This window comes from Engystomops pustulosus, chromosome 7, assembly GCF_040894005.1.
Source record: "Engystomops pustulosus chromosome 7, aEngPut4.maternal, whole genome shotgun sequence".
Lineage (NCBI taxonomy): Eukaryota > Metazoa > Chordata > Amphibia > Anura > Leptodactylidae > Engystomops > Engystomops pustulosus.
In genome coordinates, this window is record NC_092417.1 from 40,862,931 (window position 1) to 40,987,481 (window position 124,551).

At 44.2% G+C, this 124,551-nt stretch overlaps 1 protein-coding gene across 1 annotated transcript; it reads right to left on the reverse strand.

The window, feature by feature from the left end:
• Window positions 1–46,659: 46,659 nt before the first annotated feature.
• Window positions 46,660–118,882, reverse strand: RAB15 (RAB15, member RAS oncogene family). Its single transcript, XM_072115567.1, has 7 exons — window positions 118,446–118,882; window positions 103,796–103,856; window positions 93,758–93,818; window positions 84,027–84,104; window positions 69,186–69,275; window positions 55,191–55,256; window positions 46,660–53,996 (listed from the first exon to the last, which is right to left on the reverse strand). The coding sequence occupies exons 1-7, from the start codon at window positions 118,567–118,569 to the stop codon at window positions 53,841–53,843; spliced, it is 636 nt and encodes a 211-aa protein (XP_071971668.1). The 5' UTR covers window positions 118,570–118,882; the 3' UTR covers window positions 46,660–53,840.
• Window positions 118,883–124,551: the final 5,669 nt, after the last annotated feature.

Here is a 124,551-nt window from a genome sequence, read left to right on the forward strand (position 1 = left end):
TTCATGCAGTTAATGAGTGTTATAGGCTTGCCTAAAGAAATGGGTTTTAAGAGCACGTTTGAAACTTTGGAGGTTAGGTATTAGTCTGATAGTCCGGGGCAGAGCATTCCATAGAATTGGTGCAGCTCTAGAGAAGTCTTGGAGACGCGAGTGGGAGGTCCGCACTAGGGTAGAGGTTAATCTAAGATCACTGGCGGATCTAAGAGCACGGGTTGGGCGATAGACTGAGATAAGAGAGGAGAGGTAGGGGGGTGCAGCATTATACAGAGCTTTATGGATGAGGGTTATTATTATTTTAAACTGTATTCGAAAGGAGACTGGCAGCCAGTGCAGCGACTGGCATGAACTGTAAGCATACATGGTCCCCTTATCAAACGAGCTGTGTCAGGCAGAATTTTGGGTTGTTTTCATGGCTTCCATGTTAACTTTGTCGCCACCCTGCTGTGTAATCCACAAAATATACTGGCAAACTTTTATCATGTACCGATATTATTTGAGCGCTTCTTGCTCACCTCCTTTGGTTCCTCTCTGACACCCATTGGTTTGAAGCCTGAGTCCAATTAGGGTATGTCGCCATGCCACTCTCTAGCCTGCTGCCGCTGCCTCTGCATGCCGTCCCCTATAGTGTCAGGGTCAATTATTGGATGTTTTAGATGCTATCTAGCTTCATTCTGTCCCTCTGTCATGGCCATGCTGTTGCCCATAATTTTGGCATAATGTTGCGATTAGGCAGCCTCAGAGGCATCCATGCATGCTGCCCCTGCTGTTTCCTGTCCATTTCCGTGGTGTTTCCATCCTTTTCTGAGGTTCCCAGGTGTTTGGCCAAGCTTCCCTGTGCAGAGCCTTGGTCCCCTTGAAAAATGCTCGAGTCTCCCATTGACTTCAATGGGGTTCGTTATTCGAGACGAGCACTCGAGCATCGGGAAAAGTTCGTCTCGAATAACGAGTACCCGAGCATTTTAGTGTTCGCTCATCTCTAATGAAGACCACAACAGGGATCAAGATGTACAGGGCCGGAGTATTTCTAGGTGTTTTTGAGGTTTTTTTTGACTGGCTGATTTTCTTTAAGTTGGGGATTTTCTGTAATTGCAAATAAAATCCTGGTCCTGGTCCAGGATATTGTCCTCGGGCTCCCAGGATCTCTCCTCCGGCCCGAACCCCTTCCAGTCAACCAAGAAGAACCGCTTACCCCTTATGGTCTTGGCATCAAGGATCTCCTTTACCTCGTAGAAGTCAGAGGAGTCGGCCACAGGAGCAGGAGGAGACAGCTGTCGGGAAAAGCGGTTCAAGATGACAGGCTTGAGCAGGGAGACATGGAAGGAGTTCGGGATGCGCATGGTGGGAGGAAGGCGCAGCTTATAGGAGACTGGATTGATGCGATGCATCACCTCGAAGGGACCCAGGAAACGAGGACCGAGCCTGTAGCCAGGAATTTTAAGCCGGACGTATTTGGAGGACAGCCAAACCTTGTCACCAGGAGAGAAGAAGGGGGAAGGCCTGCGTCATTTATCGGCTTGAAATTTTGTTTGAGTAGAAGCCTGTAATAAGGAAAGGCGGGTCTGTTCCCAGATGGTTTTTAAGTCGTGTACCAACTCCTCAACAGCAGGAACATCAGAAGCCACGGGTAGAGGCAAAGGCGGGTGAGGATGGAGTCCATAGTTGACAAAAAATGGAGCGAAGCCCGCTGATGCAGAGTCCAAGGAGTTATAGGAGAACTCCGCCCAAGGCAACAGTTGGGACCAATCGTCCTGACGGGCAGAAACAAAGTGGCGTAGATAGCAGCCCAAAGTCTGGTTAACTCTCTCCACCTGCCCGTTCGACTGTGGATGATAGGCGGAAGAGAAGTCCAACTTCACCTGTAGTTGGCTACAGAGAGAACGCCAAAATTTCGAGACAAACTGTACTCCAAGGTCAGAGACTATGTGTCGTGGAAGTCCATGGAGTCGGAAGATGTGGTGAAAGAACTGGTCGGCAAGACATGGAGCAGCTGGCAAACCTGGCAGAGGAATAAAATGGGCCATCTTAGAGAACCAGTCAGTCACCACCCAGATGACGGTATTGCCTGAAGAAGGCGGTAGATCCGTGATGAAATCCATAGCAATATGAGTCCATGGACAGCTGGGTATCGGCAACGGCAGAAGAAGACCAGCAGGCTTAAGACGTGAAGGCTTATTCCGGGCACAGGAAGTACAGGCACCCACAAAATCCCGGACATCGCTGGACAGGTCTGGCCACCAGTAGAATCGGGTAATGAGGGCAATAGAACGCTGCACCCCAGGGTGCCCAGCCACACGAGAGCAATGTCCCCAAGACAGAATTCTCCTCCGCAGCGCAGGTCGTACGTATGTCTTGCCAGGAGGTAATAGACGAAGATCCACTGGCGCGGCCAGTACAAGTCGGTCAGGAGAGATGATATGACGAGGAACCGGTTCTTCCCCAATGACATCCGAGGCACGAGAAAGGGCGTCAACCTTGATGTTCTTCTCGGACGGACGGAAATGAATGAGAAAATCGAACCGGGCGAAGAAGAGTGACCAGCGAGCTTGGCGTGGGTTGAGTCGCTGAGCAGTCTGGAGATAGAGGAGGTTTTTGTGGTCTGTATAGATGCTGACCGGAAACCGAGCTCCCTCCAGGAGATAACGCCACTCTTCCAGGGCAAGCTTGATCGCCAATAATTCTCGATCTCCTATACCGTAATTCCTCTCTGCGGAGGAAAAAGACTTGGAGAAGAATCCACAGGTGACTGTGCGGCCTTTGGGACCCTTCTGCGTGAGGACTGCTCCGGCCCCTACCGAGGAGGCATCCACTTCCAGATGAAAAGGCTTTTCAATGTCGGGACGCACCAGGACTGGAGCCGAGGCAAACAAAGATTTTAAGTTCTTAAAGGCCTCCTCAGCTGCCGAAGGCCAGAGTCGGGGATTGGCACCCTTCTTGGTAAGCGCCACAATTGGAGACACCAGAGAGGAGAAATGTGGGATGAACTGGCGGTAATAATTTGCAAAGCCCAGAAATTGCTGTATAGCGCGCAGTCCCACTGGGCGAGGCCATTGAAGAACCGCCGACAGCTTGGCAGGATCCATACGGAGACCTTTGTCCGAGATGACATAGCCGAGAAATGGAATACTCTGCTGATGGAACAGACACTTCTCGAGCTTGGCATAGAGACGATTGGTCCTTAATCGACTGAGTACTTGCCGTACTTGGACTTGGTGGGTATCAAGGTCCGGAGAAAACACGAGGATATCGTCCAGATAGACCACCACACAGACATAAAGCAAGTCTCTAAAGATGTCATTCACGAACTCCTGAAAGACGGCTGGTGCATTACAGAGTCCGAACGGCATCACCAGGTACTCAAAGTGTCCATCACGGGTATTAAAAGCGGTCTTCCATTCATCCCCTTGGCGGATACGAATGAGGTTGTAAGCCCCACGAAGATCCAATTTGGAGAAGATCTTGGCTCCACGAAGGCGGTCAAACAACTCAGTGACCAAAGGCAACGGATAACGGTTCTTAACCGTGATTTTGTTAAGACCGCGATAGTCTATGCATGGTCGAAGTGACCCGTCCTTTTTGGTCACAAAGAAAAAACCTGCACCAGCCGGAGAGGAAGACTTACGTATAAATCCCCTCTGCAGATTTTCTTGGATATAGTCCGACATGGCTGTGGTTTCTGGTACTGAGAGCGGATACACACGAATCTCAAGAACAGCACAAGGCATCAAATACAGCTTTCTCTATGGCGAAAGGCACAAAGATCCGGCAAGGGTAACAGGAAGAGGCAGGGTTAAATAGTTTAAGTGGGAAAGACCAACGCCAATTAGTGGCGCGCTGGCCCTTTAAATTTGCAGAACTTGCCGCGCGCGTCCCCGACAGCTGAAGGGGACGGAGCAGCCGCGGACGGAGCTGATGCCGGCGGGACAGGAGCCGGGACCCGTGAGTAGCGCTTGCGGCGCGCTGGCGGGGGACCGAAGGCACGGGTGAGCCCGCGACCCACGCCGGGGATCGCGGGACCACCCGTGACATAATAACCCACAAAAAGTTCTCATAAAATGTGTTAATTTGAAAAAAAAGTGCACGTACAGTTCATATATCACATGCAAAATGAGTCAAATTATTATTAACCTCTTGCCACTCCATAATGTTCTCCAACACTACAGTGTGGCAAGGCTGTATGGTGATGGCTCACGGTCTGAGCCCTTTTCATAAACACTCGGTGTTTGCTGCATAATGCTTGATGTTGTCTGGGGCTGGCACTGATCATGGGGGTGTTATGCCAACCCAAAGAATAAAGGGAAGGTTGGAGAACACAGAAAAGGTATAAATGTGTTTTTTATCAATTTCACTGCATATAGAATTTTTTTTTACAATTTCCAATACACGGCATGGAATATTGAATACCATCATTATGAAGTACAAATTATTACACCTCATGCAGCTCTGTACATGGAAAAAGTAAAAAGATATTTTTGAATGTGGGGAGTAATGTAAAGATACAAACGAAAAAGATCTTTTTATTTAAGACCTGCCAGGCTGTGGACGAGGCCTCCGCTCCTGATACCCAGACCCGTGATCATCACTGTGTGCAATACCGCACTAGCAAGCCAGGACCCTGGACCCTGGTTTCCTCCAGATGCCAAAAAGGTCTGGCCCCGGTAGGGGATGTTGCACATGCACATCTTGTTTCTCGTGACATAGTACAACTTCCAGGTCATTGGATCATCACGTTCTAGTTGCTATGTTTTCCGATCATGTGACTAGTCACATGGCTTAGTTATTCCACTAATCATAAACAAGATTATTTACTGAAATTAGAGGCAAGGCCACCTGGTATATCTTTACATATACAGTAGGTAAGTAACATTTTTTTGTTATACATTCATCAGATGAAACTAAGGGGAACCTTTCATATAAAAAAAACTATTGTTAGTAGATGACATGTGACTAAATGCTTATCAGTAAACATATGTAAACAAATTACAGATATAAGCACAATCAATGTTAGTTGGCTGAGCACCTGTCATAATCGGTGGTAGTGGACCCACTGAACCACTGCGAGTCATGGAGTAAGCCAACACCTTAGAGCGAAGTCTAAGTGGCACCCGATATTCACCAGAGCCCTCCGGAAAGCGGGCTGGATAAAACCAGGTTGCTCCACAGGAGCGACTTGCTTGCGGTAGTGGCCAAGGTGAGGTACAGAAACGGCAGGCAGAATCAGAGTCATAGTCATGCAGGAGGTCAGGACAAGCGGCACAGGAGCTGAGTCAGGGACGTAGCAGAAGGTCAAGACAGGTGGCAGACAATGGAGGTCAGGAAACAAAGCAGAAGTCACAACGGATAATCACAAGAGTCACAATAACACGGTTTCTCGCAGGCAACAAGACAAAAAGATCCAGCAGGGGTCACAGGAAGAGACAGGCTTTATATCAGGGCAGCGACCAACCAGCGTCAATTAGGATCCGTCGCTGGAGCATGGACGGGTAAGAAGGTCTGCAGCACTGGGATGCCGTTACAAGGCGGGCACACAGGTGCGCCTGCGACCCGAGACATGGGTCGCAGGGGTATCCATGACAGCATCAATATGCAAGATGCACCAATATGCAATATGGCCTTGCATGTAATTTCATTCCCCCCGTCAATCCACAAACAGTACCTTCCCCAGCAGTTGAAAGTCCTCATAAATGGCTTTTATTCTTGCCAAAAATGCAGTGAAAGAGGTGAGTTAGCAGTCAAGAAACCCCATCTCCCGCCAGCTGTTTCCCCTGCCCACCCCACCTCTTGCCTTTTGAATGCACTGCGCACCCGCTCCTCCATCCAAAGTCAGTCTTAAAATAGGAAATTGAGTTCTCGTGCATGCGCAGTGTGTATAAGATCTCAGCTCCATCCCTGCAAGCACCTGGCCTGATCACAAGTGCTCTCTGCCTACTCCATGGAACAGCAGCTACAGTGGAGATCTCAAGAACACTGCACATGCGTGAGAACTTCGGCAAGAATGACAGTGATGTTTTATAGGGGGCAGGGTGGCCAGTGGAAACAGAGGTTGCTTAACTACATGGTCAAGCTATCCCACCTCCTTGACTGCATCTTGGGCAACAATAAAAGTAGATTTTGCCCACCTATAAAATCTGGTTTTGAGGACTTCCAACCTGCTGGACAAGGTATTGTTTGTGGATCTGGAGGGGTTATACATCCTTTGTCTGTCATCTTGTGGGGTGAAAAAAGGATAATTCTCAATGACATTATTGCACCGCTGACAATGTAAACATGGACAAGTTTCTTTCTTCCTATAACTATGACCCCATTGGTGGATTATTAGTGAGGATTATAACCATACCATAGGTTGTTTGTCAAGATAGTGGGGCTCATTTACTGAGGGGCCAAATCGCCAGGTTTCCCATATATTACCGTTTTGTGCCGTTTGTCTCTGAATTGCCACAGGTTTTTGGCGCATGTTATCGTATTGTGTCGCATCAGCGCCGACTTGCATATGATGGAAATCGGGGGCGTGGCCGTCGGAAAACCTGATGGATTCGGAAAAACCGCTGTATTTAAAAAAAGAATTTGTGTCGCTTGACACACACTTACATGCACCCGGATGAAGAAGGTGAACTCCGGCGGACCTCGGCGCAGCAGTGACACCTGGTGGACATCGGGCTCACGACCTTAGTGAATACCGGCAGAACCCGAATCCTCGTCGGACAACGCACCACGGGATCGCGAATGGACCGGGTAATTAAATGTGCCCCATTGTGTTCTGAATGTCACTAGGTAAAAATATCCGGGGCCCGGCTCCAGGACTTTTGGTCAGAGCTCCGGATCTCCTTGGGTCTGCTAGACTTTTGTCCTACCCACTCTCATCACCATGTCCTCAGGACACAGATTGTGATGAGAAAGTGTGTATTACTGCTCTCCCCTGCAGGTCCTGTAGCCTCCGGGTGAATATTAGTACCCAGATACAGCAGGACCATTACTGGGGGCTGTCTGGGGCACATTTCTTGGGGTGTGTTCACAAATGGCACTGGGAGGGACCTCGGTTTGATTGCATATAACTTTCCATCTGATCAGTAATGGTGTCCTGGTGTCTTGTATTGTTTAAATTCAAGGCAACGTGTGAATGCAGTATTACAGTATTTTGGAGCTAGTGATAGGGGTAGCAACAGGATAACACTGTCAGGGAACCAAGGGACAATGAAGAACATAAGATGTGGTGATGCCTAATGGAGGAGATGGGGGACACATCACCTGCAGTCACTGGATGTAACCAGTAGGGATTTCTCTGTTGTTGTTTGTAGCTGTATATACCCTCAGTAAAGTTGTTATTGGTACAACCAAATGTGAGGGGGCTGTATACAATGTGCATTGGGGCCTGTGCCCCTGATCTTTTACCACCCTAGCAACGCCCCTGGTGTCCTGCATCAGAAGGCAAAATGTAAGTATAATGTTACAGTTTATTAATCTCATACTCTCTATTTAATCCTCTGGGTTCTCAATTCATGAATCCAGTCTGCCTCCCTTCCTAATAACAGTTTACTGATGTGATTTATCTTGGGGGATCTATCATTTCGATCTCCTGAAATTTTAACTATGTGATAGAGTGATTCTCCTTAAAATGGCTTGTTAGTAGAAGGAATGGGTTACCACACTGAACTGTGGAATTATATTGTGCAATGCGGTCACCCACACGATGGTGAATCATGCCAATTTATAGGAAACCACAAGGACATTTAATGAAATAGATGACATCCTTTGTCTGGCATCTTGAGTGTTCCTTTCCTATAATCCTTGCCTGTGTGGGGGTGACATTAACGACATTGTAAACAGGAAAAAGTTCCTTTCCTTCCATGTGGCTAAAAAAGTTTACCTTGGCACCGTCTCTCACTACCCAGATCTGCTCTTATTAGTTTATTATGTAGTGTAGTAGACTTTTTATTGATGATCAATGGGGCCTCTTGAAACTCCTCAATCTCAGGGGACGCTTCCTGGATAATGCGCCCATGTAAACTTATACACAATGGAAAGTGAGAGATAATATCACTGGATCATTAACTAATCTCATGCAGTATGTTCTCTTTTTTTCTAAATGGATCCTCCCTTATTAAAACATCGTATGATCTTTGTAGAAGTTCACATTCCATTGTATGTATCACTGGATCATTAACTAATCCCAAGCAGGTGGGGAAGAGGGATGTCTAATGTAATTGATTTAATTATGAAAGGATAATTATTTTTTTGTGCAAAGTGTCCATCTGAACAAAATCTAGTTAAGTTAAAAAACTGTATGCCGGTTTGAAAGCTGAAGTCAAAGGTATTACTAAGTTACCATGTGAGTTTTGTGTCTTGAATAGTACTTCCACTATAGTATGCACATATGAGTCACCAATAAACTGATTGGGGCACATTTACTTACCCAGTCACTGGAGTTCACAGAAAGTGCATTGTCCGTCTATAATGCAGCGTGCATTATAATACTAAGATCAAGCGCCTAAAATCATGAATCTGTTACTTCCCCGCTCAGGTCCGACAGAGTTCACCATCTGTTTTGAGGTGCATGTTAAACATAGAACGTGTAACACGATTTAAAAGTTAAATACGGCGCTCAGTCCGAATCAGTTGGACAATCCGACGGCACGCCCCTAATTTGTGTCACATGGAGGCCAGTTGCGCCACAATAGGGTCACCTGTGACACAATCCCAGTGCAGACACTTCTCAAATACCCGTGCAAGCCAAGCATTTTAACACCTTTGGAGCCTGGAGCCCCTCAGGCTCATTTGCATACAGTCCTTCATCCTGGTCGTAGATGCCCTTTAAGTATTACTCAGATAGTGGTAAACACATAATAATGGTATACAAGATTATAACAATATCACAGTTTGTCTGTCAAGAGTTGGTGTTCTGTAACAAAAAAAGAAAGGACAGAAAGCAAAAGGTAAGTATAATGTTACAGTTTATTAATCTCATACTCTCTATTTAATCCTCTGGGTTCTAAAGTTCTCAATTCGTGAATCCACTGGAAGTAAGCATTTCTGTAGCAGGACAGCAAGCAGAGATTTAGAAAACAGTGAGTGGATGCAGAAAGTATATTGGAAAATGGTATAACTTTTCCTTACACAAACCATTTCACATATTTGCTAAAAGTGGACAACCCCTTTAACTGTGATTCAGTCGGACAAACTGTCAGAACTCTCTGAATGGATTCTGGCTGCAGGTTTATTTCCCTGGGCCTATGATTGGCAGCTTGCTCTGAAGAGTTTAGATCCCTTGGCTGATCTGGGTTTGTGTTTTGTGGAAAACTGGGTGGTTTCATCTTGGAGCTGAGTGTGTGTTTCAAGTATGTGCTGAGTGATGGACAGCAGAACCAATAAGCATCCAAGACAGCATTGAGGAACTCTACATATACCTGCTTCTTCCTTTACCCAGTTACAGGTTACACTGGTCTCTTGATACTTGTTCTACCTCCTCAATTCTGCTATTGCAATATAGTGATACTTGCTTTCTATTTTTGACTACTCTTTGCCTCACAATTTTGTACTTTGCTGTCATCTTGGTTTTAAATTGTCTGACTGTCTCTATTTATGTAGAATGTCATCTGTTCTGAGCACTTATTCAAAGTAGGGGCTATCAAACAGTTGTCCCATGCTGGCTAGGAAGTAAGGGCAAACAGGAAGGGACGGGGTTTATGGCTTAGCTCCTGGTCTGCACCTCTTTCTCTGTCTTGACGCCAACACTTTATTTTATATTTTATGGCAATCCTAACATTTTTACTTTATACATTACAAATTTTAAGAAACTTTCACTGTAATATGCAAATATTCATTGTAGATTGTAGAGTGTAGTATTGTGTTTTAGCACAAGGACCAATTCATCTTTTAAATGCAATAAAACTACAATGACTCAGAAGAGAGATTTATTAGTTGGAGTATTTGTCAAGGTTTATAAAAGATTTACAGTGTTCATGAATGGATAAAGTAATTGATGTTTTAGTGTGTTTATAAATAGTACTTTCATCATATATGACAGCGCCTCCAGGTTAAATACACATCCATGAGGCTACAATATGGGTGGAGACGTAATTATTGCTTAAATCACGTAATGCTCAAAACAGGATTCCCTGTCTGTGAATGTAACCTCAAATAGAACCAGTTTTTATTTCTGAGCTTGTACTGCAAGAATACTACAGCTTTTTAACCCCTTAACTATGTGTGAAGTATCTATACGTCACAAGTTGGTTGCGGTTATTTGGGGAAGGCTCGGTGTTTGATGCATATTGTTGATTTAATGAATGCATTTATTCAGGAGCAAGGGGCAATAGAAGTATTGAAATATTATTTCCACTAAATCTGATTGGGTATACCATACAGACATAAAGTTATAAAAAACAACTAGTACAAACAATTATTGCCAGAACACAATTGTACTTGTAATAGTAAAGATAAGTTGTACCTTATTGCTCAACTGGCTGGTTAATATGTAGCAGTTACAAACAATGGGTAGAATTAAAGTTTTATCCAATATTATATTGATTTTAATCATATGTCTATGTAGAAAAAAAGCTAAAATTTAGAGAACATGATGGACCTCAGGAGATAGAGTCTAGTGGGATTTGTCTCATAAACCACTAGAGGACATAAGGCAACTTAAAATTGCTGAAATTCTGAGCAAAAGAGGATTGAGGGAGTCAATTCAGGAATTCATGGGGGCCAGGGCAAGGACAATAAATAAACAAGAGTAAGTCGACCTGCTGTGTCCCCAGGTTCCAGCATTGTGGTGGTGTAGTAGTCTTTGCTTCTGATGGCTCAGCTGAAAGTGCCAATAGTCACAGGCCAATCAGTGGTCTTGGAACAGGGAATGTCACTTCCTCTGACATCAAGTGACTTCCTGTGGTCAGAGGAGGCCACCGATTGGCCAAAGACCAGAAGACTGTTCTGATGCTGGAAGAGGAAGTTGGAGCAGTGTAAATGTATACATAACACATACATCCTCTATGGAACAGCTTTAAGGAATCTTAATACAGTTATAAGTAAAGATCTTATTTCATCAACAAATGATATTACATCCTTTTTAATCCATCATAAGCCTTAACTGACTGCATTGATTTACAGATATCCATAGCAAGTCGTCATAGCTTAGCCTATATTCAGCATTATCTATTCTGGCGCAATGATCTAAAGAAACTGTGTAAATTCCTGCCAAAGGTATCTGCTCTTAATTACAACTTCTTAGGGATTTAAGTCGTATTATCTTATGGTTGTCAATCCTCATTTAGATTAGTCATCTGACTCACTACAATACTTCACGGGATCACAGTTTATTGAGTTTATTAAATTTGGGAAAACATTGAAAAATTATATTGGATTCTATATTTTCTAGCATTAAAAATGTCTTTTTTTCATAGGGTCATCGTGGTGGTGAGGAACTGATGTGAACTCATGCACCTAAATATTCACTGGAAGCAGCTACACTACTTGAGCCTAAAGCCCCCATTGCAACTTAAACTTCCTTTGTTCCCTTTGCCAAGCAGGACTTATCCCCTAGGACAGTGGTGGTGAACCTATGTCATGGGCAGGGCCGGATCAAGGTTGGTGGGGGCCCCTGGGCGCAAAACATGGTGGGGGCCCGCATCGAATGTAGTCCAGACAAGGAACAGCAATCGCTACATACCACTCCCCAGCAACCGTTGTATCCAGCTCCCCCAGCAACCGCTGTATACAGCTCCCCCAGCAATCACTATATACAGCTCCCCAGCAATCACTATATACAGCCCCCAGCAATCACTATATACAGCCCCCAGCAATCACTATATACTGCTCCCCCAGCAATCACTATATACAGCTCCCCAGCAATCACTGTATACAGCTCCCCCAGCAACCACTATATACAGCTCCCCCAGCAATCACTGTATACAGCTCCCCCAGCAATCACTGTATGCAGCTCCCCCAGCAATCAATGTATATAGCTCCCCCAGCAATCACTGTATACAGCTCCCCCAGCAATCACTGTATACAGCTCCCCCAACAACTGCTGTATACAGCTCCCCCAGCAACCGCTGTATACAGCTCCCCAGCAATCACTATATACAGCTCCCCCAGCAACCACTATATAGAGCTCCCCCAGCAACCACTATATAGAGCTACCCCAGCAATCACTATATACAGCTCCCCCAGCAACCCCTATATACAGCTCCTCCAGCAATCACTATATACAGCTTCCCCAGTAATCACTATATACAGCTCCCCCAGCAATCACTATATACAGCTCCCCCAGCAATCACTATATAGAGCTCCCCCAGCAATCACTATATACAGCTCCTCCAGCAATCACTATATACAGCTCCCCCAGCAATCACTATATACAGCTCCCCCAGCAATCACTATATACAGCTCCCCCAGCAACCACTATAAACAGCTCCCCCAGCAATCACTATATACAGCTCCCCCAGCAATCACTATATACAGCTCCCCCAGCAATCACTATATACAGCTCCCCCAGCAATCACTATACACAGCTCCCCCAGCAACCACTATATACAGCTCCTCCAGCAATCACTTTATACAGCTCCCCAGCAATCACTATATACAGCTCCCCCAGCAACCACTATATACAGCTCCTCCAGCAACCACTATATACAGCTCCTCCAGCAACCACTATATACAGCTCCTCCAGCAACCACTATATACAGCTCCTCCAGCAACCACTATATACAGATCCCCCAGCAATCACTATATACAGCTCCCCCAGCAATCACTATATACAGCTCCCCCAGCAACCACTATATACAGCTCCTCCAGCAATCACTATATACAGCTCCCCCAGTAATCACTATATACTGCTCCCCCAGCAATCACTGTATACAGCTCCCCCAGCAATCAGTATATACAGCTCCCCCAGGAATCACTATATACAGCTCCCCCAGCAACCACTATATACAGCTCCTCCTGCAATCACTATATACAGCTCCCACAGTAATCACTATATACAGCTCCCCAATAATCACTATATACAGCTCCCCCAGCAATCACTGTATACAGCTCCCCCAGCAATCACTGTATACAGCTCCCCCAGCAATCACTATATACAGCTCCCACAGCAATCACTATATACAGCTCCCACAGCAATCACTATATACAGCTCCCCCAGCAATCACTGTATACAGCTCCCCCAGCAATCACTGTATACAGCTCCCCCAGCAATCACTGTATACAGCTTCCCCAGTAATCACTATATACAGCTCCCCAATAATCACTATATACAGCTCCCCCAGTAATCACTATATACAGCTCCCACAGCAATCACTGTATACAGCTCCCCCAGCAATCACTTTTTTACAGCTCCGCAGCAATCACTATATACAGCTCCCCCAGCAATTACTGTATACAGCTCCCCCAGCAATCACTGTATACAGCTCCCCCAACAATCAATGTATACAGCTTCCCCAGTAATCACTATATACAGCTCCCCCAGTAATCACTATATACAGCTCCCCCAGCAATCACTGTATACAGCTCCCCCAGCAATCACTGTATACAGCTTCCCCAGTAATCACGATATACAGCTCCCCAATAATCACTATATACAGCTCCCCCAGTAATCACTATATACAGCTCCCACAGCAATCACTGTATACAGCTCCCCCAGCAATCACTTTTTTACAGCTCCGCAGCAATCACTATATACAGCTCCCCCAGCAATTACTGTATACAGCTCCCCCAGCAATCACTGTATACAGCTCCCCCAACAATCACTGTATACAGCTTCCCCAGTAATCACTATATACAGCTCCCCAATAATCACTATATACAGCTCCCCCAGTAATCACTATATACAGCTCCCCCAGCAACCACTGTATACAGCTCCCCAGTAATCAATATATACAGCTCCCCCAGTAATCACTATATACAGCTCCCCCAGCAATCACTGTATACAGCTCCCCCAGCAATCACTGTATACAGCTCCCCCAACAACTGCTGTATACAGCTCCCCCAGCAACCGCTGTATACAGCTCCCCAGCAATCACTATATACAGCTCCCCCAGCAACCACTATATACAGCTCCCCCAGCAATCACTATATACAGCTCCCCCAGCAACCACTATATACAGCTCCCCCAGCAATCACTATATACAGCTCCCCCAGCAATCACTATATATAGCTCACCCAGCAATCACTATACACAGCTCCCCCAGCAACCACTATATACAGCTCCTCCAGCAATCACTTTATACAGCTCCCCAGAAATCACTATATACAGCTCCCCCAGCAACCACTATATACAGCTCCTCCAGCAACCACTATATACAGCTCCTCCAGCAACCACTATATACAGCTCCTCCAGCAATCACTATATACAGATCCCCCAGCAATCACTATATACAGCTCCCCCAGCAACCACTATATACAGCTCCTCCAGCAATCACTATATACAGCTCCCCCAGTAATCACTATATACAGCTCCCCCAGCAATCACTGTATACAGCTCCCCCAGCAATCAGTATATACAGCTCCCCCAGGAATCACTATATACAGCTCCCCCAGCAACCACTATATACAGCTCCTCCTGCAATCACTGTATACAGCTCCCACAGTAATCACTATATACAGCTCCCCAATAATCACTATATACAGCTCCCCCAGTAATCACTATATACAGCTCCCCCAGCAACCACTGTATACAGCTCCCCAGTAATCACTATATACAGCTCCCCCAGTAATCACTATATACAGCTCCCCCAGCAATCACTGTATACAGCTCCCCCAGCAATCACTGTATACAGCTCCCCCAGCAACTGCTGTATACAGCTCCCCCAGCAACCGCTGTATACAGCTCCCCAGCAATCACTGTATACAGCTCCCCCAGCAACCACTATATAGAGCTCCTCCAGCAACCACTATATAGAGCTCCCCCAGCAATCACTATATACAGCTCCCCCAGCAATCACTATATACAGCTCCCCCAGCAATCACTGTATACAGCTCCCCCAGCAATCACTTTATACAGCTTCCCAGCAATCACTATATACAGCTCCCCCAGCAACCACTATATACATCTCCCCCAGCAATCACTGTATACAGCTCCCCCAGCAATCACTGTATACAGCTCCCCCAGCAATCACTGTATACAGCTCCCCCAGTAATCACTATATACAGCTCCCCCAGCAATCACTATATACAGCTCCCCCAGCAATCACTATATACAGCTCCCCCAGCAATCACTATATACAGCTCCCCCAGCAATCACTATATACAGCTCCTCCAGCAATCACTATATATAGCTCCCCCAGCAATCACTATATACAACTCCCCCAGTAATCACTGTATACAGCTCCCCCAGTAATCACTATATACAGCTCTCCCAGCAATCACTATATACAGCTCCCCCAGCAATCACTATATACAGCTTCCAATAATCACTATATACAGCTCCCCCAGTAATCACTAAATACAGCTTCCCCAGCAATCACTATATACAGCTCCCCCAGCAATCACTATATACAGCTCCCCCAGCAATCACTGTATACAGCTCCCCCAGCAGTCACTGTATACAGCTCCCCAAGCAACCGCTATATACAGCTCCCCCTATATACTGTCCCCCTATAATAACTATATACAGTCCCCCTAAAATAACTATACACCCCTATAATAACTATATACTGTCCCCCTATAACTATATGCAGTCCCCTATAATAACTATAGACCCCTATAACTATATACAGCCCCCTATAGTAACTATATACCCCTATAACTATATACTATCCCCCTATAACTATATACACCCCCTATAATTACTATATACTGCCCCCCTATAACTATATACACCCCCTATAATTACTATATACTGTCCCCCTATAACAATATACAGTCTCCCTATAACAATATACAGTCTCCCTATAATAACTATACACTCCTATAACTGTATACAGTTCTCCTATAATAACTATACACCCCCTATAATAACTATTTCCCCCCCCCTTAAACTATATACAACCCCTATATACAACGATCGCTTGTTTATATGCGATCGTCTATGGCAGAGCATATTGTTCCCTCGCTCTGCCATAGACGAAAGTGAGGAACATCGCATGAATAGGCCGGGGAGCCCGAAGCCAACTACATTGTTGGCGATTCGGGCGGTCGTGTGACCGCCCGAATCGCCAACATTTGGTGGGGGCCCCTTTAAAGGGCTAAGTGGTGGGGGCCCCGGGGCTCGCGCCCCGGGAGCCCCGCCTATGATACGGCCCTGGTCATGGGTGCCACTCAGAGCCATCTCTGTGGGTAGAGTGACTCGGGCCTCCTCCTGCAGTCCTAGGTAGCCCAGGATATGTTGCGTTCAGCGCAAATTTTAAAGCAACACTTCCTGGGCTTTCTGAGACTACAGGAGGAAGAAGAAGGTGTGAACAGGATTGGAATATCAATGGAGCTCCTGACCTACAATTCTTCCTGTTCAAGAGGACTCTGGAGGGATACTACAATTATAATGTGAATATCTCCTGTATAGGTGTCCTCAAGACGTCAATGCGATTTAAACCTCTGGCAGAGCAGAGAGCAATAAGCTGTAGAGTAAATTGCACTTTGTCTGCACTTTGTGGTAAATAAGCAGTTTTTTGGCTGTAGTTTGGACACACTGGGGGCCTTTTACTAAGGGCCCAAATCGCTTTTTTTCATCGGGTTTCCTGAATATTACCGATTTGCGCCGAATTGCCCCTGGTTTTTGGCGCACGCGATGGGATTGTGGCGCATCGGCTCCGGCATGCGCGCAACAAAAATCGAGGGGCGTGGCCGTGTGTCGCTTGACACGCACTTACCTGCACCCAGGATAGCTTGGTGAACTCCATTAAACTCCGACGGACTTCAGCGCAGCAGCGACACCTAGTGGACATCGGGCGCACTACCTTAGTGAGTCGCCGGAAGACCCGAATCAGCGTCGGAGAACCCGCCACTGGATCGCGAATGGATTGGGTAAGTAAATCTGCCCCACTGCCTTTAATAAGGTCCACCGTCATTGCCCTAGGATACCACCATGATTACAGTTTGACTCTACTGTTTTACAGGGAAGAAGGGGCTAATTGCATTATGTCTTGCTAGGATTCTGGAAGTCCTATTCTTGGCACTGGGAAATCCGTCCAGCACACAATCCGTGATCCACAGACTGACCGTGCTCATGTGCTTCTAGCCCAGCAGTAAGACTAATGGTTTATACCTACCCAGACAATAAGCTCCTGAGAATCTTGAATTTCTAGATACGTCTTAAATCTTAAAAAATTATAAAAGGGGTCATGAATATGTGGGCCTCTCCTAAGTGAAAATTCACTCTTGCTTGATCCAGTTTTTTTTTAAAAACAGAATAAAGGCTCTGGTAGCAATTTTAAAAGCGAATATTACTAAAATGAAACTTAGACCAAGAAATTGGCTGGGAAAGTTTCTTCCCCATCCTCATCCTGGAAGAAAAGTTCATAATTTGACCACTGTAGGGTTTTTTTTTTCATCATAATTCTCTAAAGCTCTGGCAATGCTGGTGATAAATTTAGGAAGACATTTTTGTTCTCTCTACAGAGCTTAATGTTTTGAATTAGGTATCTTAATGTAACATTCTTAAATCAGAATATCAATTCATCCAATACAGCTAATGGGCTATACGATTTATTTTTTCAGCCTTGATGACATGCTGAGGTTACATTGCGTTTTAGCAGATGCAGTGGGAATGCAATGTAACCTTGGCATGTGATCAAGGCTTAAGCCTTTGGAATGCATCAAAAATGCATTAAAAAACGCGACGCAACGCATCGTGTGAAAGAGCCCTCAGCGTGCAACCACACGTTCTGTTTTTCAGATGCAGTTTTTGAAGCCAAAAGCAGGTGTGGATGATAGTGGGTGAGGACTTGAGAGAAGCTGCTCCTCCTCTATTTTCACTTCACTCCTGGTTTTGACATCAAAAACTGCATTGGAAAAACTGAACGTGTGGACGCACCCTCAAAGATAATCAAAACTTTTTAACAAGCTCCTTCTCAGACCATTCCCAGGCTGAAGACCTGGTTCCCTTCCAAAAAGGTAAACCAGTAAAAGTAAAAGCTTATTGTCAGCAGAGAATGCTAAATGTATGCACTCCTCAAGGCTGAAATACTGGCACAACTTGCTTTCACCCTGGTGTTTGAGCTCAGAGAGAACATCAGTGGTTAAATTATGTCAAAAAGCTTCTGGGACATGACTTTTGTACTCTCTCCACCTACTTACAACTATGAGTGCTACAAAGTGACTCCCACAACAATGAGCAAATGATCTGATATGATATGAACATGTTCTCTGTTACCCCTCTGTTACATGTTCTCTGTTTTGCCCTGGGCAAAACTAATAATGGGTCCCCAAAATAAAACGATTTTATGAACAGTCACAGTCAGTAAGAGGCTCCTTTACCCCTGCACAATAATAACACTTTGTAGTTACACACAGTAGTATGGTAAGGCAATGTGTAATATGGGACTGTAGGAGAATGTTATAGGAGATAGACAGATAAGGGAGATGGATGATAGAAGATAAATATGAACCATGATATAGATTTATACATAGGAGATAGATGTGATAGACAATAGATAGGAGATAAATAATTGAGAGTTAGATAAATAGTTAGACAAAAGATACATAGCTAAATGGTTAGAAAGACAGATAGATACAACCCCCTCCCCTCCAAACCCCCCCCCCCCCCAGGCGATCTGGACAATTGCATCAATCTTCCTAACTTATTCCATCGTGTCACCATCCCTATTGAGATATATCGCTATTCATACCCCTAATAGCACCCCGGTCAGGCCCGCATCCAACTCCGTAACAATTCCTCTGAGGCGATCAGAATATATTTTAATGAATTAGCTGAATGACCTTGGCCTCCAGATATATTACAACTTTAAATCAGGTTACTGGCATATTCCTCTGCCGATGGAATCCAAAGAGATGTATGCTTTGTCTTCCACTAATAGAGACCGCCTAAGTTCTTCAGGGTGCCCCAGTCACATGTCAAGGGGCTATGGAGATGGTGTTGAGAAACCATAGTGACTTCTCTGCAGCTTATTTTGACAATATTTTCAGTAAAGACAGGAACAGTCACTTAAAGGGAACCTAGCACCCCAATTCTACCTATAAAGGTAGAGGGGGTGGTAGGTGGATGGATGGGACGTGAGGATAGACCTTTTTTGGGCAAATCCCCACGTCCCAGGTGTCTTTTAGAAAACTTTATTGCAGGTATATGCTAATTTTTTTATGCGGCTACTGGGGCGTGGAGTAGCCGGACATGAGGCTACTAGTCGCGGCTACTCCACGCCCCAATAGCCACATTACTCCGCCTACCAGGTAATCTTCGGCGCGCAGCTCCTGGTAGCTGCGCGCCCTCATCCGGCCCTCATCCGGCCTTCGGCTGCGCGGCCGCGGCTCTGGGGCCGGAACTACTGCGCATGCGCAGTAGCCAGGGGACTCGGACGAGGGCGCGCAGCTACCAGGAGCTTATCGTACGCTTATCGGTGATGATGCCACCAGCTGCACTGAAAACCCGCTCAGACAACACGCTAGCCGCAGGGCAGGCAAGAACCTCCAAGGTGTACAGCGCCAGTTCGTGCCACATGTCCAGCTTTGAAACCCAGTAGTTGTAGGGAGCTGTGTGATCATTTGGGATGATGGTATGGTCAGCTACGTACTCCCTCACCATCTTTCTGTAAAGATCAGCCCTACTCTGCCGAGACTGGGGACAGGTGACAGTGTCTTGCTGGGGTGACATAAAACTGGCAAAGGCCTTGTAAAGCGTACCCCTTCCAGTGCTGGACAAGCTGCCTGCTCGCCTACTCTCCCTCGCTACTTGTCCCGCAGAAGTACGCCCTCTGCCGCTAGCGCTGTCAGAAGGGAAATACTGTTTCAGCTTGTGCACCAGGGCCTGCTGGTATTCATGCATTCTCACACTCCTTTCCTCTCCAGGGATGAGAGTGGAAAGATTTTGCTTGTACCGTGGGTCCAGGAGAGTGAATACCCAGTAATCGGTGCTGGAATAAATTCTTTGAACGCAAGGGTCACGGGATAGGCAGCCTAGCATGAAATCTGCCATATGCGCCAGAGTACCAACGCGCAAGAATTCACTCCCCTCACTGGCATGACTCTCGATTTCCTCCTCCTCCAACTCCTCTTCTTCTGCCCATACACGCTGAACAGTGAAGGACTGAACAATGGTCCCCTCTTCTGTCTCGCCAACATTCTCCTCTTCTTCCTCCTCATCCTCCTCTACCTCCTCCGATATGCGCTGAGAAACAGACCTATGGGTGCTTTGGCTATCAACAAGGGAATCTTCTTCCCCTGTCTCTTGTGACGCGTGCAAAGCTTCCGACTTCATGCTGACCAGAGAGTGTTTCAACAGACCAAGCAGTGGGATGCTGAGGCTGATGATGGCGGCATTGCCACTGACCATCTGTGTTGACTCCTCAAAGTTATTCAGCACCTGACAGATATCAGACATCCACGTCCACTCCTCATTGTAGACTTGAGGAAGCTGACTGACCTGACTACCAGTTCTGGTGGAAGTTGACATCTGGCAGTCTACAATCGCTCTGCGCTGCTGGTAAACTCTGGATAACATGGTTAATGTTGAAATCCACCTCGTGGGCACGTCGCACAACAGTCGGTGAGCGAGCAGTTGGTGGCGGCGCTGCGCTGCCCTGAGAGTGGCAGCATCTGTGCTGGACTTCCTGAAATGCGCACAGATGTGGCGCACCTTCGTGAGCAAATCAGACAGATTGGGGTATGTCTTGAGGAAACGCTGAACTATGAGATTTAACACATGGGCCAGGCATGGCACATGTGTCAGTCTGCCGAGTTGCAGAGCCGCCACCAGGTTACGGCCGTTGTCACCCACAACCATGCCTGGCTTCACGTTCAGCGGTGCCAGCCTCAGATCAGTCTGCGCCGTGATGCCCTGTAATAGCTCTTGGGCGGTGTGCCTTTTATTGCCTAGGCTCAGCAGTTTGAGCACTGCCTGCTGTCGCTTAGCGACAGCACTGCTGCTGTGCCTAGAGCTACCGACTGATGGCGCCATGCCCACGGATGGTAATTCGGAGGAGGAGGTGGAGGAGGGGTGGGAGGAGGAGGAGGCATAGTAGGCCTTTGAGACCTGGACCGAGGTAGGCCCCGCAATCCTCGGCGTCGGCAGTATATGACCAGCCCCAGGGTCAGACTCGGTCCCAGCCTCCACCAAGTTAACCCAATGTGCCGTCAGTGATATATAGTGGCCCTGCCCGGCAGTACTCGTCCATGTGTCCGTGTTCAGGTGGACCTTGTCAGAAACGGCGTTGGTCAGGGCACGGATGATGTTCTCTGACACGTGCTTGTGCCGGGCTGGGCCGGCACTTCGGGAAAAGTAGTGGTGGCTGGGGACCGAATAACGAGGGGCGGCCGCCGCCATGAGGTTTCGAAAGGCCTCGGTCTCTACCAGCCTATAGGGCAGCATCTCCAGGCTAATCAACTTGGAGATGTGGACGTTGAGGGCTTGGGCGTGTGGATGGGTTGTGCTATACTTCCTTTTGCGCTCCAGCGTCTGGGGTATGGAGAGCTGAACGCTGGTGGATGCTGTGGAGGATCGTGGAGGCGAAGATGGGGTTTTCGCATGGGAGGTGTTTGGGCCGGGGTCCTGGGCAGGGGGCTGACTAGCAGATGACACAGGGGAAGGAGCAGTGGTGTGCCCGGCCGGAGGTGAACGGGCTTGTTGCCATTGAGTGGGGTGTTAAGCATTCATATGCCTGCGCATACTGGTGGTAGTTAAGCTAGTCGTGGTGGAACCCCTGCTGATCCTGGTTTGGCAAAGGTTGCACACCACAGTCCGTCGGTCATCCGGTGTTTCTTTAAAGAACCTCCAGACTTCGGAAAATCTAGCCCTCGCCACGGGAGCTTGACTACGGGAAACATTTGGCGCTGATGCACCAGCTCTGGCCCTGCCTCTCCGTCTGGCCCCACCACTGCCTCTTCCAACCTGTTCTGCTATAGGACTCGCCTCCGTCTCAGAAGCACTGTGTTCACCCGGCCTATCAACCCAGCTTGGGTTTGTCACCTCATCATCCTCCGATCCCTCAGTCTGCTCCCCCCTCGGACTTCCTGCCCTGACAACAACTTCACCACTGTCTGACAACCGTGTCTCCTCATCGTCCGACACCTCTTTACACACTTCTTCCACTACGTCAATAATGTCATCATCACCCACAGACTGCGACCGGTGGAAAACCTGGGCATCGGAAAATAGCTCAGCAGCAACCGGACAAGTGGTTTGTGACTGTGGGAAGGGTCCAGAAAACAGTTCCTCAGCGTATGCCAGTTCAAATGCCAAATTTTGCTGGGAGGGGGCAGACTGGGGGGAAGGAGGCTGAGTTGGAGGAGCTGGAGGAGTGCTGATTTCAGTGACATGGGTGGACTGCGTGGAAGACTGACTGGTGGACAAATGGCTAGAAGCATTGTCCGCAATCCACGAAATCACCTCTTCACACTGTTCTGGCCTCAACAGTGCTCTACCACGAGTCCCAGTAACTTGAGACATGATGAACCTAGGGAGTGTAGCTCTGCGGCGTTCCCCTGCTCCCTCATCAGCAGGTGGTGTCTCACCCCGCCCAGGACCATGGCCTCTGACCCCTGCAGTAGTTGGACGCCCACGTCCACGCCCTCGTCCTCTACCCCTAGCCCTCGGGTTAAACATTTTCCAAATTAAAGTGTAAACTTTACATTTTTTTTTTTCGTGTTTATTTTTTTTAATTTATTTTTATTTTTAAACAAAACGATGCTATCCTATTGCTATGGCTAGTTTCTAACCTACACTGACAGCACACAACTGGATTTTGTGCTGTGCCTGATGACTTTGAGTTATAAAAAGAAATAAAGGTAAAAAAATCAGCAGACTCTGCCTAATTCTAATCAAACCCCTAATAAATTGTCCCACTTCGGTGTTTGAGGTGGATATGCGTGTCACTTAGAGCTAAACACATTGGTCGCAAGTCTCCCAGCAAATTCCTCACAATATGGTACTAGTTGCACTACTAATGCCGGCAAGCCCAGCCACAAGCAAACAAAAAAAAGGAAAATATAACGCTATTGTAGGCCTAAGTAAGCCGTTGGGGTTCTCCTATGGCTATTTTCTAGCTTACACTGAAAGCACACTGGTTTGCACGATGACTTTGAGCTATAAAAAGAAATAAAGGTAAAAAAAAATAAATCAGCAGACTATGCCTAATTCTAATCTAACCCCTAATAAATTGTCCCACTTCGGTGTTTAAGGTGGATATGTGTGTCACTAAGAGCTAAACACAACGGTAGCAAGTCCCCCTGCAAATTACTCACAATATGGTACTAGCTGCACTAATAATGGCAGCAAGCCCAGCCACAGGCAAACCAAAAAAAAGTAAAATAAAATGTTATTGTAGCCCTAAGAAGGGCTGTTGGGTTCTTGTAGAATCACTCTTGCCTAACACTATTCTAATAGAACACCCTAACGCTTTCCCTGACCAGCAGCAGCTCTCTCCCTAGCGGCATCCAGACAGAGAATGATACGAGCAGCGCGGGCAGGGACTAGTCTATTCCAGGGTCACCTGATCAGGCCAGCCAACCACTGCTATCGACGTGTAAGGGTACCACGTCATGCTGGGTGGAGTGCAGAGTCTCCTGGCTTGTGATTGGCTCTGTTTCTGGCCGCCAAAAATCACAACGGCGGGAGATGCCATTTTCTCGATCGGGCAAAGTATTCGTCCGAGCAACGAGCAGTTTCGAGTACGCTAATGCTCGAACGAGCATCAAGCTCGGACGAGTATGTTCGCTCATCTCTAATGTGGACCTATCGGGGCTTATTTCTTTTGCCACATGAGATGCACTTTTCTGGTAGGTAATTTTGGGGAATCTATAGCTAATTGGTGAGATTTTATTAACTCTTTGTTGGTGGAGGGAATGAAAATCATCAATTTTTGGGAAATTTTTTATGTTTTTTTTTTTTGGCCGTTTACCATACCATAAAAATAGTAAATAATTTTTATTCTATGGGTCGCCACGATTACAAAAAGACCTCATTTATATAGATTTTTTATTTTTTTCCTATTTTTACTGAATAAAAAGTAAATTGGCAAATATGTTGTTAATTTTAGCATCACCGTCTTTCATACGCATAACTTTTTTATTTTTTGCTAGAAGGATTGTTCTTTTTAGTGGTCTTATTTTAGTGTGCATAACATTTTTTAAATCGCTTTTTAGAGCATTTTTTATAGGGTATTAATTGGAAATTATCTTTTTTTTTTAGCTTTTTTGGGTTTTTTTTTTATGGGGTTCACTTTGCGGATCTAATAACAATTCTGTTTTATTATGCAGATTGTTACGGACGCAGGGATACCAAATATGTGGGGTTTTGTGTATTTTATTCAATTGTACTGAATAAAAAACAATTTGGAGAAAATCTTGTTCATTTTAGCATCACCATCTTTTCATATGCATAACTTTTTTATTTTTCGGCTGACACATCTGGTTTGGGGCTTATTTTTTGCGAGAATAGTTGTTCTTTTTAGTGAGCTTATTTTGGAGTGCACAACATTTTTAAAATCACTTTTTAGAGCATTTTTATAGGGTATTAATTAAAAATGATCTTTTTTCTGAAAGTTTTTGCGTTTTTTTTTCTCCGGCGTTTATCGTGCAGGTCCAGTAACGATTTGGTTTTATTATACAGATTGTTACGGACCAGCAAAACCAAATATGCTGTTTTTTTTTTGTGTTTTTGTGTTTTTTATACTTTATTAAGTGTTTTTATAGGAAAGTGACATTTTAGGGGCTTATATTTTAGTGTATTTATTTTTTATTTATTCTAATGTATTAACTTAAGTGTTTTTCACTTTTTTTTACTTATACATACTTGAACTTGAACCAGTGATGCTCTGATCGCTGATTCAAGTCCAATACACTGCTCTACAATACTATTTTATTGTAGAGCAGTGTAAACTGTCTGAGCATGCATGCTCAGACAGTTTGCAGTCAGACCCGGAAGGGATCTGAGTGCCAGGGAAACCGGGCAGCTCCTGGGCACATGCCGGTCCACGGAGCTGCCCAGAAGTGGATCGAATCCCCCGGTAAGCGGCGCGGGGGATCTGATCCACAGCGCAAACACCCTTACACGCCGCGGTCATGCTTGAAAGCGGCGGGTAAGGGGTTAACACCCGCGATCGGAGTCGGCTCCGATCGCGGGTGTTAGCGCAGGCTGTCAGATGTGATAGACAGCTGACAGCCGCTGCTTCTGGTGCCGGCTCTGTTCGCGAGCCGGTGCCAGAAGCAGGACGTTATAGAACGTCCCCGTGCGCTAAGCATCTAGCCCTGGGGACGTACTATAACGTCCTGGTGCGCCTAGGGGTTAAACAATATTTGGGAGTGCCACATACAGGCACTCAATCTATTTAATTTTTCTGGAGGACCACCTACCTGCTCCTCTGGTTTGAAAACTTTTTTGGACTGCCACATACAGGCACTATCCAATAGCAGCCTCCACACGTCGTCTTTATAGCTGCCTCCACACGTTGTCTCCATTTCTACCTCCACACATCATCTCCATAGCTGCCTCCCAAAGTCGTCCATATAGCTGCCTCCATACATCGTCCCCTTAGCAAACGAGCTGTGTCAGGCAGAATTTTGGGTGGTTTTCATGGCTTCCACATCAAACTTGTTAACTTTGTCGCCACCCTGCTGTGTTATCCACAAAATATACTGGCAAACTTTTATCATTTACCGATATTATTTCAGCGCTTCTTGCGCATCTGTTTACATTCCCCTCACCCGCCATAACCAAAACTTATAAGAACACTACTACACTTGATCTTATACAAAAGGTTCTTAGAAGTGCTGTTTGTAGCCCCCGCCTGCTTTGAAAATTATATTTTTTTCAAAGTAAACGCTTCTGGCCCCCAGGCCCATTTTGGGTGGGGAGGAGCCGAGAGACAGGGGCTTGGACAGGCGAAAGCTCGCCTGGCAGCGGACCGCCAGCTCCATCCCGGGATTAGGCAGCCTCAGAGGCATCCATGCATACTGCCCCTGCTGTTTCCTGTTCATTTCGCCTCCACGATCCTCCACAGCATCCACCAATGTCTCCATGCGCAACTTTCAACTCTCTATACCCCAGACACTGGAGCACGAGAGGATATACAGCACATCATCCCCTTATCAAACAAGCTGTGTCAGGCAGAATTTTCAGGTGTTTCACCAGATACATAATGGAACTCGGCGCCTCGGCATCTGTCACCGCCATGCTGGAGACCTCAAGTTTTAATCATAGCAGCGCAATATGGATGCCCCATACTGTCACTCTTAATCATGGAAGTCGTCTCCATGGCTGCCTCCACATGTCGTCCCCTTATCAAACGAGCTGTGTCAGGCTCATTTTTCGGGTGTTTTACCAGATACGTTATGGAACCTGGTCACTATGTCGCCACCATGCTGTGTTATGGACTAAATATACCGTCAACCTTTTGTTCACATAGGAAATCATTTCAGCACTTCTTGCTGCGCTGCCTCTGCATGCCATCTTCTATAGTGTCAGGGACAATTATTGGATGTTTTAGATGCTATCTAGCCTCATTCGGTCACTCTGTCATGGCCATGCTGTTGCCCATAATTTTGGCATAATGGTGCGATTAAGCAGCCTCAGAGGCATCCATGCATGATGCGCCTGCTGTTTCCTGTCCATTTCCGTGGTGTTTCCATCATTTTCTGAGGTTTCCAGCTGTTTGGCCAAGCTTCCCTGTGCAGAGCCTTGGTCCCCTTGAAAAATGCTCGAGTCTCCCATTGACTTCAATGGGGTTCGTTATTCGAGATGAGCACTCGAGCATCGGGAAAAGTTTGTCTCGAATAATGAGCACCAAGCATCTCAGTGCTCGCTCATCTCTACTAGGGATCATTCACGGGTCTCTGGAGGAGGATATGTGAGGGACTGAAAAAGTTGCAATAAACATGCACTAACTACAGTGGTAGCTGCCATAGCAGCAGCTATGGGGCCCACAATGACAAGGGAACACCATCACCTGACCTGCTGTTCAATAAAGAACTGTAAGTGGATTTGCACAATGTTGCCTCCGTCTGATCCCTGGATCCCGGCTGCTACAATGCCCTGGGGGGAAATGCTGCGGGTGTAAACAAAAACTAGGTTGCACCTTTAAAGTACTAAGTTAGCACCTCTGAGGACGCATCCTAAGATGAAACCAGGGATGCAGAAACGCGTTAGGTGCGAAGTAAATTATTACAGCATATAGGTTACTGCCCATCATCAGTGCCGCTTATGTTATGTTTTTTCTAAAGCAACAAACAAATTGTGTTGCATGTTAGACCATTTGTGGCTCGCACACAGGGACAGTGTAATAATAATAAAACACTATCAAACACTGCACCTCTGTAGGACCAGAATACTAGTCCAACTTGCTGGCCAACGCCTGAACAAAGTATATGTTGAACAAGACTAGTCTGATATAATTTTAAATTAATTCTAATAAAGATTAATCACATTTTAAACGTTCTAGTCAGGCAGAAAATTTGACTTACCACCATCCTACAGACACTCGGGTTGCCCCAAGGAGAACCATTACATCAGCATGTCCCTTCATATTTCTTGCACACACCACCTCCTGGAGACCTGCCAGGCTGAAGGACAGCCCTCCAATCCCCATACCAAGCAACGTGACCACAGCGTGCCCTAGGCCGCACTAGCCGGACACTCCGGTATTCTGGGCCCCGGCTGCCTCAAGGCCCCAAGAAAAGGCTAGGCTCCGGTGGGGGATGTTGCACATGTGACCGCACCCCCACTCTGAGAAAATATATTGCAATGTTTACTTTAGCTAATTAAACTGTTTTTATGTGAAAGTTTGTTGGAAAGTAAGTGACCATTTACAGTACTTTGGCTCATGATAAAACAATGTTGTAATGTGGTGCATAGTAAACTCATATGCAGAGCAAATGAGAGAATAAATCAGCATATAAATGCAGTACCCGCTGCCATCTAACTCAAAAGCTTACATCACCAGCCAGATGCAGAATATGCACTACCCATATATACAATGAAAAAAAATTATATCTGATATTTCTGCACTTCATTAATTGGCTGTGGACTGGCTCAAGTGATCGGAGGAGCTCCGTCCAAAAGCTCTTACTCCATCAGGTGCACTCACCCCAAGCAAGAAGTCCCGCCTTCTGTGACATCATAGGGAGAAGGGTCAAAATTGTGACGCATTTCTGAAGACTACACCTTCCTTCGTCAGGGATTGATAAATGCACTCCCACTTCAGTTCGTTTTCGCTGTTTAAACCATTTGGTATGATAGTATTCAAATTTTAAATCCACTTTGTTTCTGCTCTAGACCTCTGCTTAAAGGGAACCTACCACCACGAATCTACCTATAAAGGTAGATCGGGTGGTAGGTGGATGTATGGAACGTGAGGATAGCCCTTTTTAGAGCTAATCCTCACGTCCCCGCTAGCATACCATAAACTTTATTGCCCTAATATGTTAATTTAATTAAGCGGCTACCGGGGCGTGGAGTAGCCGGACACGAGGCTACACGGCGCGGCTACTCCACGCCCCAGTAGCTGCTTTCCCCCGCCTACCCTGTGATCTTCGGCGCGCAGCTCCTGGCAGCTGCGCGCCCTCGTCCGAGAAGCCGGAGTTCTGCGCATGCGCAGTAACTCCGGCCAAGATGCACGATCTCGGGAACGATTCTCGATTCCCTTTTTCGTTTCTCGTTTTTGTAAACACGGTTCATTGTCATTTTTTTCCAACAGTTTCCATTATTTTCTATTTATATTTCTACTTCTGATGGGGATTGTCCCTTAATTTTCTATTTCTGATTGTTAGTTTTGTTTACTTGTTTGGTTACTTGTTTTGCAATTTTCTTTTTTGGGGGGTTCTTACCAAAATAGCATCTGAATGTGTATCCTAATCGTTTAAATCCTAAACTAAAATAAATCCTAAATCCTTCATTTCTTAAAACTTGATATCTATTCGATGCATTTATTGGTGTATTGCTTATACCATCTTTACTGTCATAGTTCATTATGGTTGTAGTTTCTTAGTGTAGGGGTCACTTGGGATACTGACATTGAGTCATTTTCTGAATTAGGGTAGACAGAAATGTTATCGGGGGGTTCCATTTGTGTGGATCTATTGTGTAGAAATTACTTTGTACTTCTAGATGGGAGCTAGTATTTATCCACCTTTTTTCAGTAACATCTTTTTCTATTGGGTCGTGCTTTGGTATCCGATCTCTATTGAATTTCCTTTTTTTCTTTTCTATAATTTCTGCTTCTTTGTCTTTTAATCTTTCCATAATACATTATGTAAGATGTTTTATTTCTGGATTTTCTTTGTATGGTTTAATTTGTTCAAAGAGACTGTGATGTCTTAAAGGTCAGGACTTCTTGCTTGGTGTGAGGGAATCTCACGGAGTTAGAGATTAAGGTTGAAGCTCAACCCAAACTCTTGAACTATTCCATTCCCGGTAAACTACACCCTGGACTGATAGAAGATTTTTAATAACTTGAACCATCACCGAGGGAGAAAGTAAAGCACTGGTTGTACTAAAAGTTGGCTTGTTGGGTTTCCCATAGCTAAATTGCCTCTTTGTTTGTTGACATCAACTTGTCTCTCTCAGATCAGCATTACTACTTATGAATTAGACGCATACTTGGAATAATTAGGGGACATCTAGCAGTGTTTTCTATTGTCCTGGTACAGGTTTCTAGGCACTCTTTCATCACAATACAGTGAGTGCTAGGGGATTTTTCTAGTCATGTGTTTTACCTATATATATGGACTGATCCACACGTGGTTCTGTCTCTCTGCACATTGGGGCAGATTTACTTACCCGGTCCTAAGGTAGTGCGCCCGATTTCCACTAGGTGTCGCTGCTGCGCTGAATTCCGTCGGAGTTCACTGAAGTTCACCGTCCTGGGGCAATTCAGGAAAAATCGGCGCAAATTGGAAATATTCGGGTAACGCGACGGAAAAACGCGATTCAGGCCCTTAGTAAATGACCCCCATTATGTAATACTGGGCATGTGCCGGCTTTGTATCAATTGGCACATGTGCAAGATATAACAGAAGGAGTAGTGATGCCGACAGCGATGGCTGATGGCAGTCTTAAGTATAAGCCAAGGTACCTAATTTTACCAAAAGAAAACTGGGAAAATGTATTGACTCGAGTATAAGCTTAGGGTGGAAACTGCAGCCGCTACTCTCTAATTAAATTTCCAGTTGTCTCCCCCATCAATAAAATGTCCAGTAGTCTCCCCATCAATAAAATGTCCAGTAGTCTCCACTCATGAATGAAATGTCCAGAAGTCTCCCCTCATGAATGAAATGTCCAGTAGTCTCCCCCCATCAATAAAATTTCCAGAAGTCTCCCCTCATGAATGAAATGTGCAACAGTCTCCCCTCAAGAATTAAATGTCCAGCAGTCTCCCCTAATCAATGAAATATCCACAGCAGAACCTCCTTATATGCCCCCATTCATAAAATGTCCATGAATGTGTCCCATTAATAAATCTATCTTGAAGCCAGACTCATTTGTCAGCTACCCCAGATGATCAAGGATCTTTTTCATTTTCCGTTTCTCCAGATTCTGTTTTTCTGCCAGTGATAACATTGCTTCTCTCAGGTATCATTCATCCGATTTATTCTCAGCGTCATCCAGCAAAATCCTTGTGCCTGGACATGACGTTGTATGGTCGTCTTTGTGGTTTATGGCTTTGTGTTTACTTTGGACTCCAACTTACTTGGACTCCTAATAGGCTGCAAGATATTTTACTGAAGAACCGCCAGCGTCTTCTTCAGGTATATATGGTGTCATAGTGCCAACACATGGCCTGTCTACTACAGATAGAAATTTGAATAACAATCCATGCTAATGGAATTTTACTATTTCATGATACCTTCTCCTAAGTTTAGATTTGTCACCATTATATAGTTAGGACATCCACCTGGAAATGTGTAAAATTGACCAGAGATGTTAAAATTCTAGATCAATAAACAGATGATTTATACAAGCTTTCAACTTCATCTCTAGGATAAAGGCCTACACAGGAACTAAAGGGAACCTGTCAGCAGGATTTCCCATATACGTGTAATGGCATATTGCTGCTGGTCCCATCATACACAACAAAAATATGTATTTCACTAAGAGATCTGCTAATTCATTTTTGGGAAGTCACAGTGCCGTCACGACAGAGACATCATAAACTTAGGCCTTCTGATGTATCTGCCAGCCGTGCAGCGCTGGTGGACAAGTTTTTTTTGGAAAGCGCGGGGTGAAAATTCGGATTCAAAATTTCCCTGAGTCACAGAGATAGATTTATGAAGAGACTCAATCCTTCCATCCCACAGTAGTCAACATACTTTTCATTGTTTCTTAACAGACAGTGATTTTCTGCCTTGTGCAAGAGGCTGTAAAACAAGTTAGTTCTGAAATTACCTATTAGCTGGTTTTGATGATATGGTACCGGGGTCAGGACAGGTCAATGTATAGTCAAAATGAAAGCCTCTATGACAGTTAAAGGAAATCTACCATTTGTTTTTATGCTTTGTGAACCAAACATATCTTGAGAATGCTGTAGCTACACTGATGCAGAAACTTATCATGTTTAATCCCTGATCCAATTGGTTTTGATCAAAAAACAATTGTAAAATTCAGGACCTTGGAAAAGCAGGGTGCAGACTGTCTGCCCTACATAAACACATTACACGGAGCTCCCTGAACTGTTAGGATACAGTGCTATTGTGGTGGCTTTGTTAAGATATTAGCTACCGTGGGTGCCCTGTCAGCCATTGTAGGGACACTGTAACTATATTAGCTACTGTGGGGACCCTGTGCTATTCTGCCTATGGGGGAACTGATAGAATATTGGCTACTGTATGGCCACTTTTTGGATGTTGGCAACTGTGGGGGCACGGTTACTGTATTGGCTACTGTTGGGTTCTCTTACTATATTGGCTACCACAGAAACACTGTGGAGGCATATTAGTGATAAGTGTGATATGAGGTGGTGGATATGATGATGAAGTGAACTAAAATTTTTGTGTTGCTGAGTTGTGGCTGGAGGAAGCTGAGATGACAGCTTGGTTGAAGAAGAAAATGCTTTTTGATTTTTCTTTTTTTATTAAACTGGCGCCACATTAACTATGCACCAGTCCTATGGAACACAACCTGTCCTTAAGGAATCTTCAAATATTAAAAATAACAAACTGTCTATCACAGTACATAATTCATAAAATAGTTTTGTGGTTTTAAGGCGTCACTGAACTTCTTCCAGCATTAAATAGAGGATTAAAATAATTTCTTATCATGGATTTTCACTTTGGATTTTTCTAGGTAAAGACAGTTGAGAATGCAGCATTTCATAGACTGGCTTCCTCATCTCCCTTAACCATGACCCCCAGGTTATTCCTCAGAGGGCCCACCATTTTTTTTTCTATAATCCTGTAACGTCCCATTGCTACCTTCCAGTTTGAAGGGATTGGTTACAAATTTGAACATTTACCAGTGCAAGTACAATCCTTTAATAGTGTAACCCATGCTGTACTTCCAATGATAAACTTTCTTCTTCTCCCTCTGCTGAACTGCTGAGCCGCTGGATCCACTTTAGCTGCTTCTGGCACTTCCTGTGAGGGAGGGGGCCGAGAGCACATCCACATTTGCTTAGATCCTCCTACACACCTCCTCCCTGAACTGCAAGGTCAGCCTATAATCATAAGAGTGGTTAAAGAGTCATTCTGATGCCTGTATAGTAACACACCCTGCCTCTACCAATGACACATGTGCCTAGCAGTGGCCTGGGATGTACATTGACATTGAGAAAGTAGGAAAAAATAGGGAGCAGGTGGAGTAGGGTAGAGATGGCCTATGGGGATCAGAAGGATGGGGAGAGATTGTACTGAAGGGATGTAGATTGGCAGGAGGAAATAATGGAGAGCAAGAGGATGAAGAGTGCTGAAACTACAGTGATGTACATAGAGATGAGGAATAAACGGAGCAGGAGAAAGGGAGTGATGGCACGAAGGGGATGTACACTGATAGGAGAGGATAAAGGGGAGCAGGAAAAGGGAACTATGTGGATGTACACTCACGGAAAGTAGGAACTTCGTAGGCCCCATTGAATTGGCATATTCAGTGGGAGATTCCAGAGGCTAAGGCTACATGCACATGAACAAAAGAGGACATCTATCATAAACCAGCTTTCATGCATTGGCATACGATTCAGTCCCTGTCCCTCCAGTGCCACCGGATGCATCAAGAGATTCCGACGTATTGGAGGCTGTGCTACTACTTCAATACTAGCAGCAACCGTTCAGCCTTTTAAATGGATATTGGTTCTGGATGTGCACAACGGATTCACATTTACTGGATCACAATTATCTTCTTAATGGACTTTATGCCTCTTGCAGTAACATAGACTAGTAGGTCAGGTGAGCTGGGTTTTGTTTTCCACGTGTGAGCCGTCAGTCTGGGCTGCAAATTTTAGATCAGGTCATAGAATTGCTGACAGTCTAAGGTATCAGGTGAGCTGTGTCCTCAAACCTTTGTGTATGTAGTTAGTAACAGCATGACTAAAATAAATTATTAAATTAAAAGTTCATTTCTCACAGTCTTATTCCATACACACAGGTATGATTGATTAGCCCTCCGGGACTTTTACCTAGCACTGACAGCAGTTCTGCATAGTCAAAACTGCTGACAAACTTTTTTTTTCCCAATCAAATTTTAGTAAAAGTGAAAAAAAAGACAGAAACAGAAAAAGCTCCTGCCATCACGCAGGATGCAAATAAGAAACTTAAGAAATAGCACACTGTATTGCCAATCATTCTCAAAATGTATGAGAACAGCCAGCCACACACACACACACACCACCAACGAGGATTCCACCGAGCAGTATGGAATAATGACGGTCTTTTATAGCATTAAAGGTAGAAGTAACAAAGATGTTTCATTTTTGGAGCGCTACTACTAACAGGTGTTCAGGGGTGAAAGAGAGAAATCGAGACCCAACTAGAAGGGGTTAGAGGGGCCTGTGAGTGCACTAAAAGTGGTCCATGGTCCCCAAGTTGCAAGTGCAACACCCTCGCCGATGCAATGGCAAGGGAGTGTTTGCGAATACGTCCCACCTGCATGTAATCACATCACACTACATGGTCCTTATAGGACATAGGGGATATTGCAGTGGTGAATCCTGCCTGGCAAGGCAGAAGTTAAGTGTTTTGTATGATGCAAGATGCTATTATCCAATGATCTGTGTTACATCCTGTCCTCTGTAAGCTGAGATGTGATTGGAGGAGCAGCCACCACCTGACCAGAGGGGAAGTAATAAAAGAATCTTAGAGATTCAGTGAGTGAGTGAGCAATCTCTGTCTAGCCCATACCAGAGCAGGAAGAGCCTAGCCCCTGCCTCTGAAGAGTGGAGCAAGAAGACTAGAGTTAGTATAGTGAGGAAAGGGGTATCATCTTACCTTTAAAGGTGATACCTGAAGCCCTACAGGACAAGCTGAAGCTTCCTACCAGGACACAGCTGCCTCCCAGCCTGCCCCCTACATCCAGGCTGGTGAACTATCTCCTGAGGCTCCCTCCAAAAGCATCTCAGCACTCCATCTACCTGTTAAAGGCACGTTGCTGCGGTTCCTGCCGGTTCAAATAAAGAACTGTAAGTTGTTTTCTTCAACTTCTGTCTCCGTCTGGTCCCTGCTAATACGGCTGCCTTCATCACCGGCACCCTGTCCATCACCCAGAGACTCACACTCGGGACATTGAGGGGTTGCCCCAGGGAGATCCGCTATAGCCGCCTCTCCCTCATCATTTCTTGCCAACACCACCCTGCTGGAGACCTGCCAGGCTGTAGGACAGCCCTCCGGTTCCCCCGTACCAAGCACCGTGACAATAGCGTGCTTAGGCCGCAACCACCAGCCACTCCGGTACCGCGGGCCCCGACTGTCCCCAGGCCTCACCTCAAGGGCTAGGCCCCGGTGGGGGATGTTGCACAAGGAACTATTCAATATTGTCATTTGTCTTCAAAGTGGTAAAGTTGACTGACCTTTTCATTCCACTGAAGTGTCTGAAAACTGTGGGGCAGATTTACTAAGGGTCCACACACCGCATTTTTGTCCGGTTTCCCAACTTTTTCTGTTTTGCGCCGCATTTAACTGGGGTTTTTGGCGCACACAACCGGATTTTGGCTCGACCACGTCGACTTTCATACGACGGACAACCCGACTGATTCGGACTAAGCGTGGGATTTAACATTCAAAATTGTGTCGCAAGCCATGCACTTACATGCACCGGGAAGAAGAAGGTGAACTCCGGCGGACCTCAGCGGGAAGCGATACTTACTGCAAATTGGAGGCACGATCCGAATCCTAGTCGGACAACGCTCCTCGGGGATCACAATGGGATGGGTAAATAAATGTGCCCCTGTGTGTCCAATTAATCTTTCCACTCTCTTATATAGTAAAACTTATGGGTGGCCACTTGCATCAGCAGATGATTATAGAGAACAGAGATGGAGTAAGAGCTTGGCAACTTGTTCACCAGTAGTTTCTTCCGCCATCATATTCATGAAGAGACAAAGCGACATTGTTGAAGAAGATTTGTGTTCTTGTGTGATAGGAGAATGACTGGGGAAAGGAGGTGCTGTCTTTAAAGGGAACCTACCACCACGATTCTACCTATAAAGGTAGATCGGGTGGTAGGTGGATGTAAGGGACGTGAGGAGAGCTCTATTTTAGAGCTAATCCTCACGTCCCCGCTAACTTTTAATAAACTTTATTCCCCTAACATGTAAATTTACTTATGCGGCTACTGGGGCGTGGAGTAGCCGGGCACGAGGCTACACAGCGCGGCTACTCCACGCCCCAGTAGCCACATTACTCCTCCTACCCTGTGTGTTCGGCGCACAGCATCCGACAGGCCGGAGTTCTGCGCATGCGCAGTAGCTCCGGCCTCGGAGCTGTGGCTGCTCAGCCGCGGACCTGCGTTCTGCGCATGCGCAGAACGCCAGCATGTCGGGCGAGGGCGCGCAGCTACGAGAAAGTTGGGGATATCTGGGGTTGGGATATCTGGCATGATCTTAGTGAATCGCGGTACGGTGCATTAGAGTCGGACAATGCACTTTCTGTGAACTCCGGTGACCGGGTAAGTAAATGGGGCAGATTTATCAAGTGACTGAAAGTCAGAATATTTCCAATTGCCCATGGCAACCAATCACAGCTCCCCTTTAAAATATTCATGAGCACTGGTGAAATGAAAGCTGAGCTGTGATTGGTTGCCATGGGCAACTGGAAATATTCTGACTTTCAGACTGCTTGATAAATCTGCCCCAATGTGTCCTAGTGAGTTCACAACCCGCAGCTTGTTACACATATTAAGCATGCAAGAAACCTTGGTTTTGGCTGGAGTTTCCCTGAAATAAATATTACTTGATAACTGCAGTAAAAAGCACAGAAATATATATAGAAGTGGATAGTTCTTTTTTTAGCCTGGATTTACACTTGGCTTTCAATATATTCTCAGCATACACACTGGGAAAGCTCCCGACGTATAAGCTAAGTGTACCCATTGACATATACTGGAAGATGGAGGCTTACTTTTAGTATCTGTGTGTTCAGTATACGACGTATCCTTTGAAAAGGCAGGATGGAAAGTCGTAGCAAGCTACGTCTTTTCATCCTGCTTCCTCCTGATGAGCGATATAATATGCTCAGCAGAGGCAACTTAAGCCTATGGGGAGCAAATGCAATGTCTCCCAGTCTCTGTTGAGTGGATACGTCTCTCAGCAGGAGGGAGGATTGTGCTGATGTCACTGTCCATATAAGGACAGTGACATCACTTGGGAAACACCCCTAACATCGGCAGCAGCCAATTGCTGGATACTGACGATGTTCACTCCTCCCCCCTGCATTCCGGTAGAGGAGGAGTTACTGGGTGGGATGCGTCTGTGCCATATGTTGTAAGGACATGTTGGGAATTCGCCCCACAGGTGCTTACAACATATAACAAAAAACAGGGTGTGAACCCAGCCGTAGCCTATTTTTTTTTTTTATTACAGTATGGATATTACTAGCAGCTCAGATGAATAACCTTTTATTTTTATTGGAAGCCAAAATTTCTTCAGGCAAAGACTATTGAGCAAAGGCAGTTGATGAGTAATGGATATGATGTTGTTTATATTACCTTTAACCCCTTAATGACCGCCCTATCGGCTTTTTACGGCGGTCAGTAAGGGTACTTCTTCTGACGCATACGCCGCGGCGCGTCAGGGTATCAGTACACTCGGGAGGAATTGGGCATCAAGCGTTGCAGTGCGTTTCAGCATTTAATTTATTCTGAAAATGTCAGTTTTGGCCTAAATGAATGTATTTTCCAAAAAAAATTCTATAGTTTCTAAATCGCAGGTCCATATTGTTTTAACCCATGTGAAACACTTAAAGGGTTAATAGACTTAATAGAAGTTGTTTTACATATGTTGAGGGGTGAACTTTCTATAGTGGGGTAATTTATGGGGTTTTACTATTATTTAGGCCTCTCAAAGTCACTTGGAAGCTGAGTTGTCCCTCAAAATGTGAGTTTTGGCAATTTTCATGAAAATAAGAAAAATCGCACCTAAAGTTCTGCACCTCATGACATCCTAGAAAAATGACCGGAAGCATAAAATATCATCCCAACATAAAGCAGATATTCTGTAAATGTTAATTATCAAACTTTTTGGGTAGTTTTACATCTTGTCTGGAAACCAGAACATTTCAAACTTAGAAAATGAAGAATTTTTACAAACTTTTGCCAAATTTTCACTTTTTTTCAGAACGAAACGCAAAACTTATCACTTAAATTTTATAACTAACATGAAGTACAATATGTCACGAGAAAACATTCTCAAAATCACCTGGATATGTTAAAGCGTTCCGAAGTTATAACCAATTATCGTGAGACATGTCAGATTTGAAAAATCGAGTCTGGTCATTGAGCTGAAAACTAGTGTCGGTGATAAGGGGTTAATAAAGTTTCGATTTTACTAACTAACATGAATGGGAAATATTGTGCGTTTAAAGCATGAAATGTATTTATTTTTATTAAAATGTACAACTCCCTTCTCTAAAAGAGGATCCGTTGGTGAAGATGATGTAGACGGCCTCAGATTTCTCCTACTGAAGTTTTATGGGGTTGGCACAGATGGAATTGTATTACATTGTTGTCTACTGTTATGTAGGAGATCAATGTAAAATCGAAACCCTTCCTTTTAGAATCCATTACAACTGACTAGTATGCATGAAAGGCTGCCTTCCATCATGCTTATAACGAAACAAATAGTGCAACGTCTGGGGTGTTTTTTTCCGTTTTATAACAATAAAGACTAATGTAAGGAAGCCTGTGCATACAAGCCTACTGTGACATTTCAGGAAAGTTGTTGAGTGTCACTTTTCAGTTTCTGTAATTCTCCTGCTGTACTGGAAGAGAACAATGGGAAGCAATCACTATGGTATGAACCCAGCCTCACATGCCAAATACATAAATCACAATCGCATTCTTTATGCCAATATTATCAGCTAATCCTAATGACAAGTTGCATTCAATGGGGTCCAGCGATCAGCGGCGTAACTAATAACTAACAAGCCCCTTTTCCCACAAAACAAGTTAGGCCCTATCCACAATGATCCTAACTTGTTGATCAGTGGGGGTCTCTGTGATGAGAACAAGGGGTCTGATGGGCGCATTTATAGTTGAATGGAGCCCATTCATCTCCATTCATCTCAGGGAGCGACAAGGCTTCCAGTGGAGGTACCTGGAACCCCTTCGGACCTCTCATTCTTCTGATCTATGGGGGTCTCATCACTAATAACCCAACCAATAGCAAGTTAGGCCCTATCCTATGGATAAGGGCTAACTTGTTTTGTGGTAAACCTCTTTAAATTCATCTTAGGCTTTTCTGAAACTTCTCCCCATCTCCACGAGCTTTGGTTTATCTTCATCATTTAATCTGGTGACAGTGAACTGACTGTCACCACTGATATTAGGTTCCTAATAGGGGACATAAGTACCACCAAATGGTGCGTGCACATAAAGACATTTGGAAGCTGCAGTGACTGAGAGGGCTGGATCTCCTTATTTCAGCGACTTATATCCATTCCCCAGACACATGATACAATGAGGCGCTGACTCTTGAAGCACATGATCCGGAGTGGGCTTATCATTGTATGTCTAAGGGAAGGTACTGCTTCCCTGTCCATTGGACCATGATCAAATATGTTTTGAGTAGTTGGTAATGTTTTTGCTGGTAAATTACTTTGTTGGCTCTTTAGGAAATGTTTTGCAAGATGTGTTCACGTAATCTCACTTTGTGGTAACCCTGTCAATCATGGAAGAAGTTATAAGCTCCAAGGGCAGCCAAGCATACAGCAGCAGGCACAGTTCTGGATATAGCATCTTCCTGCAATAGAACTCAGAAATCTGTAGAAGGACAACTTTGTGTAAAAAAATATGTAATTATATCTACTCCAATAAAAAGTGTTTGTTATACAACATCAACATAGTTTTGTGTACTGCAAGTAAATACAATGGATTAGCACCATTGAATTAACTGGAATGACTATTTGTGTCCATCATATCACATGTATCTTTAACAGACACTATGTACTATGTAGTATACTCTAGAACAAGGGGTGCTACACTATGTGTGGGGCATAGTGATACATGGGACACTATACTACATAGATAACTAAATTACAGGAGGTACAATACCACAATGTGCACTATACTCATAAACAGTCGGCAAGATAGATCATTTAAAGTTATGTCTGGCTATCCAATATTTTAACTATATGGGGGATTTTTATCATACGTATATGATACATATGATTGCAGCCCTGCCTCCCGTTTCGGGCCGGATATATCACGAGGTTTAGGCCTCTTGATGTACCTGGCGGGCGGCACAGGCCGGGTCTGACCTGGCGTAGTTTTGCATAAAAATGATCTAATGAAAGTTTGCTGTCAAATGAACGCAGCCCCAGGATGGAAACACCCTATGTTTGCCCCCTCCACTGGCTGCCATGCCCGTCTATCCCCACATGGCATGGAGTTGGTGTATGCAATATTTTAATCACAATTCAGTACCCCCCACCCACCCCCGGGCCTTACCACACACTGCTGGCAGAGAGCCAGGTAATGTGAAATATAGTTTGAAATTATTTAGAATTCTGATAAAATCAGCATAGCATTGGCTATTGGAACCTGTCACCAGAAATATGACATTCCTGGTGACAGGTTCCATGGAAAGACATCCCCTGAAAATTAGACCTAGTGTGTCTTTAGGAGAAAAAATGAATATGACGAACTGTCTTATTTTCCGGTAAACAAGGTATGTAGCACATACAGTCTGGAGAGTTGACTTCAGTTTACAACTGCTGCCTTATACTGACACCTGCTGGTATAATGCTGGCAAACCTGTATCTCAAGGGGATAAAGCGTAACCAAATAAAATATAAGTGGCATCTCAAAAGTATTTTTCTTTGCCTCTTATGGGGTAGTTTTTAAATTAATTTTAACACAAAATCCAGATTTTTGTCTCCTATAATTCAGAATGCAATATTCTGATCAGAGCACTCTGACAGCTGGCACTGCCTTATAAACCTTATAAACACTCATTTAAAGGTTCTTCATTGTAGTATGTAACAGTTTCCTAAGTATGATAAACCTGCGCGCATTGAAGTCCCTACTACAGGACAGTGGTACCGATTTGGGACAGGGTGCTGTGCCGCCCCATATACCCTGTATTGTGATTGACATGTAAATAGACAATAGATAATCAATAGGTTTTTCTTATTAATTCAAAAACAAAATATTAAGAGATTCATTTCATGTCTCTATTAAACTATATTGAAAACTAAGACATCACTTTTCTGCACATATTTAAAATAAATTATATTTCAGTACCTCTGCTATATGCAGGGTCAGCCTGCGGTCCACCAGTAATATTGTTTCTGGGGGTCCAACCTAGTAGTACACAGAAATATTACCTTTATCGCCAGAGTCAGGGATCAGGGGCTTCCTCCTTCTCTCTCTCTCTACAGACTAAGAGCCGAGCACTGGCAAACTGAGGCTACTATGATGTTACCCTGGGGATGGTAAAATAATAATTACCCCTGCTGGTGTCAGGGCTCTGGTTAGGGATGCAATTGTCAGCACCAATAGTACTAATCTATAACTAATGACCATGTTTGCAATAACTGATGACTATAATCCCACAACCCTGGAGCTGCAGCATCACATACAGAGGACTAAAATCGCTGATGATGGATAATACACTACATACAGGCGAAATGTCTTCCTCTTTGGCCAAGAACACCATTAAGACTTTTTGTTGTCATATACGGCTGCATAATCATAGTATCACAGTATATAAGGCTGAAAAAAGACGCAAGTCCATCAAGTCCAGCCTTTAAGAATTAAACAAATGTTTTTTCCCCATAACCCGCGATATATATATTTTTTTTTCTAGGCGTAGAGGATGTCCCCTGTCTATGATGATGGTAGAACCACCTCTCCTCTAGGTTTAGAGGGTGTCCCCTGTCTATGGTGATGGTAGAACCGCCTCTCCTCTAGGTGTAGAGGATGTCCCCTGTCTATGGAGATGGTAGAACCTCCTCTCCTCTAGGTGTAGAGGATGCCCCCTGTCTATGGTGATGGTAGAACTACCTCTTCTCTAGGTGTAGAAGATGTACCCTGTCTATGGTGATGGTAGAACCTCCTCTCCTCTAGGTGTAGAGGATGCACCCTGTCTATGGTGATGGTAGAACCGCCTCTCCTCTAGGTGTAGAGGATGCCCCCTGTCTATGGTTATGGTAGAACCGCCTCTCCTCTAGGTGTAGAGGATGCCCCCTGTCTATGGTGATGGTAGAACCTCCTCTCCTCTAGGTGTAGAGGATGCACCCTGTCTATGGTGATGGTAGAACCGCCTCTCCTCTAGGTGTAGAGGATGCCCCCTGTCTATGGTTATGGTAGAACCGCCTCTCCTCTAGGTGTAGAGGATGTCCCCTGTCTATGGAGATGGTAGAACCTCCTCTCCTCTAGGTGTAGAGGATGCCCCCTGTCTATGGTGATGGTAGAACTACCTCTTCTCTAGGTGTAGAAGATGTACCCTGTCTATGGTGATGGTAGAACCTCCTCTCCTCTAGGTGTAGAGGATGCACCCTGTCTATGGTGATGGTAGAACCGCCTCTCCTCTAGGTGTAGAGGATGCCCCCTGTCTATGGTTATGGTAGAACCGCCTCTCCTCTAGGTGTAGAGGATGTCACCTGTCTATGGAGATGGTAGAACCTCCTCTCCTCTAGGTGTAGAGGATGCCCCCTGTCTATGGTGATGGTAGAACTACCTCTTCTCTAGGTGTAGAAGATGTACCCTGTCTATGGTGATGGTAGAACCTCCTCTCCTCTAGGTGTAGAGGATGCACCCTGTCTATGGTGATGGTAGAACCGCCTCTCCTCTAGGTGTAGAGGATGCCCCCTGTCTATGGTTATGGTAGAACCGCCTCTCCTCTAGGTGTAGAGGATGCCCCCTGTCTATGGTGATGGTAGAACTACCTCTCCTCCAGGTGTAGAGGATGCCCCCTGTCTATGGTGATGGTAGAACCGCCTCTCCTCTAGGTGTAGAAGATGTACCCTGTCTATGGTGATGGTAGAACCTCCTCTCCTCTAGGTGTAGAGGATGCCCCATGTCTATGGTGATGGTAGAACCACCTCTGCTCTAGGTGTAGAAGATGTACCCTGTCTATGGTGATGGTAGAACCTCCTCTCCTCTAGGTGTAGAAGATGTACCCTATCTATGGTGATGGTAGAACCTCCTCTCCTCTAGGCGTGGAGGATGCCCCCTGTCTATGGTGATGGTAGAACCTCCTCTAGGTGTAGAGGATGCCCCCTGTCTATGGTGATGGTAGAACCGCCTCTCCTCTAGGTGTAGAGGATGCTCCCTGTCTATAGTAATAGTAGATCACCCTCTCCTCTAGGTGTAGAGGATGTACCCTGTCTATGGTGATGGTAGAACCTCCTCTCCTCTAGGCGTAGAGGATGCCCCCTGTCTATGGTGATGGTAGAACCGCCTCTTCGCTAAGTGTAGAGGATGTCCCCTGTCTATGGTGATGGTAGAACCTCCTCTCCTCTAGGTGTAGAGGATGCCCCCTGTCTATGGTGATGGTAGAATCGCCTCTCCTCTAGGTGTAGAGGATGCCCCCTGTCTGTGGTGATGGTAGAACCACCTCTCCTCTAGGTGTAGAAGATGTACCCTGTCTATGGTGATGGTAGAACCTCCTCTCCTCTAGGTGTAGAGGATGCCCCCTGTCTATGGTGATGGTAGAATCGCCTCTCCTCTAGGTGTAGAGGATGTCCCCTGTCTATGGTGATGGTAGAACCACCTCTCCTCTAGGGGATGCCCCCTGTCTATGGTGATGGTAGAACTGCCTCTCCTCTAGGTGTGAAGGATGTCCCCTGTCTATGGTGATGGTAGAACCACCTCTCCTCTAGGTGTAGAGGATGCTCCCTGTCTATTGTAATAGTAGATCACCATCTCCTCTAGGTGTAGAAGATGTCCCCTGTCTATGGTGATGGTAGAACCTCCTCTCCTCTAGGCGTAGAGGATGCCCCCTGTCTATGATGATGGTAGAACCGCCTCTTCGCTAAGTGTAGAGGATGTCCCCTGTCTATGGTGATGGTAGAACCTCCTCTCCTCTAGGTGTAGAGGATGTGCCCTGTCTGTGGTGATGGTAGAACCTCCTCTCCTCTAGGTGTAGAAGATGTACCCTGTCTATGGTGATGGTAGAACCTCCTCTCCTCTAGGTGTAGAGGATGCCCCCTGTCTGTGGTGATGGTAGAACCGCCTCTTCGCTAAGTGCAGAGGATGTCCCCTGTCTATGGTGATGGTAGAACCTCCTCTCCTCTAGGTGTAGAGGATGCCCCCTGTCTATGGTGATGGTAGAATCGCCTCTCCTCTAGGTGTAGAGGATGCCCCCTGTCTGTGGTGATGGTAGAACCACCTCTCCTCTAGGTGTAGAAGATGTCCCCTGTCTATGGTGATGGTAGAACCTCCTCTCCTCTAGGTGTAGAGGATGTCCCCTGTCTATGGTGATGGTAGAATCGCCTCTCTTCTAGACGTAGAGGATGCTTCCTTGTCCTGGTCACAGGCCTAGGGATAAAAATTTTTTGGAGAGATCCTCGTACTCCCGGTTTAGGTATTTGTACATTGTAATGAGATCTCTCTGCTCTTATTTATTGTTAGTGTCCTCTACTCAGTTATTTAATACATAGTGCCCTTCTAATCAATTACTTAATATAAAATGTTCCAATTTATACATGGTGCCTATTGTAATATCCAGACCACTATGTCCTCCTCCAGATCCCCCTTTTCCCCTTTCAGACCCCTCTGACCTCTTCCAGGCCCTTCTGTGCTCCTCTTCCAGACCCCTCCAGCCTAGTTTGCAAGTAATTTCAAAATGAACAGGATTAAGCCATGCTCAGACCCTTCTGTCCTCCTCCAGCCCCTCTTTCCTTCCCCAAACCCCCTTTGATTTTTTCCAGCCTCCTCTCTATCCTCCCTTTATACCCGTCTGTCCTCCTTCTCCTCCAGACTCCTCTGTTCTCATCCGGAGTCCTCTATCTTAAAGATGCAGTTGCTATTGACTGCGCTCTCTTTGGTAATGGTACTCGAGCGGCCATTGTCAGCTACATCATGCACTATTACTATAAATGGCAGGGACCTCCAATGAGGATAGAGCCACTCTCATAGAACCAGGGGGTTGGGCTCTCCGGTGGGCCAATCCTACCCTGGCTACATCTATATGACTTGTAGCCCATTTATGCCCTGGTATATTCCTATTCTTGCGGCTCTTCATCACTCCAAAAGACTGATGTCTCCTTAATATAAGTTATGGCAACTTCCTATATGCAAATAGAAAAGTGAACCCCCCCCAAAGACTTCTATTGCCGTCCGTGATCCACATTCGTGAAAAAAATAGGACATATTTCATAATTTTTTCCACAGACAATGGATCGTTGAAAATACATTGTGAAAGCACCAATTGAAAACAATGGCTCTGTGAATTATAGTTCCTTCATTAAAACATTTAAAATTGCAAATTCCAAATCCAAAAGAATCGTTACAGTTGGAACCATTAAAGTTGTATACAAATATATATAAAAGCCACAATGAAATATGCCAGATGTGACCAGGATTCTGGTGAAAGCTATAGTAAATTCTGCAGGCCAAGGCGTCCACAACCAGAAACCATTTGTAGCCGCCCACTTTTCAAAAAAGTGGTGTGACGACCATAAAAGGGTAAAAAAGTAGCAATGTTCTTGCCCTGCACCAGTAATTGCAACTTATTCATGCCTAATGCGACAAAAAACTTGGGTACTAGGCAGAGTTGGCTCCAGGTTTCATCAGGCCCTGAGCCTTAGTAGGTCCCTTTGCAGTGAACTCACGAGGTGGCATTATAAATTCAGAAACTAAAACTCCTCCCGTCTTCTGTTCCCTAAAATATTGCTTAGTTTATCATACAAAACAGCTCTATCATGGTTATTTTATAAAAAAGCCCCCCTCATCCACTATGGATTTGTTATGCACAACCTTTTGTGCCTCTGTCCGCAGAAGCTTTGGGCCCCTGCATTTTAAAGGGTATGCCCAGTGCTGGCGTCGGCCCTGGTACTAGGCATGTTATATCCCCTTCATTGAAATTAACCTAGTAGAAAAACATTGTTTTTCATTAAACTGGATGTTACTTTCCTGTACGCTTGGTACTTGTGGTGTGACATTTGTATTGAAATGTAGGGTAAGTATTTTGTAACTAATAGGTGTTGCTGCTTTCATTTACACATAATGACCCGGTAATGTGAAGTGCATTGGTCGATCATTGATGAATAGTGATGAGCGGACCCAACTCCCCACCAGTAACGCTCAAGATCAGTTCTGGCACCAAATTGCGGTCGGTCATTAACCAATTAAATGGCGTTGGCAAAGGTGCCAGAGGCATTTAAATCCATACATAGCTTAGGTTTCCTACGGGTCCTCCGGTTTCCTCCCACACTCCAAAACATACTGGTAGGTGGATTAGATTGTGAGCCCCATTGGGGACAGGGACGGATTTGGCAAGGTCTGTGCAGCGCTGTGTAATCTGTGTGCACTATATAAATAAAGAATTATTATTATTACTATGCAGGTATTTTCAGGAGGATCGTCGTTCTCTATGACGTCATACTAGTGCCGGCTCTCTCAGGCCGCATGGACTATGCCGGTGGCATTTACAGAGTGTTAAGCTGAACCCGGACTTATAAATTGGCGGTTCGGGTCCGCTCAACACTACAGGTGAGCTTTAGACCCCTTTTAAAGGGGTTTTCCATGAACAAAAGTTAGGGTAGGGCCTAACTTGCTGATTAGTAGGAGTCTCAGTGAGGAGACCCCCGCAGATTACGAAAACAAGGGTACCGATGGGGTCCCTTGTACCTCCGTCGGACCCCTCATCTCTCAGTCAGAGTAATAGGGCCTAACTTTTGTTTGTGGGAAAACCCCTTTAATGTGTGCGGTAGGATACTTTTGGCTACACTAGGGAGCTGAGGACGTGGAATAATGAAGCAAGGTACCACTGATGTAAAATAGATATTTATTTATAAGAGCAGTTAGCTTTTGGTAATGTTATGTCGGACGTCTGTCTGTGGTGTTTCCGCTTCTAAACACCGTAAACATAAAAACAGTCTGTAAACATGCTGATACACAAACGATTGTCTCTGTTCAAAGTGACCTACGTCAACATGGTAGAAAACAATATATAATTCAGCATCAAAGCACAGCAAGTACAAATGACGAGTCAATAAGACTAATGGAGGGGAAAACATCTCGTTACCATACAGATCACAAATACCGTAATGTTTTGTAGAAGCTTTTGTTAACAGGTGATATAGAGGACTCGGCCGCCAGATGTGAGACTAACACTTGGAAGTGCTGAAAAGAAACGGGATATGGGAGATTTTTTTGAAAATGTATTTATACCAATCATTTTTTGGTAATAGTTTTGACATGAAGGGGAGACAAGGAAGACCACTCTAACATGTTGTCGTTTTACAATATTTTGTATACAGCTTTTATATAGTACATTACATGGAGTCAAAGGAGTTGTCCAATTACAGTAAATATATAGTATGGTTTGTATGGTTAGTAATGAAAAGTTATACAATTTTCTAATATGCTTTCTGTATCATTTCATTGCAGTTTTCTAGGTCTCTGCTTGCTGTCATTGAGTAGGAACCTTTATTGCTTATTTCCAGGAGATACAAATCCGCCCATGGTTATGTGATGGACAACACAATCAGATGTCCGTCTTATAAAATGAAAATAAAATACGGAAAATAGATACAAAAATGTAATGGGAAATTGTATACATTTGTGTTAACAAACAATATCATTTATTTGCTGAATCCGGACAAATCCTTTAATTGATTAGAGTTAATGTTTTGCACATTTAGTTTCCTTAAAGGAGTTGTGCAGCCAGTAGAATGTTTAAAAAGAAAACAACAGAGGATTAGAATTTTTTTTTTTTAAATCAAATGGACAATCCCTTTAAAGTAAATCATTCTGAATTATACAGCGTTATAATTCAGACTTTTAGCCATGGACTTAGAGGGAACCTGTCAGTAGAAATTGACTTAATAAACCACTAGTTTGTAGTGTGGCAGCTTAACACTTTTCAGATCATGTTTCTTTCATGGCCCAATGTGGTGGCTTCATCCAAAATACATGGTTTGAAGTGACATGTAAATTGGATGTATAAAGTAATGGAGGTGGAGTGCTCCTAACTGAAGTCAAGCTCTCTCCCCTTGGAACATGACCTGGAAGGTGATACTCTGCCTGACAACAAACTGATAGTGATCTATTTGGTCACTTTCTGCTGACAGGTTCCCTTTACAAATATAAAAGAAAAATTATCGCTTAGGACTAGCTTACACAACACTACTTGACGGGCCAAATACCAGGTCAAAATCCACTTTCCTCCATGGATTTTGGAAGACATCCCCTAAATTCTAAGCAGCACCTGCTTAAACTCCACCCAAGTCACTTTTGTCACTCGGAGGCCTCTGATTTATCAAAATGAGACTTGTCAACACATTTTTCCAGACTGAAACGCTGTAGCAAAAAATTTGCTGTGCGGACTACCCCTTAGACAAAAATCGTATGAATGAGACAATTCTCTCCATATTGATGGCCATGAGGTACCGATCACACTTTTTGGATATGTTTATACTGCATCAGAAACTGCAACGAGAGAAGCTTTTCCAGAATGCGTAGGAGTTTTCACTGAAACGCGTGAGCTCTGCAATGTCATTATTTACATGCAAAACACCTGGGGGTCATTCCAGAACAAACGCGCTTCAGTGAAAATGCATATGGGTGCCGTTACACGGTTACAAACAGGAAACGCGTGTGATCGGTAACCATTGCATTTATACAATTTATTCTGATTAAAATATCATTCATTTTGTTGTGTTACAAATTACACAAGAAATATTACAATTAAGAACATACATACACCATATAGGGCAAGATTTGGAAGCATTGAATCTTTCCCGCATGTATTTATTGACCCCTGTTATTATTATGGTTTCCGATTACAGGCTTTTACTTAGAAACACATATGCGATCAGCTGTGGCACTTTGATTCCATTTCACAAAGAACAATCGTGTGCATTTTGGCAAAACTCTAATCCTTGTAGTTTCTGATGCATCAAAAAAATGCAACGTGTGTGAATGCGGCCTAAGTCAGCCAGTGTGATTCAGTGGTTTTTCCATGTATCCATTCACTTTCAAAGTTAAATTGGACACTCGGAAGTGGGTCCAAGTCCCTGTTTTGTGAAATAAAGAATAATCTTCCTTTTGTTAACAGCTCTCAGACTTCACATAACCATTGATGCCGGAAAAGTGAAAAGCACCATGCTCTTCAGAGCTGTGTTATTTACATTTATGGAAAGTTTTTCCAAGTGTTTGGCCTCAAAATTTGCATTTACAGATAAAAAACAAAGTTGTTGTCATAGCTTCACTAGATAGGCAGAAATCCTTTGTGGTTTTTATGGAAAATTCTAAACATACTTTTTGGAGTAGAAGATACTGGCTTTGAATAATACTGTAGAGAAAGTGTTACACAAACGCGAAAACACCTCTTAAAGAGGACCTGTCGCCCAATTTATCGGCACTAGGAGCTGCTTACTAAAGTAAGCAGCTCCTAGTGCTTGATCAAACGCTGCAGTGTTAGAGTGATAGCGTTACCGGAAACCTCCGGTAACGCTATCAAACACTACTGCGACAAAGCTGTCCGACGTATTCATGAGGGGGCGGGGTTGGGGCATGTCTAGGGGCGGTGACTGCCGCCTAGCGCGCAGCAGTCACTGCCGGTCTAGGAAGCGAGCGGGGCGGTCCGGGGAAGAGGCAGCGCCTCGGACCGCCCCCTCATGAATACATTGGACAGCTTTACGAGCTGTCCGATGATTACATTGTACTCCGCCGCAGTGTTTGATAGCGTTACCGGAGGTTTCCGGTAACGCTATCACTCTAACACTGCGGTGTTTGTTCAAGCACTAGGAGCTGCTTACTAAAGTAAGCAGCTCCTGGTGCTGAAAATTTAGGTGACAGGTCCTCTTTAAAGGAAATCTACCATCAAAATCCATTATGATAAACCAGGGACACTTACTCCTAGATTCAGGCACCGTGACGGTGGTAATCTACTTATATTTGTTATCCATGGCCTCCTTCCTTATTAAATCAACTTTTAAATTTATTATCATGAGCCAGAAAGGCTATGAGAGAGTTAGTGGAGCCCCTCCATGCAGCAGATTCACTGGCTGTTACATTTTGTAGGTACAAAAGCCATAGGGCTTCTGTAACACACTCATAGCCCTTCAGGCTCATTAGCATCATTTTAATAGTCGCTTTTAGAAGGAAGGCAGCAATGGATAACAAATATAACAAGTTTACCAAAGTCACGGTACCTTGATCTATAAGCAAGTCCCTTGGTTTATCATGCTTCACTTTTATGGTAGTGTTGCTCATTATGAGATAGAATTTTTAAAAATGAAAACCTTATCTAAATTTCAATGCAACATATTTATGGAGTGTTTTAGACACTTTTATGACCCAGATTCCTGATTAGTGGTGCCTGTTCTTCATAAATCTGGCGCCCCCTCCACTGCTCCGACAGAGTGCACCAACTTTTTTGTGGTGCACCTTTAACATGGAGAGTGTGACACACTCTTGCAGTTGAAAAATTTAGGTCACATCAAGTATAGTGCAGCCACAAGACAAATGAGTCGTGTGCGACACATACGTGGCACTGGCACTTTATAAATACCTGTGCAAGCAGTTTGCACATAAAAGAACGTGCAAAGTCTCAAAAAAAACTGGTGCAAGGGTCTTTAGTAAATGTTGGCCTGATATGCAAACACAAATCTGCCTAATGATCCTACTTGGATCTTGAAACTTTAAAGAAGTAAAGTCTTTGGAAAAGTTGCACAGATGAGTTTTATTATACAGGCGGCCCCCGGGTTACGTACGAGAGAGGTTCTGTAGGTTTGTTCTGAATTTGAATTTGTATTGTAAAATTATAAGCCCAGTCAAAATTTATTTTGGTCTCGGTGACAATTGGATTTTAAAAGTGTTGGATTGTTATAAGAACCAGGATTAACACTAAAGCTTTATTCCAGACACCTCTGATAATGGTTATAGCTGATTATTGTAGCCGAAGGCTAAAGTACAGTAAATTACCAACATCCAGAGGTCCGTTTTGTAACTAGGGGTCGTATGCAAGTCGCGTGTTCTGTTCTGTAGGGGACCACCTGTATATTTATTTTTTATGGTGGCATAAAATTCTACTTTATACTTGTTATTATAATTTACACTGGTCTTTATTTTGACCCACAGAACTACACCGAGGCAAACAGAAAAAAGGCTGACAAGTCCTTCGTGAAAATACCATCAAGATCCCTCCAAAAATTTGGCATCGTGCAATACATTGTATTTATGACTTATTACTAGAGAATTATTTATGGATTTTTTTATAGATTATGTCTAATTTTTACTTGGGGGGGGGGGGGGGGGTGCACCAGGAACCTATAGAGAACACCTCTATAGAAAACACCACAAATGCATCCACTACAATAGATGAGGTCATGGCTTATCTATACAAATTCCATTCACAGAGCAGGTCTAAAAAACTCTCCCATCTCTCATTGGCTCCAGTCCATTTCAGTCAATGGACTGCAGTAAAGCATATCACTAAATGCTGTGAAGATAGCAAGATAGCAGCAACAGAATTATGAATGGGATTTAATTGCACGGGATACGCCCGGACCCAAACTTAAAAAAGCAATCCTGCTCATCTCTAGTGAAAACCTTTTCACCTTTTCCCTTTAAAGAAACTTCTCATAGTGAACAATGACCTGTGAAAGTATTTCTATTATATTAGATTATAAGGGCATTTATAAAATGTGATTCTACAATCAGATTATGAAAAATGTCCATGGTAGCCCCCCCCCCCCCCTATGTAATGAGAGCTACTAAAGGTAATAATTTTAGACTTCATAATTGGTAAATGGAAAAAATTATGTAAAAAGTTACATTGCACATTGCCCAAGTAGAGTTAGAAGAAAAAATTAAGGATGTTATAAATAAATAATTTCATCATTTAGATTTTGGTAGTATATGGTCTTCATTTGTTTTAAAGAAGTTTTCTTCCAAAAAAACACAATTATCGATCCTTAAGATAGGCCACCAATGTGGTCCAACTCCAAAAGGCTCAAGAATTAGCAGACAATTTAAGAATTCCTGAAGATTCCGATGTAGTTTATATTAAACTGATGTTAAATTCTAAAACACTTGATACTGTAGGCTGGTGAAGGTCAGTCACTACAGCCGAAAACACATTGGTGGCCTATTCTGAGGCCACTTATAGTTTTCCCTAGAAAGAGGGTTATACCCAAAGCATATGGGTATAAATCAGCAGATCAGAAATAGTCAAAGTTTGTCGATATTATTATTATTATTATTATATTTTTTACTTGCAGATTTTATTTTGTATTTGTGGCAGCCATTATTTTTGGCTGATAAATCTAAATTATTGACAGTAAATTGGTTTAGTGATACAAGATCACAAGATAACTATTTCAGAGTGTGACCTTTGTAAAAAGAAATAAACTCAAAATTATCAATATGAAATCATAAAAATACTGATATTTTCGCAAGTAAAACCAACATATTTTGGTTAATATGCACATAATTTGAATACTTTTTGATGTCAGGTTTACTGAAATAAGGACATTTTTTAGATTTCAGGAAGAAAACAATTAAAAAATTTCCAGAATAATAGCCCAATGTTATTGTTATATACAAAGTTGGCAACAACATCATGCTTTACAGAGACAATTTCATCTTTTCAATAAACTTATTATTTATTAGTGTATACATTTAAAGAGAACCTGTCACCAGGAATGTCATATTTAGCTAGTGACAGGTTCCAAGAGACTATGCTATGCAGATTTTAAAAAGGTCTTTGTCGGTATTCTGAATCATTTCAGTACTTTATGTAAGTTGAATTCACATTACCTTGCTCCCTGCCAGCAGCATGTAGTGAGTCCAAGTGGAGGAGGAGCTGCGTCCTGTGTTTGCCTGTGTCAGTCTCCTCTCCTCCACACTCATCCCTCCCCATGATGTAGAGTAGAGGAAGAATGAAGAATGCATGAGGAGACACTAGCACTCAGGCTGCAGCTGCCCCCTCTCCAGGACTCAACACATGCTGCTGGTAGGGAGACCGGTAATGTGAAATAAACTATTATAAACTACTGCAATTATTCAGAATGCTGGCAGAGACATTTTTAAAATCAGCACAGCATAGGCTATTGGAATCTGTCACCAGCTAAAAATTCCTGGTGAGAGGTTCACATTAAGTAAATCCTTGCCAACTGCCTAAATTTATTAAAATTTCCCAAATTAACAAAACAAAAATCCTAGAGAATTGGGCATGCTGGTATCTCCATAAATTGCCAGAGTTTATGCAAACATCATCATAATGTCGGCTTTCTAAGATTAATTGGGGAATTTCCTCTGAGAAATCCACAATTTTGCCAGTTACAATTGTTTTAACTATGCAAGTGTAACCATGTTTGGGGTTGATACTGATATATGAAAAATTTTATTGTATACAGCTTTTGGGCACCTAATTTAAGTGGTTGTCCAGTTCAAATTAAAATTTAGTACCTTTTTGTAAAGGATTAGAAGAAATTATCTGCTTTCAGAAACAGCACCTCTCTTGTCTAGGGGTGGTATTGCATTTCTTTAAAGTTTAAAACTTTAGGATTATCAATGGGCCAAAAGGATTTAAAGAAATCTGCTATTTTTAACCCCATAAACTTCAAACAAAAAAACTAAATCAATACATCTATTCAGAAAAAATCCAATAAAGATTACCAATTCTTATTATTTATTTGATTATTCAATAGGTATGTGACCTATTACTGATTGGGAGGATACATAAAAGTATGTGTCCTCTAATGTCTCTGTAAATTTTATGAAGATGCTGTCAGCAGTGCATCAATTGTACCAAACTGTTTACAGTGGGGTTTCCTTTCGTTTTTTACATTATTTTTTTTTTAATTGCCATTTCTGTGGTCTTCATCATCAATATTTTTGTTGTCGCCAACACCCACAGCGCTTTTACAAGAGAACATTTACAAATGTTCCTTTTGTAGCTGAATCTTCTGCCTATATCTCTAGTTCCAGTTGGGAAAACTTAGCACCAACAGGACTTTGAATTTGCAGTTCCATCAGCTTTGCGGCCATCCTCTTCGAGCTCAGCTAGATTCAGTTCATCATTGGACGCAAGACGTAAGCCATCTAGTTCTTTCCTATGTGCCATCAGGACCAACTCTGTCAGTCGAGTGAAGGACTGGAACCAAAAAAATAGAAAAAAATATTATAAACTGAAACGAACATAGCAGTTAGGGGAAGGGCAGGGGCATAACTAGGAGAGTCAGGGCCCCATAGCAGACTTCTAAATGGGGCTTCCCTATCCCCACAGAAAATATACATATTTGCACACACACATTTATCTCTTCCCCAATATTTCTAATCCAAGTTGCTGATGTATGCCACGTACCGTGGAAGATGTTCAATGTTCTATACATATTATACTGTAGAATGTGTGGCATAACATGTATATTATGCAACAAAATGGTGGTAGGCGGCACTCAGGAAAACCACATCGGAGTAAGTGCAAACGTATTCTTTTTATTAGGCTTTAATCGTGCATCGGTACATGGATAAAAAGAACGTGTACGATTGACGCGTTTCGACGTTTAAAACGTCTTAGTCATGATCTCCACAACAGTTGTTTTAAACGTCGAAACGCGTCGATCTTACGCGTTCTTTTTATCCATGTACCGATGCATGATAAAAGCCCAATAAAAAGAATACGTTTGCACTTACTCCGATGTGGTTTTCCTGAGTGCCGCCTACCACCATTTTGTTGCATGTTTCCGGATCTCAACAGTCAAGGATCAGACGGCGTGCACCACCACAGGCATCGGGTGCAGGAGGTCATCTAGGTGTTTGGGTGAGCGATCCGATTTTTTCTACTTTTTATGTTTCAAAACATGTATATAATGGTGCACATTCTACTTTCTTTAGTGTGTTAGGTTGGATGTCGGGGCCCCTTGACACTACAGGCCCCATAGCAGCTGCTTTGGCTGTTACCACTAAAGTTACGCCCCTGGGGCAGGGTCAAACAAAGGCTCCTTGTACCCACCAAAGCAAAACATTGCGTAAGCCCACCATACAGCTATATAGAACTTGTGCACATCCACTGCACATAGTAGCATGAAATTAAATCATAAATAAAGTTTAACGGGCGTTTCTAATTTTCATTAATTAAAGGGGTAGTATATAACAAGTTCTATTGAATAGATGATAAGGATGTGTTCACACGTTTCGGTAGAATTGTGCTTAGATATACAATTCAACTGGAATGGGGATAAGCTTGGCCCAATCTGATCTTAGCCCCAATTTCTTTCCAAAGACCAGAAGAGTTTTGCACATATGTGGGCCATCTACTGATGCAGCATAAACATGCCAGCTTCCTTACCTCCTTTATATTATAGTTGGTGCAGGCACTTGTTTCATAGAAGTCCATACCATATTCTTCTGCAAGCTACAAATGAAAAAAAAGAATGTGTCAGTGGCAAATGGAAAATTAGAAAAAAATATATTCTACAGCCGCTTAAACTGTTCTGAAAATCAAGAACATTTTGTAATTCGAACACAGTAATTTACTTGCTTCTCTAGGTATGTTGAGCAGTACATGTATCTAATTACATATTTCCTCTAATATTATTTTAGTAGGCCCAAGGTAACATAAAAAAAAACAAACAAAGTATAATTACCACAATCCTCACCACCAGTCGCTTCGATAATACGCACGCACTGCTTGCTGCGGCTTGTACTAGGCTGTAGCATGAGCACACTGGTCATACAACGTCACCATTAAGCAACGTCGCCGCTAAACCTCTGAACCCCTTTAACTCTAAAAACATTCTAAGTTATTATCATGGTGATGATAATTCTGGGTTGGGGAAGTAAGAGCTCTCCTTACGGAGACTTTGCAAATTTGGGCAACCTTGAAGGCGTCTAAAGACTTAGAGCCATTGTTGCTCCACAGTCCCATTAACATGAAGCACGATTTTCTCAGAAAGCCTAGTGACATGATGCGGTATAAAAGCCAAACCAGTACATCTATTCCAAAAGGTTGGAAAAGTTATTTGCATATTTTCCACGGTAATTCTGATGCAGTGGCCAAAAATCGTACACTACTTAAGACCTTTTTTATGTTGGCCTTGCGTGTGAACCTTTATTTCTTTCGGTGCACTGACTATTTGACAAGAGGCCATGCCCCCATTTCAGAGGTCACATTCTCTTACTCAATAAAGTCAGGAAAGTATGAAAAGAAAGGTCTAAATGCCTTCATAAATGTACAGCAAGGCATTTAGTTTTTGATGTGAACTTTATTATTAGATGTGTCAACATTGGTGATGGATTGTGGGTAGGTGGATAGAACAAGCACCTAAACCAGCAAAAGGATAATAACTAGAGATGAGGGAGCACCAAAATGCTCGAGTGCTCGTTACTCGAGTCAAACTTTTCCTGATGCTCTAGTGCTCGTATTGAATAACAAACCCCATTCAATGGGAGACTCGAGCATTTTTCACTGAAAGAACACATTGAAAGAACACTGAAGAACACATTGCAGATGCTCCCGTACATCTGCTAACTTATCCGAAGACAAGAGCGCCGAAGGGTGTTCTTCACAATAGTGTGTGAAGAACACATTGCAGATTTTTCCATACATCTGCAATGTGTTCTTCACACATATTGTTCTTCACATACTATTGTAAAGAACACCGTTCAGCACTAATGTCTTCTGATAAGTTTGTAGATGTTTCCGTACATCTACTATGTGTTCTTCACTATGTTCTTCACTTAAATGATCCTGTGTTCATTGTTTTCACCGTGTTTTTCACTGTTCTTCACTGTTTCCTTAAGTGAAAGCTCGTTATCAAGCAGGCGAAATACTCGTCCGAGCAACGAGCCGTTTCGAGTACGCTAATACTTGAACGAGCATCAAGCTCGGACGAGTATACTCGCTCATCTCTAATAATAACCTTTAAGCTCTTTAAGTTTAAGTTGTGTTCACCTCATACATTTATCCTGTTTGTCAGGAAAGCTCTGATCATAAGCGCCAATACAGACCTCCAAGTCTTTGTCATATCACTCTCAAAGAAGGAACCCCTTTCATCCAACTTTGGCTAGGGTTCCAATTTATCCAACTATCATGGGCAGATAATTTAAGAACAAAACTTCATGGCCATAATGAATGGTAAAGCATATAAATAAAACAAGTCTATAACTGGTAACTCATTACCAGAAACTGTTATACATATGCTCCCCAACTTAAGGACATCCAACTTAACTATGACCCCAAGTTACAGACAGACTTCTCTGCCCACTGTGACCTCTGGTGAAGCTCTCTGGATGTTACTATAGTCCCAGGCTGTAATGATCAGCTGTAAAGTGTCTGTAAGTAAGATTTATTAATAATCCTTGTTCCCATGAAAGCACAACATTTTGGAAATCCAATGGTCACTGGGACAAAGAAAAAATTATTCTTTGGAGTAAAAATTAATATACCTGTTCCAACTTACAAACAAATTCAACAAGAAATCTTAAAACGTTAATGGGAGACTGTCTGTAATTTCACTGACACATACCCTCACAGTTACAAAAAAAAAGAAAATTAGAGATAGTTCTGTATTTTTTTTTCTCTAATGGACCTTGCAAAAAGAATCCTTTACTTTTATGGACTATCCAGGAGATAGTTGACAATTTTACAAAACTGGTTTAAAAATTGGTTGAACAGTAATTTGTCATTGCTTAAGAAAACAGTCTAAAAATTGTAGACTGTGTTGTATGTCAGATAATTTATAAAAAACGTTTCATAAGGTTACGTAGCCATGAAATATGAGCTGATAGGATGCAGTCAGACTGTGTACCCAGCTGGTGCACGGTACTACTGGCCAATAACTCCAATGTTTATCTTATAGCTGCAATGTGAACTCTTCAAAAGATGCAATAATCTAACCATAAATTTACATATGCAAAAAAAATTAAAACACTTATATTTCCAGTTTCAATAAGGATCTGGGAAATAATAAATTGCACAGCCAATAAATAAGTAAAAGAAAGAAAAGTTAAACAATGCTTTCTCACTGTACAGGAGCAGCGCTTACATGAGCTGGAGGGAAATGTTTGCTCAATAAACACTGATTAAATATTAACCGCAAAATGTAATTTAAGGGTGGGAAGTTCCTTATCTGTCAAGGATATTAAGATTACACACAGAAAAAGATAAGCAATTACATGTAAGCTTTAATCAGGTTTTTATGCCAATTTATTTAATACACTGTTTACAGAAGAAATTAACAATTAAAGTGAACCAGTCAGATAATTTATGCTTCTCATCCTGGAGATAACATAAGATACAAATAAACTGTGTAATACATAGGCTTATATCATTTGGAGTAAGATTGGGGAGTATAAAGAAGACTATATCCTGATAGGACTTAGAAAACAGAGTAAGGCTACACTCACACTGCTTTGCCGCCGTACCGAAGCACGGCGGGCAACAAAGCGCGCAGGCACCTCTCCATAGGGATATTTGCACCATAATATGGGAAAAAATAGGACATGTCCCATCTTTTCCCCTGGTACAGAGCAGTACGGTGCCGCACGTGTGATGCACCATACCGCTCCAGTATGGCGCCGTGCGCCCATTGCCGTCTATGGGGGACGTATATTGGCCGTATATACGTCCCTCTTGCGGCAGTGTGAATGTAGCCTAAGGCTGGGTTCACCTTGTGTTTTGCTCTAGATTGTAAGGACACGTCCAGCAGATCCCCAAGGCGTCCTTACAACATATGGCACAGACGTATCCCACTTTATGCTTCTACAGTGGGATACCTCACCTGGTGACTCCTCCTCCCCGTGAATACAGGGGGAGGAGTGAACAATAGCAGCAGCCGGTAAGCCAGAGCATATACTAAAAACTAAGGGTGAACCCAGCCATCTATAGGTGTCTTAACGTCCTTTTTTAAGTTTACATTTTTTACTCTCCATCTTCAAAAATCTGGAATGTTTACATTTTTTGGTGCATAAATCTGTACGACAAAATGTTTTCTGTTTCAAAATGGGATTCATAGTGATTTCATAGAGGTATTTAACCCCTTATCACCAATGCTTGTGTTTAGAATCTGACATAAATCATGATAATTGGTTATAACTTCGGAACACTAACATATCCAGGTGATTTTGAGATTGTTTTTTGGTACCCATGTACTTTGTGTTAGTTGTAATATATAAAGTGATCAGCTTTGCATTTCGTTCTGAAAAAAAAAAAAAGTAAATTTGGCAAACGTTTGGAAAAATTCTTCATTTTCAAAGTTTGAAACTGACATTTTCAGGGACAACTTTTACTAATAGTAAAACCCCATAAATTCCCACACTATAGAATCCAGACACTTCTACGCATGTTAAACAATGTCTATTAAGTCTATTAACCATTTAAGCGTTTCACACGGGTTAAAACAAAATGGAAGTACAATTTCGAAACATTAAACTTTTTTAGAAAAATATATTAATTTAGGCCCAAAATGACACCTTAACAATTTCGCTCGAGTGTACAGATACCCCACATGTGGTGGTAACTTCTGTATGGGAACATGGCTGGGCATAGAATGTGTGACATAGTGACATTCAGCGCAGATTTGTATTGTCACATTGTATGGGGGACTTATGTACGGCCACAAGCTTGCGGTCATTCATATGTCCCCCATAGACAGTAATGGCCACACATGCACCATACTGCTCCATACATGGGAAAAAGACATGTCCTATCTTTCCCCGTGTGTATGGCCTGTACTCTGTACATTTCTATGGATGGGGAGGGGTCACCCCACCTCCGCTCCATCGCACCAGACGTATACCCACCTGGCTACAGCCCAGCGGGCATACTTTGTGTAAATTCGGCCTAAGGAAATACCAAAGCATGTTTCTCTATGCAATATGTTCAAGAAGCACTTAAGCAGCTAAATTCGCTTTATCCAAAGACAGAGAAAAGAAACCGAACACTCACACTAAAAAATATATATTTGCTAAAAAGTTGTTTAACTTGATTTAATGCAACTGGACAAATGGTCTGATTTGTGGACAAGAAAATAATATTAAGTCATGCAGAATATATCAGATGCAAAGATAAAGAAAAAAAACTAAATCACTGTCAAATTAATACATACTTATCTGTAGTACATACATTTTCTCCTTAGTTCATGGTCCACTGAAAATGCTGTTCAATGTTAGAACACTGCCTGTAAAATAAAATACAGGGTTAATATATATCTACGTGCACCAGACACTTCTTAGTGTTCAAAATATTGAGTTCTTATGAGTAGTCTTTTGAAATGGTCTTTGCTGTCTGTACATATGCCCAGACATGAAAGTGCCCCCTATAATAACAGATTTGCACTCAATGAGGAGGGTAGTAAAAAATAAAAATCCTGGGGGGGGGGGGGGGGGGGTGATTTTTTAAATCCTTTCTCCTACTACTAGAGCACAAAATTATTGTGGTAGGTGTATTTTACTTCCCAAACTTCATCTGGCAGTAGAGTTCTCCAAAAAGAGATTTTGACATTTAAGGGGGCATTCACATGACCATATGGGGGACGTATGTACATCCGCAATCTTGTCGTCGTACATATGTCCCCCATAGCCGGCAGTGGCCCCATGGAGCAATATGGTACCACACACGTGTGGCACCGTATCACTCTGTACACGGGGAAAAGATAGGATATGTCCTAAGTTTCCCCGTGTGCACATCTCTATGGAAAGGGGAGGGGTCACCCCTCTCCTCTCCAACATGGCGGACGTATGCCAATACGGCCGAAGCCGTGCGGTGATACGTTCATCTAAAACGTACCCTAAGGCTGCCTTGCAGGCATGTGGAGACTAATGTGGAAAGAAGAGCTCTGACAATCTGAGCCACACCGTTTTTCTATGTCCTGGTCACCCCATGATTAGTAGTATAGGTTTTGGCTTCTTGACACCAAATACAGTTAGTGACAGGCTCTCATAGAGCCCTATTGACTAATTGACATCCTTCATGCATGTCATGTAACCAGGGTGATGTCATGAAAGGTCCGTTACCCATTGTTTGCAATGTCTACCTCTATGGACTTTTACCTATGGAGGCAAGCTGTGATTTCATGTGATCAGATATAAACATCGAAAATATTAGAGTGCCTCTGGTCACATGATATTAATTGTCCAATGTTATAATAGAACTCTCTCGCTCAATGTTCCACACAGTAGCAAAACCTGTGAGACCTTTCAATCAAGAACAAGGAGGCAGGGTAATGCAAGTAAAATTTACTATGCAGGACTCGCAGTGTAATTGGACTCAAATTACAAGCTGATTTTTTTTTAACATTGCAGTCCTGGAAAGTAATCATTTAGGGATAACAAATGCTTTTAATCATAGTTTTTAATTGAGTATTTATTTTGGGTGGGTTAATTTGCATAGCAGGTTCTCTTTACAGCAACGCTGTCTGCAGTTTGGAGTATTTTCTTCTGAAAGAGACTTAGTAGTTGGCTAGTAAGGCATGCCACAGGGTTTCTTTAAACTTCAGACATTTATCTATAGGGAGATGGATAGATGCGTTATTTTTTTCCCCTTGCTGGCAAACTGTGCTAATTTTTCAATTCTTGTCCCCGACACTCTAGAGAAGCATGGCTGATCTTTAAAGGGAACCTGTCACCAGGAGACCCATTTTTGGGTGCCAAAGTGTTTTTGTATAAAAAATAGGTTTTACAGAAAAAAAGATATGTTATATTGTACCTTTCATTAGCATCTGCTGTGTGACTAGGCAGTCGTCCACTGGGAGTGGCTGGAAAGGAGCAGTTTCCCATGTGTCCTTTTCAAATATATGAAAACACCCATCACTTGGCTTAGCGACGCCCCCTGCTCCTCTACAGCCAATCCCGAGTGAGGCGAGTTATTCTTATATTTGAAAAGGACACATGGAGGAGCCGTTTCACAAGGGTGGGGGGGAAACTGCTCCTTTCCAGCCACTCCGAGGGGGCAAGTGCCTAGTCACACAGCAGATGCTAATGAAAGGTACAAAATAACATCTCATAACAAAGATGTAAGATGTAATGAAAGGTACAAATAACATCTCATAACAAAGATGTAAGATGTAATGAAAGGTACAAATAACATTTAATACAAAAACACTTTGGCAGTGTATGTGTATGTGCTCTGTGGGGGCTGGGGGAGTGCTAAAAATGGGTCTCCTGGTGACAGGTTCCCTTTAAGACTATTATACACCAGCAAAGGCAGCCTCCTCAAGGACACATATTCCCCTCCCTCACCTACAATCTTCCAGACATCCAGATTTGAAAAACACAATAATCACATATTAAGTGAATGTAAAAAAAAAAACGTAAAAAAATTGCCCCAAAACATGGAGTATTAGCAACACATAAGCTGATAATTAAGATGATCCTATATGATTACTTTTATTAGGTGACTAATTTTACTGGAGACATTGAGAAAACTCATCTTCACATGTGACACTCAAAAAGAACCTTTCCCCACCCTCAACAACTCCAACTCTTTGCTTCCTTTAATAGATGTTGCTCCGCTGAATTTGGTGCAGCTGGGATTTATTCACTATCATCTATTCCCCAAGTTGTTAATGGTAGCACTAAGTATCTTCATTATGGTTTCCACTTTCAAGTTTGTGGTTGGGACAGAAGAAGACATTCTAGAACCTAGCAGTATAGAGACTAATTACCATACTGGGTGCCACATTAAGGGCACTGGCTTTTTAGGAAAAATGGAGGCTGTAGAAAACAATCCAACTTTGACACAACGAGAGAAGCAACACCTATTAAAGGGTGCAGAGAATTGGAGTAGGAGGTAAAAGGTTCTCGTTAGTGTAGAAGTCCATATCAACTGATCAGATGTCTTCATTTTCTACAGTTTCATGGACACTGCATAAAATATCCCTTAAAGGACATCTACCAAAAGGATTAAGGATTGTAAACCAAGAACACTGACATACTGATGTGTGCCCACTCTGGCAGGATCCACTCAACAAAAAAAAAAACACTTTAATAATTATGCAAATGAGCCTAAGGAAGAACTTTGGGCTCCATAGCTGTGAATTGAGCCTGGTGCCAGGTTAATTTGCATAATTTTAAAATCCTTTTTTAAAAAGAAAAACAAACACAGGACATAGGAAGCTAAAAGAAGAGCAGATCCTGCCAGAGGGGGCACACACCAGCATGTCAGTGTGCTTGGTGTACCATCCTTCATCCGTTAAATCTTTTTGGCCCCCATGCGCTAGTGTGCATTGAGAACTTTTTATCAACTGTGTGGTAAGGAGATTTGTTATACAATGCCAATAAAAAAAAAAAAAAAAAAAAAAAGTGTAATGTTCAGTGATTTTTTTTTATTTTTATAATGGAGGCCTTTGGGCTTCTGATGGAAGCATATGTTAGGAGCCTATAGAAGGCTCAAATGCCGTGTACAAAGATAAAAATTACATTTAGGAACCTAGACAGCAGCTTCACCTTTATTGATGTTAATTTAAGGCATTTATTTGCACAAAGTAAACTGCTACACATTAAATTCTGCTAAAAGACGTCTTATTGGTGCAAATCTGTTATTAGTAGCAAATTTACTCCATGAAATATACTGGATTCTGCAACGTCTGGAGCAAACATTGGTCTCTATAAGCCGGCAGTGATCACAAATCCATTTCAAACCAACAAATTACACTTAATATGGAGAATTTATATTTTGAACACCAAGATGCATCTCTGGTAGATATGTAGATATATATTACATTTTCCTTATTTTATTTTACAGACAGACTTTATAGCTAACATCATTTCATAAGAAGGGCACCACAAATACATACCGTACATATTAGCGCAAAAATAAGATGTGAAATATAGTGTAACAATGAAATTACCAGCTTATTTTTTCTAAAAAAAAAAATTGTGCAGATTATCCTGTAAATAAAAAGCTGGAATTAATTAGATTTTATTGTTTGTTTGTAACTTACCTTCAATAAGCCATTGCTTCATTTCCATTCCCCATTGGGGATACTTTACAGTCCTATTCTCTGCTGTACTAGGATTTCCAAACAAGTGAAGTTTTGCATCTGACTATGCAGATTATATTGAAATTGTCTCACTGGACCTGCTAACAATCTATGGCTACATTCATACCTCATTTTTGACACACATTCACCAGATACATCCGTGAAAACTCAGATCGTATACACTGAACGTGTCCGCCAGGCAGAGATATCCTTTTTCCCTGCATCTGTTCAATATCCAGCAGGAAACACTAGATAGATAAAACACAGTAGGCTATGTTTTTTCTTCTTTGCTTCAGATGGAAAGAGAATTTTAAGCTCTGTGAAATCCATAAAAGCCTATAAGGAGGCATCCATCCCTGACCTTTGCTGTGAATGTTTCCCTATGGATGTAATTCTCCTTTTATGGATAGTTAAAGGGGTTATCTGAGTTATTTAGGGCTGGGACAGGCTATTTAAAAAAAAATAAAATGTGTACTTACCTCCTCTGGCGCAGCTGATGTCCTGCGCCACGGTGCGTCTGATCTTTGCCGGGGTTTATTTACAGGAGCCGGCCGGAAGCTCCCATCCGACACCATCTCCCAGCGCCCTACATTGCTGAAAGATAGGGACGGATGGGCATGGCCGGCGACCTCGCTTTCCGTTGCTCCCTCTGCACGACTTCTGTGCCCCTGTAAACAAACGGGCACAGATCAAACGGACCACGGCACGGGACATCAGCAGCGCCAAAGTAGATAGCAGGCCGCAGCCTGTCCCCAAGTTATTTCTTAAACTTGGATTACCCCTTTAAGTCACTTGGGAGACACCCTGAACATCAGCAGAAACAGATCATCGACTGGTTTGCTCCTCCACTCACTTTCAGGGGATAGGATCCAAATGGGTGTACAATGGGATATGCTGCTGAACTCAACCTCAATGTGTGGAGCGGCTTCTGGGCTGTCTGGCCATCTGCCAAGGTGTAATATTCCCAGTGTTGGGTCTACAGTGCACATAGCCTAAACAATGAGGTTCCTACATAAAGGGCCCATGTCTGAAATCATAAAGCACATTGATCGTTCCTGCACAGTTATTTTTTACTGTACACCACTTTGAATCTGGCACAGTATATGGTCAGCAGCACCCCAGCACTGTATGGGGCCACCAAAGCATGCATGGGTTGCATTATGGGTATGTCCCCCAAAATTATTTCAGGGGAATCAGCTTTGTATATTCCAGGATAACCTTGATAGAAAAAAATGATTTTTTTAAAAAATTGTTTGACACTGTATTCATTGAATGAAGAATAACAGTAATAAGAAGTGTCAAATGTTTCTACTATATTTGGTAATGTGAAAAACACTTTTCTGAACCACATAGAGAACAGTTATAAAACATACAGTGAACTTACTACACCTTTCATCCCCTTAGAGAGATGGGAAATTGTTACCATGGGAACAGTATCCACTAATACAGGGATTTCAAGGCCATCACCACTAGGGAGGTTAACCATTTTGCTACCTGAAACTTAGCAATTCTATTGCCTAGTAAGAAAAATTGCATTTGGTGAAGTATTTATTGTGTCATGATTTTATTTATCTACATTAGGATCTAAAACGTAAAATTATTAAATAGGACTCACATTTTTTAAATCAAAAGGGGATTTGAGGATTTATTCATTGGTCACCCATACTTAAGATAGCATTTGTAAAATTTGCGACTGTCTGGGAAGAGGTGGTGGGTGCTGGGCAGGGGCATAACTAGGAGATGCAGGGCCCCATAGCAGATTTCTGAATGGGGCCCCTCTTCCCCCTTAAAAATATACATATATGTATACTCAAACATGTGAGTTACAATCCCACATCAAAAACATTTATACACTCTTAAATACATATATTTATATACTTTTGTAGAATTTGTGTAAATATATATATATATACCATATACATACAGCATATATACACACACATTCAGTATACACACACACACACACACACACACACCACACACACCCATTTACACACGGCGAGCCCCATAGCGGCTGCTACCCCTGTAGTTACGCCCCTTACACTGGAAGATTAAGCAATAAGGAGAATCAGAGCCACACGTATGAGTGATAGCTCACAAGCCACCTCTCCCTTCCCTGGGACAGAGATGACATAGTATAACTTTCGGTCACTCCTATAGCAGTGGATGTGACCAGCTAAGTGCACTACTACTCCGTTCATAGAGAGGTCTGAGTGAGCCCCTTCCCCTTTTCTGGGATCATCACGTTGATTTTATGATGCACAAGTAATAAAGATAAATGTCTACGGATGTTGGGGAGCAATCCTGTTGTGATATTCATAATAATGATCACATTAGATAACTTGACAGTCTTGACATCTTTAGTCAGCGGAACCGAAAAGTAGAGATTGCCCATTTCATTGTTCTCTGGGATATTAGGAAGTGGGTAACATAGTTAATGATCCTCTTTCTACCTCACAAGAATATTGGATGAATCAGATATTTTAATTCCTTATTGGTCAATCTTAACAGCTTACAAAAAAGAACGCTACTTCTTTGAGCTCTACCATGAGCATAGGAGAAGGGGAAGCAAAGCTCCAAAACGGTTATCCAAATACATAGGTTGCTAAGTATATACTTGTGTATAAGCCGAGTTTTTCAGCACAAAAAATGTGCTGAAAACCCTCCCTTTGGCTTTACACGAGTCAATATGTGCTGAAAAAAACGTAAATACTTAAAAAATAACTTATATACTCACCCTCCGGTGGCCCTGATGTGCAGCGCTGCTCCCCCGATGTCCGCGTGGGTCCTCTTCTGGCTTCCGTGCTTGGCGCCACCATTGCTCTCTCCCGGGTGGCGCCTAGTATGACGTCAGCAGCGGCGCGTCATACTATGCGCCTGCCGGCCGGGAGAGAGCAGTGGCGGCGCCCTGCACGATCTTACAGAAGACGGGCGCGGAAGCCAGAAAAGGACATCGGGGGAGCAGCGCTGCACATCGGGGCCACCAGAGGGCGAGTATATAAGTTATTTTTGTTTTTTTTTTGCAGGCTGGGCCGTGCTCTACACTACTGGGGGCAGGCTGGGCCGTGCTCTACACTACTGGGGGCAGGCTGGGCCGTGCTCTACACTACTGGGGGCAGGCTGGGCCGTGCTCTACACTACTGGGGGCAGGCTGGGCCGTGCTCTACACTACTGGGGGCAGGCTGGGCCGTGCTCTACACTACTGGGGGCAGGCTGGGCCGTGCTCTACACTACTGGGGGCAGGCTGGGCCGTGCTCTACACTACTGGGGGCAGGCTGGGCCGTGCTCTACACTACTGGGGGCAGGCTGGGCCGTGCTCTACACTACTGGGGGCAGGCTGGGCCGTGCTCTACACTACTGGGGGCAGGCTGGGCCGTGCTCTACACTGCTGGGGGCAGGCTGGGCCGTGCTCTACACTACTGGGGGCAGGCTGGGCCGTGCTCTACACTACTGGGGGCAGGCTGGGCCGTGCTCTACACTGCTGGGGGCAGGCTGGGCCGTGCTCTACACTGCTGGGGGCAGGCTGGGCCGTGCTCTACACTGCTGGGGGCAGGCTGGGCCGTGCTCTACACTGCTGGGGGCAGGCTGGGCCGTGCTCTACACTGCTGGGGGCAGGCTGGGCCGTGCTCTACACTGCTGGGGGCAGGCTGGGCCGTGCTCTACACTGCTGGGGGCAGGCTGGGCCGTGCTCTACACTGCTGGGGGCAGGCTGGGCCGTGCTCTACACTGCTGGGGGCAGGCTGGGCCGTGCTCTACACTGCTGGGGGCAGGCTGGGCCGTGCTCTACACTGCTGGGGGCAGGCTGGGCCGTGCTCTACACTGCTGGGGGCAGGCTGGGCCGTGCTCTACACTGCTGGGGGCAGGCTGGGCCGTGCTCTACACTGCTGGGGGCAGGCTGGGCCGTGCTCTACACTGCTGGGGGCAGGCTGGGCCGTGCTCTACACTACTGGGGGCAGGCTGGGCCGTGCTCTACACTACTGGGGGCAGGCTGGGCCGTGCTCTACACTACTGGGGGCAGGCTGGGCCGTGCTCTACACTACTGGGGGCAGGCTGGGCCGTGCTCTACACTACTGGGGGCAGGCTGGGCCGTGCTGTACACTACTGGGGGCAGGCTGGGCCGTGCTGTACACTACTGGGGGCAGGCTGGGCCGTGCTGTACACTACTGGGGGCAGGCTGGGCCGTGCTGTACACTACTGGGGGCAGGCTGGGCCGTGCTGTACACTACTGGGGGCAGGCTGGGCCGTGCTGTACACTACTGGGGGCAGGCTGGGCCGTGCTGTACACTACTGGGGGCAGGCTGGGCCGTGCTGTACACTACTGGGGGCAGGCTGGGCCGTGCTGTACACTACTGGGGGCAGGCTGGGCCGTGCTGTACACTACTGGGGGCAGGCTGGGCCGTGCTGTACACTACTGGGGGCAGGCTGGGCCGTGCTGTACACTACTGGGGGCAGGCTGGGCCGTGCTGTACACTACTGGGGGCAGGCTGGGCCGTGCTGTACACTACTGGGGGCAGGCTGGGCCGTGCTGTACACTACTGGGGGCAGGCTGGGCCGTGCTGTACACTACTGGGGGCAGGCTGGGCCGTGCTGTACACTACTGGGGGCAGGCTGGGCCGTGCTGTACACTACTGGGGGCAGGCTGGGCCGTGCTGTACACTACTGGGGGCAGGCTGGGCCGTGCTGTACACTACTGGGGGCAGGCTGGGCCGTGCTGTACACTACTGGGGGCAGGCTGGGCCGTGCTGTACACTACTGGGGGCAGGCTGGGCCGTGCTGTACACTACTGGGGGCAGGCTGGGCCGTGCTGTACACTACTGGGGGCAGGCTGGGCCGTGCTGTACACTACTGGGGGCAGGCTGGGCCGTGCTGTACACTACTGGGGGCAGGCTGGGCCGTGCTGTACACTACTGGGGGCAGGCTGGGCCGTGCTGTACACTACTGGGGGCAGGCTGGGCCGTGCTGTACACTACTGGGGGCAGGCTGGGCAGGCTGTATACTACTGGGGGCGGGTCTGTGACCAATGCATTTCCCACCCTCAGCTTATACTCGAGTCAATAGGTTTTCCCAGTTTTTGGTGGCAAAATTAGGAGTCTCAGCTTATACTCGGGTCGGCTTATACTCGAGTATATACGGTACCATATGTAATATGGCAGAAAGGACATTTGTTCCTCCAGGTAACGTCCCCCACACTGAGGATTGGTACAGTAATCTTCCTTCTACAATACATTCTAGTTTATATGAGTGGGAGGTGAGATTATTAAAAGAAAAGGCAAGGAGACATTGAATCATCCATCAATTATTGTAATCCTTCCTTGTACTTCCAGTAGTTGACAGGTTTAACATATATTCTATGCAGGACGTACCTTCATCCCTTGGTGCTTCCCAACTTGTCTTTTATGTTCTTCATCAGCTTTGTTTCCGATCAATATCTTCTGGACGCCATCAGGCGCATACTACAAGAAAAGTATAATTTTAGAAGTCACAAAATTGGAATAATTTTACAAAACTACAAAAAAAATAGAGTAAAACAAAACCTCAAGGTAATAGAGGTGTGTATATTGATAGGGTTGCCCATGACTGAGGTTGGATGTTTCTTGGAGCCAACTTGCCAATAATATTAGGTAAATCCCAAATATGATACATAGGACACATGTTATCCATTCGAGCTGAAATCTAGATGAGCCTTTATTTATTGAATTTATATCCAGTAAAACATAACCTGCCATATATAACGCATGATATCAATGTGTAGGAGGTGCAGGCTTATCTTAATGACAACCTGCTGTTCTTCAATGGCTATCTGACGTTCATCCACCTCCACATGGCGACGTGTTACCATCTGCTGAGGAAGATTGCTACATTTCTTGCTGCTCACGAAAAATATCTTCACTTTACAGATGACCTAAAGTCTCGTGATACAGAGGCAAATGTATCATCTCCAAATGCCATCACATCTTTCTGTTAATGAGACGTTACTACCTGGTATATCGGAAGCGAGCGCACTCCTCTGTAAAGTATATAATTATAGATTTCTGTAAAACAAATTGCTCTAATGAACCACTTTACTTGTCTACGCAGTGAACTCCCCAATTACAGCTCAGTAACATTAGTCTTATTCCCTTTTACTAGCTACAGGAATGAACCCCAGTGCTGACCTCGCTCTGATACGAAATCAAATTAAAGGGTTGTCCCCATGAAAGAAAGTTCTCAAATTTCAATCCCCTAGTGATGTTTACAAAATAAAGATCATGTTTACCCCCTTACTTTACAATTTTACTCAGTTTATTGCCATTTTAGCTCCCATCAATCAGTGATGGTCAGTGTAAGATTCCAGAGTGTGAGCGGGTTTCTCTGTGCTATGAGATGCTGTGTGCTGACAATGTGCTTAGATTATCAGTGTCCAGGTTTATATGCAGTTTCATTTAGCTTCTGAACATTCACTAGTATCTGACACATAGAAAAAGAGATGAGACAGGGGGCGTGGCCTGACTGAGCAGCGAGACGGACGCATCTCTCTGAGCTCCGTCTCAACACCTTCATGAGCGACTGATTTTAAGCACCCTCACCGATATTTTCTGCCAAAAAACTTTACTTACCTATCGGAGATGGTTACGAGGCGTAAAGCATCCAAACCAGGTCCGAGGAAACTGACAGATTTCTTCCCGGGCGGAAGCGCACGAGGCAGCGGCTCTTCCCGCCACTCCGGCGGCTCATCCCCATCGGGATCCAACATCTCCGACTCGGGAGGTGACCACAGCTCTCCACACACAGGCTGCAAAGACGCGGAGGAGAGAATAAGAGAGGTGCGGGATCCGACTTCTGACCGGGCACCTGACTCCGACGACCGGGGTCTGCAGGCCCATTCCAAGATGGCGCCGGCCGCAAGCAACAGCGCAGCAGTAAGCAGCCCTCACAGATCCCCAGCTAACAGCCCAGCAAAGCAGAGACCCAGACTGGAGCTACAAGGGGTAAGCAAATCCATATTTACCTCAGACGTTAGAGGAGAAATAGTAGACCCCTTTGCAAATATTCAACCCACAGGCCAAGCAGCGTCAGAGTCCTTCATGAAAGAAATGATGGTACGGCTGTGGGGCTCCTTTCAAGCTGATATAGCTGCATTAGCACAAAAGCTGGATTCCTCCATGGATGATCTGGGAGGAAGAGTGGATCACGTTGAAAACAAAATGGGAGAACTGATAGGGTCCCACAATGAACTTGTGGACGGCCACTACCAACTTGAGGAAGAGGTGTAGATGCTCAGAAACAAACTCTCAGACCTGGAAGACCGCAACAGGCGGAACAATGTTAAGTTCAGGGGGATCCCTGAAAATGTACCCCAAAAAGAGCTGAAAGGCTACATAACTAAACTAATCAGAGACTTGCTACCTGATATACCGGATCAAGATATAATCATTGATAGGGCCCATAGGCTGCCGAGGCCAAAAAATATCCCGGATGATTCTCCAAGGGACTCTATAATAAGAATGCATTTCTACCATGCAAAAGAAGCTCTCATGACAACAGCTCGTAAACTAAAAAGACTACCAGCACCCTACGAAGATATACACCTTTATGCCGACTTATCACAGGCAACTCTCCAGATGAGGAGGCAGTTTCATACGATCACATCGACCCTGCGTGAAGCAGGGGTGCAATACCGGTGGGGATTCCCCACAAAGCTTCTAGTCTACAAAGAGAGCAGACTACTGGTAATCCGGAATCCAGAAGAAGGAACAAATATTCTCAACACCCTGGGTCTAAAGCTACCCATAGTGAAAGATGCAGCAACAAAGAAAGGACCAAGTCTGGTTCAGCAAGAATGGCAGGAGATGCGGCGAGGAAAATGAATCGGGACTATGAAGGTTGGTCACGACAGCAGGCGAACTTTTTATATCTCTTCTACAGAAACAGGCAGGAAGTGGTTCCAGAAACCCTGTCTGATAACCTGATAATTCTCTCCAGGACTTACTCCGAAAGGAAAACTTCCACGTCTCGTTTTGACGATAGAAGGAATCGACACGTGGTAACTTGTTCTATGATGAGTGAAGTTTCACTCCATGTTAAGTTTTTGTTGTTAAGATATAATAACATATGCTGTGTTGAGAGGACATGTCCTCAGCAAGTTTCACACCAAACCTATGTCACTTAAAATACGATCCATAAATGTTAAGGGTCTAAATATACCTTACAAGAGGCATGCGTTCTGGAAAGATGCATTATCAGCACACGCGGATGTCCTGTTTGCCCAGGAAACTCATTTTAAAAGCCAAAAAGCTCCCAAAATGATGCATAAGAATTTCCCACATGTATACACAGCAAACGGACCAAAAAAGGCAGCAGGGGTCCTTATAGCTGTTAAAGATACAGTAGCATTTACAGAACTAGATATCTATCTAGATCCGAACGGCAGATATGCCATCCTAGTGTGCGAAATTAATGCCTCTATTTTTACGCTAGTGAATGTATATGCACCTAACACCTCACAGGTGAGATTCCTGAATAAGACACTAAAGAAAGCTAGACTAATGCAGAAGGGTAATTTATTGATTGGGGGAGATTTTAATCTTATACCCCACAACACACTGGACACCACTGCCGCCAGACACCGTACAGCTCAAACATTAGGCCCATGGATGCATTCCCATGAGCTTTATGACACATTCAGATGTATGCATGCAGCCTCCAAAGAATTCACTTTCTATTCCCCGAGACACCAGTCTTTCTCTAGACTAGACCTCTTCCTAGCAGACAGACCAACTCTAACGTTAGTTAAAGGGTCAGAATACACACAGCAACCTGGTCCGATCATTCTCCAATAACAGTGGACCTATTACCTTTCCCCTCACCTACGCACCCTAGACCATGGCGCAATAACACCTTTTTGATGTCCCTTCCAACCCAGAAAGAGCAGATTAAAATAGAGTTAGAAGAATATTTTAAGCATAACGACACATCAGATGTTGACATATTCTCTTTGTGGTCACTTCATAAATTAAATATATGCGCATTTATGAAGAAACAATCAGCAAGATATCAGAGGGACAGAGAAGCAAAATTAACCTCAGTGATGAATCAGTTGGCGGCCACAGAACAGCTGCTAGTAACGTCTCCTTCAGACGAACTGCATGACAAACTATTCTTTTTGAGGCAGGAAATACGGACATTAATGATAGGAGAATTTAACAAAACACTAACAAACAGGAAAGCGACTTATTATGCATCACACAACAAACCCTCCAAACTTATGGCAAATAAGGTTAAACACAAGGTGTCCAAAACAAGGATAGCCTCCCTCAAAGACCCAAAAGACCCTACAGCCTACATCACACATCCTACAGACATTGCTAATAGATTTAGCACCTTTTATAGCCAACTTTATAACCTTAAAGATGACCCCTCCACTCCCCAACCCACGAACGATTCCATTAATAACTTTTTAAAGAAACTAAACCTCCCGGCCCTAACTACACCACAATTAGAAGAGCTAAACACCCCATTCAAAGAGGAGGAGCTAGAGAAAATTATATCAGCAGCAAAAAAACAAAAGGCCCCAGGACCAGATGGCCTAAGCAACGAATATTACCAACTCTTTAAAAGAAACTCTTTTACCTTACCTCCCTAAAATTTTTAACAAAGCAGCGCAACTAGGATCCCTCCCCCAGGAGATGCTCCAAGCTACCATAGTAACAATCCCCAAACCGGGAAAATCCCCACAATTTACGGCTAATTATAGGCCGATCTCACTTTTAAATTGTGATACCAAATTGTACGCTAAGGCCATAGCACAGACTTCTTCAGATATCACCCAACTTAGTACACAATGACCAAGTAGGCTTTACGAAAGGACGTCGAGCTTCAGATGGCACGAGAAGAGTGGTGACACTTATCTCAGCAATGGAGACATGTCGAAGGCGTTTGACAGGATTAACTGGCAATTTGCATTCTCCACTCTCCGTAAATTTGGTTTCGCAGGCCAAATTCTCTCAGCTATACAATCCCTGTACAGTAACCCCTCAGCTAGAGTACTAGCAAACGGCACACTCTCCGCCCCTTTCACAATCACTAATGGGACGAGGCAAGGGTGCCCCCCATCCCCACTCATATTCACTCTCATTATGGAGCCATTCGCAGAGACTATAAGAATGAATCTAGATGTCACGGGAATTCCCTTGGGAGGAAGACAACACAAGATAGGATTATTTGCGGATGACACCCTGCTCGCCTTCTCTAGCCCTCTCCAATCACTTAGAGAAATTACCAAAACAATAAGCCAATTTGGACAAGCCTCATATTATAAAATAAACGAGAACAAATCATCCCTCCTAGGCTTCCATATAGACCCCGCACTTAAGCTTCAAATACAAAGAGAGTTTCCATACCAATGGGCTAAAACGAGTATCCAATACCTGGGTATTCAACTAACCTCCCCATTAAACAAAATGGCAGAAGCAAACATCAATCCTCTAATTCAAAGTCTTCAAAGGGAACTAGACGATATGCATAAAAAGAAGTTATCATGGCTAGGCAGAATGGTCTTGTACAAAATGCTAGTCTTACCCAAAATCTTATACTTATATAGAACCATCACTGTCCCTATTCCTATAGCTCTACTGAGAAAACTGCAGAAACAGCTTAAGGCCTTTATCTGGAGCAAAAACAAACCTAGAATACCAGCATCCACCCTGCAAGCCATAAAACAAAAGGGAGGCTTGGGAGTACCAAACCTTATAGCTTATTATTATGCATCCATCATCAAACAACTGAAACCATGGTGGTCATACTCCTCAGCCTCTAGCTGGCCAGAGATGGACAAAGAATTAAATGAAAATAGACCTTTACTTTTCCTTCTTCTAGCCCAACACATACCAAAGCCACCACCCCTCCCTAGGCATCCATCACTGAGAACTTCGGTGTTAGCTTGGCGTTATTTAATAAAGGAAACCAAGCAGTGTAAAGAAACATCTAAAATAGACATTCCCATACAAACAATTAGGATATGTCATGAATAGAGATGAGCGAGCACTAAAATGCTCGGGTATTCGTTATTCGAGACGAACTTTTCCCGATGCTCGGGAGCTCGTCTCGAATAACGAACCCCATTGAAGTCAATGGGAGACTTGAGCATTTTTCAAGGGGACCAAGGCTCTGCACAGGGAAGCTTGGCCAAACACCTGGGAACCTCAGAAAAGGATGGAAACACCACGGAAATGGACAGGAAACAGCAGGGGCAGCATGCATGGATGCCTCTGAGGCTGCTTAATCGCACCATTATGCCAAAATTATGGGCAACAGCATGGCCATGACAGAGTGACCGAATGAGGCTAGATAGCATCTAAAACATCCGATAATTGACCCTGACACTATAGGGGACGGCATGAAGAGGCAGCGGCAGCAGTGGCAGGCTAGAGAGTCTCATGGCGACATACCCTAAATGGACTCAGGTTTCACCAAAGGAGGTGAAATGATTTCCTATGTGAACAAAAGGTTGACGGTATATTTAGTCGATAACACAGCATGGTGGCGACATAGTGACCAAGTTCTATAACGTATCTGGTGAAACACCCGAAAAATGAGCCTGACAGCTCTTTTGATAAGGGGACAACATGTGGAGGCAGCCATGGAGACGACTTCCATGATTAAGAGCGACAGTATGGGGCATTCATATTGCGCTATGATTGCAACTTCAGGTCTCCAGCATGGCGGCGACAGATGGGCCGAGTTCCACTATGTATCTGGTGAAACACCTGAAAATTCTGCCTGACACAGCTCATTTGATAAGAGGACGATGTATGGAGGCAGTGAACTAGTAGTAGATTAAAGGTGCTGCAGTTAAAACTATGTTAGTTGGATCTTGAGATGGAGCTGGCGCTCCGCTGCCAGGCGAGCTTTCGCCAATCCAAGCCCCTGTCTCTAGGCTACTCCCCAAACAGCACTTCTAAGAACCTTTTGTATAAGATCAAGTGTAGTAGCGTTCTTATAAGTTTGGGTTATGGCTGGTGAGGGGAATGTGAACAGATGCTCAAGAAGCGCTGAAATAATATTGGTAAATGATAAAAGTTTGCCAGTATATTTTGTGGATTACACAGCAGGGTGGCGACAAAGTTAACAAGTTTTATGTGGAATCCATGAAAACAACCCAAAATTCTGCCTGACACAGTTCGTTTGATAAGGAGACAATGTATGGAGGCAGCTATATGGATGACTTTTGGAGGCAGCTATGGCGATGACGTGTGGAGGTAGCAATGGAGACAACGTGTGGAGCCAGCTAAAAAGACGACATGTGGAGGCTGCTATGGAGACAATTTAATTTGGATAGTGCCTGTATGTGGCAGTCCAAAAAAGTTTTCAAACCAGAGGAGCAGGTAGGTGGTCCTCCAGAAAAATTAAATAGATTGAGTGCCTGTATGTGGCACTCACAAAAATTGCTTAAAACAGAGGACCGGGTAGGTGGCCCTCCAGAAAAATTAAATACATACAGTACTATAGCTAGAGCCAGTTGGCCCTGGCAAAAAATAGCCAGTTTCCTATGCTTTAGTGTACAAAGAGGAGGAGAAGGAGGACAATGAGGAGGAGGAGTGCATAAATTATTCAGGTTGAGCTTCCTTCACCTGGTGGAGAATGGAAATCCTGAGAAATCCAGTCTTTATTCATCTTGATAAGCGTCAGCCTGTCAGTCGACAGGCGTGTACGCTTATCGGTGATGATGCCACCAGCTGCACTGAAAACCCGCTCGGACAACACGCTAGCGGCAGGGCAGGCAAGAACCTCCAAGGCGTACAGCGCCAGTTCGTGCCACATGTAGTTGTAGGGAGCTGTGTGATCATTTAGGACGATGGTATGGTCAGCTACGTACTCCCTCACCATCTTTCTGTAAAGATCAGCCCTACTCTGCCGAGACTGGGGACAGGTGACAGTGTCTTGCTGGGGTGACATAAAACTGGCAAAGGCCTTGTAAAGCGTACCCCTGCCAGTGCTGGAAAAGCTGCCTGCTCGCCTACTCTCCCTCGCTACTTGTCCCGCAGAAGTACGCCCTCTGCCGCTAGCGCTGTCAGAAGGGAAATACTGTTTCAGCTTGTGCACCAGGGCCTGCTGGTATTCATGCATTCTCACACTCCTTTCCTCTCCAGGGATGAGAGTGGAAAGATTTTGCTTGTACCGTGGGTCCAGGAGAGTGAATACCCAGTAATTGGTGCTGGAATAAATTCTTTGAACGCGAGGGTCACGGGATAGGCAGCCTAGCATGAAATTTGCCATATGTGCCAGAGTCCCAACGCGCAAGAATTCACTCCCCTCACTGGCCTGACTGCTCATTTCCTCCTCCTCCAACTCCTCCAACTCCTCTTCTTCTGCCCATACACGCTGAACAGTGAAGGACTGAACAATGGTCCCCTCTTCTGTCTCGCCAACATTCTCCTCCTCTTCCTCCTCATGCTCCTCCACCTCCTCCGATATGCGCTGAGAAACAGACCTAAGGGTGCTTTTGCTATCAACAAGGGAATCTTCTTCCCCCGTCTCTTGTGACGAGCGCAAAGCTTCCGACTTCATGCTGACCAGAGAGTTTTTCAACAGGCCAAGCAGCGGGATGGTGAGGCTGATGTTGGCGGCATCGCCACTGACCATCTGTGTTGACTCCTCAAAGTTACTCAGCACCTGACAGATATCAGACATCCACTCCTCATTGTAGACTTGAGGAAGCTGACTGACCTGACTACCAGTTCTGGTGGAAGTTGACATCTGGCAGTCTACAATCGCTCTGCGCTGCTGGTAAACTCTGGATAACATGGTTAATGTTGAATTCCACCTCGTGGGCACGTCGCACAACAGTCGGTGAGCGGGCAGTTGTAGGCGGCGCTGCGCTTCCCTGAGAGTGGCAGCATCTGTGCTGGACTTCCTGAAATGCGCACAGATGCGGCGCACCTTCGTGAGCAAATCAGACAGATTGGGGTATGTCTTGAGGAAACGCTGAACTATGAGATTTAACACATGGGCCAGGCATGGCACATGTGTCAGTCTGCCGAGTTGCAGAGCCGCCACCAGGTTACGGCCGTTGTCACACACAACCATGCCTGGCTTCAGGTTCAGCGGTGCCAGCCACAGATCAGTCTGCGCCGTGATGCCCTGTAATAGCTCTTGGGCGGTGTGCCTTTTATCGCCTAGGCTCAGCAGTTTGAGCACCGCCTGCTGTCGCTTAGCGATGGCACTGCTGCTGTGCCTAGAGCTACCAACTGATGGCGCCATGCCCACGGATGGTAATTCGGAGGAGGTGGAGGAGGGGTGGGAGGAGGAGGAGGAGGCATAGTAGGCCTTTGAGACCTGGACCGAGGTAGGCCCCGCAATCCTCGGCGTCGGCAGTATATGAGCAGCCCCAGGGTCAGACTCGGTCCCAGCCTCCACCAAGTCAACCCAATGTGCCGTCAGCGATATATAGTGGCCCTGCCCGGCAGCACTCCTCCACGTGTCCGTGGTCAGGTGGACCTTGTCAGAAACGGCGTTGGTCAGGGCATGGATGATGTTCTCTGACACGTGCTTGTGCAGGGCTGGGACGGCACATCGGGAAAAGTAGTGGCGGCTGGGGACCGAATACCGAGGGGCGGCCGCCGCCATGAGGTTTCAAAAGGCCTCGGTCTCTACCAGCCCGTAGGGCAGCATCTCCAGGCTAAGCAACTTGGAGATGTGGACGTTGATGGCTTGGGCGTGTGGGTGGGTTGCGCTATACTTCCTTTTGCGCTCCAGCATCTGGGGTATGGAGAGCTGAACGCTGGTGGATGCTGTGGAGGATCGTGGAGGCTAAGTTGGGGTTTTCGCACGGGAGGTGTTTGGGCCGTGGTCCTGGGCAGGGGGCTGACTAGCAGATGACACAGGGGAAGGAGCAGTGGTGTGCCCGGCCGGAGGTGAACGGGCTTGGTGCCATTGAGTGGGGTGTTTAGCATTCATATGCCTGCGCATACTGGTGGTAGTTAAGCTAGTAGTGGTGGAACCCCTGCTGATCCTGGTTTGGCAAAGGTTGCACACCACAGTCCGTCGGTCATCCGGTGTTTCTTTAAAGAACCTCCAGACTTCTGAAAATCTAGCCCTCGCCACGGGAGCTTGACTACGGGCAACATTTGGCGCTGATGCACCAGCTCTGGCCCTGCCTCTCCGTCTGGCCCCACCACTGCCTCTTCCAACCTGTTCTGCTATAGGACTCGCCTCCGTCTCCGTCTCAGAAGCACTGTGTTCACCCAGCCTATCAACCCAGCTTGGGTCTGTCACCTCATCCTCCGATCCCTCAGTCTGCTCCCCCTCGGACTTCCTGCCCTGACAACAACTTCACCACTGTCTGACAACCGTGTCTCCTCATCGTCGGACACCTCTTTACACACTTCTTCCACTACGTCAATAATGTCATCATCACCCACAGACTGCGACCGGTGGAAAACCTGGGCATCGGAAAATTGCTCAGCAGCAACCGGACAAGTGGTTTGTGACTGTGGGAAGGGTCCAGAAAACAGTTCCTCAGAGTATGCCGGTTCAGATGCCAAATTTTGCTGGGAGGGGGCAGACTAGGGGGAAGGAGGCTGAGGTGGAGGAGCTGGAGGAGTGCTGATTTCGGTGACATGGGTGGACTGCGTGGAAGACTGACTGGTGGACAAATGGCTAGAAGCATTGTCCACAATCCACAACATCACCTCTTTGCACTGTTCTGGCCTCAACAGTGCTCTACCACGAGTCCCAGTAACTTGAGACATGATGAACCTAGGGAGTGTAGCTCTGCAGCATTCCCCTGCTCCCTCATCAGCAGGTGGTGTCTCACCCCGCCCAGGACCACGGCCTCTGACCCCTGCAATAGTTGGACGCCCACGTCCACACCCTCGTCCTCTACCCCTAGCCCTCGGGTTAAACATCTTCCAAATTAAAGTGTAAACTTTTAATTTTTTTTTTTTTGTGTTTATTTTTTTTTTTATTTTTATTTTTTTTTAACAAAACGATGCTATCCTATTGCTATGGCTAGTTTCTAACCTACACTGACAGCACACAACTGGATTTTGTGCTGTGCCTGATGACTTTGAGCTATTAAATGAAATAAAAGGTAAAAAAAAAAAAAAATCAGCAGACTCTGCCTAATTCTAATCAAACCCCTAATAAATTGTCCCACTTTGGTGTTTCAGGTGGATATGTGTGTCACTAAGAGCTAAACACAACGGTAGCAAGTCTCCCTGCAAATTCCTCACAATATGGTACTAGCTGCACTACTAGTGCCAGCAAGCCCAGCCACAAGCAAATAAAAAAAAAAATGTATAACGTTATTGTAGCCCTAAGAAGGGCTATTGGGTTCTTGTAGAATCACTCCTGCCTAACACTATTCTAATAGAAAACCCTAACGCTTTCCCTGACCAGCAGCAGCTCTCTCCCTAGCGGCATCCAGACACAGAATGATTCGAGCAGCGCGGGCAGGGGCTAGTCTATTCCAGGGTCACCTGATCTGGCCAGCCAACCACTGCTATCGACGTGTAAGGGTACCACGTCATACTGGGTGGAGTGCAGAGTCTCCTGGCTTGTGATTGGCTCTGTTTCTGGTCGCCAAAAAGCAAAACGGCGGGAGATGCCATTTTCTCGAGCGGGCGAAGTATTTGTCCGAGCAACGAGCAGTTTCGAGTACGCTAATGCTCGAACGAGTATGTTCGCTCATCTCTAGTCATGAACACATCCCCCAACAAATATTCCTGGAACTTGGGATACATAGAGTCTCGGACCTCATAGGGAACCAGGGCATCTTGAGCAGGGATGAAATAATGGAAAAATTTATCATCCCACCGAAATATAGCATATTTGTGTCCCAACTAAGGGAAATAATACAAAAGGGTAGATTACATCAAATCACAACTCCCACAGTTTTACACAATTATCTTTATAAGGAAGAGAGCAAATCCTTCATGTCTACCAGACCCATATATGAAACATTACTGGGAGAGGGAAAACAAGAGGAGAAACAACCACATATGAGCAAATGGGAGAAAGACCTCCAAACAGAGTTCACTATCAAGCAGTGGCTCAAGGCATATAAATGGGGAAGTTCAGCCTCCAAATGCACCAATTTAACAGAGGTACATTATAATTGTATGACCAGATGGTATTACACCCCATCCAAGCTAGCTAAGACCTTTCCAGGTAGCAGTGATATGTGCTGGAGGGAATGCGGTAACAAAGGAACGCTCCTACACATTTTCTGGGAGTGTCCCAAAATCAAACCCCTCTGGGAGGAGGTGTTCCTATTGATACATGCCTTGACAGGGACAAATGTACCAAGGGAACCCAAGAGAGCCATTTTATTATTAGACATGGATACAATCCTGAGCCCTCACCGCAAAATAGTAGCACACATACTCCTTACAGCCAAGCTATTAATAGCCAAAAAGTGGAAATCAGCAACATTAATGAGGATACAAGAACTTAAGGAACTTTTAGACCACCAGTGCACATACGAAAAAATCTGTGCGGTTAGAGCAGGCAGACTCCAAGCCTTTTTCAAAGTATGGGACCATGGCTAAAACTATACCCCACGACCTCTTAAAGATAAACAAAAAATGAGACCCCTTGACATTTTATTTCACATATAGCATAAGAAGTGACTTACAATTAAGTGATATAGCTAACCTGAAGAATAAAGAGAAATACGGTCCTTGGATCATTATGATATTACAACGGTTATGTTATTTTATCTATAGAAGTTAAATGTTATGTTCATGAAGATACATATATATTTTACCCAATGCTTTTAAAGCCTATATTTAATTGCGCTGGTAAGATACATGTAGCATTGAAGTATGTTAAAAATGGAAAAAAGAGTCTTGAATGTTGTAAAATGAAGATTGTAATGACTTTATTGACTCAATAAAAATGATTTGAAAAAGAGATGAGACAGGTCAGAGATGATGAGATCCAGGAGATGGATATTAAACACAATGACACTCTCAGTTCTGCTACATCTTAACTATAAAAACACAAAAGTCAGCTCTGCTAAAACTCCTTCTGCTATAAAGATCTTACCTTGCCTGTAGGTTTTAGATTTAGTCTCCTCATGCTTGCTGGCAGGAATGGATAGGAAGGGTAGGTTGCAAGCTGTAAGCCCTGCAGGTATTCTGCATGCTACACGACCCACAGAATAGACCTGATGGAGCTCTTTGTGTAGTGAAAACGCATTGACAACTGAATAAAGAAACCCTTTTTATCGAGTACCTGCGTCCCACAAATGTCTCTGTTTTTACCAGGGGGGTTACAGCTTGCAACCTACCCTTCCTTTCCATTGCTACACTCCCTCGATACCAAACCCTTGGGTGAGGGTGAAGACGAGGCAGTGGCCACTCATCACATAAGTCTATACCAGTGTTGTGCCTGTAATCAGCACATCCATAAAAGGCGAGTACAAAACCTCACCTATTTACACACCCCCAACCTACCAAGGATAATCTTGCGCTAGGTAGTGCTATTTCTCTCTGCATTTCCCCCTATATATCTCCCCAATACCATTAGGTGATTGCTGGCACGAAGAGCCTGTTCGTGATGTGTCGTACACGAAGAAGAGTCAGCTCCCGTCAGTGAGCCAATGGCTGACTTAACCCCGCTACTAACCAGCTCACCACGCCTCCTTTAACCCAACACAATCGGGTTAAAAGTGGAGTGGTCTGGTGTGATTAACTGGCCTGCAGTTCCCTATTATATATTTAATAAGGAGCCGTTCAGAAACCAGTAGAGTCCGCTCTTCTTAGTGAGCAGAGCCTAATGAACCAACTCACTAAGAAGAGCCAGAATTCACTAGTGTCTATGTGTGAGCTCGTTGTGGAATGCAGGGGGGAGAGGCAGGAGTGCAGAAAGGAGAAGATTTACATGAGAAGAATCTGCCCTACCAGACCCCAAGTCAGAAAATTTTTGGTCGGATGTATACACCAGAACTTATATAGAGGTTATAGTTTTATCTGTGAAATGCTGTATTTTTCTCAATAACAGTGAGAGAATGGGGCACATTTACTTACCCGGTCCATTCGCGTTCCAGCGGCGGCTTCTCTGACGAGCGTTCGGGTCTTCCAGCGATTCATGAAGGTCCTGCGCCCGATGTCCACCAGGTGCCGAGGTCCGCCGAGGTGCGTCGGAGTTCACTGATCTCTTCCTGGTGCATGTAAGTATGGCGCGTGCAACCAATTTTTTTTTTAAATACAGCAGTTTTTACGAATCCGTCGGGTTTTCCGACGGCCACACCCCCCGATTTCCGTCGCATGCAACCCGGCGCGATTGTGCTGAAATCCAATAACGTGCGCCAAAATCCCAGCGGAATTCGGCGCAAAACGGAAAAACGCGAATCAGGCCGTTAATAAATGTGCCCCATTGTGTTATTTGGTTATCTGGAGTATATTTAAGAATCTTGTCTTCGTGGGAATACCCTTTTAAAGTTCTCTTTTTTTTTAATTGAAAAATAGGCAATGCTACACTGCCAATAACTACAGTCTGTAATGGGAATGAGCAGTGTAAATTCAAGTGATATGACAATAGGGTAGAGGAGACAACTTATTGAGTAGTTCTAAAAGGAAGCATTGAATACAATGAATCCAGTCACTAATCAGTTATCATTGCATAAAACAAGAGAGGCAAGCAGATCCACCAATGTCGAGAATGGTATTTATCCCCAGCAATCCAGAGAATGAGGTTCCCGTACTCGCTAAAGGGTGGAAAGGCAGGACACATGCACCATTCAATGGTATGGGGTGTTGGAAATTGCCAAGCACTCAGCTATCCCTAGCACTCACTCAGACAGTGAATGGGAGCGGTAAGCTCAGCAATTTCTGACACTGCCAAACAATTGAATGGATTGGCAGGTGTTGGAAAGAGCTTTTTTGTTGCAAACTGTCTCAGGATCCAAGAGGACAGTCCATGCGCACTCCAGGTACTGGTGGTTGGTGGGAACAGAACCCCCATTCTCTTGATTGTGAGGGTCCCAGTAGTCAGACACCGATCAACTTGTTATCCCCTAGCTTGTGGATACGAGATAACTTGGTACAACCCCTTTAAGTCCCTGCTCTTTTTAGGTTTAGCTGTAAGCCATGTCCCCCAAAAAAAAAAATTATATAAATATCAATCTGTTCATCTCCTTTGACATCTTCCCTTTAAGATGCTGAATTCAATTATGTAATTTAATCAATGAAATAGGATTTTAACATAGACCCGTCACCTACCTCATCAACATCGCTGGCCCACTTCATTATATGTTGGTAGGAACGTTCGCTTGTTATGTCATATACTAGAAATATACCCTAAAAAAAAAAAAAAAAACATAAAAAGAAAGCAGTTATGCAAAAAATTTCACACAATATTACAAATACAAGTCTGAACAGTTTGCACAGAGAAGTATAATGGATTCCAGGGTACAACCCAAAAAACTGAGTGCCATTGTTATGCATGGAATCTGCATATTTCTCAGGCTGATTACCAGAAGCTTCCTATAATATAACAATATACCTTCACTTCTTGGTTTGACTGCCAGGATCCCCAGAATAAAGGTTTTACAGTACTGGTTGCACACTGCATCCTCTTTATAGGTTTTCTGCAGTGTTGATCATTTGGAAACGTTACAACAGCAGTAAAGTTATAATGATTTTACCAAATTCTCATATGTGTTTCCCCCTTTAAAAACAGACAGAATGATGCCCATATTGTGCTGCTCGACCCTTTCTTTAAAAGTTCTGACATTTTCTGTTCTGAAAGTGTTTGCCAACTTCAGCTCTGAGAAAGAGATTTTTGTCAGAGACCTAGCTCTTCCTATATTTGCCCTAAAGCGGAGTCCAATTCGAGCTGCCCACATATCTCATGATGCTTTGTGTTCTCTTTCAAAGTAACGTAGCAGTAAATTCATTTTGTTTCCTAAAAGTAAATCCCCTGAACACTGCACATACAGGATGTAGCAGCATCCATTACATAGATGATCAGGGAACATGTAATAAGTTGAAGCAAAACAGTTACATTAAGTGTATATAGCCTGCTGTGTGACTACTTAGGGTTAATAGCTTATCTGCACAGAGCCGATACTGCCGAGTATAAGGTGGGTGAAAGGCTGCAACATGAGGTGCAGAGAGAGAGACAGAGAAGGTTCTGGGATGGAGGGACTGACAGGGAACATGGAATCTGTATCCACAGTCCTGAACACATCCAGCTCTGCTAAAAAATAAAAAAAAAACTTTGCCATTGTTCTTTAATCTTAGGACGAGGTCACGAGTTCTCAACCCTGGAAATATTGACCAATGCCATAGATGACCATTAAGCCAATGATGCATTAGGTCACTAAAAATGGGCAATTGAGTATATTGTAGTAAAAATATACTGCTACAGAATTAGACTTTCACCAGGAGAAATCAATGGGAAGTTGCCGTGTTGGTTTTCCACATTTTCTATTCGTGTACAAAAACATGTATTACGACCACTATTCTTGGTGGAATAAGTATGGATGTATCTCAGAATGAAGGGAATGTGAATGCGCCCCTAATTTTCCACCAATCTACCCTTCGTTTCCTTGTACTTACCACTGCAGCAATCAACTATTTGCAGATGATCCTAATGCTTTCATGTTTTCACTTATGAATAACTGCACTGACCTAAAAAGGGTTAAGCCAAAAAAGAAGCTTTTCTACAGCAGACATCTAAGTGGACCCCCAATGAGTGCCCATACTGAATAAAGCAGTGATGTACATAATTAACCACCATCCATTTACCTCTATGGGGCTTCTGGCACAGTTGTATAGGTCGGTCTTATAGAAGTAGTGTAGAGGAGGTGCAGTTCTGGTCCATCTACACGGGGCACTTGAAAAGCTCGTTTATCATTATAGGGGATTTTTAGCCGCTAGGGGTCGGACCATCCAGTCCCTCCGCAAACAAACATTTTCCACGTGTGGATAATATGATAAATGGGAACTCTGCTATGCAGAACATGAGGAGTTAACCTAGTGCAGTAAGTAAGGATTCACTGTTTTATTGTCCATAACAAATGATAACCTTTATGTACAAGATGTCCCATTCAATTACTGGTTATAAATGAAGCATGGGGACAGCCATGATGAAATCAATCACTACAAATGATACCATTAGGAATTGTGGAGACAATGCATGAACAAGCAATTTTAGAATTAAATCAGCTTGAAACCAGAATGTGATGCGTGTGCCAGAAACTACAGCGAGTAAAGTTACATCATAGCGTTGCTTTTCAATCCAAAGATTAAAACACCTTTTCCCCACTCTTGTACAGGTTAAAAGCTAAATGTGCAATAATAAATCAAAAGGCAATTGAACTATACCTGAAGCTATTTATGTAGAAACCTATGCATTTTGAGATACAAAAGTAAAACAGAAAGTTTGTCTTTGTGCTGTCCCTTAGGCCCCTTTCAAACAGGGGTTTGTGACGCATGCGACAGAATTGTGGCGCCTGCGCTGGCTTTTATGCGGCAAAAATGGGGGGGGGGGGGCGTGCCGTCGGACGATCCGACTGATTCAGACTGAGCGCGGGATTTAACTTTCAATTTGTGTCGGAAGACAATGCACTTACATGCACCAGGAAGAAGGTGAACTTCGTTGGACCTGAGCGGGGTAGCGACACATGCAGGATATCGGTAGCATGATCTTAGTGAATCGCGCCAGAGTGCATTATCGTTGGAACAATGCACTTTCTATGAACTCTTCAGCCGGGTAAGTAAATGAGCCCCAAAATGTTTGCGCTCTGTTTTCTCGTTCCTGTATTTGGGGTTAAATTAGGTCTCTATTTTGTGACATGGATTGTGTAAATGATGTTATTTTTCCTAGTGAAGTCTAAGAGGCATATTTATCAGTGCCTCTGCGCCGCGTCTGTGGCGTAGAAGCCCTGAAATAATTGCAAATGCTAGCCTATTGCTAGCACTTGCAATTATTTACCCAGTCGGGCCTGAAGGGGCATAAAGAGGGGGCATTGGCGGCCGACACAGGGCACACTTGCTGCAGCTGGAGACTTTTCACATGTGAAAAATGCCTCTTGATGTATCGGGCTGCGGAAAAGCAGCGGCGGGGCTATCATTTGGTGACGCACGAACACAGGCGTATGATAAAATATCCCCCAATGGGTTCCATTCAGGTTTCAAGTTTGTGTGCCGTTTTTGCGTTCTGTTGCTTAAATACAATGAACCTGTCCATGTATTCATCACATACCCTAGTTTAAATAGAGGCAAGAAGACCATTATATCATTTTATCCAGCGTCCCATTTTTGTGAATTTGAAAAAATGAATGACATATGGATGATACACAGACAGTTTTTGCACAAAAGGAAGGAGAAAAAGAGGTTCAAAAAGGGTGAAAAACACAGTGTTAAAAGGGACCTATAGGGCCTCATGCAGAAGGCTGTGTGCTCGCCCGGCCAGGTGGAGTAGGGAGGAGGGGTTAGCCCTCTTCACCCCTCCCCTCTCCATAGAAAGCCACACACTGGGGCTCATTTACTAAGGGTCCGAATCTTACACTTTTGTCGGGTTTCCTGACGTTTTCCGCCAAATTGGCGCACGCGATCGGATTTTGGCGCATCTGCGCCGGCTTTCACGCGACGGAAATCGGGGGGCGTAGCTGTCGGACAACCCGACGGATTCGGAAAAACGCGGAATTTAAAAAAGAATTTGTGTCGCAAGATCAGCACTTACATACACCGGGATGAAGAAGGTGAACTCCGGCGGACGTCGGCGCAGCAGCAACACTTTGTGGATATCGGGCGCACCCGATGAATCCCGGCAGACCCGAATCAGCGTCTGACAGCGCGCCGTGGGAACGCGTCTGGACCAGGTAAGTAAATTTGCCCCACTGTGTGCTCACTCCACCATGACAGGGCCCTTGTTTACAGACAGAGGAAAACCGTTTTTGTGAAAGGTGCCCGAAACGGAGCCACTATCATGTATGGCCCAATTCACTGATGAGTGGCTTTCCATAACCTTTGTATGTGATTCTAGCATAATGTTTCGTACAGGGTGATGGTCTAATAAGAGAATGATGGGAAGCTGGATTTTCCTTCTCTATTAAAAGGCCATTTCAAGAAGAGAGCAATGCCGTTCATAAAAATGTAAAGTAGTATTTAATTTAAGTTAATTCAATTCTGTTGAGTTGGACAAGATTACCAAGACTTTGACTCATAGGAATTATTGTAGATACAAATGGTTAGTCCTCCAGGATTCTAGAAGATATATGTGGAAAACATGGCTGCTTTCCTAAGTAAACACACCTGATTGATCGGGTGCAGGGTGTCTGACCTAAAGGATAAACATTTCCCTGCATGTGGTTCCATTGGAAAAGAATTCCATGAACTTGATCCATTACAAGTGAATAATTTGTAAACATGACTGGTGTCATAATGAGAAAAATATGATTTTAGCATAAAAGTAATGGAAAAACAGGGCTTAAAATGATTTTCCAGTATATGGCTATTGGTGACTTATTCATGGTGGATAGACACCACCTGGCTCATATTGTGGACCATCACTATCTCTACCCGGGAAAATACATTTGAACCAGGGGATGCTGGTTATTCATGTAAAATTATAATCACCCTGGCAGGTCTGATGGGTGTACAGATCCAGACAGTGGATGATGAATTAGAGCTTCTATTCCTTTTTGGAATTATTTTACAGCCGATTTCCCAATATATTCTCAAATCACTCAAGTCTAGCTCCTCCACAATACACAGGTACATAGAGCAGATTATGTCTCAAAGACTGTCTCATCCTGTTATTTCTGCATCACTCGAATAATGAATCAGGGAAAGACTTTTTTTTTACTAACTTAATGCAGGTCATTATTTTGCTATTTTATTATATGTTACATTTACATATACTGCATATACCAGATTTTTTTGGACTACAAGACACACTTTTTGCATTTGTTGTGCTTGTGTGTGACCAAAAGGTAATTTTTAATTGGTGTAAAATACATTTTCCTCTTTTGGGAATCTGGGATGCATCGTAAAATAACACATAACTATCTACGATTACCACCATCTCCTAATATTGGTAGTTGAATGATGTGCAAAAGTTGTAGAAGAATCCAAAAGACCCCAAACATGAATATAGAGCAGGGAGTGATGGGACTGACAGTACATTTCCCCCCTGAACTCATTGGGGGTCATTTACTAAAGGCCCGATTCGCGTTTTCCCGACGTGTTACGCGAATATTTCCGATTTGCGCCGATTGTACCTGAATTGCCCCGGGATTGTGGCGCACGCGATCGGATTGTGGCGCATCGGCGCCGGCATGCGCGCGACGGAAATCGGGGGGCGTGGCCGAACGAAAACCCGACGTATTCGGAAAAACCGCCGCATTTAAAAACCGAAAAAGTGTCGCTTGGGGACCGCTTACCTTCACTTGGTCCGAGGTGGTGAATTCCGGCGCGATGAGATGACTTTCAGCGCAGCAGCGCCACCTGGTGGACGGCGGAAGAACTACATTCATAAATCCCGGCCGGACCCGAATGCAGAGCAGAGAACGCGCCGCTGGATCGCGACTGGACCGGGTAAGTAAATGTGCCCCATTGAGTCTGTAACAGAGAAGCAAATCTTAGATGATTCGCTCATCTCTATTAGAATATAATAAGAAAACGAAGATGGCAGCACTCCAATTCAGTGAAAAAACAGTGGGGCACATTTACTTACCTGGTCCGTTCGCGATCCAGCGGCGCATTCTCTGCGCTGGATTCGGGTCCGGCCGGGATTCATCAATGCAGTTCCTCCGCCGTCCACCAGGTGGCGCTGCTGCGCTGAAGTCCGCTGGAATGCCTCGAAATACACCGGCCTACCCAGGATGAAGGTGAGTGAAATTTTCGCGACACAATTTTTTTTTTAAATGCGGCGGTTTTTCCGAATACGTCGGGTTTTCGTTCGGCCACGCCCCCCGATTTCCGTCGCGCGCATGCCGGCGCCGATGCACCAAATTCCGATCGCGTGCGCCAAAAACCCGGGGCAATTCAGGTACAATCGGCGCAAAACGGAAATATTCGGGTAACACGTCGGGAAAACGCGAATCAGGCCCTTAGTAAATGACCCCCAGTGTTTTTATTCCAACCTGTGCAACGTTTCAGCTGTATCCCAGCCTTTGTCAAGCATATTAGAATATAATAGAGAATCACTGCTGATAATTTGATGAAATTATGATTTTTTACTTTAAGATACTGTGCCCATGGCATAACCTAATAAGTTGAGCTCTAATAAAATACTTTACCTTAGTTGCCTAAATGATTTCTAATTTACTGCTGGAAATGACCATGTGTTCCGATTTTACTGAATAGTAAAGTGGTTTATGAATTATTGGCTCATGATAAGTTCACATCTGCATTTGAGGCTCATTAGGAGACTGGACTGAAGAAATCAGGAAAGACTAAATGGAGAACACTGGCACAGAAGTCCAACAATCACCATTCAAAAGAATCTTTTAGCCACCATTGTGCTCCGGCATTGTTTTATTTTCATTGTTCTGCAAGCTGAAGTACAGTTTAGGTAACAGGCTAACTCATGAATCACATTGAAACTTCTACAAGAATTGTGGAAAAACTGATAAGTAAAAATCATTTTAAGGAGAGATTAAAAAAAGGATTATATTTGGTAATAGTAATCTTATATTACAGCGCAAAATAAAGTATATTAATTTATATTACATGGTAGAGAGCCGGTAGTGACGAGCGAACCCATTAAATTTGAAAATCATGAATCGGACCGGATTCCTCACAAGTAACACCCGTGATCAGGGCTGGTGAGGGCTGCGTGCTGCCATTTTGGGGAGGGTTGTCTCTCCTCAATGACGTCCCCCAAAATGGCAGCACCTTGCATTGCTAGAATGCTAGTGTCGGCATGTGCGGCCCCGTCAATTTAGATGCCCACAGCGACTTTTCCAGCACCATTTAAATAGTTAACATCCGTGATCAGCGCCATCACCAGTAGATGTCCTTTAAGCATTAAAGTAATGGAATATATGCTGGCTATACAATTTGGATTTATTGGTATACACTTGTAAAACTCTGGGGATAATGTGATGAAATTATGGTCTGCTTTTCTATACCAGTATATAAGCCATAACTTGATGATTTACACTAATAAAATACTTTATCTTACTATACCTAAAAGCGAATCTACATCAAAATCCATCATGATAAAGCAAGGACGCTTACTCATAGATCCAGGCCCGGTGACTGTGGTAATCTTATATTTGTTATCCTTGGCCTCCTACCTTCTAAAATTATGCTAGAAAAGGGTTCTAGGGAGCTTTCTCCGAGATCCTTTTTGCCGTAGCTTCACAGGCTGTTACACTGTGTAGGAGCACAAGTATAAGAAGATTACTACAGTCACGGTGCCTGGATCTATGAGTAATGGCTCTGGTTTATCATGATAGCTTTGATGGTAGGTTTTTAAGGTTTGTTCATATAGTGATCATATCTAAATTAGGAGGACACTGTAGTGATTGTTGTGCAGTAATTGACTGCACTTTTAAGAACTGGGACTATGATACAGTTGCAATTTGCTGGAGGCTAGTCAAAAAACAAACAAAAAAACTTTCATTTGTACTTAAGGAATAGAGAATTACATCGTCATGATTTTTATCAAAAAGTAGATAACCTTAGAAATACAGGAAATTCAGTTCATTTCAGAATGAGTACTAGGACCTTACATCTTGGAAAAAGGTAGACCTGTATCTCCATTCCCTCTAGGTGCCCTTTAGGCAAATCTTAGTGAGGTCTATTATATATCCGCTGGTGTACATCTCCACTATGAATAATTAGGTATATTGTTCAATTCCTTATGGCCTGTGGCAGTTTTCAGTGCTCGGTCTTCAGCTATTGCTACATATAGCTGCAATATATATTGTACCCTTCAATTAAGCTTAGTGTTGTCATTCACTAAAAGATATATGAACTATTTTCTACCCATGGGACCAGTCGCGTAACTAGGAGAGGCTGGGCCCCATAGCAGATTTCTGCATGGGGCCCCCCTCCCTCTTAAAAATATTTATGCATACACAGACGTTTATACAATGACACACTTTTATACACACACATAACATTCTACACTCTTTTATGTACTCGTTCACACATATGTATTTATACACTCATATGCACACATTTATGTACTCATATATACATTTATACACTAATACATACAGTTTATATGCATCAAAGTTTCATACATACTATTTATATGCATACATACATGCAGTATAAAAACACCATATACACATACTGATTTTATATACAGTATATATAGTGTAAACATAATGCATATACATACAGCATACACACATATATATATATATATATATATATATATATATATATACACACACACAGTATATACACACATATACCATATACATATTTAAATGCATGTGTCTACATACAGCATATAACCACACATACAGTATATACAGCATACATACACACAGTATACAAATACACACATACTGCATATACATGCAGTATATACACAAATACATATGGTATATACAGCATATACACACACATACAGCATAGCATATACATACAGCAAATACACACACACACATACAGCATATACATACAGAACACACATACATAGAGCATATGCACACATACAGTACATACAGAAAATACACACATACATCAATCTTACATATATAGGGACATGTACAGGGGTCCGTATGACTGTGCAAGGGCGGTCCCATCTTGGCTTTTCATCCCGGGCCCCTGTGCCGCCCGGGCCCCGTAGCAACCGCTACAGCTATTGTTTTGCCACTGCAGATGACTAAGCAGTATATTATGTATTGTATTGATATTTTGATTTGATTTAGGAATAAACTATCAAGTCTTTCTGAAGTGTAAAGAAAATAAATGGTACATGCATTCGCACATTATTAAAAAACTGTAAAATATGGAGTGAATTCTTGTACTCGGAAACTAAATAAAATCCAATGATTTTAGGGGAGATCAACCCGTCGCCAACAGAATTCTTTAGTAACTTCAGCCTGAAATGCTGTGTGCCACATTTATTAAAGGGTTTTAGACACTTTCAGGCAGTTTTCCAACTTGTCAGAAAAGGGAGCATGGTCTTTGGTAAAAAGGGGGATGTGGTTTAACCTGGGCACCCGAAAATTCAGTCTGAGCGTTACAAAATTCTAACGTAAAACTAGACCAACTAATAGCTGCTCTATAGGAGGGCTCCACAGTTCTAAACTACTTCATACACATCATCCAGCATGATTTATCTGCCACCCAATAAGACTAAGACTTTTTATATATTTCCATTAGTGTGTCCGATTGACTTAGAAGTCCATGATTATTAAATAGAAAACATATGTATGTAATTTATTCTCATTATAGCTACAGTTAATTTGTGGATGCATCAGGGACTTGTTAGAGACCATTAGTGAACACCCTGCTTCATGATACCCAAGGAATACACAATGGGCCTCTCGGCTAAGGTTGTGGTAAATTGTATTGCACAATTAGGTTATAAAACCATAATCCAAGCTCCCTAACATCTAACGGAGCTCAACTAATTAAGCATAAATGGAAGGAGTATCAAACGTGATCAGTGTCCGACTGGCCCACCAGAGTACCAGAGGGCACTGGCTCAACCCAATACTGAACCCCAGAGGTCCATCAGAAAACAACACAATTTGAAGGCTGCTAGAGTATATTTCCTGGGAGATAATAAAGAGTGGGCCACCAGATTGATTATCTCTGGTGGGCCTAAGGAAACCCAGTCCGACACTGAACGTGATGCCTGTCAAATTATTAAAAAATAAAAATCAACCTAAGAACAGTAACTTGACCCTAGCTTTCCAACATGATCATGAGGTGCACACCACTGACATTTACCGGGCAGACAGGTAGCTGTATATAAAGACATATACCATGAAAAAGTACAATATATTAGATTTGCAGGAAGCCATTACCTGTGCTCTCCTGTAGTACTGTTTCGTTATTGTTTGGTACCTCTCTTGACCAGCCGTGTCCCTTAGAAAACAAAATTTTTTATGGTTAATAGATCACAAGTTTCAAATCATATTTACTGAAGCGTGTGGCATGGTCATAATTATGTCAGTCCTGGTAAGTCCTGCCAAGACGACTGATCACATTGTGATGATTCAGACACTTTGACACAAAGCCACGGGGCTCGATATGCAGGATGTCTCGGCTCATTTCATGGATAAGTATGAAGATTGATTTTGTTTTTCCAGCCCAATTCTGTGTCTAGACAAGTACTTCAGAACAAATAGGAATTTGCTTTCCTCTACTTCTATTTACCACACAGCATGTTCACACCAGGCTGCCTAGAAACTGTTTTTGTTCCTTCAGCAAACCCATTAATAATCATCAGGGCAGCAATGTCCACTGAAAATTCAGCTGATCAAGCTGCAGGCTCACAGGTGTCCAAGTAAAAGTGTCCAAGTTATCCCAGAGCTAAAACAAATATCAGTAAGTAACGTATTAGTCACCGCTTCAAGTTTATATTAAAGTGTGGTTCAGGTCTTGTACAGACCAAACTAGAATGCTCCCCCCACTGGAAACAGCTGCAATCGGTTCTGGCACCAATTGGGTTGGTACTAGAGATGAGCGAACACTAAAATGCTCGGGTACTCGTTATTCGAGACGAACTTTTCCCGATGCTCGAGTGCTCGTCTCGAATAACGAACCCCATTGAAGTCAATGGGAGACTCGAGCATTTTTCAAGGGGACCAAGGCTCTGCACAGGGAAGCTTGGCCAAACACCTGGGAACCTCAGAAAAGGATGGAAACACCACGGAAATGGACAGGAAACAGCAGGGGCAGCATGCATGGATGCCTCTGAGGCTGCTTAATCGCACCATTATGCCAAAATTATGGGCAACAGCATGGCCATGACAGAGTGACAGAATGAAGCTAGATAGCATCTAAAACATGCAATAATTGACCCTGACACTATAGGGGACGGCATGCAGAGGCAGAGGCAGCAGGCTAGAGAGTGGCATGGCGACATACCCTAATTGGACTCAGGCTTCAAACCAATGGGTGTCAGAGAGGAACCAAAGGAGGTGAGCAAGAAGCGCTCAAATAATATCGGTACATGATAAAAGTTTGCCAGTATATTTTGTGGATTACACAGCAGGGTGGCGACAAAGTTAACATGGAAGCCATGAAAACAACCCAAAATTCTGCCTGATACAGCTCGTTTGATAAGGGGACCATGTATGCTTACAGTTCATGCCAGTCGCTGCACTGGCTGCCAGTCTCCTTTCGAATACAGTTTAAAATAATAATAACCCTCATCCATAAAGCTCTGTATAATGCTGCACCCCCCTACCTCTCCTCTCTTATCTCAGTCTATCGCCCAACCCGTGCTCTTAGATCCGCCAGTGATCTTAGATTAACCTCTACCCTAGTGCGGACCTCCCACTCGCGTCTCCAAGACTTCTCTAGAGCTGCACCAATTCTATGGAATGCTCTGCTCCGGACTATCAGACTAATACCTAACCTCCAAAGTTTCAAACGTGCTCTTAAAACCCATTTCTTTAGGCAAGCCTATAACACTCATTAACTGCATGAAGTTTTAACTCTTCTACTAACCCGTCCTGTGTCGTCCTCCCATCTGTTATCCAGCAACCAACAGGCACCAGACTTCTCTGCAGTCCCATTCACCCTGGACCTGGTATATAAGATGACGGCTGAGTGGTTCAAGCGACAGCAATTCCATTTATTATATTTTGTTCTATTCCCTAAGAAGAATGGCTTGACCATTAAATATTCTTTTACCTCGTGTTACCCCATCATCTTCATAAACCGTAAGATCTGGCGAGCAGGGACCTCACTCCTGTTGTTCCATACAAATGTTGTGCTCTGTTACATTACATTTGTATTTGTTTCCTATGATTTGTAAAGCGCTACAGAATATGATGACGCTATATAAATAAAGATTATTATTATTATTATTATGGAGGCAGTGAACTAGTAGTAGATTAAAGGTGCTGCAACTATGTTAGTTGGATCTTGGGATGGAGCTGGCGCTCTGCAGCCAGGCGAGCTTTTGCCAATCCAAGCCCCTGTCTCTAGGCTACTCCCCAAACAGCACTTCTAAGAACCTTTTGTATAAGATCAAGTGTAGTAGCGTTCTTATAAGTTTAGGATATGGCGGGTGAGGGGAATGTAAACAGATGCGCAAGAAGCGCTTAAATAATATCCCTAAATGGTAAAAGTTTGCAAGTATATTTTGTGGATTACACAGCAGGGTGGCGACAAAGTTAACAACTTTGATGTGGAATGCCCTGTAATAGCTCTTGGGCGGTGTGCCTTTTATCGCCTAGGCTCAGCAGTTTCAGCACCGCCTGCTGTCGCTTAGGCACTGCTGCTGTGCCTAGAGCTACCGACTGATGGCGCCATGCCCACGGATGGTAATTCGGAGGAGGAGGAGGTGGAGGAGGGGTGGGAGGAGGTATAGTAGGCCTTTGAGACCTGGACCGAGGTAGGCCCCGCAATTCTCTGCGTCGGCAGTATATGACCAGCCCCAGGGTCAGACTCGGTCCCAGCCTGCACCAAGTTAAGTGTAGTAGCGTTCTTATAAGTTTGGGATATGGCGGGTGAGGGGAATGTAAACAGATGCGCAAGAAGCGCATGATGCGCATGGAGCTGGCGATCCGCTGCCAGGCGAGCTTTCGCCAATTCAAGCCCCTGTCTCTAGGCTACTCCCCAAACAGCACTTCTAAGAACCTTTTGTATAAGATCAAGTGTAGTAGCGTTCTTATAAGTTTAGGATATGGCGGGTGAGGGGAATGTAAACAGATGCGCAAGAAGCGCTGAAATAATATCCCTAAATGGTAAAAGTTTGCCAGTATATTTTGTGGATAACACAGCAGGGTGGCGACAAAGTTAACAACTTTGATGTGGAATCCATGAAAACAACCCAAATTTCTGCCTGACACACCTCGTTTGATAAAGGGACGATGTATGGAGGCAGCTATATGGACGACTTTTGGAGGTAGCAATGGAGACAACGTGTGGAGGCTGCTATGGAGACAATTTAATTTGGATAGTGCCTGTATGTGGCAGTCCCAAACATTTTTCAAACCAGAGGAGCAGGTAGGTGGCCCTCCAGAAAAATGGAATAGATTGAGTGCCTGTATGTGGCAGTCCCAAAAATGTTTCAAACCAGAGGAGCAGGTAGGTGGCCCTGCAGTAAAATGGAATAGATTGAGTGCCTGTATGTGGCAGTCCCAAAAATGTTTCAAACCAGAGGAGCAGGTAGGTGGCCCTCCAGTAAAATGGAATAGATTGAGTGCCTGTATGTGGCAGTCCCAAAAATGTTTCAAACCAGAGGAGCAGGTAGGTGGCCCTGCAGTAAAATGGAATAGATTGAGTGCCTGTATGTGGCAGTCCCAAAAATGTTTCAAACCAGAGGAGCAGGTAGGTGGCCCTGCAGTAAAATGGAATAGATTGAGTGCCTGTATGTGGCAGTCCCAAAAATGTTTCAAACCAGAGGAGCAGGTAGGTGGCCCTCCAGTAAAATGGAATAGATTGAGTGCCTGTATGTGGCAGTCCCAAAAATGTTTCAAACCAGAGGAGCAGGTAGGTGGCCCTGCAGTAAAATGGAATAGATTGAGTGCCTGTATGTGGCAGTCCCAAAAATGTTTCAAACCAGAGGAGCAGGTAGGTGGCCCTGCAGTAAAATGGAATAGATTGAGTGCCTGTATGTGGCAGTCCCAAAAATTTTTCAAACCAGAGGAGCAGGTAGGTGGCCCTGCAGTAAAATGGAATAGATTGAGTGCCTGTATGTGGCACTCACAAAAATTGTTTCAAACAGAGGACCGGGTAGGTGGCCCTCCAGAAAAATTAAATGCATGAAGTACTATAGCAAGAGCCAGTGGGCCCTGTCAAAAAATAGCCATTTTCCTCTGCTTTACTGTACAAAGAGGAGGAGAAGGAGGAAAATGAGGAGGAGGAGGAGTGGATCAATTATTCAGGTTGAGCTTCCTTCACCTGGTGGAGATTGGAAATTCTGAGAAATCCAGCCTTTATTCATTTTAATAAGCGTCAGCCTGTCAGCGCTGTCAGTCGACAGGCGTGTACGCTTATCGGTGATGATGCCACCAGCTGCACTGAAAACCCGCTCGGACAAGACGCTAGCGGCAGGGCAGGCAAGAACCTCCAAGGCGTACAGCGCCAGTTCGTGCCACATGTCCAGCTTTGAAACCCAGTAGTTGTAGGGAGCTGTGTGATCATTTAGGACGATGGTATGGTCAGCTACGTACTCCCTCACCATCTTTCTGTAAAGATCAGCCCTACTCTGCCGAGACTGGGGACAGGTGACAGTGTCTTGCTGGGGTGACATAAAGCTGGCAAAAGCCTTGTAAAGCGTACCCTTGCCAGTGCTGGACAAGCTGCCTGCTCGCCTACTCTCCCTCGCTACTTGTCCCGCAGAACTACGCACTCTGCCGCTAGCGCTGTCAGAAGGGAAATACTGTTTCAGCTTGTGCACCAGGGCCTGCTGGTATTCATGCATTCTCACACTCCTTTCCTCTGCAGGGATGAGAGTGGAAAGATTTTGCTTGTACCGTGGGTCCAGGAGAGTGAACACCCAGTAATCGGTGCTGGAATAAATTCTTTGAACGCGAGGGTCACGGGATAGGCAGCCTAGCATGAAATCTGCCATATGCGCCAGAGTACCAACGCGTAAGAATTCACTCCCCTCACTGGCCTGACTGTCCATTTCCTCCTCCTCCAACTCCTCCAACTCCTCTTCTTCTGCCCATACACGCTGAACAGTAAAGGACTCAACAATGGTCCCCTCTTGTGTCTCGCCAACATTCTCCTCCTCTTCCTCCTCATCCTCCTCCACCTCCACCTCCTCCGATATGCGCTGAGAAACAGACCTGAGGGTGCTTTGGCTATCAACAAGGGAATATTCTTCCCCTGTCTCTTGTGACGAGCGCAAAGCTTCCGACTTCATGCTGACCAGAGAGTTTTTCAACAGGCCAAGCAGCGGGATGGTGAGGCTGATGATGGCGGCATCGCCACTGACCATCTGTGTTGACTCCTCAAAGTTACTCAGCACCTGACAGATATCAGACATCCACGTCCACTCCTCATTGTAGACTTGAGGAAGCTGACTGACCTGACTACCAGTTCTGGTGGAAGTTGACATCTGGCAGTCTACAATCGCTCTGCGCTGCTGGTAAACTCTGGATAACATGGTCAGTGTTGAATTCCACCTCGTGGGCACGTCGCACAACAGTCGGTGAGCGGGCAGTTGGAGGCGGCGCTGCGCTGCCCTGAGAGTGGCAGCATCTGGGCTGGACTTCCTGAAATGCGCACAGATGCGGCGCACCTTCGTGAGCAAATCAGACAGATTGGGGTATGTCTTGAGGAAACGCTGAACTATCAGATTTAACACATGGGCCAGGCATGGCACATGTGTCAGTCTGCCGAGTTGCAGAGCCGCCACCAGGTTACGGCCGTTGTCACACACAACCATTCCCGGCTTGAGGTTCAGCGGTGCCAGCCACAGATCAGTCTGCGCCGTGATGCCCTGTAATAGCTCTTGGGCGGTGTGCCTTTTGTCGCCTAGGCTCAGCAGTTTGAGCACCGCCTGCTGTCGCTTAGCGACGGCACTGCTGCTGTGCCTAGAGCTAGCGACTGATGGCGCCGTGCCCACGGATGGTAGTTCGGAGGAGGAGGTGGAGGAGGGGTGGGAGGAGGAGGAGGCATAGTAGGCCTGAAACACCTGGACCGAGGTAGGCCCCGCAATCCTCGGCGTCGGCAGTATATGAGCAGCCCCAGGGTCAGACTCGGTCCCAGCCTCCACCAAGTTAACCCAATGTGCCGTCAGAGATATATAGTGGCCCTGCCCGGCAGCACTCGTCCACGTGTCCGTGGTCAGGTGGACCTTGTCAGAAACGGCGTTGGTCAGGGCACGGATTATGTTGTCTGACACGTGCTGGTGCAGGGCTGGGACGGCACATCGGGAAAAGTAGTGGCGGCTGGGGACCGAATACCGAGGGGCGGCCGCCGCCATGAGGCTGCGAAAGGCCTCGGTCTCTACTAGCCTATAGGGCAGCATCTCCAGGCTTAGCAATCTGGAAATGTGCACATTAAGGGCTTGGGCGTGCGGGTGGGTTGCACTATATTTGCGTTTCCGCTCCAGCGTCTGGGGTATGGAGAGCTGAACGCTGGTGGATGCTGTGGAGGATCGTGGAGGCGACGATGGGGTTTTTGTGGCAGGGTCCTGGGCAGGGGGCTGACTAGCAGCTGACACAGGGGAAGGAGCAGTGGTGTGCACGGCCGGAGGTGAACGGGCTTGTTGCCACTGAGTGGGGTGTTTAGCATTCATATGCCTGCGCATACTGGTGGTAGTTAAGCTAGTAGTGGTGGAACCCCTGCTGAGCCTGGTTTGGCAAATGTTGCACACCACAGTCCGTCGGTCATCCGGTGTTTCCTTAAAGAACCTCCAGACTTCTGAAGATCTAGCCCTCGCCGCAAGAGCCCTCGCCACGGGAGCTTCACTAGTTGACACATTTGGCGCTGATGCACCAGCTCTGGCCCTGCCTCTCCGTCTGGCCCCACCACTGCCTCTTCCAACCTGTTCTGGTCGAGGACTCTCCTCCGTCTCAGAAGCACTGTGTTCACCCGGCCTCTCAACCCAGCTTGGGTCTGTCACCTCATCATCCTCCGATCCCTCAGTCTGCTCCCCCCTCGGACTTCCTGCCCTGACAACAACTTCCCCACTGTCTGACAACCGTGTCTCCTCATCGTCGGACACCTCTTTACACACTTCCACTACGTCAAGAAGGTCATCATCACCCACAGACTGTGACTGGTGGAAAACCTGGGCATCGGAAAATAGCTCAGCAGCAACCGGACAAGTGGTTTGTGACTGTGGGAAGGGTCCAGAAAACAGTTCCTCAGAGTATGCCGGTTCAAATGCCAAATTTTCCTGGGAGGGGGCAGACTGGGGGGGAGGAGGCTGAGGTGCAGGAGCTGGAGGAGTGGCGATTTCGGTGACATGGGTGGACTGCGTGGAAGACTGACTGGCGGTGGACAAATTGCTCGAAGCATTGTCAGCAATCCACGACATCACCTGTTCGCACTGTTCTGGCCTCAACAGTGCTCTACCACGAGTCCCAGTAACTTCAGACATGAACCTAGGGAGTGTAGCTCTGCGGCGTTCCCCTGCTCCCTCATCAGCGGGTGGTGTCTCACCCCGCCCAGGACCACGGCCTCTGACCCCTGCAGTAGTTGGACGCCCACGTCCCCGCCCTCGTCCTCTACCCCTAGCCCTCGGGTTAAACATTTTTAAAATGAGAGTTATAACTTTATTTTTTTTTTAACTTTTTTTTGTTTTTTTTTGTGTTTTTTGTTTTTTTTTGAGTTTTTAAAACCAAACAATGCTATCCTATTGCTATGGCTATTTTCTAGCCAAGTATCAAAGCACACTACTATGCCAGATGAGATGACACTGAGTTAGTGCCTAATTGAAATCCAACCCCTACTAAATTTTCCCACTTCGGTCTATGCTATGGATATGTGCGTCACTAAGCGCAGAACACAGCGGTCGCAAGTCTCACTACAAATTGCTCAGAATTGGCTAGTACATGCACTGCAGAAAGTACAGCCACCAGCAGATCAACCAGAAATCAAATATATAGAACGCTACTGTATGCGTAAGTAAGCTCTTTGTATTCTCCTATGGCTATTTTCTAGCCAAGTATCAAAGCACACTACTATGCCAGATGAGATGACACTGAGTTAGTGCCTAATTGAAATCCAACCCCTACTAAATTTTCCCACTTCGGTCTTTGCTATGGATATGTGCGTCACTAAGCGCAGAACACAGCGGTCGCAAGTCTCACTACAAATTGCTCAGAATTGGCTAGTACATGCACTGCAGAAAGTACAGCCACCAGCAGATCAACCAGAAATCAAATATATAGAACGCTACTGTATGCGTAAGTAAGCTCTTTGTATTCTCCTATGGCTATTTTCTAGCCAAGTATCAAAGCACACTACTATGCCAGATGAGATGACACTGAGTTAGTGCCTAATTGAAATCCAACCCCTACTAAATTTTCCCACTTCGGTCTTTGCTATGGATATGTGTGCCACTAAGAGCTAAACACAACGGTAGCAAGTCCCCCTGCTAATTCCTCACAAAATGGTACTAGATGCAAATTAAAATAAAAAAAGTAGAACGTTATTGTAGCCCTAAGAAGGGCTGTTGGGTTCTTTGAGAATCACTCCTGCCTAACAGTAAGCTAATAGAACACCCTAACGCTTTCCCTGACCAGCAGCAGCTCTCTCCCTAGCGGCATCCAGACACAGAATGATCCGAGCAGCGCGGGCAGCGGCTAGTCTATCCCAGGGTCACCTGATCTGGCCAGCCAACCACTGCTATCGACGTGTAAGGGTACCACGTCATGCTGGGTGGAGTGCAGAGTCTCCTGGCTTGTGATTGGCTCTGTTTCTGGCCGCCAAAAAGCAAAACGGCGGGAGCTGCCATTTTCTCGAGCGGGCGAAGTATTCGTCCGAGCAACGAGCAGTTTCGAGTACCCTAATGCTCGACCGAGCATCAAGCTCGGACGAGCATGTTCGCTCATCTCTAGTTGGTACCCTTTAAATGCTGGCAGCGCATGCATACATGCTGTCATTTTTCCGAGGATCATTGCTCCCCATAATATCATCGGGGAGTGTCGGTCATAAAGTGTTGGCAACATTTAAAGAGTTAACGCCCGTGAAACCGGTGGAGTTATTGGAGAAGAGGGATTTGCCGAATTCCAAACCCTCTCTTCTTCCCAAAATCCAGGTTCAGGGACCATGAATCAATAATGTTCTGCACAAACCCGAACATTGCAGTTCAGGTCCAGTCATCACTACTTGTGGGGTGATTTGAAAGCAGGTACCCTTGCTTATCAGATGCTGAAGGAATGCAAATAACCACAGGAAATTTTGTAAGACATGTTAGAAGCAAGAAGGAATTTTTTTGGACACTTTAGTTTTGAGACCTTCTGAATGTAAATTACAGTCTGCCACCAATAATAGAATAATGACTAATATCATACATTTAGAAAGTTATTTAAAAAGTAAATAAACCTTCAGTTCAGAAATGAATAGTGCATGCTCACCCCAGATTCCCATATACTGAACATTATAATTTTACCTGGTATCCAAGGATGTCTGTAGCAAGTCAAAGTGGGAGTGGCCTCTTCAGGCTCATTACATCAGCTCCTTTCCTTGCTTTCTCTGCATACATCAGTAATGTTATGTGACCAAGGTGATTGCAGGTCCTTTAGCCTCCCAACATTAGCAAACTGTACACCAAGCATATATCCAATGAAAACACGACATATCAGATCACATGAAATCACAGCAGCGTGCATGGAGAGGAGTAGAAGTTCATGCAGGCTGCTGTGATTTTTTTATGCGGTCAGATATGTGCATGGGGTAGAGTTTGCTAGTGTTAAGAGTCTAAAGGGCCTGTGATGTCGTAACCCTGATTACATGACATAAGGCCACGCCCCTCAACTCGCTCTATAGATCCCTAGATATCAGGCATGATTATAACTCTGATTTTATAGGGATCCAAGGGAAACCATTTTTAGTTAAAAGAAGGGTGCCAGGTAGTTATTAGGGCTCTATAGGAATCTGCCACTAGCTGTATTTGTGAAAAATGTGGTGACAGGTTCCCTGTTATTACCGTGGCCAAGTACACAAAGACAGTGTTTGATCACTGTGAAATTTTAAGCAGATCATTTACTGATGCAATCTCTGGTTTAGCAACATAAGTGACCGATTTTGTACCTCTGAATATTATTCAAAGTTCAGAAGACAAATAAAGTACAAGTACGTTAAGATATATTTTTTATTTTGATATGGACTCCTTAGAGGTCTTATTGAGCTGAGCCAGGTGTGACAGTAGATTGATGACTAACCATGGAAAACAGAGTTTATGCTTTGCAATTGTAACTTACCAGATCTGTATCCGCACTTTGATGCCATCAACATCTATTGTCTTCATTTTAAAATCAACTCCTGAAATTAAATGAAAAAAAAAAATTATGAAACAATTGTTTTCTAATTCATTAAAATTGTGACATTAAAAAGGGTGTTTCTGGCCCTACATAAGGATAACCTTTCCTAAGTGGTGGACAAAAAAACCCCTTCAATGGTGGACACACTAAGACAGGAATGTTGTAAAAGTATGTAAATGATGAAAATACAACATAACTGCAACAATAAATACTGAAATTGTGATCAATGATGGTACAGCCATAATAGGTTCATGGATGTGTGATTTTCAAACACAACTTCTTCCCATTCTTCATCGGAAAACAAAAAGGAACACATTTTGTCATGGCCTATTACATGTGATCTGGCCCAGAGGAACAACTAGAACTCTTATAATTGTTTATGATATATGGTTATGCTTGGGTTTCAAATCCCTTTGGGCCATTTGAGTTAGTCTTTTTATAGAACAGTAAATACAAAAGCATGTGGTAGAACTAAACATTGTCACAGGGTCCTTCTGTGAAATAGGAAACATCACTATTATAAATTGCATAGTAGGTAGAGGTCCTTTGTTACAGATTTAGCATTTTAGACCAGGAGCTTTAAAGAGAACCTGTCAAGGGGAATTGGGACACTAAAACAACTACAGATCCTTTGTGGAGCACATTCTATTCATCTTGGTAGCTCCCGAACAGCTCATCATTGACTTCTCATAGCCATGGCTAGTTACATCAATTTGCTGGATTGGCTGTTCGGTCATCAATCCGGCAATATGTTCAGGTCAGGCAGCCGAACACGAACCTGACTATTGGGTCCGAGCATCTCTAATAACAACTCTAGAACATCGTATCTTAGGAACACAAATCATTGGGGGCTGGTTGTCATCTCTATGGATTCTATGTACCTTGAGGAGGCCCCAGTGTGCTGTGCATTAGTGTAATGCCATGGACTGTCAAAATGAAAAGTAGTCATGGATCTATATAGAGCACATCTGTGGTCTGTCAGTAGATCAAAGTTTTCAGTTGCCACTGAGCTGTGGTCTACTTAGAAACTTTTTGAGACTTAGCAAAGAGTAGATTAAAAATCATTTGGTAATATAAATTAGTCACTTCTGCCAAATACAGAGGAGTGAATTGACTTGTTGATTTGTATATTCCGCATGAATCTGGCCATTTCCGACACTGAATCGGATGAAGCTTGGACAAATATTGTATATACAATAATAATGGAAGCCTAATGGATCCATTAAAAAGTCAATTGATTTTAAGACACATATTGTCAAGGGAAGTGAACCCGTCAATTTGGCTGAGCAAGTAAGGCCGGTTCCACACTTGCGAGTGTGATGCGATGAACTCGCATGACAGTCGCAACGCATGCTGCTCGGATAGCATGGCCTGAACGCTGCACTCCGGGACTGAACTCAGTTCAGTCCCGGTGTGCAGCGTTTGAGCCGTGCGATCTGAGCAGCATGCGTTGCGAGTGTGATGCGAGTACATCGCATTACACTCGCTAGTTCGGAACCGGCCTAAGCAGCTGAGAGATTTAAGAGGTTGGCCCATTTTGGTCCTTTGTATGAGAGCTTAGTAGCAGGAGACAGTGGAAGTGTCGCAGCAGAGAAAGGAGTGCAGACCCTTGACACATCCACAATCCTAGGCCCTGCCTGATTATCCAGGCTGTGCTGGTCAAAGAGAGCAAATAGAAGACAATCCCTATTCCGAGTAAGTGACAAAAGATGACAAACGAACACAAAGGGACAAACAGACCGACAAGAGAGTGGTCAGGATAACCGCGTTTTAAGGCAAGATTATGGCATAGTATAGATAGGATAAGCAAAAGAGTATTCAAAAAACATAGCGTAAAACATGAGTAAAACCATAGCAAATAGCAAGCAAGGTAGGACAACAAGTGCCAGGGCACTAGTAGAACCAGTGAATTGGATTGGGGAGTACCAAGAATATAAAAGCGTAACTGGACGCTGCCCCTAGCAGCCAATTAGCTCGGTGGTCCATCACTCAACTTACAACTGAGACACAATCGGAACTCTAAACGACACACACCCATCCGGCTCTAGCTCAGAACACTGTGACAAGTCTGGCTAATCCGTTTTTCAACAGAAGAAATGGAAACATTTTTGGCCCTAAATTCTTTGGATTCAATACTGAACAAGCGTGGTCACATCAATTTGGCGATTTGGTGTAAGAATTGGAATTGAAAGAAATGCCATTCTGTAATATAAGCGATGCAATTCTAAAATATTCCCAAAAATAGCTGCACAGTAGGAAACAAGAAAGATAAAGCATTGCCATAGAGATATATGTGTTATGCCCCTAGACGTTTCTCTAACAAGGTGAGGTATTTTCTTTCAATAAAATCACTGATTTGGAGGAATCCTGACAATGGAGCTTCGAGACCTTTCAGCGTTAATAAGAATAAACAATGACATCAATGTCAAAAGGCTGCCGGCTGTTCTTGAAGGTCTTCCAGCAGGATGTAGCTGAGACAACAGGGATCTGGCCTTGTAGCTCCAAAGAGAAATACATTGAAGTAAATATTAGCAGATTAATCAAAACACTATTTTTAAGCCTCTACATGTATACATATAGTTTCTGCTGAACGAATTCAGGATATGATGTAAAATGTGAAAATACATTTTAATGATATATTTAATACAAGTAAAATTGCTATAAATAAAAGTATTTGTAAGAAAGAATACCGCCAAGTATGGGGGCCTCTACCGAGAAGGGCTGCCGCCAAGTATGGGGGCCTCTACCGAGAAGGGCTGCCGCCAAGTATGGGGGCCTCTACCGAGAAGGGCTGCCGCCAAGTATGGGGGCCTCTACCGAGAAGGGCTGCCGCCAAGTATGGGGGCCTCTACCGAGAAGGGCTGCCGCCAAGTATGGGGGCCTCTACCGAGAAGGGCTGCCGCCAAGTATGGGGGCCTCTACCGAGAAGGGCTGCCGCCAAGTATGGGGGCCTCTACCGAGAAGGGCTGCCGCCAAGTATGGGGGCCTCTACCGAGAAGGGCTGCCGCCAAGTATGGGGGCCTCTACCGAGAAGGGCTGCCGCCAAGTATGGGGGCCTCTACCGAGAAGGGCTGCCGCCAAGTATGGGGGCCTCTACCGAGAAGGGCTGCCGCCAAGTATGGGGGCCTCTACCGAGAAGGGCTGCCGCCAAGTATGGGGGCCTCTACCGAGAAGGGCTGCCGCCAAGTATGGGGGCCTCTACCGAGAAGGGCTGCCGCCAAGTATGGGGGCCTCTACCGAGAAGGGCTGCCGCCAAGTATGGGGGCCTCTACCGAGAAGGGCTGCCGCCAAGTATGGGGGCCTCTACCGAGAAGGGCTGCCGCCAAGTATGGGGGCCTCTACCGAGAAGGGCTGCCGCCAAGTATGGGGGCCTCTACCGAGAAGGGCTGCCGCCAAGTATGGGGGCCTCTACCGAGAAGGGCTGCCGCCAAGTATGGGGGCCTCTACCGAGAAGGGCTGCCGCCAAGTATGGGGGCCTCTACCGAGAAGGGCTGCCGCCAAGTATGGGGGCCTCTACCGAGAAGGGCTGCCGCCAAGTATGGGGGCCTCTACCGAGAAGGGCTGCCGCCAAGTATGGGGGCCTCTACCGAGAAGGGCTGCCGCCAAGTATGGGGGCCTCTACCGAGAAGGGCTGCCGCCAAGTATGGGGGCCTCTACCGAGAAGGGCTGCCGCCAAGTATGGGGGCCTCTACCGAGAAGGACTGCCGCCAAGTATGGGGGCCTCTACCGAGAAGGACTGCCGCTAAGTATGGGGGCCTCTACCGAGAAGGACTGCCGCCAAGTATTGTACCCTTCCATATATGCAATTGGGCAGGGTGGCGTTGGAAATCTTGAGCCTTACATGGATTATTTTCAGCCTTGTAACTGTTAAAAACCTTTCTGCTTTTTTGTCAGTGTTCTCCTTTATCTAATCCAGCATTATATACAGGAACTTTGTAAAATTGAATTGTTTGTGGAACAAGCTGAGGTTTCTGTTGATACAATGGAGGACAATGGTGCCGGAAAATTGGAAATTTTGACTTTTTTCCCCATTAATTACTTATAGTGAGGACAGACAGCCATGGGATGAGGTCACAAGGATCACTGAAGGCAATATTGTGGTGCTCATGTGCCGCTGCAGCTTATTTATTATATGTCTCTTCGAGCAGAACTGTTCTAGCTGCCCATGCCAACCAATCAGAGCTCAGCTTTCATTTTCCCACAGTCATTTATAAAACTAAAGCTGAGCTCTGATTGGTTGGCATGGGCAACTAGAACAGTTTTACCTCAGAAACTTGATGATAAATCTCCCTGTGTGTCTAAAAGATTAACTGCCACAATCAATGCCAATAGTGAATGGCAGGGGTCTGCTGTATGATGAGGAGTGGGCCAACTGCTTACATCCCTTACCGCACTCTGACGTAATTGTACACTTATGTGTGAAAGGGTTAAAAATGACAGAATACCTCTAAATAAAACACTTATAAAATGCACAGTATATAATGAATGTATTACATACTTCACACTTTTTTTTCACATATAAAATACTGCAATTTGGGAGATCAAAGACATTTGTTTGTACAAAATCACACAAGAAGTGTGAATTTCAATTACATTGTACGGACATGTTCTAAGGTGCATAATGGAGTATAATTATGTTTTTAAGAGTACAGTCGGTCCCCTACTTAAAGGGAACCTGTTACCAGGAGAGCCATTTTTAGCACTCCCCCAGTCCCCACAGAGCATAGTACATACACTGCCAAAGTGTTTTTGTATAAAAAATAGGTTTTACAGAAAAAAAGATATGTTATATTGTACCTTTCATTAGCATCTGCTGTGTGACTAGGCAGCTGCCCAATGGGAGTTGCTGGAAAAGAGCAGTTCCCCCCCCCCACCCTTGGGAAACATGTGACCATTTCAAATATATGAATAACTCCCCTCACTCGGGATTGGCTGTAGAGGAGCAGGGGGCGTCGCTAAGCCCAGTGATGGGTGTTTTCATATATTTGAAAAGGTCACATGGAGAAGCTGTTCCCCAAGGGTGGGGGGGGGGGGACTGCTCCTTTCCAGCCCCTCCCAAAAGGCAACTGCCTAGTCACACATCAGATGCTAATGAAAGGTACAATATAACATATCTTTTTTTCTGTAAAACCAATTTTTTATACAAAAACACTTTGGCAGTGTATGTACTATGCTCTGTGGGGACTGGGGGAGTGCTAAAAATGGGTCTCCTGGTGACAGGTTCCCTTTAAGGACACCCGACTTACAGACAACCCATAGTTACAGACAGACCCCTCTGACCTCTGGTGAAGCTCTCTGAATGCTTTACTATAGTCCCAGACTGCAATGATCAGCTGTAAGGTGTCTGTAATGAAGCTATATTGAAAATCCTTGGTCCCAATAAAGCAAAAAATGTTTAAACTCCAATAGTCAATGGGGCCAAAATTTGTTTTGTCTGGATCTACAATTATAAAATATACAGTTCCGACTTGCATACAAATTCAACTTAAGAACAAACCTCCGGACCCTATCTTGTACGTAACCCGGGGACTGCCGGTAGTGCATCACATGAATTGGCAACAGATTCATGTACATTCCATTGCTTAGAAGGTTTCCAACCATTCTGCAAATTCACAGACATCACCAAAGTTTTGTCCAAGTTCCATATATTATAATAATCAAAATAAGATTTTAAAAAACACAGTCATTGGAAAGGCTTGTGCAATTCTGTAAAAGGTCAAATACACTGTGCTGTATAGTAATAAAACACTTTTTGGGTCCCAAAATTAGTTCAAAAAGAGGACACTTTGGCTATCCTTCTCCCTTGTTGATCATCCGTGCTCCTAGACTCACAACCATTACCCACTTCTAGGGTTGAGTAACTATCTAATATGTATGGGATCTACCACCTCATTCTAGTTTTGGGCGACAATATAATTTCTATGGGGTCTACCACCTCTCTTTCAATGGTGGAGACAAAGATTTAAACTACCTGATCCTTTTGTTTTCTCAGGGAAATAAAAGAATATCCGGTAGTGTCTCTCTCCACCTAAAGGGGTTTTCCCACAAAGGCAAGTTAGGCCCTATCCACGGGATTGGGCCTAATTTGCTGATCAGTGGAGATCTCAGTGCTGAGGAGAGCTGTATAGGCGAGTATGGGTAGTTTACTTAAGCTGTAAATTTCCTTTAATTTGCTGAAAATAAATAATTCTATTTTTTTCTAATGACTAGAATACCTCCCATATCCTTTATCGGTTTCGTGGATCTCCAAGGACAGAACACTTTTTTTATCAATTATTGTCCAGATTTGAACCAATTCTAATAGAAAGTACCGCATATACTAGAATATAAGACCCGACACAAAAAAACTGGAACAACCCATTGACTCGAGGATAAGCCGAGGGTGGTAAATGCATTGGTCCCAGCCTCCCCAGTATATAGCCAGCCAGCCCCTTATAGTATACAGCCAGCCCAGCCCCCTGTAGTATACAGCCTGCCCATCCCCCTGTAGTATACAGCCTGCCCATCCCCCTGTAGTATACACAAACAGTGTACTCACCTTCCGACTCAACCCCCCCCCCCCCCCCAGGAGATCCTCTTCTATCTTGGCTCCGTGTCCCCAAGCCATCCATTGCAGGCACCATGACATCAGCTTGGCGCGCACATAGCAGAACGTCAGCGAGAGGCTGATGTCAGGATCCCTGCAATGGACGACAAGGGGACACGGAGCTGATGCCGGAGCATAGATGGATAGAAAAGGACCTGCCGGGGGAAGCGCGAGTACACCGTTTGTTTTTTTTCTTGACTCCAGTATAAGCCAAGGTGAGGTTTATACTCGAGTATATACGATAATAAGATTATATCTCTATCCCACAATTTCTCTACTGCAATACACAACAGAAGCAGCTGACTGACATTGCATGCTATTACTTAGCCTATAATCTTCAAGTATACCCAAGTCCTATTATTATCAGTAGAATATAGAAAATTATACACAGCCACAAAGCTATGATCATTTGGTCACTGCACATTGGTATTACAAAATCATATGGTAGCCCTTTCTTTGCTTTTCAGGTCATTAAAGAGAAGTATTATTTAAGCAATGTATTGCTTGGGTACTATATATCAATCACTTGACCAGGGCCAGCTAGAGGTTTCACTAGGCCCCTGGGTGACAGAGCCTTAGTGGGCCCCTTTGCAGTGAACTCAAATGGCGGCATTAAAAATTCAGAAACTAAAACTGTCTCCTGTTCCCTAAAATATTCCCTAGCTTATCATCATATAAAGCCACCGTTGCCCCCTATGGATTCATTAGATACAGCCCCCCCCCCCCCCTATCATGCCCAGTGCTGGCATGATAGGGGGGGGGCAGCTGTACTTGACCATCGCCCTTTTGGTTTCTCTGGATATACTAAGAGACTACGGCCCTGTCTGGTGTAGAATTGCACATGAACCATTGTATGTTGAAGTCCGGAGCATTGCAAATCAAGTCACAGGGGAAAATAGGTTTGGTTGCTGCATTAGATAATTGGACCCGGTGTAACACTGCATAGAGCACCAATCCCATAGAATACATTGCTAATATTAGCTTTTGCCTTCAATGCCTGCTGTGATTTACAATATGAGACGGAAACAATGAAATCTTAACACTAAAGGCTCAGTATTCTTATTGAACATCGTTATGTATGAGGAAAGCATTAAGTTCTACTTAGTAAATGTCACAGCGATTTGCTGACGAGAGTGCAATGCCCGTAATAAAGAGTTATTAGAGAAAGTCTTTGTCATACTTCCTATGATTCATGTTACTAAGCGCAAGATAATACTTATATTTTATGGTAATAACACCCAACAACAAAGCTTGTCATGTTATAGCTCGACAGCCGAGACTCCGTTTACAATATCTGTATAGCATATATTTGGCAAATTCTTCTGCAAAATTAATACATGAGCGAACACTGTAAATACAGGGCGTAACGTCCTATCTGGGTGGGTTTGGATACGATGACATAAAGAAACCAAATGTGGTTTATTTCTATGTTAAGGTTATAGTTAGAGATGAGAGATTCTGATGGTTGGGTTCAAATTCGGCCGTGTGACCCGGACATATTGCCGGATTGGTGGCCAAACAGCCAATTAATGTTCCTAGCAGGTATCATACATTAACAATCTCCTGCTGCTTCTTTCCCAATGTTTTTCTGTCTATTTGCTGCTCCTTATCTACTGTATGGTACTAGTCACACAATAACCATATATACTCAAGTATAAGCCAACCTGAATATAAGCCGAAGCTCCTAATTTTACAGCTCAGAAAACCTATTAGGGGAGATTTATCAGCAGTGTCTGAGGTAAAACTGCACTAGTTACCCATGGAAACCAATAAGAGTTCAGCTTTAATTCTATAAACAGCTGTGGAAAATTGAAAGCTGGAATCTGATTGGTTGCCATGGGAAACTAGAACAGTTCGGCTCTCAGACACTTCTGATAAATCTCCCCCATTGGGCAACATTTATCAAAAGTAGTGCAAACGGAACTACAGGCAGTCCCCAGGTTACTTATAAGATGGGGTCCAGAGGTTTGCTCTTAAGTTGAATTTGTATGTAAGTCGAAACTGTATATTTTATAATGGTAGACCCAGACCAAAAAAAAAAAATAATTGGCCCCAGTGACAACTGAAGTTTAAACATTTTTTGCTGTAATGTGACCAAGGATGATCAATAAAGCTTCATTACAGACACCTTACAGCTGATTATTGCAGTCTGGGACTATAGTAAAGTATTCAGAAAGCTTCACCAGGGGTCTGTCTGTAACTATGGGTTGTCTGTAAGTCGGGTGTCCTTATGTAGGGGAGCGCCTGTATGAGCAGATTGTCTCACTAATGTGCAGTAATTTGCTCCTGTTACATGCGACACAATTCGGTGAAGTCACAGAAATAAATGCGGCGCACAGTCTGACTCTGCACCGGACGCCCCTGTAGGACGCAGCTGCAACACAATACTAGCACAGGCACTTCATAAATACATTTGCAAAAAAATTGCACATTTTCAGTGCAAAGTCAGACAGAAAACTGGAGAAAACGTGGGCCATTGACTCAAGTATAAGCCTAAGGTGGGAAATGCATTGGTCACAGCCACCCCCCACCAAGGAGATGCCTACTAGCCTCCCCCACTCATTAAATGCCCTGCGACACAGAGCCCTTTATATTATAGAAAAAATAAATTCAGTTGGGGCCATGAACGGCTGAGGTGGGCCGGGGAGGGGAGAGGCTGGCCGGAAGATGGCCGCATATAGGAGGGGTGCCCCGGGTGGCCGGGTATGGAGCCATCGGGGCGGTCACAGCTGAGCCGCGGTGAATGACCTGTCTGATGCCGCCCCACCGTCCACCAGGAGGCGCTTCCGCCTGAGGCGTGTTTCTCAACTCGCCTCATGGTAGGTGCACCCCTGGGAACACTGGAGGTAAGTACCACGTTTATTTTTTTATGTACTAGAGCATAAGCTGAGTGGGACTTTTTCAGCATAAAAATTTTGCAGATAATCTTGGCTTATACTCGAATATATACGGTATATACAGCCATTCAATGGCTCCCTGGTCCATTTTTTTTTTTTTTTATCAGCGACATATGTGTTATGTTGAGATAAATGTCTGCAAAAACTGTGTGTCTGTGCATCATCAGTGTGTAATAGGTTGCATACAGAAATAAAACAAACAAACAATGTTCTTTTGCATGTAGCCTGAAACGTTCAATTCTCCATTTGGAGCTGGGCAAACAGAGATTGGTAGGTAACCATGTTATCGTTGGCATGAGATTGGTATGGGGAATATTTGAACATATTTAATGTATGCCAGGAAAGCTTCTGATGTATACGCTGACCATGCCCATAGATGTATGCTGGCAGCTGTAGGTGTCTTTTTTGCCCTCTCTCTAGCCGGTAGGTCAACATTATGATAAAGTGTGGTAGGCGGTACAAACAAAGTATATGTTCAGTGAAGGCAATAATAGCCTATGGGAGACGGATGTCACTTATGGCATCCATCACTGGCCTCTGCTGAACCTACACTGTGGGTAACTGTCCACATGTGGAGAATGTAAGACCGTAAATGCTTAAGAGAGTTACATAAGACAGACTTATGCTGTATTAAGTCAGGGTCGGAAATTTCTCCTTAGAGAGAGATTGGTGCAATGTTACACTAGATTTATCACCGTGTCTGATGCCTTAGTTTAAGAACTGTCTAGTCTTACTCTGCAGAACTTATTAGTTGATTTCATGACTCTGGCTGCCTATGTCTTGCTGTGCTGAGGCATCATTGGATTGAGGAAGGGGGGGATGCTTCTGCACAGTGTAACAACCTGTGAAGCTATAGCACGGAACGGATCTAGTTACTCCCCCCAGAGCCCTTCTGGCTCATTAACATAAAAGTTTATTTTAGAAGGAAGGAGGCTATTGATGTCAAATATTTGAAGATCACTACAGTTTATCATTCTTGATGTTAGATTTGCTTTAAGCTACATACTACATTGATGAACTGGAATGTAATGTAATATTTTTTTTTAAAAAAACCCAAGCAATAAATTTGAGAAGTTACTAAATCCAGAAAAGTTTAAAGGAACACTCCAGTCACAGCTAATTCATTGAATAATAAATGGCGCTGGGCCACAAAGAAGACTCATTTTCGTTGTATTCCTAGAACCAATAATGTGTAAAACCATATACGAACCTGCTCTACTCCATGTGCTCGATCCTTAGGAACACTATTAATTACTCATGTATAGAAACTTGAAAACAGATATGGTCGGGCACTCACTTATTCACGTTGATTTTTAACAAATTCTTTATTGGGCCAAGCTAAAAGCTACAAGTACACAACCATGAAAAATAGAAGCTAGGTCAGGTCAGCTCTAGCACCTAGAGTCATGCTCCACCCATAAGTCCCCGCACCATACATTGGATCAAATTAACTTACCCGGTCCACAGATCTCACCGAAAGTGCATTGTCTGACGAGAATGCACTCTGCCGCGATTCACTAAAATCGCGCGCCCGATATCCTGCATGTGTCGCTTCCCCGCTCAGGTCTGCGGGACTTCAACTTTTTCTTCCTGGTGCATGTAATGCTTTGTCTTGCACTCACCACTGTGCTCAGTCCGAATCAGTCGGATCGTATGACGCCATGGCCCCCGATTTCTGACGGTTCAAAGCCAGTGCAGTTGCGCCAAAAAACTGATAGTGTACGACACAATCCCAGCGCAGACCCCTGTTAAATACCTATCAAAGCCATGAAAATCCCCAAAACAGCGCACAGTCCGACAAAAAAAAAAAAAAAACAATCCGCAACCCTTTGTAAATAAGCCCCATTGTTCAATGAATCAGGTGTGACTGGAGTGTTCCTTCAAGCCAAACACATCAGCAATGAATTTCAGAAGTTATGCTGACATCATCTACTGAAAACAATAGTTGCAGCCTGCCAGCTCCCATGATCACCTGTCGTGGTGACCTCATCTCTGTTCACCAGAGCACTCACACCAATGCACACAGCCTTTCATAATGTATTCAGTACAGAAAAATAAATATCAGACCGCTTCCGGATCATAACAGAAATTATCAAACCAAATACTGCTGTATAAAGGGGCAGATTCCAGACCTGCTTTGTAAAAACTTCTAGAATATGCTTTAAGAATCATACTGTGCAATAAAATACAGAATGGATGTTCAGAAACGTTCACAACAGACTTTGACAGTCTCTCAGGAATATTTGCTAGAAGTAGACAAACAAAGTATTTTAACTTTTTGTTCCCCATCAACAATCGTTCTATAGAGAAGCAAAATATTCCTCCTTATCTGTAGATGTGGTGACTGATACGTGTCCAGAAAACAGCGTAATTACAATCAGACTTGGCAGTAGTTGTCAGACAAGCGGTGTAGAACTCTCCATGTGATGTCCCTGCAGGCTACGGCTCTACCTACAGTAGAAATACTGTACTGATAAGGGTGAACCCGCCATCAGGAACCTGTAAGTTGATAGGTAAAACTTACTTCAACTGGCAACTGCTCCATGGTGGAGCGGAGACAAGTAAGATGATGCCAGTGACAGACCAGCATCCACGAAAGAACACAGAGGGACAAACAATAAACAGATACAGACAGACAAGCGGAGTTGGACAGAACCAGGTTAAAACCAAAATCGCACAGAATCACAAATTACTAGAGAGAGGTCAGGTAAATGTAGCAAAGGTTGGATAGACGGAATAGCAAAATAATAGTAAGCACACATCAGGAAAATATATCAGGTATGCAGAGACTAGTAGAGCCAGCAGGTGTAATAATACTAATGTAGAGGAGTTCCTGGACACCACCCCCAGCAGCTCACTCTTGTAACTCTTGCTGGACATAGATAGGCTACAGAGGAACCAGGTGTGGCTCAATCAATCCCAATACAGCAGTAGCCTTAGTCACAGTCACACACACAGAAGGCAAAGGAAAATTAACGCCACCTAAGCTGCACTCTGACAGAAGTAGACTTTGACGCGGATATCACAAGTGGTGAAGATGATGTGTTGTATGTAGTGGGCCCTGTAGCTTAGCATGTAGCTGGTCTATTCAGTTGTCACTTCATTTATCAACCATTTGCTGATACACAACTTACTAACCAAATGCCTTTTTGCACTTGCACACTCAATAATGAATCCTGCTTTTGCACAGGCACATAAGACAGCAATTGGCTAAATAATGGCTCTCATTCAAGAGCTATGAGAGCTACAATCCATATTTAATCAGACAGGAGAACCCCTTGTGCAAAAAAAGAACCCACCTACTGAAAATGTTCACCATAATAAAGGAGACAATTTACTCGCCTCCTTATCATGCGCTGTCTGAGGAGGACCTCCCACAGGACATCTCTATTTGTAAGGTGGTGTAAGTAGGGGTATTCCTTCTATAACTGGGATCTCACTTCCCTTGTAGTGCAGAGGTGAAAAGCCACGGTCTAGATTGACATCTCATCCACTACTCTGCTACTGTACATTATAGCGATTTGCTACTGACAGGGGCTAATCTGCTGCAACTACATCCCATGGGAACCTAAGCTTTCTGCTGCAGCTGCTTGGTCTGGACAGGCAAATCCAACGTCTGGTAGACTCTTTAATGAAATATTGTACTAGATTGTTGCGTTAGTGAGTTACATATTTAGCAATTGCCCAAACAAATATATATGGGTTCAAAGCTATGATAGGACCAAAGTGATCAACTGTAATATAAGAGCAACTGAACAATTCTTCTACACTGCCACAAGTGGATACATGTAGCATTACATCTTGTCCATTGAAACCTTTGGCAGTGTTGTACAGCAGGGACATACCGTATTTTTCACACTACAAGGCGCAGCAAATTATAAGGCGCACCATCAATAAATGCCTGCTAAAACGTCTAGATTCATATGTAAGGCGCACCTGAATATAAGGATAAATGACCAGCAGTTGGCACCTGTGCACAGTTCATATATAAGGCCCACTGGACTATAAGGCGCACCTTTGATTTCTGAGAAAATCAAAGGACTTTTTGTGCGCCTTACAGTCTGAAAAATACGGTACTGGGTCCTCCAGAGCAAGAGACTCTCTTTGTAGCTTTTCTCTGTCCAGGTTTACAGAATGGACATTTCTCCTGTATTAAAGGGTATCTATCAGCTCCCAAATCAGTTCACATGGAAAATCTACATTGTGTAGCGCACTTCATAAACTTTGTTCATTACTACTATAGGAACAGCAGATTTTTATTTAAGCTATAAATACTTCACCTGAATAATCTACACTCTTAAAGGGCTTGTTCAGTCCCTTGAAATTTAAAGTAATGCCTTACTGATCCCCATCTACAATTTACCACCAGTCTCCATTTCCTGGTGTTCAGTGATGACATCACTGGTTCTGGCGATGACCTCATGTTGAAATGCCGGAGACCAGGATACAGAGGTATTTGGGGGGGATCTGGGAAATGTTGGGGGTCAGTAAGATAAATGTTACTCATTTTATTATTTTGCATCATTGTGAACAAATTTTAAGGGACTGGTCAACCTATTTTAGGTTACAGTGTATGATGACATGGAGAAGAAAGTAGTGGATCAATAGCAAAGTCTCAGTTCCTCAACATAAATCAATTATCTGAATTACAATGCAATTGTTGATCAGCCTGGAATAAAATAAACCTGATTATTAGACTTGGCTCACAAAACGGAGACTGTCTGACTCATGGAGAGAAAAGTCTTAATAATTTATAACCAGGGTAATATATATGTAAAATTCAGATATAATGTATTAGAACAGGAAGTATGAAAATCATGCTCATCGTAGCAGAATTATCCTGCTATTCACCATTATGGGTTTACATTAATATTCACAGTTTACATTCACACTATTTACACAATGAATAAAACCTACAGACAAACATAACCCTACAATCCGATACTTTGTATATATAGAGCTCAGGTATTATGAATAATAACATAACAAAGTCTCCATGACTCAGATGTTCATGCAAATACAAGAAGGATTTGTCTAGTCTATGGTGGTAACATTACAATCCCCATCATCATCTGATGCATCCATAAAAGACAAAACATTATCTTACCTATTGTTGAAATATGGGAAGGATGGAATTCATTGTCTGTGAATCTGCAGAGCAAACATGTTTTTCCAACCCCAGAGTCCCCAATGAGAAGTAATCTGAATAGAACATCATATTGTTTGGCCATTGTGTGTCTGCTAGCAGCCTGTGCACATAGACAGTGAGTAGCAGGGAAGGGAGGAGGCTGGAGTCAATCAGGAGGCTCCCTGCTCTCCATCCATTGCTGATGCTTTGTCTTAAAGGGATTATCCTGGGAGCCTTTCCTTAAACCTTAAGGGGAAGCAGGATGTGGGTGATTGGATTCCGGCTTTTCGGAGTCTTTCAGAAATAGAATACACAGAGCCTTGTGTGAAATCCACAGATGGTAGATCTCTTATCAGAATGGTCTTAGAGGAGGAGGAGGCTGCAGCCAGGCTCCACCTTATGCAGTAGACTGGATTAGGAGAGGCTGATGTGTACACCTAGAGCTCACACTAAAATACTGGGTGTGTGTGAAGGAATGGCCAGACAGGTGGAATGGTGATGCTTGCCAGCAGGTGGTACCGAGCTATTTCCTGGTCACACATTCCTGCTTTTTTACATCACAGCCTTCAATGACTGAAACCCGTCAGGCTGGTTCGACAGGGTTAGAAATTTGGTAAAATGATATCGTTTAGACTATTGAATGAAGGAATAGTCACTAGGGATCGCTTCTTTATTAGTGAATAAGAACCGTCATTCGATAACATAGCTGCTAGAAAGCAAATTTACTACGAATACAGAGAAGTCAAATTTTGGTCCAATATAGAAAATAAATAAAGACATGTAGAGGGAAAATAAAATAGAAATTGGTCTAGGACTAGAGGAGCTCCACTTCCTCACAAAAACGCATCAGTGAACAATGTCCAACAATATAGACCATAAGCAAAACATTTAATATTTCTTTTTACTTTGATGTTCGTAGATATACAATATTCATAAATATACAACAATCATAGACACTCATGTAATTTTAGACCTTGGGCAGAGACTCACACTCCACACACCTGTAAACGAGACAGCATAAGGGTGATGGCACACATGGCGTTTTGAACCCGTTTTTGGTCCTTTTTAACGCAGTCCGTTAAAAAACACATGCGTTTTTTGAAAACGCATCCGTTTTTGACCATTTTCAATCAAGATAATTGGTAAAACCTGTAAAAAAAACGGATGTGTTTTCAAAAAAACGCATGCGTTTTAAAAAAAAGAATGCGTTTTAAAAAAAAGAATGCATTTTTCACGGACCAAAAACGGGTTCAAAACGCCATGTGTGGCATCACCCTAAGCCACATGAAGTGACGTTTCGGGGGGAACACCCCCTTCCTGAGACATCTCTGAGGATGATGAAGAAGATTGTTGTATATTTATGAATATTGTATATCTATGAACATCAAAGTAAAAAGAAATATTTACTTAAAAACGTTTTGCTCATGGTCTATATTGTTGGACATTGTTCACTGATAAGTAGAATTTTGGTGAAAAGATGTGTGAGCAATGAACGACAGCAAGCAGAGATCTAGAAAACTGTAAGGAATTGATATGGAAAGTATATTGGAAATGAGTGTAACTTCTGTGACATGCAGGTTCTAGTGACCAGTATCATGAGACGCTATGACACCTTATCTTATACATTCCGTTAACACAGTTTTTTTTATCTTTATTGCACACACATTTCAGACATTGTAGAATAATGCTACATCACCACTGTACGCGGTGTGGTGCTGGATTTTATTAGGAAGCAACTAGTGCACCTCTTGGCCAGAGTGTATAGAACAAAAACCCCTGGATTGTGGTTGACCACTTTTAGCAAATACAGGCAGTCCCCGGGTTTACATACAAGATAGGTTCAGCAGGTTCGTACTTCAGTTGAATTTGTATGTAAGTCGGAACTGTATATATTATCATTGTAACCCCAGCCAAAATTATTTTGGTCTCTGTGACAATTGGATTTTAACCCCTTAGCGCTCTGCGCCGTAGCTGTACTGCGCTGAGTCCCGCGAATAGCGCTCAGCGCAGTACAGCTACTGCACAGAGACGATGCCAGTTCAGCCCTGCACAGGAGCCTAACCGGCATCGGGGGTCGCGGGATGTTAGCGGTAATCTTCCGCTGACATCCCCGGCTAACTCCGACTGCGGGTGTTTAACCCGGTAAATCCCGCAGTCAACGCAACCGCGGCATTTAACCTGCCTTCCGGGGTCTTTCCCACACGATCGTCGCCCCCAGCGCCATTTTCGGGGGCGCCGATCGCTGCTATGGCATCTCTGGGGTCCCGATCGGACCCCAGAGATGCCATAGCAGCGATCGGCGCCCCCGAAAATGGCGCTGGGGGCGACGATCGCCTTTAAGATGGCGTGTGCATCGGCTGGCACTGCTAATACCCTGCAATACATTAGTATTGCAGAGTATTATCATGAACAAGCAATCAGATGATCGCTTGTTCATGTCCCATGGTGGATCAAGTAAAAAATGTAAAAAAAATGTTTTTCAATAAAAAATAACTTTATAAATCACTAAAAATGCCCATAAGCCCCAAAACATATAAATAGACATAGAACGCTCAAAAAAGTCTAAATCGTAACACAAACCCCACATATATAGTATCACCGCGTCCGTAACAATCCATAGAATAAAACTAAATAACTATTGAACCCGTATGATGAACGCCGTAAAAATTATGATTTTCACCTATTGAATCCCACTAAAAATGCAATAAAAAGTTATCAACAAAACATATGTACTCCAGGATGATACTGGTGCAAGCCATCAACCAGCTCTGTAGCCAAAACAATGTTTTGCCACTTGGAAGACGGCGATGTAAAAATGATAGATTTTCCCCCACATTTGGGTTTTATTTGGCAAATTTAGTAAAACATAAGAAAAAATATTCATGTCTGGTATCCCCGTAATCGTATCGACCCATAGAATAAAGATAACAGGATTATTAGGATATACGGTGAACACGCAAAAAAAAAAAGTTGAAAATCCAGTACAGAATTGATGCTTTTCTACCTCGTGACCTCAAAAAATGTTCCTAAATTTTCAACAATAGGTGATACCAACCCCAAAATGGTAAAACTGGAAAAAGCATCTCATCCCGCAGAAAAAAATGTTGTCACATGGCCCCAATAACGAAAAAGCGAAAATGTTATAGCCTACAAAAAGGGGACAATGAGGAAACTAAAATCCTGACAGCTGCAGGTCCCTCTTTCCCTCCTGCGCCTCGCTGTGCCCCCATAAAACAAGTAACGGCCACATGTGGGGGGTCTCTGCACTCAGGAGAAATTGCATAACAAATTGTATGGTGCGTTTTCTCTTTTTATCTTTTGGAAATGTGTAAATTTTAGGGCTAAATAAACGTATAACCGGCACAATTTGACCATTCTAAATTTCACCTCCATTTTGATTCAATTACTATGAAGATCTCAAGGGGTTAACAATCTTCCTAAAAGCTGTTTCTGCTTGAGAGGGGCAGATTTGAAAATGGGTTGGTTATATAGGGGGGTTTTAATGCTAAATATGTAAAATTTCACAGTATTTATTCCCAAAATAGTAAATTCTGAAAATACGGAAAATCAGTATTCTATTTGTAAGCCGCGTGACATCAAAATAAATTATCCAGACATTTCAAAAATTATGAAAATGTAAACTAGACATATGGGAAATGTTATTCAGCAATTTATTTAGGTGGTAAATCTATCTGATTTGGAATTTCGAAAATGGCAAATTTTTCAAAAAATTCTTAATTTTTTCTTTTTTTTGTAAATAAACGCAAAACTTATCATCCAACATTTACCACTAAAATGAAGTACAACATGTGGGAAAAAAACAATCTCAGAATCGCTTTGGTAAGTAACAGTGTTCAAAAGTTATAGCCATACAAATCGACGCATGTCAGAATCCAAAAAATCGGGCTGAGCCTTAAGCTACAAAATGGCTGCGTCCCTAAGGGGTTAAAATAAAAGCCTGTTCTTGTTTCAGTTGCAAACCATATAAACAGTTTCTGTGGCAATTGACAACCAATAAGCTTTGTGCCTCCATTGTGATGTGTATCTGTCTAGCTCGGTACCTCAGTACTGTTGTGAAACCACTAGGACAGTGATGGCGAACCTTTTAGCAGCCGAGTGCCCAAACTCCAGGCCAAAACCCCCCCTTATTTATTGCCAGGTGCCCACCAAAAATTAAAGCAGTAACTTATTGCTCCCTGTTCTACAATTTTCAATCATATTGGCCTCCTGAGGACAGCAACACAGTAGAAAGGTGGAAAATTTTCATAATTTTAGCTTCTTTCCAGTCTCCCTCTTTACAGAGAAAATCGTCAGGCAAGCAGAAGGTGCTCGAGAGATAATTCGGCCCTGTCTACTCATTCTCCCTTTTCCTACACTCCAAAGTAACAAGGTAAGTATCAAAATATGACTGGAAGAAGCATCTTTTAAGTTGCTTGGAACTGCAGGAAGATTCTTTGAGTCCTGTCTGGTGTGTCAGGGCGATGGCCCGGGTGCCCACAGAAAGGACTCTGAGTGCCGCCTCTGGCACTCGTGCCATAGGTTTGCCACCACTGTACTAGGAGATTTTTTTTCCTCTATTTGCTAAAAATATTCTATTTGTAAACAACAATACCCATTTCCACAAACTAAAGGGAAATTTCAACCTCTGCAAACCAAGATTACGGTGTTGTAGCTAGTACATTTTGTAATTCAGGGAAACCTTTTGATCTCACAAATCTCACAGTTCTGTATTCCCACTGGAAAACCATTTTAAGATATAGGATAATGGGTCTTAAGTGCCTTGGGGGAAGGGGTTACAGCTCCGGCGTATTATCTCTGCCCCTCGTCACACTTCAGCTATGCCAACCTTCTTTTCTGAACTTTCCTTTGCTGTGTTCTCTAGCAAGATCTTGTATCTCTTCAGTAGATCTCACAGTCTACTGGCAACTTCCGTCAAGTACGTACACGTAACATATACCAAGAAGAAATGGATCCCGAATCTTCTCCAATGAGGCCTCTCATGAGTGTACATTGTGCATGAGCAATGGACCGATGGAGCCATCAGACTGCAATGTCTACTGTGCAGGTGCAGGATCTTGTGAAGGAGGTTTGGAAAAAGGAGGTTGGGTTGGCTGAGGTGCCATGAGGAATGAAGATAATGCACTGGAGCCAAAGCCCAGAATCTGGTAACACCCCCAAAGCACTTCAGAATTATTACCATATTTATTAAAACTGTTTTTCAGACGGATACAAAACTGTGCGATTTGATCAAATGTTCTGTCTGGATAATGTATTGCAAGAGCTTCAGCTAGTTTGGGGGGGGGGGGAATAAAATGACATGACAAATTCCCTTTCAGCAAGCTGCTGATCAATTTTAAACTGAGGCTCCATGTAAATTACATAATTGTGGCCATTATTTGGCACATGCCCTATATTGGCGTGATTTGCGGCACGTGAAGGGGTGTGGAGCACTCCCCCACTCTTCTGTATCCGGCAGTGTGCTACGCTGGGGTTACGGCCTGAGTGAGCGCATGGTCGTATGCATGTAGTCTGTGGCTGTGTCACTGCAACGTCCTTGAGTTGTCCATTGGCCAAATTATAGGAACTGACCACCGTAAAGATGATAATCTTGTCCTCCTCTGTCCTTGAACCCCTATGGAAAGACTAAAAATATTAAAAAAATATTTAAACCAAAAATAAACTCTTCTAATTACTGAAAAGAAAGTGAGACTTAATCCCAGGGATTATACACATGCTGGTGGATAACCTGCTGCAATGTACATTAGTAGAAAAGTGGGTGAGATTTTAACTACTAGCTGCACATTTTGGGTAAGTTGGGTAAGATATAACCTTTTCGTTTACTGGGACCATAACATGAGGGATAAGTGTATTCTTCCTGTGCCTAGGAGTCTTAAAGGGGTTTTCCCACACACAAAAGTTAAGCCCTATCCACGAGATAGGGCCTAACTTGCTGATCATTGGGGGGTATCAGCCCTGAGACCCCCACAGATCATGAAATCGCTCCGTCAGACTAATGGAGCAGACGGCCGTGCATGAGCGTTCAGCTCCATTAATCTCTATGGAGCTGTGGAGATCTTGGAGCGCG

Bases quoted from the DNA above. Each gene is read 5' to 3' on its own strand.
- RAB15 (XM_072115567.1), bottom strand. From the start codon at position 118,569: ATGGCCAAACAATATGATGTTCTATTCAGATTACTTCTCATTGGGGAC. The intron at 93,819-103,795 runs GTAAGTTACAAT...TTGTTTTCTAAG, and splicing joins AAAGTGCGGATACAGATCTG to GGACACGGCTGGTCAAGAGA. The intron at 55,257-69,185 runs GTACGTCCTGCA...TTTCATTTGTAG, and splicing joins GGAAGCACCAAGGGATGAAG to CTTGCAGAAGAATATGGTAT.